We start from the raw sequence: 128,662 nt of genomic DNA, 5'->3' as shown, positions 1-128,662 counted from the left end.
GGTAACTTTTTACCTTGCATTTACAAGCTACCCCACTTGCTTTTTCATTCTCTCTCACTCTCTCTCCTCTCCTTAATATATGTGGCTAAATCAAACGTGTCAACTAAATAGAAACGGTGGAAGTATGAGATTACAACGTATTAATATTATCTATCTATACTGTGTATTAAAAGGCGTTTTTAAAATTGTTTATGTGCCACATGTATTCCTTCTTACGCCGATATCACGCCACATCATCATCCAACAACCTTTAGCACCACACCAATTATACTATACAAGTATCAAAAGTTTTTCAGTGCGGCAGAGGCCACATGGTGTGGCAGCCTGACGGGGAAAACTTGTAGGGCGTTACTTGTATTCTGGGTCACTTGTTTCCTGAGGTTACTTGTACAGGTTACTGGTAGGTTTTACTTGTACGGTGTTACTTGTATTCCGAGGTTACTTATATAGATTACTTGTATTGATTATTTGTATTCTGAGTAACTCCTACAAGTAATCCCAGACCAAAACCCTATACCAAACCAGTAACACCCTATAAGTAACCCCTGCCACACCATGTGGCCAGCCGCATACAAAAATTTGTGTACAAGTTTATATATATTAAAAGACATTCCTAAAATTGTTTATGTGCCACGTGATATCATTATTCAACGATCTTTATCTATATAATCAAATACTAAAAATGCATTCAAAAACCTCGTTGAATGAAAATCACATGTATTACCATCTTAGTTAAAAAAAATTATGCTCTATTAATCCACATTTATATATAAATGCATACAAGTATTAAAATGTGGAATAAAACCAAAAAAAAAAAATCTAAAATAAGTTATTGTTGTCATTGTATATGTTCTAATGTACTCACAATAAAAAAATAAATAAAAAGTATTTTAGATTTAAAAAAAACCCCTGGCTTTATGTAATAGCTTTATGCTTTTAAGAAATGACTTTTCATTGATTAATATTGATCAATATATGTATCAAGAAATCCGGCGCCTAACGCAAACATTTATTTCATCTTAATCTCACTATCAATCTTAGTAACAGAATAGTAATTATAGTTGTTGGCATGTCTATTTTTATTAATTAGCCGATAATCTCAGGAAGTGAAGAATACGACGTTTTTCACAAATTTTTTTGGCAAAAAAATATATTTTCACGACACATCACTCCCTCTAGCTTTAAAACGACATGAAACCACATTATATTTGTAACCTTGCACTTGAAGTATGATGTAAAAGAGTCAATTATTATTTACAGTCATAATGTACTTATATTTTAATTTCTAAAGTCATTATTCCTATAATCATACTTTTAGCATACATAAAAACAATCGAAAATGATAAAAACAAGTATCGATAATAAAGGTGATCTGAAGTACAAAGTATGTATGTAAAAACAATGTTTAAAACTTTGAAGTAACTCTCAAAAGTGATCTTATAATGGTCAGGCAGTGTTACACAGTCCAAATGTTTCACATTGTTTTTATGGACTAAATAATCAAGTTAACGGAGGCGAATGACGTAGTCTTAAAACAACACATTAAACAAGTTTGTTAAGAAACAAATTAAAACTGTATGTTCTCTCACATTTGCACATTGTTAAGGCCACTCATCAATTATTCTTACATGTATACACGTCTTTTCAAAGACATCCGATTAAGTTGGAACGAAAAATCTAATATATATATATAAAGGGGAGTTTTTTCCCGGGTTTTTAGAGAGCCACGTAGGATCTAATTTTCTTAGCACGCCATGTAGGATTATAAATCTTAGTAATAGCCAATTAAATAAGAGATTATTAATTTATTTTAGAATTAAATAATTCAAATGCCACGTAAGCAAAATTGGCGAATGAGATTTTTAAGTTTAAAATAATTAAATATTAAATATTATCTTTTAACATTATGAATTTTATCTAAATATATAACAAATTTTAGCTCATAAATACAAAAAAAAAAAAAAAAAAAAAAAAACAAACAAACCGTGCATCGCACGGGCTTCATCTAGTATATATATATAAAGGGAAGTTTTTTCCTGAGTTTTTAGAGAGCCGCGTAGGATTTAATTTTCTCAGCGCGCCATGTAGTATTATAAATCTTAGTAGTAGCCAATTAAACAAGAGATTATTAATATCTTTTAGAATTAAATAATTCAAATGCCACGTAAGCAAAATTGGCGAATGAAATTTTTAAGTTTAAATTAATTAAATATTAAATATTATCTTTTAATATTAGGAATTTTATCTTAATATATAACAAATTTTAGCTCATAAATACAAAAATAATAATAATAAAAAAAAATCAAACAAACCGTGCATCGCACGGGCTTCATCTAGTATATATATAAACCCCAAAAAATACTCCTAATTAGTATAATAATAAAAACCCCAAAAACAAGACGATTAATTAGCTTCAACAGTATTGTTAAATTTCGAAACAATGTGAAATGGGCCTGGGCAACCCGAACAAGGAGGATGAGAGTTTGGGCCACATACAAGGCTTTGGAGCTTCCATACTAAAACCAATTGGCAATAGTAGGAGTTACTCCTCTACCTTATAAAGTGGAACCACCTTTCCTCTTTCTTCAATGTGGGACACTCACAAGTGATACACATTGGGTTCCAACAAGTATTACTAATACAACCTACGTACTAGCTTAGCTTTATTAATTGCATTTAGGTTTATAGGAGTCCCACAATCCTACCTTAAAATGCTTGCTACTCAATTTATAACTTTATTTAGTAACTCACTAACTCATATATGTATATATAGATATATGTTTTTGGTGCTAAGACTTCTAACATAGTATCGTATGTATTAATATACGAAGTATGTAAATATATATACGTACCATATTTAATTAATTAAAGTCCATCATTTGCTCTTGAGTGATATAGTTTGTAGGTCCATGAATTTATTCATGACACCTACTTTTTACGTCTATATATTATAAATTACTACATTTTCGGTGCTTTGATATTTCGAAATTTATCAACTACAATTGGAATTATAGTTTATAATGTTGGACTAGTACCCTTAGTCCCTTACCATGATAAATGTTGCATAAATTAGTTAGAATTAATTTATGCGACAAGCAATCCATTACGAATTACTAGTACTAGCTACCTCGTCATCATGTTTTAGGGGTTCCAATTTTAGGCCAATATTAAAGAGGATTGTCCTTGTAATTATTTAAACACCAAAAAAAGCACTTTTTTTTTAACTAACTTGAATATGTCAAACAAAATTGTTGTATGACATACACAAATAATTGGTTACAACAAATTAAATAATTGTGTATGTATAATATTTGGTGCATTTTTTTCGTGACTGGCTACACCGTGTGGTCGACTGACATACACTAGAATACTAACCGACCGAGTAATTAATCCCTGATTAATTCCTGAACGACAGAGTAACCCCTGAACGACCGAGTAACCCTTGAGTCCCTTGACCACCTCGGCCATACGGTGTGGCCAACCACGTATGGAAATTTGTGTATAATATCACATGGCATAAAAGCATGGAAAAAAATATAAAACTTAGACTTAAGTAAACTCTATTCCGTGCCTCCTCTTCTCTCTTTTTCTCTCAATCTTCTTATATCTTCTTCTAGTTAGGTCGGGTTTCATTTTTTTTTGGTTGTTTAGGTTGAAATAATCTTCAAAAATTATATTATTTCCAACCTTGAATCTTGAATTCAATCAATTTAGTCTTGTCATCAACCCTGGCCTATATGTTGTAATCAAAACATCAACATCTCAAGTTTGAAGCGATGGAGTATGAGCTGTGCGCAAAATGTAGAAAAGTCATGACTCTAATGCAAAAGTTATGCATCTTCCTTTAAATCTGGTTTAGAATTCTACATTATATATCATTGTGGATATTGTATGGATAATTATTAATGATTTTTTTTTTTTTTCAAAAAAAAGTAAAGTCGATTAATCCTATATTGAAAATAGTATAGTGCACCCGGATGCACCATGCACATGGTGCACTCGGAAAGAACATTAGACATATTTTAAAGAACATGGGCAAAAAAAAGAACATGCTAGTGTTTTAAAAAGAACATACTTGTATTTGACAAAAGAACATGTTTATGTTTGACAAGAACATGACATTACAAAAGAACATAAAGTTTTTACAAAAAGAACACGTTATTTTTCTTGGTTACTCGGGTGGTTGAACGTATTTGAAAAAGAACATTATATATGACAAAAAAGAACATGTTTGTGTTTGACAAAGATAGAGGTGATCATTGGGCAAGTCAGACTAAGGTTAAAAAATTAGCTCACTTTTCGGGTTGGGCAGGGTTTTGGGCCGAAGTTTTTGGGCACAAACCCGCCCAAAATGGTCCGGTCGTGAGGGCTTTCGGGTCGAGTAAAAATATTCAATTAAAATGCATAAAAACACATTCCCAATCCCGCCCAAAAATTAAATTTATGGGTCGGGTCCAACCCGATTTGGGAGGCGAAAATTCTGCCCAAAATCCGTCCAAAATCGGGCCGAGCCGGTCTAATTTTGATTACCTCTAGCCAAAGAACATAAAGTATTTACAAAATGAACATGATAATACATTAAAGAACATGTTCTTTTTCCTCGTTACTCGAGTAATTGTTTTTTTTTAAAAATATTTTTTTTATATCAATTTACATACATTAAAGAACATATAGTTCAAACTCAAAGAACATTTTAATCAAATTTAAAGAACATATTATGCTCGCGTTCTTTATTAATATATATAATGTTCTTTTTTCGAACATGTTTTTTTAAATATACCTAATGTTCTTTTCGGGTGCACCATGGGTGCACCAACCACATATTAATCCTATATTGTCAACTGTCAACTATCCTAACATGCCTAGAGAAAATTATTACTCACGCAGAAATTAATAAACTCGTCTTGTGTGTGGCTACTCGTCTTGTGTGTGGCTAGCCACACCGTGTGAGAAAAAGAATAAAGTAATCTATCTAACACTGACCAAGTAACCCTTATAATACTGACTGAGTAACCCCTATAACACTAACTGAGGAACCCTATAACACTAACAAAGCAACCCCTTTAACACTAACCAAGTAACCTCTATAATGCTAACAAAGTAACCCATGCCACACGGTGTGACCATCCACATATAAGACTTTGTGTTAACAAAATTATTGAAGCATATGATCATATTATCGGTTGATCACAATGATTTATTTCAACCTGAACTCTATGACTGCTATTATTATATCATAGCACTTTAATGTAAAAACTAAACATAACTATTGCATGCTAATTACGTACTAAGAACTAACATCATTTTTAAGCACTAGGAGAGGGTGCAGCACCACCGGAACATGCTTGGTTGTAGATAATCTTGACTAATTTAAGTAAATCGAGTTGTTTTTGAATAATGAGCAACTAACATTCAGCTAGCACTCAAGGAACCTTGGAGGCAATGTTGGCCTGGCGAACAATATGTAGGCAATTGTCGTAAATTAAATCAGGCAATGGAGGCCTCTTCTATGAATCTATCGGTGGATTATTAAGAGGCGACAGTAAGGTGGATTAACGTAATGCGCGCTGAGGGTAGAGTTTACGGTAAGGGGTTGGGATTAGGAACTTTTCCCCTTTCACTGTTAGGGCCTGTTCATATTTACTTAATTTCAGTTCAGTTCAGTTCAGCTCCAATCAGTTCAGTTCAACTCTAACCAGTTCAGTTTAGCTATTAATTTCCCTCTCACATAAAATATTCATTTCAGCTCAATTCAGTTAAGTTCAGCTCCAATCAGTTTAGTTCAGTTTAGTTTCAATCAGTTCAGTTCAGCTCAGTAAATATGAACAGGCCCTTAGGGCAAATGTTCTTTTTAAAGAAAGAGCTAGTATACCAATGAATATAAAAGTTTTCATGTTTTTGTGGGTCATTATTGGTTTGTTTTCTTAGGGATTAAAGGGGTTTATATAATGCTTTTAAGAAAGAGGTGTATTGTGATGAACAGACAAAAAGATAAATTTTGGAATTAGGGTTTGATTCCATCTTTAACTCCAATATTTTATGCATTCATACCTAAATAATACAAAAAAGCTGGATTCCCTAATTACATGTGTATGGTATTTAAGTACAAAAAGGGCGAAAACAGGATTCTAATCCCTTAATAAAGAATATTATAATGAAGATATTTCGATTTAGAGAATAGTATAGAAATTCTAGAATAATTTAATCTTAATTAATTATAAAAATATAAAAATATACTCCCTCTGTTTCTTTTTGCTTGCAACACAGCCTTAAATCGCTCGTTTATCCTCACTAATCATCTCCTAAAACTGCGTGCCTAAAAGGTGTGTTGCAAGTAAAAGAAAACGGAGGAAGTAAAAACCTAAAATCTTCTACAAATCGTGTAACCCCTATAACACCATTATTTAGTGTTCTAAATTGTTCAAGTGCCATTTAGTGTTCGAATTGTTTTTTTTTTTTTTGGTGTTTAGAGAGCCACAAGGGCCGAGGTGAGAATCGATCCCAGGATCTCCTGGAACCGGGAGGGAGAATTGTTGATTGTCGGGTCAAATTAAATCAATATTAGGTTAGTACTTAGTAGCTAGATCAATTGGAGGTTTGAGTTCAGATCATAAAGCAAGTCAAGTTAGTTTTTAGTTAACATTGGGTTGGTTAGGGTAGGGTTATACATGAGTATTAATTTTTTATTCGAAATGCATATTTGCAGAGAAAAAAATTGTCAATTACCATATTTGAGAAAATTAAAAAAAAAATAAAGTTGTGACACTGTCTGATCTATTCGCTTCGAGTATGGATTTACAAACTTAAATTGTGGCCAATTAAAACTATAATATATATTTTTTTTTCTCGTGCAAAAATTGTAAAACTTTTTCGGTTAAGATAGAAACTAAGGAGTGATTGTTAAGTATTTGATCGATTTATATTTTTTTTTCGTTTTTTACCGATTGACTTCAGCTTTAGCAATGTTTGTTATATATAACCTGAGTACCTGACACAAGCATATAATGTATACGAGTAACAACAAATCATTGCGTAGAATATAAATGGCCAAAATAAAAAATAAACAAATAAAAATTGCAAAGACAACATATAAACAATAATAGGATTAATTAAACCTTTGGCATAAACTCAATTAATGATATCAAAACGAACTATATATAAAAACAAACTGCTAATTTCCCTAAAGAGAACTATCAGTAATTCACTATTTAACTACATATTTAAATATGTGATTACCACATTTATTTTATTCTAAAGTTCCTAATGACTATTATTACGTTATATAAAAATATAATAATAAAATTTTTGCATGCTAATTACGTATTAATAACTTCTTATGCGCTAGGAGGGGCACTAGGAGGGGGTGCAGCACCATCGGAACATGCTTGGTTGTAGATGCTTTTGATTAGAGGACTTGGGTTGTTTTCGAGTAATGAACAACATTCATCACTCAATGAGCTTTGAGGATGATTAATAAGATAATTTCCTACTTCATTCTTGCAGTCAATACCAGCAGGCAATGGAGGCAATGGTGGCAAATCGGCCAATGGAGGCAATGCCCTCCTCCATCCGGGGAACATGTAGCGATGGTGAGGTGGCTTAAGGTGAGGAAGTGGATGTGGGTGAGGGTGTAGGTGTGGGTGTAGGCGTGGGTGTAGGAACACCTCGGGTTGCACTTCTTGGGCAAAGGTTCCTCTTATGAAAAGAGCTAGTAAACCAATGAATATGATTGTCTTCATGTTTTCGTAGGGTTTCTTTTCTTTTTTTTTTTTTTTTTGTTTTGTGTTTTGGTTTGTTTTTTCTCAATAATACACAATAATAGGGCTTGAAAGTTGATTTGTGTGATTTTGAAGCTGAGGCATAAAGGGGTTTATATAGTGTTTTAAGGAGTACTTGTATAAGTTTAGGATTCTATGAGATTGATATTAAACTATTATGGAATTTGTATTTTACTCAAACTCTAATATTATATGTGTTTATTCTACTTATAGTCTTATAGCTACTACGCACAGGCCCGTAGAATAGCATGTGCAAGGTGCCCTCTTGCACAGGGCCCCCAATTTAAAGGGGCCCAATTTTGTTAAAAAAAAAAAAAGTATCTCTTGTTTTTAACGCTAAAGCAGGCAATCAAGCAGCAGTAATATTAATCACGAATATATCACGCTAATTTTTTCCATTTTTTCCTCTTTGTTTCAACCTTCCATATTAATTGCTCCAATTTCCTGAATTTCTCCATAATTACATCAATCAATTCTATGGAAAATTGTATTAGCATAATTTCCATTCAAAAATTTTCAACGGAAAAAGAAATAAATTCAGTCAAATTCAAGTTATTTTTGTTATATAACAATGGCAATGAGAAATCAATATCAATCTTCCATAATTATATTCAATCATCTTCATCTATTCCCAATTAATACAAATCATACAATTATACAAAATCAAAAACGAATCGAAGGCTTGAATCAATTTTTTTTATCTTTTTGAGGGGAACGAATTGAAGCAATTGGAAGGCTTGAAGGAATAATAATTGAAGCAATTAATTTCAGTTCTTTGTTCGGTTGTTCATGGAATCGATTTAAGGTAATTTTTGATTTTTTAAAAAATTATTTCTGGTTTTTAAGCAATTGAATAATTGAAGTATGAAAATATGACGTCGGCTCATCAAATCATTCAATCTTCCCAGACATTAATATGTGTAATATCTTTGTTTTTATTTGATCTTATCACTTGCTCGGTAATCGGTATTAATGTATTATTTGCAATTTTTGTACATTATTTAAACAATAGTTGGGAGAGTGTTGGTTGATGATTGCTGATAGAGTATAATTATTTCTGGTTTTGATAATGTCAACTGAATCAATTTATAATTTTTTTTATTAATTTTTTTCTTGTTTTGATAATGTCAATTGAAGTAATTTTTAATTTTTAATTTTTAATTTTAACACAAATTGATTTATTTATACTTTATACTATTTTGTATCTAAGTATTTTATTTTTTTTTTTGAAGGTCGAAATTGTTCTTATAATTCTGAAAAAAGATTGAGAATCAACGATATGGAGCAATTCTCCAATTGAATATATCACTGTTATATGAAAGCATTTTGCAATGTATATATAGGAAAATTGTGCATTGTCTAAATTATAGATTTAAAAAAATTGTATAATTTACATTATTAAGGGCCCCTTATTCGATTTGGAACAGGGCCCCCAAAATCATTGCTACGGCCCTGACTACGCAATTACATCGTAAAATATTACTACGTAGTTTGTTTTATGTACAAACCAGAAATTCTATCCTTACAAATTATCACCTCGAATTAATTAATATCATATCTTTAGCTTTTTTTTAAAAAAAAAGAAAAAATCAATCAAGATATTTTGCTTTAGAGATTTATTATTTTGAAAACACTTATATATTCTTATCTATGAAAAAAAAGCCTAGAATCTTACTATTCTATTGTGTATGTCCATTCATTTTTTATTATCCCCTCTGTTATTTTATCTTCTAACTTTTCAATTAGGTTTTTTTTTTTAAAAAAAAATAATTATCATTACTCTTTTGTTTTATTTTTAATTTAGGGTAATGTTATATGTAGCCCTTAAGGTTATATATAAGCATTAAATATACTTCCTAAAATAGAATTAAGTTAGGAATTCATTACAAAATCACGCATAGATCATGCGTAGATTAGTAATGGTAATTAAAATCATAGCAATCAGATCACCAATGTGTTTTAAACTTTTAGTATCATTGAAAATATTTTATTCTTTTTTTGATAATCAAATTTACCAATGATTTGCCGTAGAATTGTTATACAATAATATATTACAATGATTATAATGGTTGCATGTACAGTTGTACTTTAATTGAGAAAGTTCATCTTGACAAGCTCAAGGGTAATAAATTAATTTAGTCAACTCCCGTTCAAAGAACAAAAAGAAATTAATATAGTCAACTTGAAACGTAAAACTATTTGAGAAGTGTGTGAACTTTCCGATCAAGAAATTTTTATAGCGGATCTACTAACAACTACGAGTACTACTTTTAATTACTAGTATCGTTTTATTTTGACTTTTGATACTTTTCATTTATTTCGTTAAACTTAATTCCTTTTGATATTATTCAATTCATCCACTTCACTTTAACAACGAATTTATGCCCTAATTCATCAGACTTTGGATCCAAGTAAGGGATCGTTTTTTTTTTTTTTTTTTGGTTGCAAAGAATTAAATTGTAAATTTGTTGAATGGGTTCGTTGAGAATCTTTTTTTTTTTTTTTTTTTTTTTTTTTTTGAAGCCAGGTTCGTTGAGAATCTTGAGATAGAAACAACAAAGTATTTTCTTAAGTAATTGATCATTTTTTTTTTAAAACCTAAGCTATTAGTTCGAATATTGGCTGGAGTAGATACTTCGTCACGTAGAGTCGTAGACACCAATTTTAGGCCAAAAATATAAAGCACTTTCTAAGGCCCTGTTCTTTTGTGCTTCTGGGCAGAGCAAAGCAGATTTCAGCAGAGCAGAGCAAAGCAGAGCAGAGCAGATTTCAGCAGAGCAGAGCTGATTGAAGCAGAGCCGAGCAGAGCAGAGCAGATTTCATTAATATTAATATTATTATTATTACTAATATTATTATAATTACTAATATTATTATTACTATTATTATTATTATTATTATTATTATTATTATTATTATTACTATTATTTTTATTATTATTATTATTACTACAATTATTATTATTACTACTGCTACTACTACTACTACTACTACTATAATCATTAAATTTTATTATTAAATATTAATTATAATTAATAATATTTATATTATTAAATATTAATTATATTATTATTATTAATATTATTATTATCAAATATTAATTATGTTATTATTAATATTATTATTATTAAATATTAATTATATTATTATTAATATTATTATTATTAAATATTAATTATTATTATTATTAAATATTAATTATTATTATTATTAAATATTAATATTTAATAATATTATTATTATTAAATATTATATATTATTATTATTAAATATTAATTATATATTATTATTATTAAATATTAATTATATATTATTATTATTAAATATTTATTATTATTATTAAATATTATTTATATATTATTATTATTAAATATTAATTATATATTATTATTATTAAATATTAATTATATATTATTATTATTAAATATTTATTATTATTATTATTAAATATTATTTATATATTATTATTATTAAATATTATTTATATATTATTATTATTAAATATTAATTATATATTATTATTATTAAATATTTATTATTATTATTAAATATTATTTATTTATTATTATTATTAAATATTTATTATTATTATCATTAAGTATTAATTATTTATTATTATTATTATTATTATTAAATATACATTATTATTATAATAATTCAATATTAAGTATTAATTTTAAGCAGGGCAGAGCAGAGCAGATTGAAGCAGAGCAGAGCAGATTTCAGCAGAGCAGAGCAAAGCAGCTCTAAAGAACGGGGCCTAACTAACGTTGTATAACAATAATTACAAAAAAATACTCCCGTAAAAGATCATCGTAAGAAGGGAAAAAAAACGCAAATGATTTATGTAAAATTAATACGAGTAAAACTACAAAATAAACTTTATTATATCAAAACTACAAAATTAATGAACCCACGAGAACTAGTACGGCAGTACCTATCTAAATATGTGATTACCACATTTATTTTAATCTAAAGATCCTAATTAATGACTATTATTGCATAATATAAAATAATAATTAAACTATTGCTATGCTAATAATAACGTACTAAAATAACTTTCTAAGCACTAGGAGGGGATGCAGCACCACCGGAGCATGCTTGGTTGTAAATGCTCTTGACTAGAGGACTCCGGTTGTTTTCGAGTAAAGAACAACATTCATCACTCAAGGAACCTTGTTGATGATTGATAAGATAATTTCCTACTTCATTCTTGCAATCAATGCCAACAGGCAACGGAGGCAATGGTGGGAATATTGGTGGCAAATCAGCCAATGGTGGCAATGACCTCTTCCACCCGGGGAACAAGGGGAGATGGTGAGGTGGCTTAAGGCGAGGGTGCAGGTGTGGGTGCGGATGAGGGTGAGGGTGTGGGTGAGGAAGAGGGTGTAGGTGCGGGTGTAGGAACGTATCCGGTTGAACTTCTTGGGCAAAAGCTCCTCCTATGAAAAGAGCTAGTAAACTAATGAATATAACTGTCTTCATTGTTTTTGTAGGGTTTATTGTTTCGATTTTGTTTTCTCAATAAAGGGTATGATGTATGAAGGTTGACTTGTGTAATTTTGAAGTTGAGGTATAAGGCCAATAGGGGGTATATATAGTGTTTTGAGAAGTGGTTACATAAATTTAGACTCTTGAATTGATATTATTAGGCGCGCAATAGTATTATGAGATAAATTTTAAGAGTCGATATTTGATTCAAACTCTGACTCTAATATTACTATATATACAATCTTTTAATTATAAGACTATAATTTTTATTATCTCTTCAAAAAAAAATATAAGTTTTATTATGTAATTATTTTGATTTTTTTTTTTTAAAATTTAATAGAGTTTTATTAGAACTATATGATGGTAATATCTTTTTTTTTTTTGAAGGGATGATGGTAATATCTAGATTATAGTTGTTCGTTATTTTATGTTCCAAACTAGAATTTCTATCCCTTATAAAATATTACCCTTAATTAAGTTATTAGCTTTAGAGATATAATAATAATAATAATAATAATAACAATAATAATAATAGTAATAATAACAATAATAATAATAATAATAATAAAAATAATAATAATAGTATAAATACACAAGAATATTCTTTTTTATGATAAAAGACCAGAGATCTTATTGTGTATATAGAATTCTGATTATTATCAAACGTTCCTTCAACAAAACATAAAGATTTGGAACCCTTAAAAAAAAAAAAAAGTATTGTTGTTATCCATTTTTATTAAAAAAATCAAAAAAATTGATCATACTACGTACATATCAAAGTAATATCTTGACTTCTCATTTAGTAATTGTGCAATCCTAGATAATAGTCAAGAGTAAAAAAAAAAAAAAAAAAGTTCAATATTCCCGTTAAAAAAATTATATTGAGAAAAATAAGTAAGCAAGCAAGTATTTTATACAAAAGAAAAAAAAAAAAAAAAAGTTAGCAAGAGTATTTATATACTCTTGACTGCTAATTTATAATATTATTTATCCACTTCACTTTAACTCTTGTACATCGTTTATAAATAATTAACACCATAATTATGTTGATCTTGTCAGAAACATCTCAATTATTTTTATGATAATATTTACAGATTTTTGCCCTGAATTCATCAAGCCTTGAGGGTCCGAGTTTGAATTCTTGTGTGTCAAATAATAAAGATTTTAATATTTCTTTCTTTTTTTTTTTTTTTTTTTTTTTTTGGTGCAAATGATTGCAGTAAATTGTACAGAGTAAAATTTGTTGGTTGAGATAGAAAGTACGGAGTAATTTGTACAACAATTGATCGATATTTTTTTTTTGGTAATTAGATTAATCTATGGTCTGAGTATTGGTTACAAAATATTCCGCTTGTGATTTTAGGTGACAATTTTAGGCCAAAATCATAGAGCATTTTTTTAACTAACTTGAATATGTTATAGCACTTAAAGGAAGTATGTTCTATAACCACACACGAGCATAAGTTGTAACAAAAAATTATCGAGTAAAAGATTGTATCACAAGGCCAAAAAAAAAAAAAAAGCAAACGTAGACACGTAGTAAATAGTATTCCGTAATACATAAGTGGCTGAAAAAAAAAATATTATAAAAATAAACTTTATTAATGATATATGAAAATTAAACTGTACTGCTAACCAGTACATAAATATGTGATTACCACATTTATTCCATTATAAAAAAGAATGATAAAACTAACGTAACATATTAAGTACTTAAAAAAATTCTTAGGCACTAGGAGTGGGTGCGGCACCAATGGAGCATGCTTGGTTGTAAATACTCTTGATCAAGGGATTTGGGTCGTTTTCGAGTAACGAACAACATTCATCACTCAATGAACCTTGAGGATGATTAATAAGATAATTTCCTACTTCATTCTTGCAATCAATTCCAGCAGGCAATGGAGGCAATGGTGGCAATGGTGGCAAATCAGCTAATGGTGGCAATGCCCTCTTCCATCCAGGGAAGATGGGGCGGTGGAGAGGTGGCATAAAGTGAGGATGTGGGTGAAGGTGTGGATGTGGGTGAGGATGTGGGAGTAGGCGTGGCCCGTGCGGGTGTAAGAACATCTCTGGTTGCACTTCTTGGGCACTAGGAGTGGGTGCGGCACCACTGGAACATGCTTGATTGTAGATGCTCTGGATTAGGGGATTTGGGTCGTTTTCGAGTAATGAACAACATTCATCACTCAATGAACCTTGAGGATGATTAATAAGATAATTTCCTACTTCATTCTTGCAATCAATTCCAGCAGGCAATGGTGGCAAATCCGCCAACGGTGGCAATGCCCTCTTCCATCCAGGGAACAAGGGGAGATGGTGAGGTGGCTTAAGGTAAGGGTGAGGGTGTGGGTGTGGGTGTGGATGTGGGAGTAGGTGCGGCCCGTGCGGGTGTAATAACATCTCTGGTTGCACTTCTTGGGCACTAGGAGCAGGTGCAGCACCAGCGGAGCATGCTTGGTTGTAAATACTCTTGATTATGGGATTTGGGTCGTTTTCGAGTAACGAACAACATTCATCACTCAATGAACCTTGAGGATGATTAATAAGATAATTTCCTACTTCTTTCTTGCAATCAATGCCAGCAGGCAATGGAGGCAATGGTGGTAAATCAGCCAATGGTGGCAATGACCTTTTCCACCCAGGGAACAAGGGGCGATGGTGAGGTGGCTTAAGGTGAGGGTGAGGGTGTGGGTGAGGATGTGGGAGTAGGCGCGGCCCGTGCGGGTGTAAGAACACCTCTGGTTGCACTTCTTGGGCAAAGGTTCCTCCTACGAAAAGAGCTAGTAAAGCGATGAATATAATTGTCTTCATTGTTTTTGCAGGGTATTTGTTTTGTTTACTCAATATAATATAAAACAAAAGAGTTTGATGGTTGATTTGGGTATTTTGGAGCCTGAGGTAAAGGGGTATTTATAGATTTTTAAGAAGTGTTTGTATAAAATTGGGACTCTTGCTATTGATACTTTGATATTATTATGCTACAATTTAAGATAAATTTTAAAGTTTGGTAATTGCTCTTTGATTCAATATCTTACTCTGATATTACATGTGTTTAAAAACATATAAGCAAGATTTAATATTGAAAACGTATGATAGTTAAATCAAATACAAAACCAGAATTTTTATCCCTAAAAGTTTAAGATTTAGCTTGAAAGATTTATTTTTAAAGAACTAAAGACAATTGATACTATTATGCTATAATTTAAGATAAATTTTAAAGTTTGGTAATTGGTATTTGATTCAATATCTAACTCTGATATTACATGTGTTTACAAAATAATAAGCCAGATTTCAATATGAAAAAGGTATGATAGTTCGATTTTAGTAAAAAACGAGAATTTTTATCCCTTAAAAGACACAGTATTATTAAAGACATTAGAATACTATTATCTATCAAAATATAAAATTAAGAACCTTCTAGTAACATTGTGAATTCTGATTAATTGATTATAATCAAACGTTCCTTCAGCAGAACATTAATCTTTTGGAATATCATTGTATTGAAATCTGTATAACTCCTTACTGCTACTGCCCGAGTACCAACTATACTTAATTTTTTGAAGGATGCTAAAAAAAATTAACCAAAGTTTTGGAATGGGTTTTGCAGTCAAAAAATATATACAGTACTACAGAGTCTTATATATTCTCCAATCAATTGGGATTAAAAAATTCTATTTGGAAAATGATCATATTGAACAAATCATGTCATTATCATAAATTGAAGCAATATTTAGTCCTTTATAAAATTTATGTAAATCTAACGCGAGTGACAGTTACAATAATGTATGTAATGAGACTACGAGGCAACTCTACAACTTTTAATGTCGAGGGTATTGTGTTTATTTAAATCCTCAAGGTAAATTCATTTTTTCTGAATTGATGATGGCATTCATACAGCATATACGGGTAATTTGCAATAAATATTAAGGATACAATCTTAGTTTAAACAAAAGCAACACTCAACTCTGTTTCCAACTTACCTTTATTCTCTCATTCTGGACTCGAGATTCACAAAAGACGGATTGTGGAAATAGACTGGAGAGCAGAGATGCTTGTAAGCTTGTACGAGTAATGTAGTGCCCTACAAAGGACATTATTGTTGTTAAAAAAATGAAACATAGTAAGTTGCAGCAAGTGCAATACATAGTTTACTCTTGTACATGTTAAAATCTGACTAGTTATCTCACCTGTGGAAAACTTTTAATAGTACAAGACTTGCAGAATACTATGATGAGCCTGAAAGGACTTTGGTTAAGGTAGTTTGCAGAGTTGCCACGGAATCAATAGCCTCCTTCGTGAACCAGCTTAATCCAACTTTAATCTTGTGCTGATCAGTTGGTAACCTGATGAGGTACGCCAGTTTTCTCGCTGCAGCAAGATAACAAAAGAATCATGCTTTGACGGTTTGACCAAATAGAAGAGGATAGGTATTTTGAAAGGGCCGAAGAAGTAGAGTTTTACCTGCATGGCCAACAGGTCCTTCCAAGGTTAGTCCATCAATGAAACTTGGAGTAACAGCAGCATCATATCTCCCTAGAGTCATCATCTCTCCCAAGTTCTGAAACCTGCAACACCGAAGAGTACAAATCAACATGATTCACATCATCAATATTGTTCGTACTATGCACAACACACTAGAAAAGCATTTAGAGTTAGTTTGGGGGGAGGGGAACAAATCGATAGACCTGGAGGAAAAAAATCTTCCCACTAATGGGTCTATGGCCAGAGAAAAAATGCCTTTAAGTGATCCTGTTATGCACAGCTGTGGCCTGGTGAGCATTATAATGAACCAGAAGGTTGGGATTTCGACTACAATCGGTCCTAAATTTAAGTTGCCAAAATATATTTAAATATCAGAAGATTAAGCTAGATCTTCAGCCATCATAGCAGAAAATTCCTGGGAGTACTGAACAGAAATTACAAGAAGCTTAAAATGAGTACATTAAGTCTAATTAAATTGTGAAGGATGACATGCAAGTGGCAGCTCAGCCTCATGATTGAAGGCATATAATTTAAACCTCCTATGAAATGTACATAACGGATATGTAACTCCTTACTCAGGCTCTTTGTTTCACCTCAAATAGGTAGTATCAGAGTTTTAATAGCAAGAGAACTAAATTATAGAGGTGACAAGTACTTCATCTCTTTTCAGCTGCACCATTCAATTTGGCAACTAACAGTTACAGTTAGTTATTTTAAAGGAGACGACTCCCTCTGTTCCTAAATACCTTAATCTATTTATTGATTTATTCACTTTTAATCAACCAAACCCCAACATCTTCCTTTTTTATTCACATTTAATTAATCAACCCCACTAACTTACTACTCTATTCACCTTCCTAAAAACTTGTGCAAAAGGCAAATGGGAATTAGATTTGGGGACCAAGGAAGTAACATATTTTGGCAGGAAATGTTCTTTGAATAAGCTGAGGCCTGGTCCCAATGGCCAATCCAAATTACTCAATCATACAAGCATACAATAAACAAAATAGAATCGAAGAATTGACCTGAAAGGTAGAAGAGGACGATCATTGATTGCAGCCCATATATTCCAGCCTGTAAAATCTGCTTGCTGGAAAGCTACCTGAAAGATATGACATCAAGGAAAATGCCACTATTAAAGATGGAAGAAAGATTATTGTGGCCAAAACAGATACTGATGCAGCAAAAGTTTATAAGAAATAAATAAATAAATAAATAAAAAATTCGCAGGCTATTACACCTGTGCAGTAGGAGGAAGAGGCTTTCCACTGGAGTCTCTCAAAGCAGAGGAGTCACCTAATGCGAATATACGTGGATTACCCTTTACCCGAAGAGTTTCATCAGTTTCTGCTTGTCCTATGCGATTAAGAGGAAGCATGTGGGGCTTATCAGAGGGCTCCAACTGAGGAAGGCGAGGCTTATTGCCAACAGTCCACAGAACTAAATCTGCTTCCAGGTTTTGCCCTTGCAGGCCCCTTTCAGCAGGTTGAATTTCCACAACAAGTTCTTTAGAATCTTGCTGCATGCCATTATTTCCCTCGTCAGTCAACTGGTTCAGTACCTCAACATCAGCAGCTCTTTTTACAGCATTAACAAAATACCCTAAAAAGAGCTGAACATTTCTGTCCGAGAGCACCTATAGATGTCACAAAATAAATCACGATTTGCATAATAGAAAGTATTCTATCAAACATAGAAAGGCCGACAAAATAATATAAAATAGCATCTGAACACCTCACTTAAACACAAGCAATAAAAGGGGAGGGGAGGAGGAATAGATTGTATAGCAATAAAGCATATGAAGTTTATGATAGACAGATTACTTTTAAGGCAGCTTCCCTGTTACCAGGTGGGGCAGATGGACAGATTGTGTTATTTACATTAATTGCTTGCACAATTCCTTTATCCTTCAGTCTTTCGGATACTGTTGCAGCTAATTCCACTCCAGAGTAACCACACCCAACAACTACCACCCGGATTGGGGATCCCTCACCAAAATACTTTCGCTCCAAAGCTTTCAATTTATCGTTAACTTTCTGTAAAAATGAATGATGGTCAACATCAAATATCATCAGGTCAGATAGTAAATATATCTTAAAAGACCAAATGGTAAACAGATATACATGCCAAATAATATACAAGGGTACAAAGAATAGCTAAGTTGTTTATCCTACAGTTTTATACTATCTCGGGCGGTTGGGCCATGAATTGACTGCCTCAACTCTTTGGCTGAGAAGTACAAACTTTGTTTTCATCCTCACACCAAACACCAACCCAATGATAACACGATCGAATCTCACGTTCTCTATTGCATTCTCTCCAGCAAGTATGTACTTTAAATCTAAGTTGATAATTTAAGTTGTGAAAACTTGCTCTATGTAAGCTCTATGACAAATAGAATAGGAGGGAAAAGCAACTCCATAGTCCATAAAGGGAAAAAAAATCTCACCTCTTTAAGAATTTCTGCTACATAACACAGTTCCCTTACAATTTACAAACAGAGAGGTAAAGTTGCTATACGTATACTTCATTTTAGATTGCAGGCATCCATTAATTATTTTTATACTTCAGGGTTTAAGGCTTTACTCTACATGTATTACCACCATCATCACGCTGCTCTAGATTCCATCATTCCAATGATAGGTAGTTTCTTGTTCAATTACAGTATCTGATGTAACAAGAGAATCCACAGAGCAATTTATAATTATTTTTCTCTCCATTGTAAATTTCAACTAGAATTAAAGTGTCAATAGTAACTGGAATTTTGTGTTTTGCTTTCCTTACAGTCAACCCAATCCTCTGTAAGTAGTCATATACTGAAAGAGTCAAATATATATGGGTAATGCCCCACGCCAGCATCAAGGTAAGTACAAACACATAACAAATAAAGCAATCAATTTAATACCTCAAATACTTACACATGCATCCTCAAAAGTGGAAAATGGCAGAGCATATTCTACAGCCCCTGGTACCATGTCGAGCTTTGGTTCAGCCCCCAAAGCAAGAACCAACCTGGCTGTCCAAGCAAACAAACAAGTAATCAGCCTGAGCAATAGCAACTAGATTTAAGCAACCACATGCAATCACAGCTTAACATCATTATGCCCCATCTTACAAGAAATATTGCCAAGAAAAATAGCAACTCCTTGATGTAAGACACATATGGAAAGACAATAATTGGTAACAAATTAACAATTGATTTCGAAAGTGAAACATAATATCATGAAACATAATACTTTAAGTTATAACTTATAAGAGATCCAGGGCAAATCCACATAGCTCAATAGCATAGAGAAAACCCCATAGATGTACCATACATAAAATAAGTCTCTTACTGCAGTACTAGATACCAAAAGCAAGCATGCAAGATACAAATGCAGAACACACTGAAGACTGAAGAGATTACCAAAGACAAAACTAATACCAGTCATATTCTATACAAAGATCACTTTCAAGTTGCACACTTCCAGCACAAGGGTTCCTTTGACCACCGCTTGTGGGCATATCATTGGTATGGAGGAGTTTCACTCTGTCCTGTATAAATTGAACCTCAGTATTTGCCAGTAATTCTGAAAATCGAGGAGCTATTTCCCATTCATCCACTTCTGCAATTAAATCCCTTTAAAGGTTTACAATATAAACTAACAAGGAGTTGATAGTGTAAGGATGAATATTTAGGAAAACGTTCACAAGATAAGTTCTCGAGAAGTAAAACATACCTCCAGATAAAAGTTCATAAAGCATTGGCTTGAAAACAAAACGATCAGACTGATCAATGAGAGTTACCTGGTCCCACATGAAAGAATCGAACAGTATTAGAGTAGCATATGTGATATTAGAGATAAATAAGAATTGCTCAATTCACAGCTCAGGTCATCATAATTTAGTGATGACCACCTTCAACATTTCACTTACAAATCATAGCAAATTTAACAATCAAATTTCCCACCCTTTTCTATCAATAAATTGCAAATTAAAAGGACTGGACTCAGTGGCTTCAGATCTGCTCATTACTGTCTAAGGCAAACAAAAAAATACAAATTACACCCCTATGGTAATGGATATTGAAAAATATAGCACCTTACTTAACAGAAAAATATACTCCCCGGATACCAAATCAAGCTAAGGTCTTTTAAGGTGGGTTACATCTAGTTTCAGTAATCACAACCTTTTCTCTAAAGTGAGGGTCCACAGTCTCCACACCCATCTACCCACCCACCTTTTCCCCTCTACTTTGTCACACTACCTAATCTTTGTGCAAAAGTGGTAGCTTAAATACATGACAAAGGGAATATATTTTCGGTTAACATTGTGATATGACTGATATCCGACTTCACACCAATGGTGATGACAAATATTTCACATAGTCAGTTCGAAACATATCCCAATCATAGGAAACATGACAAATTAATGGAACAAAAAAAGTCTGTTAAAAAATAGTTGTGTGCAGGCTGCAGCAATTTAACATAACATCCTACAATAAGCAGCCAGAATAAATAAATAAATAAATAAATGCAAGATGAAACCAAAGATAGCTTACTTGAGGTTTCTTGCCATCAGGCCAAATAAGAGACTCCAGTCTTAAAGCTGTATATAAGCCCCCAAATCCACCGCCTACTATGCATACCCTAGGCCTCTGTTCAAACCAAAGAAAAAAGGGAAAAGGGGATCACACATGGGTTCTACTAAAATTTGAAATGCTATATACAGAAAGAAATGAATCCTAAGGTGCACTCACACAACACACAAACTAGACATACCAGATACGAAAAACAACACAAGCAGCTAGCACTTGCTAGATACATCAATAGATAAATTAATGACAAAAGAGATTAAGAATGAATAAAACATCTAAAAAAACTGAAACAGATGATCTACAAAGCATATGGACTACGCGAAGCATAGGGAAGTGCTCCAGGTTAACGCATGTTTTCATAAACATAAACAACAGGTGGATCTTATTTATTAATCCAGTTACAATGCTAAGAATGATAAAAGATCTATCTTCTAACACTGCCAATAGAGTAACATTTTCGAGAAGTAAATGCCTGTCAATTAATACGGAGAAGTGAGAACTACTACTTAAGCAATGCCGCAATGGTTTGGTAAACCATTATGCATCAAACATGATATCATTATTTTCAAGGACGACCAACCAAGCAGGGTCCCCACCCATACACTCTGTGAAAGGTAATGGTAATGAAACCAATTATTGGCCCTTCATGCAACAGAATGAAAGGCTCAATCATGATTATTAAAGCAACAAATAACAATATTACATAATGTCAGGCCACTCAGGCAAACTTCAGTTGTAGTGACCGCTAACTGTTTCAATCTACCAAATCCCCATATCCAAATCACTGAAAGCAATATCAACATGGACGACAATAAGTCAGGCACAATAAGATGTGACTCTTGGATAAAATGGATGTTCATTGCATGGATTAAATAAATTGAAACCTTTTTGTCTGGCCATATATAATGCTTTATATCCTGCTCCTTTTCAGATACTTCAGCAACACCCCCATTAATCCCTGTATTAGCTGAAGCAACGATAGAGAATCCTTTCCTTTGAAACTTCCCATATAGTGAAGATTTGATTGCATATCGCCCCGTAAATATGGGAAATACTTTATTTAGTCTCTTTACAGTTCCTGTAATAGTAAAAAAACAAAATTTAACAGAAAGAAAAATAAATGAAATGGACAAAATATTCTCCACAGAATAGGAATATAAGGTAAACATGCATAATTGTGCACTAAGGTCAAACCTCCAAGGTCCTTTTGAGATCTCTCAAAACCAAAACTTTGACAGCATGGGATCAACCAATTAACAAAACAATCTAACTTCAGCCCGTTCTAAAGAGCAGCACAACATTGGTACTGAACTTTTTATCCCAGGTTTTCTCCCCATGATCACACCACCCCTCTGTTAGGCAACGTATAGAAAAGCCACGAGTGCAAGTACTAGAGAGTACAAATAAACAAAACCCCGAAGGACATCATATCCATGAAGAAGGAAATGTGTTGATAGCAAGTGTGAACAATAAACAACTAATCTTCATCCTAATCAAATCAAACAGGTATCCTAAAACTTAAATCTTGTAAGATAAGCACTGAAGCTTGTGAATTCATTTCGGCATTAATATCTCAATCTTGCCCACCCCATCTCCTCTCTTTTCACCTCAACTCTTATTGCATTGTGAATTCAATTCTCTTTCTAACACCAACAATAGCCTATATCCAGCAACAACTTCAACATTACATACTTCCTTCACACCCTTCAGCAATAACCAAGGCATCAATGCTGCATATCATATAGATTAATGCAATCCGATCAAAATCAGCGAAACTTGCCCCCCATTAATTAAACATAAACCATCACTCCAAATTGCCCACATAAATGACAATTTGATTCATTAAGATGACAACATTGCTTGTAACACCACAAATTCAAATTTCAAAATCCCGCAAAAGAAACACTCAATAATTCTTCTACAACAACATTTAATTTGTAATTTCCACATTCACCCATCTTCCAATAATACTTCAATTGTCAACAATATAGTGAAAACTACAAATAAATCGCAAAATATGCTAAAAGGGTGTCCAAGAAGACCGTTCAAAACTCCCAATTAAATCAAAATACATAAACCCCACTTATAAAAGAATCCTAAAAAACAGGTATCAAATTGAAACAAGTAGACAATACATTCTTAATTCTGGGGTTTAAGGCCTAATAATTAGCAAAATTAAAGTAAAATGGAGTACTGAAAATGGGGAAAGAGGAAGAAATATGGATGAGGGAAACTTACTGTTAAAATGGGGAAGCGTTGATGTAGATGACAAAGCAAGCTGCGACATTGAGGAGGATTATCAATATCTCTTACTCGATTGTTTGCTTATCTATTCCAAAGAGAGAGAGAGATTGAAAGATGGTTACTTGAATAGAGTGAGATTTGGGTGTTTCCTGGCTCACTGGCTTCCACGTTAACGGGCTACTTGCACTAATATCATGTGTTAATTCACTTAATTGCACTTTTGGGGTCTAAAGCTCTACGGAGGAGTGGCGTACCGACTCCGTTCACTTCACCATATTTTTGCTGAACTGAAATTATTTTTATGGAAATAAAATTATATTTGCTGAACTTAAATTTATTTTTACTAAACTTAAATTAATTTTATTGAACTGAAATTGTTTTTGCTGAACTGAAATTATTTTTACTGACTTACTATTATAATTCTTCTTTAAGAAAACCGAATTTTACTGAATTGAATTTATTTTTACTAAATTGAAATTATTTTTACTTAATATTTTTTTTAAGGTGAAGTGAATAGGACTTAGTCCCTTTCTTTTGTTCATTTTGGTTAGGTAAGTGACATTTTTCCTATAGAAATATTTCGTATGTAATTAAACATTTTTAGGGATATCAATATCCATGTATTATTTATAAGAGTTTTGTTAAACTTTTTTATAGGTAGGGATAGGGAATATAAACATGAATTACACCGATCGACCAAGATTTTGACATAAATTCTAAACTTAATACGAAGTTTATTAATTAGCTATCTAATGCCCTAGAGATGCTTGTTAGGAAGATTCTATTTTTTACTCCATAATACATAATAAGCTATATCAATAGTAAAAAAATGTGCACAATTAAATCAAGAATGACAAAAGAAAATAAAGAAAAATACTTATCGCTCTAGTTTAATTTTTATAGCTTTATTCTCATTATTTTGACTGAAATTAATCTAATTATGTACATACCATGCTAAGCTAAAATAATATTAAATGAAAGTCTTAAGAATAGAGCATGCTAGCAATGTGCTATCTATGTCAATAGGTTTGTTTGTTTATCTAAAGTAAAGAGAATGATCTAATCAAACCTCAATTCTTACGATTTTTTTTCCCAATATTAATGATACGGAGTATTATCTAAATATCCGATGAAAATTACACAATCAGATTTAAACTTCGGGCGAGATTTTGTTACATTGGGTCGTTTGTGAGGGCAAATCTATAATCTATAACCATTATAAAACATGCAAAAGAATTTACTGTAGCTGATGAATAGTACTTTGTGGTGCTATTACAGCCTTGCCCCTAAAATTAATGCATTGCCAATTTTGCCCTTTTACTTGCCCCTTACTCTCTCACCGACTTCTACACCTTCTTCCCCACAGACTTCCTTCTCTTTCCTCCTCATCTCAAAAAAAAAAAAAAAGCTCAGAATTCTTAATGGAAAATAAGGAAAGAGAAACCTAGAGAGAGAAACAGGGAGAGAAACCTACAGAGAGAAACTTCAGCAACTCAAGACCAACGATCATCCCTTTCGACGATGGTGCTTCGATTCTTCTCAGACGGTTTTCCGATCGTCACATTCATCAGGTTCGATCATGTTTCTCTTTCTCGATTTTGTTTCAGATTTTTGGCCTTTACTTGTTCGATTGCCGTGGATTTTTTTCATAAATGTTCCTGTTGTTTTCAAATTTTTGGGGTTGAATCTTTGTGGGTGTATTTGTGCGAAATCTTTTCGTTTTTAATGGGGTTTATTTGATGGATTTGTTTTCGATTTTTTGGGTTTATGTGTTCGATGTTTTTCGGATTTTTAAGGGTTTATTTGTTCTATTTATTTTCGTTTTTTGGTTTGAATTTCGATTGTGTGGTGGTTTTATTTAGGTTGAATTTGAGTGATTTATCGTTTTTTTGGGTTGATTTTTTATATTGTTAGTAGCATTATTGTCTGATTTGTAGCAGAATTGTTGATCTGGTGTAAAAAAAATATGTTTGATTACCAATTTCAATTTCTTCAAATTTTAATTTATGTTGGATTATTAATCTGGGTCAGAAACTAAATTTTTTTTTCGATGTTTTAAAAGACACTTAGCAAAATAGCAAGCAATAGACTGCAAAAGGAACTCGCTGAGTGGCAGCTCAATCCTCCTACTGGTTTCAAGCACACAGTCACTGATAATCTTCAAAGGTAATACTTTTTTTCAATTTTTTTTCCTAGGGTTTTGATGATCCAATGATCAATATTTAAATTCTGGGTATTATTCCTTTTATGATTTTGGGGTTTGGGTATTCATTTATTTTCCCTAAATTTGATTGGATTATGAAAAAAAGGTGGATAATTGAGGTGAATGGAGCACCAGGAACACTGTATGCAAATGAGATATACCAACTTCAAGTTGATTTTCCTGAGCATTACCCCATGGAAGCTCCTCAGGTCTCTTCCTATTCTTTTCAATTTCTTGATTTTCATAATAATTTTGCTTTTCTTCAATTATATGTAAAATTCTTTAATTTTTTTTGTTGTTTTTATTGTTGTTGGGATAGGTGATCTTTTTATCCCCGGCGCCAATTCATCCTCATATATACAGTAGTGGCCATATATGCTTAGGTAAACTCTTCATTTTCACTTGTATCAAGATTCTTACATTTGTAATTCCTTCATACTCTTGTACTTGGTTGTACTACTCATGATTTTTTATGCTTAGGTTAGCTCTTCATTTTCACTTGTATCAAGATTGTTACATTTTATAATTCCTTCATACCATTGTACTTGTTTGTACTACTCATGGTAGTGAATCTCTCATTATATTGTTTTTGGAACAATCTGGCTACTTCGGGTTTTATCAATGGCTTTATTTTATCTCAAGTTTGGCTGCTGTTGGTATCAAGTTGAGCAGACTTATCCTTTTTTCTTATGAAAGTGTTGATTATTATTAGTGTTGTAGACCATTTCATCAATTGCTGTTTTATGTCGAGACACTATTTAGTTTATTAGGTCTCACTGTGTTAATATTTGCCTCTACCAAGTTCATACTTGGTGCTGGTGGTTCTTTCCATACCGAGATTTATATTTGATGTTTAATGCTGCAAATATACTCGGTAATCACCTGGATTAGTCTTAACGTATAGGCATAGTGGATCGTTTAGTCCATTCTCGTGTATTGATTTATTTTTCTTTAGAGAGCAACTAAGTAGGAGCTGAGTGGCATATGTTTTCTTTTAAACTATTTCATGAATGCATTTTTAGAACATACCTTCCTATAACATTTTGATATTTAATTAAATGTCTCGATAATTATTATGGAGGATAGGAAGCTGATAAGGACAAGATGTAAGTTTAGTAAACTAAGTTTGGAGAGTGGACTATAATTGGAAGAAAATAGAGCATGTTGCTTTTAGACAAATTCACATGTGTGATTAGGAAGTGTGGTTTTTTGGGTTCTGTCGAATAATGCTAATAGATTAGTGGGTGAATTAGATTTAATTTAATCACACGCTATTATATTGATATGTTGTATTTTTATGTATATTGCATGATTTTTGTTGTTGTATTGTTTGCATCGAAATTGTATTCACACCGAGTGAATGAAAAAAAAAAAAATTGTTCCCTGAAAATTGTTTAATTGAATTTGATAAGTTCTATCCTGCTCTGGAATTGGAATTGGAACCGGAGCCAGAATCGAAATGCCTGAACATGGTAAATCTTTCTGTAGTTTAGTTGCTTAAATGTTGGTCTTCTGTTATTTTTCTTCATGTAGGGATTGTAAATTCGATTAGTAGATTGGCATTGGTAATTAATTTCACAAATTATTAGTTGATTCAATTAGTCGAGTTTGTTAGATGTTTGCATTAGTTGTCAGTATGGAAATCTTTCAATAAAATTAACCAATAGATGTTAGTTTTTATCTTCTTGGTTGTGTGAAAAAATTAGATGACATGAAGGTTATTGACATGGCTTAGTGTTGTATGTCGTAGTATATTTTGGCAAATGTTGGATCAACATGGCTTTTATATATCGAAGGGGATGATGTACTTTAGTATTTACTAAGTTCCCCTGTTCACCCGAATTGCCACCCCTATGCAACAAGGCATAATTTGTAACCATTTGAGAATGTTTGTGATCAGGTAGCATTGTAAACTCGATAAATAGTTTATTTCCAATTTTGTCTTGCTACTGTTCCATCACCTCTTATTTCCACCGAAGACGAAACCTTGTCTTTTCATTATCCTATGGAAGGCAGTATGTGTTTGGAATTGTTGGATATCAATCTTATTGTAAGCTCATCAAATCACAAATTTATCTTTTGCCTGATTTCAGGTAGCTTAGGTATTTCAAACACAAAAATTTTGAGCTCGAAGCTTAACTATAGGAGCAGCTTATCTTTGACATCCTTCCCACACGCTATTCAAGCTGGAAGTAGGCCAAAGTCATGGAGGCATTCTGGTTTAAAAATGTCACAAACTCCACATAAAGAATTAATTATATGCCGTTCTCAAGCATCATTGACTACTGAAAGTAAGTAATAACAGAATCCTTTTTATCTTTTGTTACGCTTTCTTTACTTTTGCTACTATTGCAGGCTTGCAGCTATTGCTATAGTTGGAACTTATAATTGTATTATTGTTGCATTGCAATGCATGTGTAGTCTGTAACAGCATTTCCCTGGACTTGTTTTCATTTTTCATCTGGTATTGTTTATTTATTCTTGGTCTAACAATTCTGGTATTGTTTTCATTTGCTTAAGTTGAAACAGAGTATACTCTATAGAAATTATAATCGCATTTACTCTCCTTGTTGCTTGACTAATTATGCTAATACTATGAAAGATTTTGACTATTCAACCTTTTCCAAGTGATACTACTATTTATGAACATTGAATCTTTGATTGCCAAACTAAACTAATTAAAGATCATGTTTGCAAAAGGTAGGAAAATATTTTTCCTAGAAAATGTTTTTCTTCAAATAGACTGAATTTAAATAGGACTAGATCTGATTATGCCATATAGCGCTAATTGTGTTGCTTCAAGGTCGTTATCGGCTTATCCTGGAACAGAAAACTTGACTTCTGCAATTTATTAAATCTTATACCCTTTAATTATGCCACCTTTTAGTTGCTTACCTTTATATTTTCTTATTTGACGGGTGATAATCATTTTAGGGAAGAGGGAGTTTGATATAAGGTAGCAATCTGGTTTGATGTAGTAATCTTAAGGCTGATTTAATGTTTAGTGTTATATGAGATGGATCAGTGGCTGTAGTTGAAACCCAATTCCTGTGGACAAATTAAGATTGTCTGGTATCATTGATAAGAAACATTGTAAATTTTTATTTTTTGGATTTGATATATAGCATCAGTCCTGCAAGCAAACAATAAATCCAAGTATGTGTTTTAAGATTAATGGCCTCAGAGATTCTGTTTATTATTGTGTCTAATATGCCTGTATGCCTTTTTACCCTCACGCCTTTTGAAGCTACGATGTGCTTATCATTGGCTGTATGGTTCACAGGTTTTTTTCAACCCAGAGATCTACAACAGTGATTATACCACTCCTTTACCAGCTGTGATTGACAAGTGTGTCCAGTCTGCACCAATTGACACCAGACGAGCACTGTACAAGGTAGAGTGTTATATGCTCTGGTTGAAAGGTCGATATGAAGTATTTAAGATTTTAATTCATTCCTTCAAAGAAAACACTTTTTGGCTATATTTATGTGTCATTCTGCTCCAGGGTATTAGGCTGTACTGTTGTAGCTTGGAATTTTACTTTTGGGCCTAACTAATTATGTGGAATGTGCCAGAATATAGTGTTGTCTGGTGGCTCAACCATGTTCAAGGACTTCCACCGTAGGTTGCAAAGGGATATAAAGAAGATTGTTGATGCTCGAGTTCTTGCATCTGAGGCACGGCTTACCGGAGGAATGAAGGTAAGAAAACCAATAATATATGTCAGTACTTAGCAAATTCAGCATTATGTGCCTGATCTCTCAATTTGTTGGCAGTCACAACCGGTGGAAGTCAACTTAGTGAGCCATCCTATCCAGAGATATGCAGTATGGTTTGGGGGATCCGTACTTACTTCAACTCCTGAGTTTTTTGGAGTATGTTGCCTCCCTTTTAATTTAAAGTTGCTATTCAACTTGGTGTTGCTTTTATCTTAATTATCATGCTACTGCCAGACCCTATTGCTATTTGCCAATGTTATCATGTTACATACAAAAAATTTTGTGTAGCTCTACCACTATTTGTCCTTCATGACTCCATTTCAAGAAATAAATGCTTGTCCTTGGGGCTTGGAGAATAGCTTCCTCTTAAATTAAACTGTACTAGATATTGGTAAGGGTAAAGGCTGCATAGACTTTGACGGTTTGACCTCCCAAATTCCTATCTATGGAAATATCCCAGATTCCTACTGTATATATTTAAAGATCCATACACAAATTGATCTATGTTGCTATTGCTATCCATTAGTGTTTTTGGGTTAATTTCATGCTCTCAAGATGGTCGTCTACTTGTTTTTACTCACCAAAATGTATAACTGTATAAGCAAACTCTATTATTATGTGTAGGCTTGCCATACCAAAGCTGAGTATGAAGAATATGGGGCAAGTATATGTCGCACAAATCCTGTTTTCAAGGGGATGTACTGATGCAAGGAGCACTGCAGCGAAATACTCTCAGTTGCATTGTATCAAATGGCAATTTTGGCTTAGGGATTTCCACTTCCAACATTAGGACTCTGGTTTATGCATACACGTGATTCATCAAGGTGGTTTATGTGTTTTTGGGTAGCTGGAAAGTGGTGTAAATTAGAAATTTACGAAGTATTTAGTAAGAAAGCTTGGATTTCTCCTGTAGTAATTCTTTTGTTAGGAAGCTGTACATTGCAACTCCACATTGCCACCGGATGCTTTTTATAGAAATTTTGCTACCAATTGATTTGTCCATTGGTTATACCTTATACCTATACGTTTTGGTCGCAATGATTGGCTTTTCGATCTTCTACTGTTAGATTTTTTTCCCAATATGGTTCTGATTTTTGGTATGTATAATCTATAATGACAGTAAAATCTAAATAAGAAAGTTTCAGGATCCAAAAAATTGTAACTTTTGAAGTCTCCTATTACAATTGAAGAAAATTCAATTCTCTACCGTTCATCTAATAACCATTTATCACTGAACCTGCTATAAGTATGTTTATTCCTGTTATAATATCACAATATTTTGATTTTTAGTTTTTTACGATTTTTTTTGGAAAGAGTTTTGACTTTAATGCTTAATATTGCACAATTTTGAATTATATTACTACAAAATTAATACAAAATTAATATACTTGATATTGTTGGGACTCCCTCCTTAACTATGTGATTTGGAATGCGTAATTTCATCCTTGTTTTGGAATATTATTAGAACGGAAGAAGAATAAACTAGATACGAAGTATAATTTAAATCCATATCAAATGTATCACATCATACTTGCATAAATTTGCGGTATTTCTGGGACTAAACTACCTTATATAATATACAAGTTTTGCAAATAACTATCTTATAACTTTTTTTTTTGGTGAAATATAACTACCCTTATGGCTGTATATATAAATATATAATTTGTGTTTTTAGCACTACCTTTAAGCAGAAATCATCTAAATTTCCATTAAAATTGTGAAGTTTAGTAATGGGCCTCACTAACTACACCAAGGGAAGCTAAGGGTAGGGTGGGCCATGGCCTCCCCCGTGATTTAGATTATCTATTAATTGTTGCACATATTTATGTTAGTTATATTGATGAGAGTCATTTTCAAGATATCAAGTTCAAAACTCATCCCTTACATTTTTTTTATAGTATTAGACTCCTTACGTATTAGGGTCTGTTCACGTTGACTGAAACTCGGCTGAACTGAACTGAGCTGAACTGAAATGAATATTTTACGAAGTATAAGAGAAGGAAATTAGGAGCTGAAATTTGGCCAATGATTGATTTCCTGCCACATTAAGGTGTGAGGCAAGTACTTTTACGATTTAGCTAATACTGGCAATGGTGAGGGAGGGAGGGAGAGGGCCTTAGTATCCCAAACTGATATTATTAGACTTCAGTTGTTTGTACAACAACATTTGGTTCAAAATTCTTTGCTCGTATCATGTTGCAATTCTAATTTCTTCGTATCATGTGCAATTTTTTTTTCTTTGCGTTTATTGACAGTTTGTTGGGAGCCATTAGGCAAAGAAGAGTGCAAGAGGCAATAGCACAGCGCATCGGAGATGGTTCGACATAAATACTTTATTGTGTCAGTTTATCAGAACTTTCAAGCCTTAAATGTAATATTGGTTTTATTAATGTAGTATATATAGTCTTATGTTAGAGAAATGACTCATTGTTTAACAACTTTGTTTGTTCGCCTAGATTTTTCATATTTTGGCTTAATGTTGGATATAGTGACATCCTTTTATTTGCCGTTAGTAGTATTCCAAGTTTGTTTATGCTCTTTTGGCTTATATAAACATTCAATGTAGATAAAATCTTATGATAGTCTAGGAAATGAGTGAATTTGTTAAAGGCTCATCCTACTTTGAATTGCTTGCCACAAAATACATTAAAGAGAGAGAGAGATGAATGACCAAAGAAAGAAGGGGTTGAGTGGGTAAGTATTTAATCTATCATATTTAATTTGTTTTTAAAAAGTAGAATTCGAAAGAGAGATTTAGAAAAGGAAACAGTGGTGCAAACCCTTTTTAAAGTATAAAATTAATAAAATTATAACTTTATAAGAGGGAGAGAAATTGAGAAAGAGAGAAGAGAGTTTGAGGAAAAACTTTTTAGGGTGTAATTAAGGAGATGAAAATACTTCATAGAAACTTTCTTAAATGCTCAAAATTATAAAACATAAATGAAAGTTAAAGAGAATTAGATTGACCAAGAAAGAGGGAATAGAAATCGATAATAAGATTTGGACAAACTTTAATTCTTTCAATAAGTATTAGTCGTTAACAAATGTGGTTTTGTGACAGTTTTGGAAATGTTAACTAATTTGTAGAACTTTTAGAATAAAATGTTCAACCTTGTGGTAGAATTGTGCTAGATTTACAAGTACATGTTTTGCTACTATGTAAATGTTAATATAACCATAGTAATAAATAGCTTTAAGAGAGAGTATGGAAGAAGGATGGAGGGTGGAGAAGAGAGGAAGAGAAAGAGGTAGTGGGAGTAGGAGGAGAGAGAGGAAAAAGGGAAGGAGTGGGAAGAGGAGAGAGAGGGGGGGGGGGGGAAAGAGGGAAAGAGCAAGGAGTGGGAGGAGAGAAAGAGACAAAGAGAGAGGAATAAAGGGAAGGAGTGGGACGAGAGATAGATAGATGGATATAGAGAGAGGGGTGAGAAAGAGAGAAAGAAGGGTCGGGATAGAGATGAGTCAGGAGGAAAGGGAGAGACTGGGAGAAAAACAGATAAATAAGGGTCGAAAGAGAAATAAATAGAGCATTTAAGAGAAAGAGGGGCAGGGAGAGAGAGATGAGTCGAGAAAGAGAGATGGGTCGGGAAAGAGAAGGGTCGGGGGGGGGGGGGGAGAGAGAGAGAGAGGCTTACTAAACCGCTCAAACTATACAAGAAGAGTGAATAAGGAGGAGAAAAAAGGAACCATAAGGTGAAAGAAAGCAAGGATGAATAGAAAAGGGAAGGAGGCCGAAAGAAAAAGAGAATTATAAAGAAAAGCTGGGAAAGATAAAGAAGCCGGAGGATTTGGATTGGGAGAACAAGTGCAACTTATAATTTTCAAAGCCTTTTTAAAGAAGGAACAGGGACAAGAGGGATTAGGAAAGAACAAAAATGAAAGTAGGAGAGAAAGAGTTTCGGCCAATAAAAAAGAAGGAATGATTGAGAGAGGAGTAACTACGGTTTATAATTTTCAAAGCTTTTGAAAAAACGAACAAGGAGACGAGGCCATGGGAAGAGAGAGAAAGAGAGAATGCAGGATGAAAAGAGATCAAAAGGGAGAAGAGAGAGAGGAGGTTAGGAAGAGAGCGAAAGAAAATTCATTTTACACCTTATTATTGAGAAACATTACGTTTTTTTGCCAAGACAGTTACTTTTGCCCAAATTAGATTGTATATTCACTTAGGGAAAACAAATATCGAGAATAAAAAAAACTAAAATTCATCATGCAACTCGAAGAAAAAATATACAAATACAAAAACAGCTTTGAAGAAGTGTAGATCACACCAATTATGTAGACTAATAACAAAGAAATACATAATTTTTTCATAAGTTTTGCATTTAATCCATTTTATATAACTTTAACTTTTAAAATTGTGTTTCCTTATTACTGTTCCTTATTATCACAATCATTTAAGATAGAGCTGTTTGAAAATTATTAAGTTACTCAATAAGAAACCATATTGCGTTTTAAAATAATATCTAAATATATCGGGTTTTTTTAAAAAAAAATCTTTAAATTCTAACAAATTCTAGATAACTTATTAAAATTGTTTATCCATAAATATATCCCCGTAGAAACTTTATCACTCCTTGTTAGTACTTGTAAATTCTTGTATCCTTGCTACGAATATCACAAAAATCGAACACAACAGCGAATTTTACTTATCTTGCCGTTAGGGCGTGCTCCAACGACTAGTAGATACAAGTATTATTTTTTTCTATAGTTTACAAAATTTTAAAATAACATATTGACCTTGCCCATATTTTCTTTCCATAACTCGATCCGAAATTCTGAAATTCATAATTTTTTCTAACCTTGGGTTACCCTGTCCAATTGTCCATTAACGAAACTCCAATTAGTACCACACCACCGCCGTAAAAAAAACGTGGACTTCCAAATCAAACAAGAAAAAATAGAGTCAATTGAGAAACATGGGAGAAGAATCAAAACAACAACAATGAGCAACAGAGGTGGAGGGATGTTGGGCAACCATCATCTCCAACAACAACAACATCACCACCATCAACAACAACAGCAACAACATCAACAACACTCCAACAACAACAGCAACAAACCAGAATGGCTGCAACAGTACGATTTGATCGGTAAAATTGGGGAAGGAACTTATGGTTTGGTGTTCTTAGCCCGTGTTAAACCCCCTTCTCCTCATCGTGGTAAATCAATTGCTATTAAGAAGTTTAAGCAATCTAAAGATGGTGATGGAATCTCCCCTACTGCAATTCGCGAAATCATGGTTTTTCTCTCCTCTTTCTTTTTAATTTTTGTTCAATTTTTGGGTTTTCATTGTTTCTCAATATTATAATTGTAATTGAAGTTTTGGGCATTTTGTTAATGATTTGATTGACCACTAAAGGTTGGTTTTTTTTTTTTTTTTTTTTTTTTTTTTTTTTTTTTTTTTTTTTTTTTTTGTTTGTTTGTTTCTGGGTGTTTTGATGGTTGATTAGAATTAGGGTTTTTTTTTTTTTTTAATGTTGAATTGGGAATTTTGTAATTCACTTGTATAAAGTTTTGAATTTTCATTGAATTTTGAATTGAAAGGGGAAGTGTTAGTTTGTGGGGTTTACTGGGAATGTGTGAAATTTATCAATTTATGGTCGAATCTGTTTGTGGGAAGTTAAAGTTTTCATCTTTCATCAATGGGGCATGATGATTCTTTCTTTATAGGTACTTCTATTAATTCTGAAATACAAGAATTTATTGGAAATTGTTTATGGTTATATTCTAGGATAATTTCAATATGCATACTTAGATTAAATGGTATAGTGTTGGTGGTCTATTTTTGAATGGAAGAGTGTGTCGATTAGTTCATTCTTTGATCACTGGAGGTATTCTTTACGATTTAATTATGTAACACATGGATATTCCAAGGGCTAGATTTATAAGATGTCGGCATATATTCAACCCTTGTTAGTTATTACTGCATAGAGCAGGATCTTCGTTAGAAGCATTGTGGTGGTGATGATGTTTTTTGTGTTGTGAGGGTTAAGGCTATTGTATCTATCGTCATTGTAAATCCTCATTCTTTGGAATGCAGTTGCTACGAGAAATATCCCATGAAAATGTGGTTAAGCTTGTGAATGTACACATCAATCCTGCAGACATGTCTTTGTACCTGGCCTTTGATTATGCGGAGCATGATCTATATGTAAGTAGCTTGCCCCTTAAATATTAAATGAAAATAATGATACAAATTTGTTATGAAGTACTCGTAATTTCTACTGCTGTCTAAGGGAGAATAACTTACCTTATCAATTCTGCTACTCTCTCTGCATGTTGGGTGCTGCAGGAAATCATTAGATATCATAGAGATAAGGTAAATCAACCAATCAATCAGTACACAGTTAAATCATTGCTCTGGCAGCTGCTGAATGGCCTTAATTATCTACATAGGTATAATCATCATCAAGGCACTATAATATGCAAAGTTTTGTTTCCTCCAAATTCTCAATTTTGTTGGTTCCCTTGCTGCAGTAATTGGATCATCCATCGAGATCTTAAACCGTCGAACATCTTGGTATGGTTGTGCATTATGTTGTCCGTGTGGTGAAGTCTGATGCCCCTAAATTATTAAAGTCTTGCACTTTCATATGTTTATATTTATGTCTGTTTTGGAATATATGTTTGAAGGTTATGGGCGAAGGAGAAGAACAGGGAGTTGTTAAAATTGCTGACTTTGGATTGGCAAGAGTATACCAGGCTCCATTAAAGGCATTGGCTGACAATGGGGTAATAATTTTGTTTTCTTTTTTTTACCCGTGATATACTCTTAAATTGTTGCTGGGCTGTGATTAAATTTCAATTTAAGCAGGTTATCTGTGGAATAGTTGCTTACATTTTGAAGCCTTTTTTTGTGCAGGTTGTGGTGACAATTTGGTATCGAGCTCCTGAGCTGCTGCTTGGGGCAAAACACTACACTAGTGCTGTTGGTATCCCTTTTAATCCAGCCTTGTCTTATTAAGTGTGCTGTAGATTACTTCCTTTTACCACTTATTGGCATCACGCAATGCCTTAGATTCCCATTTGACCTAAATTTTATCCTAACTATTCTTTTCCCGAGCTGACACTTGATATTTTTTTTTAAAATAAAAAATAGATATGTGGGCTGTTGGATGCATATTTGCTGAGCTTCTGACTTTAAAACCATTGTTTCAAGGTGCGGAAGTCAAAGGCACACCAAATCATTTTCAGGTATTTTAAAGGTTTATCTGTAGTTATCTTGCTGAAATTATTAATTATTACTTCATTATGTTGCAATTAATTAGAAAACGTAATGGGGAGAGAAATAGAGGGGAGCAGTTACCAAAATAAGTTATGTTGCAATTAATCTGAAATTCCTTTAAAGTGTTGCAGTTATTATGAATCGTAGGATTATATCCTGAGCTTATCTTTGTCTAATTTATTAATGTTGCTTTCTAACATGGATGCTTTCTGTTACAGCTGGATCAACTTGACAAAATATTCAAAGTTTTAGGTAAGCTAGCTAGAATTGGCTGCTAATTTTCTTTCTGAGGACCGAGTACTCTTTATTAAGTCATTTCCTTCTACTTCAGGTCATCCCACAACAGAAAAGTGGCCGATACTTGCAAATCTTCCACATTGGCAACAAGATACGCAGCATATTCAAGGGCATAAATAGTGAGTGGGGCTGCTTTTTTTCTTTCCCTCGGTTGTTTGTGATTGGTTTCAGTCTTTAGGGGCAAGTGACACCAGCCAACATTTTTTATTAATATATTGCGTAGTCAAGTTCTTTACGAGGATCACATTTTTATTTTATATTGCTGTTTACCATTCCGTATTTGCCAATTCATTAAGTATTTACCCTTTTTAACCCATCGTTTACTGCAGCGACAATCCTGGGCTTTACAGTGTTGTCCATCTTTCTCCCAAAAGTCCTGCTTATGACTTGCTGTCCAAAATGCTTGAGTAAGTGTGCTTCTACAAATTTTTGGCTGTGGGTACCCTATGTAAATGTGTGTATCAGTGTTTATAGCAGTACATCAAGTTTTTTATTTGTTATTTTTTTTTTAGTTGTATAAGCTTATTGACCTTTGTTGAACACTTCATGATTCTTGTTTCTGTGATTTTCTCCAGGAAGATTTTTCATTAAATTCTCTTGTTATGTTCATATATATATATCCTGTTAACTTTTGTGATCTTTTTTTTTTTTTTTTTTTTCCTTTGAACTTTATGCAGATACGATCCTCGCAAGCGACTAACAGCTGCACAAGCACTTGAGCATGAGTAAGACTATCATTCTTTTAAGATTGTTCTTTGTTTTTTTTTTTCTTTTTCTTTTCTTTGCATTGTAAGTGAAACATACTCACACCATTAGGTGGTTATTAGTTATTTGCTTATACTTGCTTTAAAGAATCATTACTCTTGCTGGTCTAAACTTTTAAAGAATGGAGAATTAAATAATGTGTAAGATTTTCAAAGTTATGTTTCGTGAGGTGTGCTATGTAAAATTACTTGTGGCCATTCAGCTCCCTTTTTTCTTTGATGAATTGTGGACTCCTAGTCTCCTACCACTGTAGTCTGCATCTCTGTTGTTAGATTTACCCCTTAGCTGACCTACTTATCTAGCAGAACTAGCAAAAGACTAAGTTTCCCCTCATGTGCCTCTCCCCTTTCTTCCTTCCCAATCCTTTTATGACACATCGTGCATAGCTGCTGGTTGGGAATTTGGGATGCCCATGCTGAATGGAGTTTTGGAAACAGTAATGTCTCTTGATTCATCATATATTACTCGCTTTCTTCTGCGTCAGCATAATTGTTCAATTTTTCAAGTTTCATTTGCCCCACCTCGAGTAGCTTTCAGGTCTTTAAGGAGTTTATGGGTTATTAATATTGTGATTTTCCCCCATATTTATATATCAGGTACTTCAAGATGGAGCCTTTGCCAGGTCGCAAGTAAGTTACCCTTCTCCCTTGTACAGGTCTCAAGTTGCGTGCTGTTGTGGGACTGATCATTCATCAATTGGAAACTGTTTACTTTTATTTTAACCATTTTAATGTTTTACAGTGCATTTATTCCTTCCCGGCCTGAAGAAAAAGTTGTTAATTATCCTGCTCGACCAGTGGACAGTAATACTCATTTTGAGGGAACAGCAACCATTCAACCCCCACAACAGGTATGCATATCGATGTGCTGCTTGGAACTCCTGAGCATACAGTGATTTTCAATTGCAAAAATCTTCTATCATAAGTGATTTAGCATAATTCTCTTCAAGCTGTGCTTTTTAAACCAACCCCCTTCCCCCAACTTAAACCCCCCCCCCCCCTCGCTATGTTGATTTGTACATGTGTATTTGAAAATATATTTCTTTTGGGGTAAAGGGAGATGAGATTTAAGAGAATTTTGTACTGAAGCAAAACAAGGAACGCATGTCCCTTCACTATTTTGATGGAATTTTTTTTTGAATAGTTTGGATTTATGAGTCCATTCTGTGGAAAGACTAGTAGGCAGAGACAAAAGATGCTAGATCTAGTAATTATAGCATGTATACACTGGACTACTGGAGGAGTATAAAAGTTGGTTTTCAATCGTATTAATGTTGAAAATCTAATAGCTTGATCATCTAAGAGAAATCTGATTAATGTTTGTATTTACTTGATAAGTTGTGATTTCTGTTACTATTGGACCAACTTGGTCTTGCTTATGTGCACAAATCCAGATGGAAGACTAAAGAAGTATGTTAGGCTTATTAAATACTGCTAGAAAAATGTTTAGTTCTTTAGGTTTGATTAATAGATACGTAGTATTAATCCTTGTGCTTCTATTTTCCTCCCGTTCAAAGACTTAAAGTAGTCCCAGGCTGAAAGAATTATCAATTTCAAAGGATTATTGAATCTGACATCTAGAGGCAAGTAACCTGTTGGAATGAAAATACTGTTCTATATAAGTTAATAGAACTATGCATTTATATTGAATGCTCTCCATCCCTTTGCTTGCATCCCAACATCTCATGATAAATATAATGGCGACTTTAATATTAATAGTTGCAAGTAAATTTGTTTTGTATTGTTCTAGTTGGACTTCAGATTATACTTGCATGTATATGAATTCATATATTCTTTCAGGCTCCACCTCCAAATGCTGGTAACATGCAAGGCTCCCATATGCCAAACAGAAACGTACCTCGACAAATGAATATGGTTGGTATGCAAAGAGTGCCACCTCAAGGCATAGCGCCTTATAACATTGCTTCTCAGGCTGGAATGGGTGGTGGAATGAACCCTGGAGGCATCCCTATGCAACGAGGAGTGGCTAATCAAGGTCATCCACAGCAGCAGGTACAGCTCTATATATTCCATTTTGTTAAAACTTAACAGCATTTTCTATTTTTTTTTTTTTTTGTAGAAATTTTGTTTGAAACTATCTAATAATTGACACTTTTGGCAAACTATTACCTTGTAGATTGTTAAAATTCATTTCTTACAGATTATCTTCTACTTCAAAAAAATAAGATAATCTTAAATTATTTTTTGGAATTATTTTCATTACTAGACTCTAAAAAAAAGGTTAGGGTATAATGATTTCACATTTTGCTCTCATTTGAAACTAATCTCTATTGGTCTCCTTACACTAGTCTGGGGACATGCTAATTGCATGTGGTCTAATCTGTTATGTTATTTTGGAGCAGCTGCGAAGAAAGGATCCTGGGATGTTGCCTGGGTACCCTCCACAGCAGAAATCAAGAAGGTTTTGAGGGATGTCATAACTAGGATAGAAGTTACATCAATGTTCGTGCTCACCTGAAGTCCCAACCGTAGCATTTTAACAATTTTAATGGCCACTCCTCCTGTCCTGCTTCACTGCTAAATTCTCCACAGTATGCCCAAAAATGCCAACCCTGGGACTAGTGAAAACCAAAACCAAGAGAAGCTTGAGCAGAGATGAAATTGTTGTCTTAATGTTTCTAAAGCAGATCTGTGATACGAAAGATGTGTTTCCAATTTGTCTGCTTGGAGGCATGTTGAGACGAAGACCACAGCCCTGTAGTGTACGGACTGCTTTTGCCGAAAAGCCATAAAATGCAGGGGATTCAGCTGATCGTAATTTAGGGTGTTCTGTTGTAACATTAGTTGCCTGCTCTGCTATTGTAACTTACTGCAGATCTTCGCCAGCGCTTTGGTATAGCTGCATGCTGGCTATTTGTATGTACTTTGTACATGCCCCTTTCCACCCCTAATTTTTTTTTTTAGAATAATGATTATTAAAATTTGTAATTTAAGCAATTAATCCTCATCTATGATGTGCGCATTATTTTTAATGTCAAGCTCTTCCTATAACCTTCAAGAAGGAATGTACTGCGCATTCATGGTGGTCGATCTTAAAAACAAATCTGTGTTAAACTATAATGCATAGGATTTTCGTATTGGTGTTTTAGAGGATGGTGGTAAAGTGTTGTAAAAAACTAAAAGTGACTTAAATTAATACTAGTATAAAGATGTTTTTGCATGGAATATTCACCTAACTTTTTATACAATGTAAATAATGTTATACTACCTCCGTTACATAATATTTGCAACGATTACACATTTTTCCTTTCAACTTTAATATGTTAAATTATTGTAAATAATATAAAACTGAGGTAGTATTTAGTGTCTAGACTCTAGATATATACATACTCAATTCGTTTTGTAATAAATTTGTGTGACAGAGTATGAAAGGATATACTTTTCTCATCTTATTTTGACCGTTTCATATGCGGCGACAAAAAATAAGATAAGATTAATCCATACTTGGTACAATATAAATTTAAATATAAAACTCATATACTCTGTATACTAAATTCAAATAAAATAAATTTGAATAAATTATTATCGGCCTATAAACTATGGAGGAATATTATACTCCCTCCGTTTCTTATTTCTTGCAACAAAGGGGGGGTGCACGGTTCCCAAGTCAAAAGTTTTTAAGCATGATTATAAAAAAGTAAGGGCATGTAAATAATGTAATTAAGGGGAGAGGGTGAATAATTAATTAAACAACTAAAACTCCAGCACCACCACCTAAGAACGTGCAAGCCACCAAGAACCACCAGCAACGAAACGCTGCCACCTGGAACCACCAACGAAACCACCCAGAACCACCGGGAAACCACCCAGAACCACCCGAATCCACCTAGAACCACCTGAAATCACCCAACGAAACCACTTCTACCAAAAACCACCCAGATCTAGAAATCAGGCCACCCACAACCGCCACCAAGACCCACAACCGCCACCAAGACCCACCTGGAACCACCAACGAAACCACCGAAACCCCTCCTCCACCCCTGCGAAACCCCTCCTCCACCCCTGCGAAACCACCAAAACCCCTCCTCCACCCCTGCGAAACCACCGACACCACCGATTCACGAACCACCAAAACCACCGACTCACCAATTCAAACCACCTAAATCACCCACAAACCAAACAACCTAAACCACCGACGACCCAGACCACCTAAACCACCGACAAACCCCTGCGAAACCCATCGATCGACACCACCAAACCTCCCCGATCTAGGCTGATGAACCGCCAAAACCACCCACGACACCACCAAAACCAACCGAATTCCACAACGAATTCTCTCAACAGATGAATTCAAGAGAGATGAGAGATTAGAGAAGATGAAATTTGATTAGGAGAGATGAGAGATGAAGAAGACGAAATGAGTGATAAGGAGGAGAGAGAAAGATAATGGGGAGATGATTTAATTTGGGTGGGAAGGGTTAGAGATAATTGAATCAGATTAGGGTTATAATAGGTTGTGATTATGTGTAGTGTTATGTGTTAAATTTTTTTAAATAAGGGTATATTGGTCTTTTTGGCAGAAAAAAGTTTCTAAATAAGGAAAAAATGAAGTTTGTTACAAGAAATATGAGGCATCCAAAAATGGTAAATGTTGCAAGAAATAAGAAACAGAGGGAGTAGACAAATGTAAAAGTTGAACAGAAGCAGAAGTAGACAATTCTTTAAAAGAAATTTATGTGCGCAGTATTGCATAGGTTGATTAATAGAGACAAAGAAACTGATCTACTTGCATATCTCACCGCCTCAATTACATACCTAGTTTTTTTTTTTTTTTTTTTAACAAGTAAGAAAAAAGAAAACATTAGGAAACCCTCCTTACGAATTTACATACTTAGTAGTTAGTACCATCTTTTTATTATCATATACTTGTAGTCTTGTACTACATACATTACATCATCCAGTATGTAATAGTATGTAATAATATTCGTAGTAATATTGGATTGTTATCAACTTAACACTACATTTGGAGTATTATTTAGTTTCTATTCTTGACACAACTCTAAGTATAAACATCAATATTCACTTTTGTAATAGTGTTAATATTTTAATATTCACTTTTGTTATAGTGTTAATAATTAAAGATATTATTGATTAAAGTTTCATGTAAGCTAAGATATTAATCAAAGTAGAGCACTAAAAAAATCAAGGGAATAAATAGGTTAGCGGTTTAATAATATGTACAATAGGTGGCTAGACAGCACAACCTGATCTATAAATAAAAATCCTATTGACATTTACAATAGGTGGCTAAACAGCACAACCTGTTAGTTATATCTATGATGCTCATTTCAAAGATCGTCAAAATCAATACTGTATTTTTTTCAAAGGAAAAAAACATCACTGTTACTTTTATTCTCTCTTTCCTCCTCTTTTATCTACTCCTATTTGAATACCTTAATCTCATAAGTTGGGTCCCTACATAAACCAACATGATCGAATACTTTCCAGAAGATCACCCATCATCATACTACTCTCAAGTCTTAATCATTGTTGAAACTCATGTATCCCACTTGTGAGTGTCCCACATTTGAGAAAGAGGAGAGATGATTTCACTTTATAAGGTAGAGAAGTTAATCCTACTATTGTCAATTGATTTTAGTATGGAAGCTCTTAAACCTTGTTTGTGGACTAAACTTTCCTCTTCTATGTTCGGGTTGCCCAAACCCATTTCATATTATCTCAAAATTTAACTATTATTGTGATTTGTGACTCATGTCAAGTAATGTAACAAAGTTTTACGTTGCCTTTTGATAGAGTATAAAAACATATTTTAGGGCCTCAACCATAAAACTCATTGATTTTTCCTCCTCTTTTATGCCCAAGTTAACAATTCGCTATGACTACTGTATTCCGCATATTCTTAGGTGCACACTCATGCACCTAAAAATAGGTGTAACAACAGCACAATATGAACATTAGCTTTTCAGAAAGTGAACATAGGAATAAAAAATATGAACATTAGCTTTTCAGAAAGTGAACATCGACATAAAAATGTGTTATTTTCGATTTCTTATGTGGTGACTTTGTGATTAAGTTCGATTGATTAGGTTATACTACCTCTGTTAACATTTAGTTGCAACTTTGGGGTATTATTTGAGAGACATAAAATATTTCAAAGTTGCAACTAAATGTTAACGGAGGTAGTATATGATTTTCTTAATTCTAATGAATTGAATTTTATCTGATTTTCTGCATTTTTTTTTATCAATGAACGTAATCATGCAAAATATGAACATATGCATAGGTTCCCTTAAATGTGAACAGTAGCTTTTCAGAAACTGAGCATAGGCATAAACAAAATATGAACTTATGCATTTCAGAAAGTGAACATAACATTTCAAAATATGAACGTAAGCATTGGTTTTTTTTAAAGTGAATATAAGCATTTAAAAGGTGAACATATACGTAAAAAAATATGAACATAAACATTTACAAAAGACAACATATGCATAAACAGATTTAATTAATATTTCATGAGCAACACTATATATTTACATTATGAATATATATTTGAAATTATATATGAACATATAAAATTTTATGAATATAATGCATTTAATTATGAACATAAAAATTTGAAGAAATAAAAAATAATATGATTATGAAACCTATGCATTATAAGTATTAAATGTTCATTTTTTTAAGTGTTCATTTTTTATTAGTAATTGTTTATTTTTTTCATGTTCATATTCTTTTACTAAATGTTCATATTTTTTTTACTAAATGTTCATTTTGTAGAGCGTAGTGTTGATTTTTTTAAAGTTGTAGTTGTTGCACCTATCTGGTGCACCTTAGACTAATTGACTACATTCAATAAAAAGAAATTACACACATAAAAAGAAACGAAAAAATACAGAATTTTCCCGCTGTACTCCGTAGCAAGACAAGCGGCATTGCATATTTGCATGGAGCACGGATGAAACTCCACGCAGCTGCAAGCCTGCAATTTGTTAATGTAATGCTGCATTGTTATGTTGTTGCATTTTCCTACGTTTAGCTACTCCCACTTGCCCGATTTGCAGTTCCAACGCATGATTACATCTAGACACAAGTACAAACGTATAATTTATCAATGCGAAACTAATTTGTACGTGTTATATGTACTACGTATTCCATCCGTCGACTTATTTGACTCGTCATAAACTAGTTTCTTGTTTTTTTAGATATTCCGGATAGGATATCATCTTTAAACAGGGGTAGGATGATAAGAAATGAATAAATACTAGAATATACTTCATATAAAATAATATGAGTTCGTAGTTGAGATTGTACCTTGAAAATTGAGCAAAGTACTTGAGGGATTATATATACTTTGGTAAAGTAGTGAAATTCTATTAAGCTAGTCCAACCCAAAAAAAAAAAAAAAAAAAAAAACATGAACAAGAGAGAGCCAAAAGTTAAACACAAAGAGTTAGTGAATGAGGTTTTAGATGATTTACTTGCTCTTCAAGAGCAAGATCGTCAAACATTTATAGCTGTGATTAAGGATTCCGATACTGAGTGGACCCCAGCCCTCACGGAACTAGTTGATCAGATCATAACTCACTACGCGAAGTACTATCGAGTCATTACCAAGTTGATTAAAGGTAATGTAAGAGTCCTACTCATGGTGTCTCCCGAGTGGCCTAGCCACTTGGAGGACCCTTTTCTTTGGGTCGGTGGGTGGAGGCCCAGTATGGCTTTCCACCTGCTGGACTTCAACCCCGAGTTAAAACTCGGGGTTGGACTCAGTAAGTTACTTAGCGGGGTGAACATGGGCGAGTTCAAGGACATCTCGCCAATTCAGTTCACTCGAGTCGGTGAGCTCCAGAGGCACACTATCCGAGAGGAGGCCGAGCTGACTCATTCTCTTGCCAACACTGATGCTCAGGCGGACGAAGATATTGAGTCTGATTTAGTGATGGCGGAAGAAGGTAGCGAGGCGGATACGGTGATGGCAGACATAATTATCGCCGCCGCCCCCGCTGCTGCCATTACGGATCATCATGAGTTAGGGGAAATCTTCAGCAAGGCGGATGATCTACGGCTGGAAACACTCAAACAGTTTGTAAAAATCTTAAGTCCAATCCAAGCTGCCCAATTATTTATTCCTGCTGCTCAGCTTCACCTTAAGGTTGAGGCCTGGGGTAAGAACAAAGAGGACGCTCATACAAGAAAACTTCACACCCACGATACCAATAAGAGTAATGGCGATACTGAACCCTCTGACAATGTTTTCGGAGGGTTCTATAAAATATGGCTCCGCCAAAAGCAGGCGGACCTTCTTGAGCTCCAGTCCGCCACGGTGGCGTACACAGAAACAACTCGGTCTAAACACGAGACGAATCAAAACCTCCGTCGATTAGTTCGACGGGTTTTGAGCCACTATGAGCATTACTACCGAGTCAAGTCCGAGTCCGTAAAACAGCACGTACTCCACATGATGACTCCTGCATGGAGGTCTCTCCTTGAGCATGCCTTCCTATGGATCGGCGGGTGGAGACCGAGTACGGCATTTCACCTATTGTACACCATTGTTGGATTGCAACTCGATGTTGGTCTCACTAGGTTGTTAGACGGGTTAAGGACCGGCGACTTGGGTGACCTCTCAAAGAGTCAACTCGCCCAAGTCAACGAGTTGCAAATGAAGACGGTTAAGGAGGAGAGGGAGTTGACTGAGGTAATGGCTGCGATGCAAGAGACGGTGGCCGACACGTCGATGGTTCGGCTAGCGGGTGTGGTAGGGTCTAGTGAGTCGGATGAGGAGCGTGTTGAGTTGACTCTAATGACTAAAGAGGATAAGTTGAAGGAGATATTTGAGAAGGCGGATGATCTACGGATGAAAACGCTTAGTAATGTGGTGGGTATATTAAATCCAATCCAAGCCGTTCATTTCTTGATTGCTGCTGCTGGGCTTCAACTTAGGCTTCATGAATGGGGTAAGAAGAAAGATAAAGCTGGTGCAATGGTCATTGCAATGAAAAATTAGTTATTGGTCTTATAAACATGATAATAGTATTAGAAGATATATATGTGTGAACCTATATATGTATGTATAGGGATGGGTCGGGTTGTTGATGAGTTAATGTGACGTTAGATTAAGATAGGGTAACCCGTCTCAGATTTGTATGTTCCTGTCATATTTATGTTCAAGTTGTTTCATTTGTTTTTTATGGCCATATGAATCATATATATATAGAGTACTCCATAACTTTTTTTTATTAGATGAATCATCCTGGCATTAGCTTCTTTCTCTCCACTATAACGCTACTTGCACAAAAAATATAAAACAAAGCAAACTGATCAGAGAAAGTAGAAGATAATTGAATGTGAAGCATAAATAATGACAACACCGGCTATTCTTTATCTAAAAATAAAGTTTTAACCTTTTCCGCTCTTTCCCTCAGTTGTGTTTAGAGAGCCTAAAATCTGAAAATGGTAGAGAAGCTCTAGTAATTAGTAAGCCATTTGAGTTATCCCTCACTCTCATTATTTAATTTTTGTTGAACAAAAGTAATGCAAGAAAAAAAAAATGAAACCAAATTTTGAGAATGTGCGATTTAGAGTAATGATCTCAGTGTTGTTTTTCCCTCTAAAATCCCCTTTATTTTTTTCTTTTTTAATTCAATGACATTAGTTTTATTTATTTATTTATTTATTTATTTATTTATTTACAGAAATGACATTAATTACCTACTATAAGTTATACACAAAATATTCACCAAATCATATAATATAATTGTGATTATATTGATTCATATACTTTCCATTTATATAATTAATATTTTCCTTTTTATGTAATATTAGAGTACATATCTAATGTAATTTTAAATAAATATAGAGTTTCTAAATTTTTACTATACAAACCTAATGTAAAATTAGCAATTAAAAAAAAAATCTGACGTAAAAGTAAATTAATTTAGATTAAAAAAATACATCTAAAAGTTATAAAATATTTTCCAAGGAAAATTTATGCTAAATTTATTATTATTATTATAATGTTAATAATAATAATTAAAGATTTTTGTGAATACAACAGGTAAAACATGAACTTCATATATTAGATTGTAACTACTAAAGCGGAAGGTATGACAAAATTTTTTTAATTATTTTCTCTACGGGAGATAGGAAATGAATGAGTCAACTTCTCTTACATAGTTATTTGGAGCAATATTCATTTATTTTTCAATTAATAAAATAAATTTATAAAAAAATACAAATAGCTTAAAATATTATTCAAATTATGTTCTTTTATTTTTGTATCGACCATTAATAAATGAGCTCTTTTATTACTAATTAAATTACATTTGTTTTTTTTTTTTCCTATGAAATTTAATAAATCGTGTATCGTACGGGCACTATGCTAGATCAAAAAGAAAACTGTGACAAACAAAAGGAGATAAAAAAATTACTGTATTTTTCAGCCACAACTCAACTCTTATAACTAGTTAGACAAGCGGCGGTGCATGAAGCACGGAGCCACGGATCAAACTCCACGTAGCTGCAATTTGTTAGCATAATGCTGCATTGTTGCAATTCCCATTAGCCCGATTTGCTGTTCCACCACATACTACTTTTTTTTTTTTCTTAAACCTATTATTATTTTATTATTTTTTTTTTAAAAAAAATATCAATGTGAAACAAATTATTATTCATCTTACAAAATATAATCTTATTTGACCTTTTAAAGTCGTCATGGACTAGTTTTTAAGTGTTTTTTTTTTTTTTTTTTTTTTTTTCTCTCTTCCTTCTTTTTAGATATTTTATGACAATATTATCTTCAAAGAGGAGGCAAAACTAATGGTGGAGGAAACAAGAATGTATAATATGAGTGTATAATAGAGGTCAAGATTGTATCTTGAAAATTGTGCAAAGTGCATTAAAGATTATATATACTTTGGTGTACTAGCGAAAAACTAGTGAGCTAGTCCAACAAAAAAAAAATTTCGTCATATACTTGGTCCTAAAAACAAAAGAAAAAAACATGAATAAGAGAGAACCAAAAGTTAAACACAAAGCCCTAGTGAATGAGGTTTTAGAGGATTTGCTTGCTCTTCAAGAGCAAGATCGCCAGAAATTTATGGCTGTGATTAAGAATTCAGATACTGAGTGGACACCAGTCCTCACGGAACTAGTTGATCAGATTATAACTCACTATGAGAAGTACTACCGAGTCATTACCAAGTTGGTTAAAGGTAATGTACGAGTCCTACTCATGGTGTCCCCCGAGTGGCCTTCCCACTTGGAGGACCCTTTTCTTTGGGTTGGCGGGTGGAGGCCTAGTATGGCTTTCCACTTGCTCGACTTCAACCCCGAGTTAAAACTCGGGGTTGGACTCGGTAAGTTGCTTAGTGGGGTGAACATGGGCGGGTTTAAAGACATCTCGCCAAGTCAGTTCATTCGAGTCGGCGAGCTCCAGAGGCACACTATTCGGGAGGAGGCCGAGCTGACTCATTCTCTTGCCAACACTGATGCTCAGGCGGATGAAGACATTGAGTCTGATTTAGTGATGGCGGAGAACAATAGCGAGGCTGATGCTGTAATGGCGGACATAATTATCGCTGCCGCCCCCGCCGCCGCCGTTACTGATCATCATGAGTTGGGGGAAATCTTTAGCAAGGCAGATGATCTACGGCTGAATACACTCAAACAGTTTGTAAAAATCTTAAGTCCGATCCAAGCCGTCGAATTATTTATTCCTGCTGCTCAACTTCACCTCAAGGTTGAAGCGTGGGGCAAGAACAAAGCGGATGCTCATACAAGAAAACTGCATGCCCACGATACCAATAAGAGTAATGGCGATACTGAACCATCTGATAATGTTTTCGGAGGGTTTTACAAAATATGGCTCTGTCAGAAGAAGGCGGACCTTCTTGAACTTCAGTTCGCCGCGGTGGCGTACACGGAGACAACTCGGTCTAAACACGAGACGAACCAAAACCTTCGCCGATTAGTTCGGCGGGTGTTGAGTCACTATGAGCATTACTACCGAGTCAAGTCCGAGTCAGTAAAGCGGAACGTACTCCACATGATGACTCCTGCATGGAGGTCTCTCCTTGAGCATGCCTTCCTATGGATCGGCGGGTGGAGACCGAGTACGGCATTTCACCTATTATACACCATTGTTGGATTGCAACTCGACGCCGGACTCACTAAGTTGCTAGATGGGTTAAGAACCGGCGACTTGGCTGACCTCACATCTGTGTGGGTTAGTAATGTGGTGGGAATATTAAACCCAATCCAAGCTGTTCATTTCTTGATTGCTGCTGCTGGGCTTCAACTTAGGCTTCATGAATGGGGTAAGAAGAAGGATAAAGCTGGTGCACTTGTAATCGCTATGAAAAATCAGTCTTTACTCTTGAAAGCATATCATACAAAGTAATGTACTTTAGTATTAGGAGATATATCATACTATGTGTATGTACCTATGTATAGGGATATTTGTCAAAAAAAAAAAAGAAATATGTATAGGGATATGGCCGGGTCGGGTTGCTGTTGAGTTAAGATAGGATAACCCGACTCAGACTCTTAAGTTTCTAAATTATTTACAATATATGAAAGTCATGGCCTTGCTTCCTTTGTATTCAATTCTATGATGGAATGTATCATAGAGTATTATGAAAATCGTATGAACCTGAGTACAAATAGTGTATTAATATGTTGTTTGTATCGTGTATTTATGTTCTATCCGTTTTTTTTTTTTTTTTTTTTTTTCTATGGCGATCTCATATACATATATATGGAGCAATAGTTATGTTATTTAATGGACATACAATGTAAGGTTGTTTTACATACCTTGGCTATAATAATATTGCATATACGGAGTTTAAATTAAATGTATTAGACCATCGTCCCTTAGCTTAATTAGCTTCTTTCCCTCCACTACAACACTACTTGTACGTACAAAAAACTCTCTTAATTTTATTATTAATCAAAAGAAAAATAATTGGAAACCCTGACCTCATATCGTGGGCAATAAAACCCAACAAAGCAAACCGAGAAATTATAGAATTGTAAAGCATAAAATAATGATACAACACCCATGACCCATCACGCACCCATGATGAGTGAACATTAGGGTTGCTCATGTAGCTAAGCAAGGGTGAATTAGAGTGAAGCCATGTGAAATTTCGTACATAAATATCTTGTGTAGTTAGTTTGACAAGAAATGTGTTGGATTGTAGCAGAGTTTCTATACTATACTCTATATAAAAAAAAAAAGGGTATGCGACATTGCTTACGTATCTTAAGTATAGAGTCGTCACGCAAGGACATTTATGTGTACGTATCTCATTAATTTTCATTGACCGATTTATTTAGGGTTATACATATTATCTATAGAAAATTTTACTTAATATATATATAGTACGAATATAAGAATATTATATAAACTAACAATGCAAATAACAAGGAGTGTGCGTACAAGTACCGAATATGATAACAAAACAAGGGAGTTATTTACTTACTACGAAATACTATAAAATTTCATTAACTCTCTCCATTCTTATTCTTAAATAAAAGTTAAAACTTAAAAGTGAATTGAATAAAGTAATGGACATAGACGCAAAAAGAGCTTTATTTAAGGAAAGTTTATAGGTAAATTAAAGCGAATTTATAGGAGTAGTTTAGTCGTTGTTTGAAAGCTAGCACAAATTATATGATGCTCATTTCCAAGGACATAGAAGATATATATATTATCTTGTTCCCTTAAAATACCACCGCCTCACTCACTTTCTCTCTTAAATTTTGTTCCACCAACATAAACAACACATGCACGGCATCTACCACGTCTATCTATAAGCAATTTGTCGACACACCGCATTCTATAATCCTGCGGTTCTGCACTCCTGCCATACATATACTAATTATATACAGATCGAGTACAAAGTAAAAGTATACTTCATATAATTCTATTTATTATTTGTATATTTATTTTATATTGACACGTTTTGACTTTGACCTTATTCGTATATTCACACACAATTCTAGCAAACATCACAAAAACATCACAAGAGATGCAAAAGACCACTATATAAATATATATGAAGTACTATATAAAATAAAAATTCGACCTATTTAAAATATTTTGACTGAAACTTTTGTGGATCTTTTATCAAAATGGCTAGTTTGACAAAAGTATTTACCAAAACGGCTAATTATGAAATTCAATTCCCAAACTAGCTAATTTATTAACTTGGAAGGGATTTATCTATTTCTTATTTCCTTTGAACCGGTCTGGTTCACTTTTTTTTTTTTGTTTTATTTTTATGTCCTTTAAGATTTTTTAAGTCGAAAAATTTAAGCAATTTACAAAACTACCGAGAACGTAAACAGTTGCAGACTCGCAAAACCCTAATTTCGATAAAAAAAAACCTAATTTTTCATCTCGATCATATCAATCACAAAAATTTGGAATTTCAAGTAGTATAGTTTTACAAAGACTACCACAAATTTATACGACGATAAGGGATTTTAAGGTATTGTTCATCTTTTTCATGTCTATTTATTGTATACTCTTTGTTAATGTCGGCTAGTATGAATATTTTTGTTGTTTAATGTGTATGATAAATCAAACTTACATATATTTATGTGAAAATACAAGTTAATCTGCCACATAAACGAATTTTTGTTAGCTGATGGCATTTTTGTAAATATATTGAAAAAGCAGGGTCATTTATTAAGTACTGTTCAATTACTGTTTGCTTTTTGCTTTTACTGTTTGGTGAGGAAATTACAAATGTACCCCTCAAGTAGTACATTGAAAGACGCATATACCCCTCCACTGCTACTTGAAAAGACAATTATACCCCCAGATAAACAAAATACCTCCACTGCTACTTGAAAAGACAATTATACCCCCAGATAAACAAATTTTGTTTATCTGGAGAATTGACTGGTATCCCTCTATATTTATTTCTATCTTTATGTGTTAAAAAAAAATTGTTGTATTTTTTTTTCTTTTGTTGATTGGAAGTTTGGATCATTTTTTTGAGTGGTTGTTTATGTTAGTTGTGTAACTTTTTTAAAAATTGAGAATTGTTGCATAGTACATATTATGTTGATTGTTATTGTGCAAATTAATGGTATATTTTAAACCATGGCATTAGAATTTAAATAAAACCAAAATTAAAAAAAAAACCTAATTCTTTTTAAATAAAACCAAAAAAAAATAAAGTGAACCGAACCGGTTCAAAGAAATACAAAAAATAATTAATATCCTTTCAAATCAATAAATTAAGCTAGTTTGGGAATTATATTTTATAATTAGCTGTTTTGGTAAATACTTTTGTCAAATTAGCCATTTTGGTAAAAGATCCCACTTTTGTAAATGAAATTTTAAATTTTGATATCTGAAAATGAAATCTTAAATTGTTTGTTGGAAAAAAAGTAATTTAAGAGAGAGAAAATATTATGAGAGCTTGGTATCGTATATATTGTTTACAAAACAATAACATGCATGTTCTTTTCTGTAATTCTGTATATACTTTTTGTTATTGTATTTATTGACCGGGTACACCATACGTATGGTGCACTCGAGAAGAATTAGTTCTACCTATTTATTTAAACTTTAGTCATAAATGTTACGGAGTAGTCGTAAATATTAAGTTTAGTGAAACGTGGTGCATGTGATATACTTCGTATAATAAGAACAAAATTCGAGAAAACAAATTTCGCTCAACAAAACCACGAGCTTGTACCGTGCATGCATGTGTACTTGTTTCATCTACTACGTACTCCGTAGTAGATTGTACGTAGATTAACGAGGGGTTTGTTTATGAGGTGGCCAGGAGACTTTATACGCCTATCGGCCTATATAATTTGGGTCAATGTATTGAAGCATTATATACATTAATTATTAAGCCTACATACCAAAAATACAAAACAAAAAACATTATATCATCCAACTTATAATTTACCCAACCATGGCTAGAGAAGTACTTGATGATTTGCTAGTACTTCAAGAGCTAGACCGTAAGGCGTTCATGTCCAAGACTAAAGAGTCTGAAATTGATCAGTGGACTCCAACCCTTACCAAACTCGTTAACCGAGTCATAACTCACTACGAAAATCACTACCGAGTCGAGTCCGACTTAATTAAGGATAGTGTACATGTTCTTCTATTGTTATCCCATGTTTGGCCTTCCTACCTTGAGGACGCCTTCCTCTGGGTTGGCGGCTGGAGACCTAGTATGGCTTTCCACTTGCTAGACTTCAACCCCGAGCTGCAGCTCGGGGTTGAAGTCAGCGACTTGCTTAAAGGGGTGGGCATGAGGCAGTTTAAAGACATCTTGCCTAGTCAACTCGTCCGAGTTGACGAGTTGCAAAGGCTCACAATCCAGCAAGAGACCGAATTGACTCGGTCTCTTGCAGAGCCAGTTATTCCAAAGGAGAAAGATGCCGAGTCATCAGACGATGACTCGGTGCTAACTGAGGTGTATCATCATGGAAATGATTTAAGGGAGATATTCGGTAAGGCGGACGATCTACGGCTAACAACACTCAAAAACTTGGTGCAAATCTTAAGTCCAATCCAAGCCGTCCAACTTTTTATTCCTGCGGCTCAGCTCCATCTATCTCAAAGTTCATACATGGGGTAAGACTAAAGAAGGGGCTCACAAACATGCGTATGATAATACCGAGGGTGGCGGCGGTCGTGGGCTGGAGTCCTTTGGCAGGGTATTTGAGACATGGCTCCTCGAGCAACAAAAAGACCTCGAGGAGCTCAAGTTGGCCGCCAAGGCCTACACTGAGTCAACTCAGTCCTTAGACGAGTTGACTCAGAATCTACGGGGAGTAGTAACCAGAGTCATATGTCACTATGAAAGTTACTACCGAGTCAAGTCGGAGTCAGCAAAGCAGAACGTATTCTGCATGCTAACCCCTGCATGGAGGTCTCTCCTAGAGCATGCCTTCCTTTGGATTGGCGGGTGCAGACCTAGTACGGCATTCCACCTTCTGTACACCATTGGAGGGTTGCACGTCGAGTCTAAACTCAACGGGTTACTCAACGGGTCGTTGAAAATCGCCGATTTTGGAGGACTCTCACCGAGTCAACTCGCCCGAGTCGACGAGTTACAAATGAATGTAATCAAGGAAGAGAGGGAGTTAACCGAAAAGCTAGCTTCTTTTCAAGAAACCGTGGCTGATTCCTCAATGGTTGAGCTCTCTCGCAAGTCGAAAACCCGAGAGCGAGTTGAGACCGAGCCAATTAAGAAGCGAGCTGAGTCGACACTACTAGGGCATAAAGACGATATGTTAAACGAGATATTTGGGAAGGCTAATGATCTACGGATGAAGACGCTTAAGAAAGTGGTGGAAATCTTAAGTCCAATCCAAGCCGTTGATTTTTTGATTGCTGCTGCTGAGCTTCACTTGAGAGTTCATGAATGGGGGAAGGACAAAGATGCTGATGATGCTAACCAACAACATTAATTCACCAAATTCCATTTCAACTAAATTATTTAATATGTCATTCTTTTTATGTTATTAATTAGTAAGTTAGTAAGTATTATTAGTACTCCGATCTTATTTAGCATTATTATAAGATATGTATGTGAATATTAAGGTACTATACAACTATACAAGTATGTATTTTCGTCAGTACTTACATAATTATATTACTATGTGTATATGCATAATTAATAATCGTAGTCATGACAAAAAAAAAAAATGTATAATAAATTAGTAATGTATGGATTTCTAACTTGACAAAAAAAAAAAAAAAATGTATAATAAATTAGTAATGTATGGATTTCTAACTTGTTATTCTTCAGCTATATTTTTGAGGAACGCACACTGAACAATTTATTAATTAAAGAATAAAATATCCGAGATCTTCATAGGACAATGATTGACCTAGACTTGTTTTTCTAACTTGTATGTTATTCTTCAGCTATATGGTAACAACTAACAAGCCTACAATAATAAATAACTAATAATACTGTACGTTTTGTATTTTTGTGGAATAATATTCATGTACTTTGTATATACCTATATACGTAAGTAATTAACAATCTTGTAAGTTTAATTGTTTGACATTGATCCAAAAGGTTCAATAGTAAAACTTTGTTCTTGTCAAATTTGTCTTGTCACAAAAAAAAAAAAAAAGAAAAAAAAAAAAGAAAAAAAGCGTGTATTCTTTACGAGTAGTTTATAAAATTTGTTTGTTGGGTGTGGCCTAAATTGCAAAGGCCTGGCCCAAATTTTAAAGGCCTATTGTTTTTATGGAGTATTTATGCCTATTCTAAAAGCTTTAGCATAACATGCATGGTTAATATTGCTTTTCATTTCTCTAGAATTATTGCTTTTCATTTCTCTAGAATTAAATTCTAGATTACAAGATTATGGCTATAAGAATGATGAATCCTGATTTAGTATTCTAGAAAACTCTATCTTCAACTATAAATATAAGTAATGAGCATTCAATCAAGATATACACATAAAAAGCCATAACAATACACAAGTAGTCTTTCTACCTTTTTAGTTTTACCCTCATTTTATACCAAGGTTTGATCCTCGACTATGCCCTAATTTTTTAATTGTAATTATTAGACATTAGCGTGCATTTTCTCTCTTTTGTCTCACGTTATAAGTACTCTTCTTTTGAATTGCCGGTTTTTATTTTTCAATAACCAATTGATTAAATTTACTTGAATTGCATGCTCCCTCGGTCTTTGTTTTAAAGACTGAAAATTCATTAAGTTTGTTCATTAAGAAAAAAACACTGCATTTGAGTTTTGTAAAACGGTTTCACTTTAATTTAAAGAATGTATTATCAAATAAATTAACAAATTATTATATTACATATAACAAAAACTTAGAAAGATTAAGGGGCCTGGGCTCCGACCCACCGTAACAAAGGTCCTTACTATGAACCCATGAATCCCTGCCTATTTTTGTCCATTACTATATATATTTACAAGTTTAAAGATGCTCAATTCCAAAATCACATGACAATATAACTAGTTTCTTAACTTTGTAAAGTATTTAACAATATTATCTATTTATTATTGCCAAACACTCACATGTATTTAATTTTGTTTTCATGGGTTAGAGTGCATCTTTACCCTCATCCAATTGAATTAGGGCCTGAAGAACATTACAATTTTCAATGATCCAATTGTGGGTTTGGGTTAATACTTAGATAAAGTTTAAAGTTATAAGTTTGTCAAATGTTTAAATAATATTTCGTATATATATAGTATATGATTCAAAAAAATATGATAATATCTAAAGATTTCGACGAACAAATATCTCCTGAAATGGAAATAATTTTCTAAAAATATAGATTACTTGTCTCAGCAATTTTATTCTCTATTATGATGACCTTTTTTAAAACATCATTCACTGTTAATTCTTATTATTCTGGTTAATTTAACCCATCATATTTGAATTGATGACGATGATATTGTGTAGGATCATTTTATTGTTAACAAATTATTGTTAATTATTATTAATTTTTAATTATTGTTATGTCTTATAATTATTTAATTAATCAATAAGTAGTAAATTATTTGATTAATTAAAATAAGATCAGATTAGCCTTAACACTTGTATATTGTGAGTGTTAGACAATGTATCTAGTATTCATTCTAAATTATTAATGATCGATGATATCATTTTTTTTGAAATACTTTATAATATTCCTTTGTCATATCAATATAGTAATAAGTGTTACAATATCCAAAAATAAATGAAAGAAGAAGCAATTTAACTTGATAATACTCTATATTCAAAAACAGAAGGTCAATTATGTAACAAATGATTAATTTTTCCGTGATATCATCGATATATAATTGATTTTCGGATGAGTTTGGATCCTCTAGAGTTGAACTCTATAGAGTTTAATAAATCTAGACCCTCCACAAAAGATCAATGGCTAATATTCATCTTGCATGCATTTCAAAATAAAAAAAATAAAAGTTCAATAAAAATAATTAAAAATTCTCACTCTCACAACTCTACAACTCTATAATTTTCAAACTCTAGAGGATAGGATCTCAACAGTTTTGGGATAGATAGAGATGAAAAGAATTAAATAATATCAAAAAATCTTGATATTACACTTTAAACATCACTCAAGAATTAAATATTTAATCTAGCAAGATAGTTTATAGTTCGTTGACACCAAAAATAAAGAAGTTATTAAAGCTAGTTGTAACAGTTTTTTCCATTCAAAAAAAAAAAAAATTGTAACAATTTTTTTTTTTAATTATTATTATTATCAAATAAACTAAGTATACTATACCTGGGACTTTTGTAGAAGTGTGTTATAAAATATTTTATGTTTGTTCTTATTTCAAAGCATATACAAACATTTGTCCCATACGTTACTTACAAAAAATCTGATGTCTACCATGACTCAAAGACCTTCTAATCCCACTTGCATAATTTCTTCTTTAGTTTCTTAGTCCTTACGATTTTACACTAAATCATTAAATTCTAAAACAAATAAGAAGCCTCTTCAACACAATGACGGCGCAGGTTAACTTCCTTTTTCAAACATTTTTTTTGGTAGCCGACTTTGAGTTCAATGTAAGTGCATACATACACTATGCATGCCACTTCACTGTCATAGTACACTATAAGTAGTTGTCATAGTACACTCATGTAGTTTTGGTTCAAACTTTATGCTATACCCTATGGTGCAACTAACATCGTTCATTCGTAACCACCCTTTCATTGATCAGTATCATCAACTAAGCTAGCTAGCAAGCCTACTAGCGCATATAAGCTAGGCATCGTCCTTTCTTTTGATCATTGGTCGCACTACTTTGAAAGCAACAATTATGCAATCATCCAACTCAAACTCACCCATATCCTCACTCGAGCCAGGGCCTAACCCTAACATACCAAAACGCAAGTTTGAGTCAGAATCCGAGTCTGGGTCTGGGTCTGAATCTAAACCTGCACCTTTCAACAAGTTCTTCTTGGACTGGCTCCAGGTCCAGGAGCGGGACCTGGAGGAGCTCAAGTCCATGGTCAAAACCCACTCTGAGTCGACTCAGCTTCTCCAAGAACTCGTCAACCGAGTCATGACTCACTACGAGGAGTTCTACCGAGCCCGATCCGAGTCGATCAAGGACAACGTCCTCCTCGTGTTAAACCCTGATTGGCTATCCAAACTCGAGGACGCCTTCCTCTGGGTCGGAGGGTGGAGGCCCACCACGGCCGTGCACCTGCTATACTCTAAGGCCGGGCTACAGTTCGAGGCCCGACTCAGCGAGTTACTAAGCGGGGTCAACTCGGACGATCTCGGTAACCTCTCAATGAGTCAACTCGTCCGAGTTGACGAGTTACAAAAGCAAACCGTTTTCCAAGAGAGAAAGTTGACCGAGATTCTAGCCTCACACCAAGAAACAATGGCTGACTCATCCATGGTTGAGCTCTCTGAGAACTACACCGAGTTAAAGCGGGATGCTGAGTCAGCAACTCAGAAGTCTGACTCGGTCAACGACCGAGTTGACTCAGTGAAAGACCGAGTTGACACGGCTCTAGCACCAAAGGAGCATGGGTTGGAGGATATATTGAGGAAAGCGGATGATCTACGGCTGAAAACGCTTAAGAGTGTGGTTGACATTTTGACTCCAATCCAAGCCGTTCATTTCTTGATAGCTGATACTCAGCTTCATCTAAGGGTGCATGAGTGGGGTAAATTAAAAGATGAACATGCAAAGAGTTTGCAGGAGGCCCGTGGTTTTGTTGGGCCTGGTGGGCCTCAGCCCAGCCCATGATTTCCTTTAATTACAAGAGTAGAATAATAAGCCTAAGCCTTGTGATTTTAATATTTTAAAAAAACCTGTAATGTTATAACTTATGTTGTTGTATATTATTCATGTACTTTATTTTGATGGTGAATGATGTTATTGTCAACTATAAGGGGTAAAGGGGTTACATTAATGGGATCAAATGTTATGGCTTCAAAAAATAAAAAATTAAAATTAAAAATTAAAAAATTAAAAAAAAAAGAAAAGAAAAAATAAAAAAAGAAATAAAAAAAAGAGACTAACTTTTACTCCGTATGATTTAAGGCTTAGAAATAATATAGTCATATAAGGTTTTGCTAGATTCGTTTCGATTTATATTTTCAACCTATTAAATTTATAATTTTACATATTGATAATTTAAAATATTGATATGTAGCCCTTTGGCTTAAGCGTAAATATTTAATATATTTCCTAATTTGATACTCCGTATTAAACTAAAATTGTATGAGAAGATCACACGCAAATCAGTGTAATTAATGTTATATTTTCATTTGCTTTTACTATTTTAAGCTCCTTACATATAAGAAGTATATGTATAGCATTTTCCTATTATGAAAAGGAATTACATGGGCTTTACGCTTTATCCAATGTTTGGGCATAGGAGAGTGGTGTGAGTCAGTGAGTGTGGCCCTTTTATTGCACACTTAATAATTTTAGGACGAAATTGATGTTGTGATGGTGCAAACTGATTCAATACGAAGTACTTTGTATTTTGACAAAAAATATCCTATGTAAATGTTGTATATTCTACATGACTACAAGACGAATAATAACTAACTGCTCCATCTATCCATTAACTACTACATCCGTTAACATTTACTTGCAACTTTGGAATATTTTATATCTCTCAAATTAGTCAAATAATACCCTAAAGTTTCAATTAAATATTAACGGAGATAGTATTAAAATTCCTATAACCCCCTTATTGACAGGGTTGTATAGGAGCTGCATAGTCACACAGCGTAATTATTATACTACGTGAAACCTCCTGAGAATACCATCAAAGCTTTAATTAGCTGTCCTCGTAAAATAAGCAAACCCTTATGCAAGGTTTTAGTCGTTCAATTATACCCATATGCATTAGTGAGTTACGCACTAACTCTTACACCTTACGCTTTGGGTACGTGCGCAATCTACTTGCAAATAATTCTACCAACTCGCCAAATCCAACCAAAAACTGTCATAGATTATAATTTTAACAAAAAAAAGTGGGGTTGTAGTTTGTACTTCCAGTTCATAACCAACCAATTTATACCTTTTTGTTCACATGCCTTTACTTCTCGTCATCTCACCATGCATTTCTTACGTAAATCTAATTATGCAACTTGCTTAATTGGAATTTGTGAAACAGAGGAAACCCTGCTGGTTCATCTCCCTTTGTATTCCTACACTTTACTCCACTACTACTTGTACATATTCTAGCATATATAAACCATAGTATCTACATCAATTTGATCAACAACATTACATTGTTTTGTTTTCTCTTCCACAAATATTATATGATCATGTTGTCTAGTCTATAACATAAACAAACCATCAAATTATATTCAATTGGTCTCTCTATGTACTACATGAATATAGGCAAGCACCTAGAGAAATCTATGTCCTCCTCATCCACCCAGGGTTCGGGATCCTGTAGCCTGGATCCCGAGCCTGGGGTTGAATCTTTTGGTGGGTTTTTCGAGCGTTGGCTCGGTGACCAGGCACGCGACCTTGACGAGCTCAAGGTCGCGTCCCAGGCTCACGCCGAGTCAACTCAGCCACGTCCTGAGTTGACTTGGTCTCTACGCGAGCTCGTGAGCCGGTCATGTGCCACTACGAGAACTACTACCGAATCAAGTACGAGTCGGTAAAGCACGACGTCCTCGGGATGATGACCCCCTCGTGGCGGTCCCACCTCGAGGAGTCCTTCCTATGGATTGGTGGTTGGAGACCGAGCTCAGCATTCCACTTGTTATACTCGGTAGCCGGGTTGCACTTCGAGGCGGGGTTCGGTGAGCTACTAAGGGGGTTGCGCACAACCAACCTAGGTGACCTAACACTGAGTCAACTCAACCGAGTCAACGAGTTGCAAGCTCAAACTATAAGAGAAGAAAGAGAGCTATCAGAAACTCTTGCAGCTCACCAAGATACCGTAGCCGATACCTCCATGGTTGAGCTATCCCACATAGCTACCGAGTTAATGCGCGACTCGGGAAGTATAGGGCGAGTTGGGAATGAGTTAGTGAAAGAACGAGTTGAGTCAACACTTGACTCTAAGGAAGACAAGTTTAAGGAGATTTTAGGAAGGGCTGATGATCTACGGTTGAGAACTCTTAGAAATATGGTTGACATCTTAAGTCCAATCCAAGCCGTTCATTTTTTGATTGCTGCTGCTGAACTTCATTTAAGGGTTCATGATTGGGGTATGAAGAAAGATGCTATAGCTCATCCACAACAACATTAGTTAACTAATCACACATAAAATTTGTGTGTTACAAGAGATTATTATTTAGGAGATTTTTACTTCTTTTATTTGTACTCGTATGAGATTCATTTGGTTTTTTATAATCTCCGAAATCATATTTGATCATTAATTTCTTTAATTGTTCTGAATGTTCTCTAGAGAATTACGGGGTATGATGACTTGATGTACTTTTATTTTCAACAAGCAAGTGGAGCAATTAATTCCCGGCTTTCCTTGCCTAAATTTTTTTCAAGTTTCTACATTTTTGGATTACCTTGCACAAAAGTGAATAATGATGTGCATCTATTTTTTTCAAATTCATCCTTTGAGATCATAATTAGTAGATGCATTTAACAAACTCATGAAATATAGGTGTGCTTTCACCTTTTTATTGGTAAAGGGTCAAGACAAATGGGATAAAATTATCCTTATATGAAACAATTGAACTAATAAGAGTTTCACAATTCATCCTTGGTTGCAACTGTTTCATCAACATTGCTGCTTGCTTTCTCTGATTCGCTCTTGATCTCGGGCTCACTCTTCTTCTCATCAGTCCTGTGCTTCTCAATGAATTCAATAATGTCTTCCTTTTTCCTACCGCCATTGTACTCGATTATCTCCTTATTTTTAGTTATGAAGAACATGGTTGGGAAGCCTTGAACCTTAAATGTGTCACTTGGGACATCATTTGCACTTGCATCCTAATATATCAGAACAAAACAGGACAAAAAAATGTATCAGTTTTTCTTATTGCTTCACTCACTAGCCAAAATGAAATTTCAAGTGAAACAAAAACAGATGAATTAAAGAGCTTACAAATTTCGCAATCAGGATGTTAGGATCCTTTTCGTATGATACAGCTACTTCATCCAAAGTCGGAGCAAGGTTCTTACAGTGACCACACCAAGGTGCATAGAACTCTAGGAAAACTGCAAAGACAGATAAAAAATAGCACATAAACTCATCAAATATGGCATGATCAAGGAAAGCAGAAAGAGTTTTAAAAGAACTTCTAATCAAGTTAAGAAGCATTAGGCAACTTGTAGCGCGAATTGTACCTTCTTTGCCAGAGTTAAAAACCATGTCCTGCAAGCTGTGAAGAACCACAACTTTAACAGGCTCATTGTTCTCTTCAGGAATAGGTTGTGATCTCAAAAATGGCTCTAACTTTCCATCCTGCAACCATTCAATTTGCTCACTAAGAATGGACCGACTACGTTTGTGCAAATAATAATACAGTTTAAGAACAGAGAAAATCTTGATCACAAGATTAAAAATTACCAAGAATTTCTTGAACCAAGGAGCAAGTTGGTCTGGTTCCACATTTGTCTGAAGATACTTCTCAGCTTCGGTCTTGTGAATAAAGATGAGAGGAGCTAGAGACTCGTCAAGCTTGAAGTGCTGTTTTTTTCCCAAAATACAGACAAAGAAAACTTGGTTAGATAGACATGTTGTGAAAGTATTTGTTAATGTCAGAGATGTCACAAAAGAGTCCTGTATCAGCCTAAGAATGAAACTACAGTAAGAAAATCAATCGTCTCAGTCATATCATCATTCAAATGGATATAAAAGCCTAGGTAAAATCGATCTATGGTAAAATCAGAAGGGACATTGCATGAACCTTGAGTAGATCTTTGCTTGCTTCAAGATCACCAAGTAGAAAGTATTTGTTGTCCCCTTTAAGTAGGACTGCGACATCATTAAACCGGGATTTCAATGCTGCAGCATTCTCACTCTTCAAGTCCAAAATCATAATGATCTGCAATAGTAATACAGCGAATTAGTGTTAATGACTTGCATAAGAAAATCAAGCTATAACATAAAGATCATAGATGAATGCATGGAAGTCATCAAAACATTATAAACAATTTTAGTGATTCAAGTACTCATAAAACTAAACTGTGTTGTAATGGAAAGTACCAAAGCAAGGGTACATCAGTTGAATTTCATGCGCAAATAATAGGAAGTTTAAGAGATCTTGTTACCTTGGTGTTTTGACCTGAGAAGACCTTACGAAGGTAGGTGTTTCCGGGATCCATTGTGAATGGAATAACCGAAGGCACATCTTCTTCTTGGATGAACTTCTCCAAGGCATCCAAATCGAAATTCTATAAAGAGGAAAAGCAGTTAAATCAGTAATTTGCTGATATACATAAAAACTGTCACAATCTCTAAATATACTTTATGTATTTCAGAAACAGCAAATTCTTTAAAAAATAACAATTGCCAAGAAAACTCATTCCACACTTCCACACTAACCTTGGTGTCTGCAAAGAGTTCATCGAATGGCTTAAGCAATCTAACTACCGGCCCTTTGACAGACAAATCACCCCTAGGAAGGACCTTAGCATCCAATGTATGACCAAACTCATAATCAGACCGCAATTTGTCAGCTAACTTGATGAAGTTTTCATGTTCCTCCCCTTCAAACTTTGGGAACACTCCTGCCTGCATGATCAAATAAACATTGTTTTAGGCCTTTTCGCTCCCATATCACATCATTCAATTACATGTCCGAAAAAGAATAAATTTCTTAAATCAATGTGCTAAGAATGTACTAACAATGAAAACTTTCTTCTCTTCAATTAGGCTGATGATCTTAGCAGCATCATCGACGGATTTGATTTCAGTAGAGGCAGGGCCAAGTTGTTTCTTCACATAGTGAACTATGTCATCAGCTACTTGAGGTTGATTCTTATAGTCATGTACAATTTTTCCACCGTTTCTTAAAATTTTAAGCGTGGGAAATCCTCTGATTTCGAATTGGGACCTAAAATGCTCCTTATTAGTTTCATCATTAAGGTCAACTTTGGCAAGGGTGATTGGAGGGTCATGCTTGCTTAGTGTAGCAGCAGCCTTCTCATACTGCATAAACAGAATTTTAGTATTAAAATGTTAGTAATAAATACAATTAATAAAGCAAATATAATAGAACAAGAAAAAATGTAATGAAACTAATTCAATTATACAAAGTATAAGTAACATATTAACATAGAAATGATAGAATTTTTATCTCAGAAATTTGACTATTTTGGAGTATTTCCAAGTTTTAACTATAATCCCGGTGTGTAATTAAGCATATTAATGTAATGGACTAATGGTTAATGTTAATGTTAAGAAGTGGTAATTGTTACCTCTGGAGCTAGTTTTTTGCAATATCCACACCTGAAACAAAGAATTGAAGATTTGTGAGATAAAAAAATTAAAGCCACTTTATATTTTGTTACAAGTGTTTTAATATTCATATGTCTAGGTGTTCTTATAAAAAATTACGGAGTATTTTACTACGTAGAGATAGCATGAAAAGTACTTATGAATTAAATAAATTTCAATTACTAATAAGTCCAAACTTTAGGGTATCATCACGTCAACATTTTAACAAATTAAAATACTCGGTAGTTGGTAATTGACATCCACGATTATTATTGATTGATAATTACACAATCATTGATGATAGAATCAGACACAAAATGAATGAAAATCTCAACTGATAAGGACTTGTGGATAAAAGCATAGGCAATGAAACTAAACTAAATGCTAAAAATGTCAATACGGGTACACCCACCCGTATTTAAAATAAATCCCATAATATCGTCAATGTTTATTTTGTTGGAAAACCACGAGAAACACATGGATTGAATGGCCCCCCTATTATGTGATCCACATATTTGAAACAAGTACTCATAGTAATAAAAATAAAATTAATAAATATGTTATTATGTCATTTGTTCTTTTACTGATCTCATCGTAATCACTTACGAGTATATTTTTCTTTTTTTAGGAAACACTTACGAGTACTTGAGTATTGAGTTATTTACTTAAATCCATCCTATTATTTAGGGATAGAGGAAGTAACTAACGTAATAATTGACAGATCATCTCCAACACTTACACAACTAAAGAAGAAATTCACCTCTTTTCAATAATTAGCACGCAAAACTTTATTATTCATAATTAACAAAAAATAAAAACCAAGAATAAAAATAAATAAAATTGTAGAGACATACCAAGGAGCATAAAACTCAACAAGGATAAAGTCGTGTTTGGAAACTTCATTAGTGAAGTTAGAATGATCAAGTGTAATTACATATTCCTCTTTCTCAACTTCTGCTTTAATTCCACTAATTGTTGCTAATAATACCACTACCAAACACACCTCTAATCTCGGCGCCATTTTTCCACCAATTTTCTCTTTCCTTTTACTTTTCTTTTTTTGAGAGATTATTGATTTAATGATCTTGAAATAATTCTACTTTATAGAGTGAGGAAAGAGCACTGTCTGAAGTGTATTTAATGTCACGTGATAAGCACGTTGATAGTTGTTATGCTGATGTGGCGATGTGTTATTGGATGTGCTTTGTCAAGGAAGTTTCTGATTGGTCTGGTTTGGTCAGCTCTATTAATCATTATTTGTTTTTTTTTAGAAATTTTTTTATATAGTGAGATATGAAAAAAAAAAAAAATGTATAAATAAGTAGTGGTAGTTTGTTTCTATAAATTATTGATGGATGGGAATCTGCCTTAATTACTCACATAATGATTAATTCGTATCTAATCTCAATTAATAATTCTATATTGATCACAGTTATTAGTGATTTATTTAGTTAATGAAATCATGATTGAGGATCCTAGTTTGATTGTGTGAACTCAATTTGATATGTGTTGTATCACTTGTATGCATTATAAATTATAGGATTGAGTCCAATCTAAATTTTGGATATTGGATATCAGGTATCAATTTGATACTCAAAAGATCGATATATTATCTGAAATAGTAGGTAATTCTTGGGGCTTGCCCCTCTCTTGCACCAAAAAAAAAAAAAAAAAAAAAAAATAGTAGGTAATCCTAACCGCTCCTACTTAGATGAATAGAAGCTTCATTTCATATCATCTACGAGTATATACTTATAACATATCATTGTTTGCTAAAAGAAAAGGAGAATAAATTGGTAACTAGAAATGATCTGAGTACCAATCTTAAATCCATAATCGGATTTTTTTTTTCCCCCAATCAATAGCTCCTATGCAAATTGCAAAGTACATTAGAGCATGTTATGAAAGGTATTTAGAAGGGAAAGAAGTGTAAATTAAAAAATAAAAAATCTTTAAGGACTTCATAAAGATTTTTGCATAAAAAAAAAAAAAAAAAGGCATATGTATGTCAAACTATGCTTTCTATCTTTATATTCAAGCATATAAAAGAAAATTACAGAGCACAAATTAAAGTCAAGCACCCTTACATAGGTAGTTCAATTCATAATTATTCATTTAAAATCTTAATAAAATGTACTACTAATTCTAGTCACCAAGTTCATAAATACAAAGTACAAATTAATATTGATCTTAATTATTGTCAGGATATAAAGTATTAGTGTATGAAGTTGGATTGAGAAAATTAGTTAAAGAAGACCAAGCTTAGTCAACTAAAACTATCATATGGAACAGCACATCATGTCGTTAACAATTGTATCAATTAGACCATTAATATTGCAAAATTTTGGACTCGATAATTCGACATTATTGTATAAAGTCATACATATTACTCCAGTTGGCTTTAGTAAACTAGGTCAATTTATCTTTATTTGTAAGTTGTCGGTGTGACTAAGGTTTATAATATTTTTGTTTCAATTCAAATTGTTTATAATGACGATGAATTTTTTTATATCTCATAAAAAATACCAAAATGTTACACATAATTTAAAACGGAGAACATTTCTTTTAAATTGTTGTGTTAGACAACCCAATTGTAGTAATGAGATTTAGTTTGACATTAATTTTAATGATTTTTGTGAATAAACTTCTAAAAATATGATGAATTCATGAAATTGTTACTGATTCTTGATATAAAAAGATCAAATGACTAATATACATAATTAAACAACAAAACTACAAATGCCACAAATAGAGAAAAATTAGATCAATTGATGATCCCCTTGAAAATGGTCATTTTAATTTGGAACATTAAACCATTCTTGAAATTTAATTTTTAACAAGCTATTTTTTTTTTCTTTTTACAATTCATCCTTAAATGAAGCATGTTCATCCTTGTCTTTCGCGTCATGCCTATGTTTCTGAATGAAGTTTATAATGTCTTCTTTCGTTCTACCTTCATTGTACTTAATTATCTCCTTGTTTGATGATATGAAGTACATGGTTGGGTAGCTTGAAACCTTGACGAACTTGTCACTTGGGATATCATTTGCAGTTGCATCCTGATAAATCACACATTTATTTTAGAGTTTTGTAACATAGTTATGCGACAACTAGAAGTATACCTAGTATTTGAAGTTCGAGTGGTCTAAAATAAATAAAAACTTACAAATTTCGCAATTAAAACATTGGGATCATTTTGGTACGAGAGAGCAGCTTCATCCAAGATTGGGGCAAGCTTCTTACAATGGCCACACCAAGGTGCATAGAACTCTAGCAAAACTGTAATACATAGATCATGAATTTTAGTTAATTAATTTCACAAACTCGATCTTTAATTTTCCTCTCTAAAACATATTTGATATTCGTTTTTCCTTTGTTTACTGAAATTATGCTGCCAATATAATGATGATGTAGATAAATGGTAACAATTGACAAATATAACGAATATGTTTAAAAAAACTAACAACCATTAAAGATGATCGAATATTGTTGATGGACATGAGTAGACATAAAAATAAAATCTAAACTTGTAATTAAAATTATTTCAGAGTAATAATAATAATAATAATAATATTCAGCAAAATTTGTACCTTCCTTTCCGGAATTGAAAACCATATCTTCCAAGTTCTCAAAAACCACCACCTTCACAGGTTCATTGTTTTCTTGAGGAATAGGTTGTGATTTTACGTCTTCCTTTATCTTGCCATCCTATATTCAAGCATTAAATTAATTTAATTTCGAATATAACAAAATTAAATAAATATATTGAAAAATAAACAATTAAATGTTTAGGTGACAAGATCTCAACCAAGAATTTCTTGAACCAAGGCACAACTTGATCAGGTTCTACATTTGCTTTGAGATACTTTTTGTCACCTTTTCCTTGTATATAGATGAGAGGAATTTGAGATTCATGGAGCTTGAAAAACTAGATCATTTGAAACATAACAGAAAGAAAACGTGTTAGATTAAATTAATAATTCATACAAAATAATACGTACTCCTGTCTCTAAATATTAGGTTACATTGAACTCTAAGTAAATTTTGAAATTATAAGAGTTTTGCTATAGATTGTAATATTTGTAACCTTAAGAAGACGTTCATTGTTAGACTCAAGGTCACTCAATAAGAAGCTTATTTTGCCACCTTTGAGTAGCTGAGCAATATCATAATATTTGGACTTAAGTGCGGCAGCATTATCACTAGCAAAGTTCAAAATCATTGTAACCTGCCAAAATATACAACAATCAATCAATCAATCAATCAAAGCCTTAATCCCAAAAGTGGGGTCGGCTAACATGAACCAAATTTGATTATTCCGTGTAGTCATCCACATAAATCTTTCTCCTCCATCCCTTACGATCCAAAACTTCATCCTCACGTAAATCCATGCACTTCATATCCTTCCTCACTCCTTCCAACCAAGTCATCTTTGGTCTCCCTCTTCCTCGTTTAATCCCTCCATGGTCCCACTCTTCCACTCTTCGCACCGGTGCACCCTCGGGTCTCCGTCTTACATGTCCAAACCAACGCAGACGATTTTCCCTTAATTTATCTACAATGCCCGCCACACCTACTTTCTTGCGAATAACCTCATTTCTGATTCTATCTCTTAAAGTGTTTCCACACATCCACCTTAAGAGGGAATACGTGATTCCATATGAAATTAAACTCGTTAGTAACAATGTGACAATTAGTCTCAAGTAGAGGGAATACGTGACAGTACAAGTAATAAGGGGTCGGCCTTAATTACCTTGGTGTTCAGATTTCTCTCGGAGAAGAACCTACCAATGTAGGGATTTCCGGGTTCATCCATGTTAAACACCGTGACTGAAGGGTTATCTTCTTTCACAATGAACTTCTCCATGGCATTTAAATCAAAATCCTGTGGAATCATATTAAAGATTAAACATGTCGCAAAATAATATGATCAATAATTTGTAATTATACGTTTTAACACAAACCACTTACAAAATTAACTAGGAAAATATCAAATTAACAAAATATAATCTACCACAATTACCTCAAAATCAGCAAAGAGATCATCAAATGGCTTAAGCAATCTAATCATCGGTCCCTTGACCGACAAATCGCCTCTAGGAAGAACCTTAGCATCCAATGTATGAACAAATTCATAATCATTTCTCAATTTTTCAGCTAACTTGGTAAAATTTTCATATTCTTCCCCTGAAAATTCAGGGAACACCCCTACCTGTACATGAACATATGAACATTATGTTATAATTTTGTACACATATATATGTCACGTATAATAAACACGAATAATCAATCTTAGTTAAAGAAGTGTACTAACAATGAAACTTCTGGTTTGATCAATGACAGTAGTAGCATCATCAACTGATGTAATCTCAACAGATGCAGGACCAATCTGTTTCTGCGCATACTTAACTAAATCTTCTGCTTTTCGCGGTCCTTTGTACTCATCTTGCACAATTTTACCTCCATTTTTGAAAATTTTAAGTGTTGGGTAACCACTAACTCTGTATTGCCTAGCAATGGGCTTGTTTACAACTTCATACGTGTCGATTTTCGCTAGGGTGACTGGAGGGTCATGCTTCTTTAGTATAGAAGCAGCTTTCTCATACTGTAAAACAACAAAATTAAGACCATATTATGAGGATTGATTAAAGAGTTATGATTAGATTAAAAATATTTGAAAGTCATAATTAATATTAAGTTTGGTATTACCTCTGGAGCAAGTGATTTGCAAAATCCACACCTGAGACAGAATGAAAGGAGATTGTGATTAGGTGCAGTGTATAGAGCCATAAAAGAATATCTTTGTGGACGAGTTTCAATCTCAAGTCTTACTGTCTTAAGTACCCCGCCTACAACTTTATGTAATATGCTAAGAGCCTAAGACACGATGAAGTTACTCTCTCGTACCAAAATGATCCTTATGTTTTAAAAACATATTCTAACTTGACAAAAATAATTAAAGTCGTCTTTGGAAACAATATCATAACATATTCTCTTTGTTTCAAGAAATTATTCTTAGCTTGTTTGGATGGTAATTGTCTCACACAAAAAGTCAAATTAATATAAATTGATAAAGACGGAGGGAGTACGTAGATAATGTAAAATACAAGTAAGATAGTTGCAAAAAAAATACCCAGGGGCATAAAACTCGACAAAAATAAAGTCGTGTTTGGAAACAATATCAGTGAAGTTGGAATGATCCAAAGTAATCACAGATTCATCCTCTCCTTGAATTCCACAAACTATTGATAGTAAAATCACAACCAAACACAGCTTTAAACCCCTAAAAGTCAACGCCATTGACCTCTAATTTCTCTCCCTCTTCTTCCTTTTGTTGTAGTGAAAATTGTATGAAGAAATGTTGATATCAGTATCCTCCATTTTTAAGAATTATATAAGAGAAATTAGAGTATAGTGTTAATTAGCATATAATATAATAATAATAATGTATGTGACTATGTGTAATTATTTCTTGTTATAGGATTGTAATAGTGTCATCATATATACTTAAGTCGGACCAAATTATTATGGAAATGCAACTTTCATTTTAATTTAATAAATTATAACTCAATTTAAAAGTCAACTTGTTAATACATATGAATTTTTTTTTTTTTCTTTGAGGAATAATACATATGTAAATATGTTCATGTAAGTAATGCAACTCCTAATGATGACACAATAAACATTAATTTTTCCTATAATATTGTACTGCGTATAATTGTATAATTTCATTACCGTTGTTAGTATATTTATTTTAGGAGTACTTCATTCTTGCGTTTCCTAATATTAGTAATAGTTAGATCACATATTTGTTTTTGAAAAATCATCATTTCTTATCAACTTATCCTTTAAAAATAAACTAATCAAGAATTTAATATACATAAACATCTACTCGTAGACTTGTAGTATATTTTTATGATAATTTAAGTCACTACTCAAAAATATTAAATTTTTAATCATCAAAACTAACAACCATTTACGACTAAACATGTCACCACTCACCAGTATTACTTTATTTTGTTTAAACAGAATGAGTAATAGTGTCATCATATATCATATACTCCGTATGAGATATCTATTTTAGGTTGAACACATACTTAATTTAGTGACAGGAAATGTAAATGTGTCACAACATTCCACAATAAAGTGATGTGCACGTTTGAAGAGGTGGCTGCTCTTTTTTTTCTTTCTTTTCTTTCTTTTTGTTTGGAAATTAAAGGCGAAATAATGTAATTTTCCTCCTAGCTGCTTCTAAATAGTTGCACCAATTTTATTTTTTTTTTACTGATATATGCAAGACTAATTTGATGATAACTTATTTTAACTCTAGATTTTTAATAAATATTATTAAGATGCTTATTGAGCTATGCTCCAATTACGCTAATTTGACTATGTTTTTTATCTCCATACAAGTAAAATTTTACGATCAAAGTTTGATAAGTTTGACCCTAAAAAAATTGGTAGGTGCAACTATTTAGTACGAGTATCTGAGATAGTTATTTGTAGTATTTTGATATCGTTAAGTACATAGAGTTGATTGGCAAGTGAATTGATAGATCTAGGTTAATTAGGTTTTAAAATTCCAACACAAGACTGGCCCAATTTAGTTTACATGCTAATTTAGTAAGTTGAGATGTGTATGATGGGTTGACTCGAGCTCATCCGACTTGGGATGAGTTTTATTTCGACCAAGTTGTATCTTGTTAGGCTTGGTGTGTCGTGTGTGGTTCACATGTTGGGAAACGGCTAGTGTCGGTATTTCAATCTGTACTTGAAATGGTATGACATCTGATTTGGATGGATTTAATTAGTGTCGTCTAACTAGATTTGTGGTGTCAATTTTCCAACCTAACCACAATCTATCTTTGATGATGGGTTGTATTGAGTCTGTGATCAATCATCAATTTGTCATCATTTAAGCTCAAGCGAGCTATTGATTAGGCTTGTCCAAATAGATCATGGTTAACCCAACCTAGTGGCCATCTCTAGGTACAAGTGTGAGCCTTGGATAGGGCGTAGGATGGACCTCCTCTTATAAAATAGTTCAACTCAATAAGGAGGGTTAGGCTTTGCATGATTCAACATTTATATTGGTTTGGCATATGTTGGGCCAAGGCCTAGGCATAAAATTAAGCTTATTTGTGTAATGTGTCATCAAGTTCATTTCTTTCCATCTAAAATTTACGATAAATAAAGTATGTACGACAGTACGAGTAATAAATATATAGAGAGATATCCAATTTGGCAATTTATATCTTCTTACTAATCTCTGTCTTAGAAAACTAAAAAAAATGTTACTAATGCAGTATAAATGTATAATTGAATCCACCATATATCTATATCCTTTATTATATGTTACTTCTTAGAAAATTATTACATCCTACCAAACATAAATCTAAATTCGATCATAAAAATTAAAAATTTTATATGTTTCTCGTATATAGCCATTACATCCTCAAATTTCATCATTGAATAAATATCTCATGCAAAAATTTGATCCTTGCAGCTATAAATTAGGATTGTACGTTATGATTTTTTAAAAAATAAACATTCATTATGCCCAAACTAAAATCCTCACAAAAGGGAAAAAAAATAGATATTGCAGAGACAAAATAGGATTATCTCCATTTTTAATGAAAGAATTCTTATCTTAAGACTATATTCACAGTTAAAATGGTAATAAAATCTCAAAATTCCTCTATATTTCCGAGCATGCATATCCTACCGTTAATTAGAGGGTTAACATCATAAACGAAAAAGAGAATCTTGTTCCCAAAACAAGAGAGACAACAAATAAAAGCCAATCAATGATATTATTACTGGATGTTAACATGCCTACACCCTTTCCATTTACAATAGTAGAATAATAATCTCTGTAAAAATCAAGAAAAATAATTCCTTGATAATAACAGTAACAATTAACATGCCCAAAAGTTCATCTTTAATTGTGGGGTTGTTTTTGTACAGTTTCTCGTGACATCTACTTTGTTCCTTCAATTCTCCCCACAAAACAAAACCGCCCATTTTTTTGCTGCTTCTTGCTTACTTTACTTCACTATCACAAGCAACATACACATCCCACCATTTTAATTAAAGTTTTATAATTTTAATTATTGAAAGAAATTCAGTAAATTGAGCAATAAACAAAGATTTTTGTGGATTGGATCTCAACAGTAGTTTTTTTGATTGAATATATCTAATTTGGTGGGTGGTTAAGCATCTGATTCCATTGTTACTTTGCTTTGCAACAATACCCAATTCAAGGTGTGATCTTTTTCTCTATGTCATTATATTTTGGTTTTAGCTTTATTTTTCTTGCTTAATTTATTGATTTATATATCTGGGTTTTTAATTGATTGACTCTTATTGACTGATTACTTATTATCAATCATTTTTTAATTTTATCTAGGTTTTTTTAATTATATTATAATAATTTTTAATGGGGGTTTGTTGAATTTGCTTGACTTGATTTGTTTTGGAATTTGGATGTTCTGTTGCTTTTTTTGATTGGGTATGTCTTTAAGTAATTAGAATTTTCTGGGTTTTCTGTAATGCTGTGGTAAAGTTTTTGTGAAGTTCTTTTGGGTGTATATATGAATTTGGTGTTGTGTAATTGAGGTTCTTTTGTAAGAAGTATGGCATAAATGATTTGGGGTTTTAGAGGGTTTTGCAAGTAGCTTTTGTATGAAGGTAGTTCAGACACTTTTGGATAGAATGCGAGCTGATGTTTCATGTTGATTACTAAAATGTGCCCTGGCTGCCTTCTAAGAGGCTCGATTAGGCGCTTTCCCCTTTTCGTGTGTTGTCGATAGAAGACTGTATTTTACCATTTGTTAGGTATGTTGGTATTTGGATGGGCTTGTAAGCAACACAATATAAGAGGGTAGAGTGCATGTGAAGACTGTACTAGCTAGTTCCCAACTTTACTTGCTTGTAGCATGTTTCCTGGAGATTTTGTTTGTCTTGGGGAGCATTACAAGGCGGTTGTGTTTATGCAATCATATATCTGAATGCTCTTCTTTTCGTTTGCCCTTGCCTTTTCAATGTCTCACTAGATCTAACTTCATATGCTGAAAAAACATTCGCATTGAGAATATTAAACTTTTAAAGAGTGCGTATAAAAGTCAAGGCAGTTAAGTTCTCCTAGGTGAACTTCAAACACACCAAGAGTTGACTTTTATGGAGTATAATGGAGATTCACATTATATAAGTGATGTTCATGGCCTTTGGCACTGTTCAGCGGAAAGAGAGAGGGGTGGGGGACATTCACATGAACTCAGCTTCAAATATTCAATTACAGTCAGGCACCTTTAGCCTCACACATACAGCTGAAAGACATCATTTCTTTTTAATTATTTGATTTGAAAAACAACTGAATAGCCTAGCTATTAGCTGCTTCAACTTTGTGGGAAAATGAATGAATTGATGTATGCAAGTGTGTGACAAGGTTGAGAGGGGGGGGGGGTGGATGTTTAGATTTTTCTTCTTTCTTTTAACTTATTTTGGTTTATGGCTTAATTGAATATACATATTTTTAATTTCATTCTGAATGAGTGGCACTCAAAATAGCAAAAAGGGAAAAGACTCGAAATTTTGTGCATTCAATGCTCTTATAAAATTTTGTTTCATATTACGTGCGACATTTACTAAAAAATGGTTGCTAGACATTATGTGAAACAAATGTTTTCTTTCCTTTTTAAGTTGTCAATTATCTTTATCTTTACTCATCACATTCATAACTATTTTTCTTTCTCCATTCACCAAACTAATTTTGTCTAGGAGTCCGTACAAGCTCATTTGTTACACATAATATGAAATAGAGGTAGTATAAAAACATAACTTTTTATGTAGGATGTTGGAACTTTGGAGTTGCTTATTTGGTAGTTTCTTAACCAATTGCATTGAAGTTGGATGGGCTAAAGTGATATTTAAGCTTTTGACATGTTGATCCAATGAAGTAAAACTATGTGTTTATGTGTTGTTGTATTGGCTATGAAATACTAGTATGCAGATTTCACAATGTGTTCCCTTTTTTTGTTATGTTTGAGACACTTGCAGCACTACATGGACTTAAAATGATTTCAAAATGTTAGTTATGTTCATTGAAAATATACCATGTGATTTATGTAGGTTTCAAGGCATGCTCCAGAAAGTCAGGTTTTCCTTATATCGAAAACAGTTTCTCGGCGTGGTGAGAGGAAAATAATGCTGTAATTCTAAGCATCAAGCCATCAACACAATGTTTCGAGCTAAAAACTTCAATTGTATCTATCCTTTTTTACTTCAGTATAGCAGGCCTACCAAATCTATATGGGGATATTGTTGCACCTCATCTTTTTCTTAGAGAAGCACAGACGGAATTTTATTAATTTGATTACAGTCTTACTTGAACTGGTTGAATGATATATGACTTTGTAAGTATTTCTTTTTTGGGTCATCGTATCAACCTGCATGATGGGTAAGGAAAGCCAAAAAGAAACCATGAGCCTAGAAATTAGTAGCGGAAGCTCTTCACCAACTAAAAGCAATAGTTCAAGGGCTTCAACTGCATCACAGCTCAGTATAGATAGGGATTTGGGCTTGCCCGCTTGTCGTGTGTGCCAATGTGCTGAATCTGACCGAAGAGGGGATGCTACTTTGGGGTTTTTAGGGATAGATCCCTTTCTAGAGGAGTCACATAATGTGAAGGAGCTGCATGAGCCTCACATGAAAATAGCCCATGATGAAGTTGAGGGTAGTGCATCAGTGGACACAAATCAGAAAACGCAGCCTGGGTATGTGCAATTCATCAGCCCTGCAGGAGAGGTTTTTGTTTGTAATTCAGATGTAGAAATGGGAGCATGTCATAAACGGGACACACTAATTGAACTTGGATGTGCTTGTAAGAATGATCTTGCCCTTGTACACTATGCTTGTGCTCTGAAATGGTTTGTTAATCATGGGTCTACTGTCTGTGAAATATGTGGATGTGTGGCAAGTAATATTAGCACTGCTGATTATAAGAAAGTCCTTGCTTCTTTGAAAGATTATGAGGCATTACGAGATAGGACTGCAAGTGGGGTACCTAATCCTGCACAAGTACATGGTAGTTCTGGGGTTGATCCTGATGCTGTAGCAGCTATTCGCAGGCAGCGGCTTAGTGAGGTTTATTTGTGGTTTAATCCATATGGTCACCACCGTCATAATAATTTCAGCAGTGAAAATGCCCCTGCAATTCTGGTTGTTACAGAACCACCTGCAAATGTCGTTGTTCAAGATGTCACGCCTCCTCAGAATCCAGCTACAAAATGGGCTGTGGAAGGTACAGGGATTTTGCTAGCAACAGGCCTGCTTACTATTACTCTTGCATGGCTCATTGCTCCTCGTGTTGGAAGGGTACGTTTGGTTTAATGTTTGTATATATTTAGAGTTTTCTTGCAATATTAAATTTTAAATTACATGTGGAATTCCTCTCTTATCTCATTGAGGAAGGTGAAAAGATAAATCTTAGATTACAACATTAATTTGAAGTCATAGTAATTATGTACATATTTTTGTCTAATATAAGATCCATGCTTCATTTTTCTATGTACTTGTTACATTCTCCGAAAAAAAATCTACTCTGGAAATACTGATCTGCACGAACTTTGCATTTTGGCTTAATTTCATAAATTGGTGAAGTTGATAAATGTCCTTTGGGCTTTGCTGCAACAAATAAGGATTCGTTTAGTCATGTCAAACAATCATTTTAGGGGTGATTTGGTAGATACATAGGTACAGAGGACCTCCTGTCCAAGATATTATTGATGGTTAGTTTGAGAACTTGGTTAAACAAGAGAGTATATTTTCTTCACCTGAAAATAAGGTACTTTTGTTTATTCTAGTCTATTTGATCTCATCTCTGTACTTTGACCACACTTTTATGCTAATATGTAAAAAATACTATTTTAAAGTGAGATCTCATTAAATATATCTTAATATGTATATTCCAATTATCTAATTGTCATATTTCGTATCTGTATGGATTATGACTATTTGTTAACAAGGAGCCGGGAGTAACATCTTATTTGATATGATGACTTTGGTCTGATTGTTCTAGTCTCATCTGATATGATATGTTTCTAATAATTAATATGCTGATTGAATACGGTTATTGTTCTCTTCACGTGAAATAAGGTGATTTGTATTAATCTAATCATACCATGATTTGACTATGCGTTGACCATATCTTTTTACTAATGTATATTGTATAAAAAAAACATTGTGAAGTGGGATGGGATTTTGTTAATGTGTATTTTTCAAAAAATGAATTATCACTAGTTTTGTCAACATGCAACTAAAAGATACATATTACGCTAGTGTTCTTAACTTCTTATATAAAGTGAAGAGAAAAGATTCATAAGAATCATAACCTAGAGCTCATGTGTACAACAAATGCCTCTCTACACCTGTGTGATTGATAAATCATGAAAATGTCAGCAATTCAGATTTTCAGATTCCTGAGTTTTTAGGTTGAATATGCTGTTCATAAATGCTGACAAGGGAAGAAAAATTGATCCCTTGAGGGCATAAATGATAAGCTACCCGATATAATTTTTGAATATGAATACTTCTGATCCCCTGTATAGTTCAGACTTCAGAGTGAGCCTTTTGGATTGATATATAGTGTTACTGCTGTTCCTTCTTATCATTTAAGAGCAACCAGTCACTTTTTAACTGTTTTTTTGGCGAGAAGTCATTGATATTTTCATATGGAAGTAACAGCTAATTAAGTTTGGTTTTTGCACTTGTCTTTAATTTTGTTTGGCAGGATATTTTTGTATGATCTGACCAGTGCACAAATGATAGTTGTATCAAATAATATTCCATGATTTACACTATAGCTGTGTTTTTATTTGCAGAAAACAGCAAAAAACGGTCTTCATATTCTTCTTGGAGGTGTTTGTGCCTTAGCTGTTGTTGTCTTCTTTCGCTTTGTAAGTAGTTATCTTTGCTTTTCTTTGAGGTCATTTATATGCAGTGCATGAATTTTTTTTGTTTTGATTTGCTTAAGTTCATTCATGCTATCTGTAGCAAATTGTCCTGTTTTTTCTTTTTAATCACCCGAGATCACCTATATGTAATAACGAGATGTTAAGAATATAGGAGCCATCTGAAGGAAATGCACTGCACATATAGTGGAGTAGTGGACCATGTGATTTACTAAATACAATAGAAGCCTAAGCATTAGCTCATGTCTACACTTACAAAATAGATACATTGTGTGTGCGTGCGTGCATACTTACATTCATTACTTACATATTGCAACAAAATGCGCATATCAGCATGAGTTGCAAATGTAATTGATTTATCAATACATCATGTTTGACCTACTACCTAGTCACAATTGGTCTCACTTTCCATGTGTGTGTAACCATTATGTGTAAGTTTCCTTTTTTTTTTTTTGACAAGAATATGTGTAAGTATATTAGTTTTTGACATACATCTACTTTCCTATTTTGTTTTAGTTGCAGCTCTTTAACTTTCACGTTTGTCAAACGTAAATAATATCTTAGATTACAATTGGCAAAATTTGGAATGAGATGATCTTGCAATAACTTGCTCTAAACTTGAGTGGGTTTTTGTTTTTTTTTTTTTTTTTTTTTGGGGGGGGGGTTTGTTTTTTTCCCGTAGGGTTGTCTTGTTAGTGTTTTTTCAAGGGTATCCACTAATGTTGCACAATAAAGAGCCATGTTTTTGGTCATCAAAGAGCCTCCTGACTATATTGGCAAGGCTGTGTTCTGAGTTGAGGAGTTGCTATCATGAATTAATGCAATTTTCTTGAAATTTTTGCAGGTTGTACTAACCAGGATCAAATATGGACCAGCGCGATACTGGGCGATCTTGTTTGTATTCTGGTTTCTTGTGTTTGGTATATGGGCATCACGGACACATACTGCTCATACAACATGAATTCTGCTATGACATGTGCGTCTTAGATATGTTTGTAAAGTCTGTTTCTGTGAATTTTTCAGTCTTGAAGGTGGACGATTTTTGCATGGAAATTTTAAAGTAGTTAACAATTGTAATTAATGGCTAGGTCCTGTCAATCTTTGACAAAAGACATGGTTTCATTACCAGATTTTAGTGAGCAATATTATAAACAATCACTTGATATCATAAACAAGTGCTAGTAAATATTCAGTCCAATGGATTATGCAGAGGGATCATATGGCCGGAAGCTACGAGCCAACGATTACTGTATTGCATTTGTAGACATACAATAATCAATAATATCAGTACCAGATAACCCAAATATTAATGGATTGTTTCTATCCGAACCAAACCCAGCCCTTTTTTGCTGTGATAGGTACGATTTCAGATTGAATTAGGGAGTTGATCCTATGTATTGTGTAACTACACAAATAATAATCGCTTTTAACAATTGCTTTTGATGAATGGTAAACAAGAAAAACATTAGGAGCTAAGTGATAATAATACTGCATTTAAAAACTTGTAAATATGTGCTGGATTCAGGTATAATCAGGTTATAACTTATAAGCAATAGTTGCTGTGCTGCTCTTATATCTCTGGAAACTGATGGAAGTCACTGTAACATTGAGTATGATCTGAATGTACCAGCCGTTGTCGAATCCAACAGGGTATTACATGCGCTGCTCCCAGTAACAACTGCCATTGATTCTGATTACTCATGGTCTCATGCTTTATCTCTAAGTGTTAATTATGTTCCTACCTAACATAATTTCTTTTTCGCAACACACAATAAAATACAAAATCAGATTGATGATGAACAACTTTCCTTCTATTTCTACAAAATTTTACTCGTATTTCACATCATTACTTGTACAATTTTTGAGATTATTTTCAAGCTTACAAAAGAACAAGATAAAGGAAAAAGAAACTCCGTAGAATTATATTGCCAAGGCAATGTACAATCTTTACAAGAAGCCTCCATAGCATCAGTCTCCGTCATGAGCATGAACACAATCAATTTAGCTAAATGCTTCTGCGTGCGTGGATTGGCAACAACTACATTACTCTTTACAGCAATGGCTACTTAAGAACAAAGATCCAAAGTTGATCAATGAGCATTTAATCGCCATCATAGTCGCCATAATTGTCCGTGCAAACCACAGAAGTGAGGGCTGACACCCATGCTTGCAAACCACTATCAGTATCCTTCTTCCTTTCTACCTCCAGCTTAGCAACAGCCTGTTTGGGAACTCCAGATTTCACAAGAACAAATCCAAGTGACTTATAAGTGGCATCATCAGGTTCAATCTCAAGACTAATCATCTCCTTGAAAATTGAAACCGCCTCCTTTAGTCTTCCAACAACAGCAAATAGAGCAAGCACATTGTTATAGCTCAGCAGCTCTGTCAGAAGTCCTAATTCCTGCATCTTTTCTGCAATTTCCATTGCTTCATCTAGTCTGCCTACCCGTTTGTACATGCAAAGCATCATTGCATATGAGAACTCATTTACTTCACCTCTTTCCTGCATATCATCAAAAATTTCTTCTGCTTCCCTAACCATTGATCGTTTGCTATACAAATCGATAATACAATTTGAAGAATATACATCTGCACCCTTCTCAAATGATTGAAGCAGTCTGTAAGTATCTAATGCTTCTTCTAAGTATCCAACTTTTGTATAGAGTTTGATCAAGGAGTTGCAGATTACATCATTCAACGAGAGATCTGCCTCTTTCAGAGCATCAACATACTCCATGGCTTCTGTAACATTTCCACTCTCTGCAGAAGCATTAATTAACACACCATAAAGAACAACATCAGGTTGCACATTGTAATTAATCATCTCCTTGTACAAGCTTTTGGCCATTTCCAACTGACCAAGCTTTGCAAAGCTTGAGATCAGGGCACAGTATGGAACACAATCATTCACTAGACCTGCTTTCTGCATCTTCAACAGATAGGGCTTAGCAACATGAGGCAAATCCGCAGCTGCTAGCGATTGTATGAGAGATATATAGCTACATCTGTCCGGCAGAACACCTAGCTTCTCCATACTATCAAACAACTGACATGCTTTATTGTACTTCTTACCGATGCCATAAGCTTTGATCATCACATTGAATTCCAACACACCTATTTTGTTCTTCTCTTGGCAACAGACAAAAACTTTCTCAGCTTCATTAACATACCCACGCTCCCCATATGCGTCAATGTTAGCAGAATAGCATTCCGTGGTCATTTTACCTTCGAAGTGGAAACGTTCAAACCATGACCATGACTTTTCAAGCATGCCAGCGTCAATATACATTCTAGTCAGGGCAGACTGCGTAAATTCATCCATTTCAAGACCCCTCTTATCCATTTCTGAGATAAGCATCTCTGCTTCAAAAACCATTTGCCTTATAGAGAAAGCATACAAAAGGGTGCGATAACTCACAGGATCCGGTTGTAGGCATGCCTGTTTCATTTGAGCAAAGTAACTAAATGCAAGGTTGATATCATCACGCTTAGCATAAAGGGATATAAGAATGTTATATGTTCTAGTATCAGGGTCGCGGTTGAGTTCTTTCATCTTTCGCACCAATTTGTTAACCTCTTCCAACCTGCCAGCATTCCCATAAATGTGAATCATTGTATTGAAGGTTATTGTATCAGGAATAACTCCTTCACCTAGCATCTTCTGAAAGGTTTGAGACATTTCCTGAAGCTGCCCCGATTTCCCATATGTGTCAATGAGAGTATTATATGTATACAAGCTCAAACTAAGCTGCGCCCCAGAATTCACCTTAATCGCGCTAGCTCTGTGTGATTCAAGTGTACTCTTCCCTTTTTTCGATTTATCCAAAGACCACACTTTAAAGAACTCCTCAGCTTTTCTAAACTCCCCTGCTTTCTTGTACATTTGGAGAACAATTCCCATAGTAACCTCATCAGGCTCCATGCCTTGTTCATTCATTCTTTGCAGCCAAACTAAAGCCTCCTCCCTAAGACCGCCTTTGCTATAAACATCAATAAGTGTACCATAGGTAGAATTAATCGGTGCAATCCTCTTCGCCCTCATCTCATCCCAAAATCTTTCTACTTCACCCCATTGCCGCGCTTTTCCTAAAACTCGAAGCATAATGTTATAATGAATCACATTCAACTCATAACAACCCTTCTTCTTAAACCACTCAAAAATCTCCAATGCCCTCTCCCAACTCAACTGTTCCTTCAAAATAATACTCCTCTCTTTGTTGCTAAGACTCTCTTCCCACGGCCTAAACGCCTCGTCTAAGTCACTAATACTCTCCAATGCCAACAATATAGACGGAATACACCCTCCATAAGAGGACCATTTCGTCGAACACTTGGTGTGCAACTTTTTTGTAGGAAAATTTCCACGCCCTCCTTCTAATTTAACCACACCATTAATCTTATTTTGATGATTTCGATTCTTCCCAGATTTTAATTTAGCCAATTCATCAACAGAATCATGTGGGTTTTTACTCAATTTATCAATTGCACCACTTGGGTTGATATTCTGCTTCTCCAATCTCCGGAATTTCTTGTGCCCTTTATTGGGTATTTCAAGAACGTTTGAATTTCTGGGTTTTTTGGAAGAATCATGAGTTTCAAGAGGAGAAACTGAGAATCTGATGGTGAATGAGGTGTGTAGATGACAAGGTGACTGGAAAAAACAGTTGATATCAAAGCATTGGGCTTTACTGAACATTTCTTTATTGTTGATTTGAGCAAGAAATCTTGCATCAAGTTCAAAATTGTTGGAGTGAAATTGGTTCTGTAATTTGGTTAATTTTGAGAGAGAAAGAGGGAGAATTTGGAAGTAACCATTTGGAGAGAAGAAATGGATAATAGAGGAAGGCGCGGTTTGTTAGAGGGAAAGAAAAACTAAGGTTAAAATAAAGTTGGAGTGTTTGACCTTGTTTTTTTTAGAGGGTTGGTTAAGGAAATTGACTTGATTTCAAGAATATCAAAACTCGCAATTTTGTCGATTTAATATTTACGGGTAAGACACTCAAAAGTTGAAAGTAGGGGGAAGTAGTAACATAATCTTTTCAACACTCGTCACATAAAAACCTACTTGCTTGATATACTAAAGTTGACATTAATAGCACCTGGTAGTGGAGAAAATTTGGGACAGAACGCGTGAGAATATTTAAGAATTAAAGAGGGAAAAAAAATGAGAATATGTTAAAGTTAAAATTAAAATTTTCATATTTACCCATTATTTGATAATTTTGACGGTAGATTCGGTGATTAAGGGCCTGTTCATATTTACTGAACTGAGCTGAACTGAACTGAACTGATTGGAGCTGAACTGAACTGAACTGAACTGATTGGAACTGAACTGAACTGAACTGAACTGAATTGAGCTGAAATGAATATTTTATGTGAGAGGGAAATTAAGAGTTGAACTGAACTGAACTGAACTGAACTGATTGGAACTGAACTGAACTGAACTGAACTGATTGGAGCTGAACTGAACTGAAATTAAGTAAATATGAACAGGCCCTAACTTGCATTTTTCAAATAATTCAGTCATTTAGAAAATGTTTTTGTCAAATTATGAGACTTCCATATCCTATAGTTTTTACCTCGGGCTAAAATCTTGGCACCGCCACCTGGTTACACACAAGATTACTCCATTTATTACACCATTTTGTAAATTCATAGTAGCAACCTGTAATTTTGAGGGAATTTTACATTCGAGTAAATTTTGATTGTCACATAATTGGATTTTAGTACTACTTAAAAATGATGATTAATTAAAGCTTGACTTAAGTAAGGGCCTATTCTCATTGACTGAACTCAACTGATCTGAACTGAAATGAATATTTTATAAGAGAGGAAATTAGGAGCAGAATTGAATTTCGAGAACAGGCCTTAAATCTTATCTTTGTGGTCAATTCTTCACTCTCCTTCAACACTTGCAAGAAAGACACAAAACAAATTCACAAATTACTACACTTAGCAACTGTGTGATAGATTGAAGAAGCAGCCTCTGAAATACGGAGTACTATGAATTCTTTGAGTTGCAGAGCTCCTTCTTCTGGTTATGGTGCCAGAACTTCCGCCTCTCTTGCCTTCTTCCATGGCAGCCAAGGTAATACCTTTTTTAATACCCTTGTTCGTCTTCCTCTTTTTACTTTCTTCATTTTCAGACATTATTCCCCGAAACGAACACCTGATACTTCTTTAATTGGTTTTGATAATGATCGTAAATTGTTTCTTCAATCTGTTAGAGAACAATCAGAATTAGGGTTTTCTGATCTTAAATTTCCCCTTTCTCTCTTCAATCAAATGATTAAATTGCGCCCTCTTCCTTCTGTCGATTATTTCAATCAGCTGTTCACTGCAATTGTCAAATTGAAGCGCTTAAAACCACATTCCACCGTTATTTCTCTTTCCAGGAAGCTTGAGTCTTATGGTATTCGACCCAATATGCATTCTATTGGTATTCTTGCCAACTGCTACTGTAATTTGGGTCGTATCGATTTCGGGTTCTCTCTCCTTGGTAAAAGACTTAAGCTTGGGTATCCCCTTGATTCTGTCATTTTTAATACCTTAATTAATGGCTATATCCATTGTGATAAGCTACCCCAAGCTGCTCAGTTGTTGGATAAAATTATTAAGCTTGGTTTACAACCTGACATTTTTACCTATAGTACTGTTGTCAAAGGCCTTTGTAGGATTGGTGATAATGCGTCTGCTCTCAATTTTCTTAGAAAAATGCAATCTGGATGTTGTTGTAAGCCTGACATTGTTATATACAGCACTATTATCGATAGTCTTTGTAAGGACAGGCTGTTAAAAGAGGCCCTGCACCTTTTCTCCTCTATGAAAACTCAGGGCATTAAACCCAATGTTATCACTTATACTTCCTTGATTCGAGGCCTCTACAATTCCGGCTGTGGGGATGAGGCTCAGCGTGTGTTAGCTGAGATGTTAGAGAGCAACATAGCACCAAATGTTAAGACCTACAGCATGCTGGTTGACATGTTTTGTAAAGATGGTTGCGTTGATCAAGCTCAGTCCATTTTACAGCACATGATTCAGAAAGGTGTGGCTCCAGACATCATTACTTATAGTGCATTACTTGATGGTTATTGTTTGCGTGGTCAGATGGATGATGCAGAGAACCTGCTTGATCTCATGGTTAAAAATGGTTGTGAACCAAATTTTGTCAGTTTCAGTACTATGATTAATGGATATTGCAAGGCTAAAAACATTGGCAAGGCCCTAAACATTTTCCAAGAGATGTTTCGGAAAGGGATAACCCCTGATGCTGTTACCTATACCACTCTTATCGATGGATTGTGCAAAGCCAATAGACTCCCACTTGTCCATAAGCTGTTCAAAGAAATGCGGGATCATGGAATTGCACCAGATGTCATCACCTATGGCTCCTTGCTTGACTTCCTTTGTAAAACTGCACAACTTGATGAGGCAGTGAAATTACTCGAACAAATGGAGGATAATGGTGTTAAGCCAAATGTTGCCATCTACAATATCCTGATGAACAGCTTGTGTGAAGCTGGGCAACTTGAAGATGCGGCAAATTTCTTCTCCGATCTTGTATCAAAGGGTCTTCAACCTAATATTAGAACGTACACTATAATGATCAAAGGCTTTTGCAAAAAAGGGCTCATGAGTGAAGTAGCTCATGTGTTAAGGATAATGGAGGAGGATGGTTGCCCCCCTGATGATCGAACCTATAATATCATCAGAGGAAATATTCTCAATAATGACTTGTCAAATGCATTTTACTATTGTGATATTATGACTGGCAAGAAATTTGAAGCTGATGCACACACTTTTTCATTGATTGTTGGCCTCTTGTCATCAGGTAACTTAAGTGATTCGTCGAAGGACTTGCTTCGGAAGTTTATCAGTTGAGTTGTAGTTCAGTTGATTGCAGGCTTGTAAAGATTTATACTCGTAAAAGTTGTAATATATTCTTTGGTTCGTTGTTGGTTTTTTGTGTTTCTTTCCCACTTTTTATTGGAATTGTTTTTTTGGAGATTTCAGCCCTAAAATTCATTTGTTTTTAAATCTAAGTTTGTATTAACTACTGTGTAATGTTTAAAATTGAATTGGTGTTTTGTATGATTGAGTTACCAATTTTAGGCCAAACTTGAAGAACACCTTTTTTTTAAAGGCATAGCGGCACCCGAGCATGCTTGTAAGTGCTCTTGACTAAGGAACTCAGGACGTTTTTGAGCAACGAACAACACTCTTAGAGCCTGTTCTCTTACGTTGAAATTCAATTCAATTCAGTTCAGCTCAATTCAGTTCAGTTCAGCTCCTAATTTCCTTCTCTTATAAAATATTCATTTCAGTTGAGTTCAGTTCAGTTCAGCTGAGTTCAGTGAATGAGAACATGTCTTTACACTCGGCACTCAATGAGCCTTAATGATGATCAATAAGATAATTTCTGACTTCATTCTTGCAATCAATGCCAATAGACAATAATGGTCCTCTTCCATCCTAGGAAAATGTAGCGGTGGTGAGGTGGCTTATGTTGAGGGTGGGTGTGGTTGTAAGTGTAGGCGCGGGTGTAGGAACGATTCTAGGTGAACTTCTTGGGCAAAGCTCCTCCTCATAAAAGAGCTAGTAAGGCAATGCATATATGTAGAGTTCTTGTGTTTGGTTTGATATCTCAATAGTTAAAACAAAGGAAATTTTGTTCAGAAAAACCTTATAAAGTGATCTTTTTGTTCTGAAAAACCTTTTAAAAAATTTTTGGCTAGGAGAAACCAATTTTTAAATTTTTTTTGTTCAAGACAGCCAAGTCTCACTTTCCGACACTGACTGATCTATTCCGACGTTGACCACGTGTTTTCCCACATGTGCGTGTCACATGACTTCTAATTTCCTAATGACACCCCTTTTTTCCTAAATCCACTCTCTTCCCTCCGATTAAACACTCTCTCTCCTACTCTCTCTCTCTCTCCCTCTCCTTCTCTGTATTCTATTTCTTCTCTTCTCTTTCTGTGCTCTGTGTTTTGACGCCTTTGTTGGAGTGTAGTTAATTCGAAGCAATAGAAGGCATTTCCACCAATTTTCGACTATAGGTAAGTGTTTAATTTGTCCATCTTTGAGTTTTTTGATACTTGAGTGGAAATTAGGGTCCCCCCCTTTAAAGTTTTTCAATTATGTGCAATTATGGTTGGAGGAGGTGTTATGAGGTGTGAGTGTGGCATTGAATTCGACGCAGTACGCTTCAATTTGTTCTTACCTAGGGCAGAGCAAAAGAAAATTTTTTGAATGCTTTATTTAAAGAATCGATTTTTAAGAGTAAACTTACTGTTTTGATTGGTGAAATTTCAATGTCGCAGCTTCAATTCCTCATTGATGATGTTGCAGCCATGGCAGAGAAGAATTATGGCCTCGATGCTTGCTCCCAAAGAGAATACAGAGAGAGAGAGAGAGAGTGTGTGTGTATTTAATTGGGGGTTTACTTGGAGAGAAAAGAGAGTGGAGTTAGGAAAAAGGGGGTTTCATTTGGAAATTAGAAGTCATGTGCCACGCACATGTGGGAAAACACGTGGTCAACACCGGAAATATATCAGTCAACGTCGGAAAGTGGAACTAGGTTGTCTTGAACAAAAAAAATTTAAAACTGGTTTCTTCTGGCCAAAAATTTTTTAAAAGATTTTTCTGAGCAAAAAGGTCACTTTAAAAGGTTTTTTTGAACAAATTTTCCTAAAACAAAAGGGTTTGTATTTTAAAGGGTTTGTATTTTAAAAGGTTTTTTTGAACAAATTTTCCTAAAACAAAAGGGTTTGTATTTTAAAGGGTTTGTATTATTAGAGAGCTTTGGAATTTTGATGTCAATGAAACTCTTATGCCAAAATACTATCTTCCTTTTAATGGTTTATGAAACACTTATATTGTACTTCGTATTAAAAAAAAAGAATCTCAACTCAAAAGTTAACTCTAGACAATATCATATCATGTAAACCACCAAGATGTTCATGGTACATCTAGAAGTAATTTTATATCCACTCATTTTTCTCTCAGTGTAATCAAGGAGTTGATGGTAATGAATCATGATACTTTGGTACACATACGGGAACAAGACTAATTAAATAGATCCATAATTTCCATTTTTCATAAACTCCAAGTGCAGTGAGAATACTTTTACAGAGATGGAATACACAGGTGTTTTACAGTTTTATTCACGTTGCTAAATTCTACTATATTAACAACTCATCGGTGTGAAAAATGTATTGATTGAAGTTCGATCTGGTACAGTATACTGGATCACTATCGAGCTTCGGCTTTCCATGTAGAACTCCCTTGTCAGGCTGATGCTGCATTCCTTTTGCTGATATTCTTCACCCTTGCTTTCCTTGGAATAGTTGTGGTTCTCCTGGCCAAGTAGAAGTGATCCACGCATAATTGTGCTGTCTACTTGAAGAGATCCGCCAAATATTGGGATTCAAGCTGCATAGCCCCTGAACAAAATTGATTTCAGAATAAGGAAACATTCATCCAACTCTGAAGTAATCAATCGTAGAAGGAAAAAGTACAATACATGCTCTTTATAATAAAAGTTCAACAGCATACTTTAGTCCTTCAGTGTAAAGCAGATCTAATTTTCTAGGAGGGTAGAAAGGAGATAAATGTATGCATACAAAAGCATATGCTTAAAGGGAGCAAGAGGACCGTGGAAGGAATAATTACAGCAAACAAAAAAATCTGCCATGTAAAATTCTATGATCGACAGGTGCACAGAGAATTCCGGGTCCAGTAACAACACAAACCAGAGAGGCAGAGATCTTTGCAGTTCACATGTAACTCCTTTTAGATAAATCAGCACAGAAAAATATAAAGCAAACATAACAAAAGATATTTGATGGGTTTTTTTTTCTATCTAATGTCAAGGTAGAGGTAAATTGGTGTAGCTAGATTCTGGTGTAGTATACACCATTCAAGTACATACAGAGTATTACATAAATGATTTTCACAATCCCTATTTGAAAATTTGTCAAACCCAAACTAAATTTGAACACTTAAAACAGAGCTTCAAAAGAAACCATAAACACCGGGTCATACAGATCAACTATACCTAACGTCATAGAAAAGCAGATTTGCATTTAAAAACAGATAGAAAAGAAAAACATCATGATTCAAAATTGATATTGGCATGTATATATATACCTAACTGGATGCGTTGGGAATTGACATTATGTTGTACGAAAGCTCGACTGCTCAACTATCTTATTAGTATAAGTCTAAGTGTATAACATTCATTCTTTCTAAGGTCCATGTTTAAAAGTGACAATAGATAATTACTAGCCCTTCATATTTTAATATGCATACAGTATCTAGATTGTTAGTTTGGCATAAATGCTAAAGAAATACAGACTGATTAAGCAGAGCAAATTTGCTGGTCCCCTTGCCCTCTAATTAACTTCCCACTCCAAACACATACATTTTAGAGAACAAATATTAAAATTTACTCCAAACAGATGGAGACAATCATAGGTGGAACAACACTGTGAGGAAAGTGGCCAGACAATCCATCTAGTGATCTAGGTCCTTGGTCAAATCGCTTTCACTTCTCAAAACAAGGGCATGTTACATTCAATTTCACATCATCCATTGTGATTTTGTTTAGCTTATACCAATTGAGATACAGGTATACCATATATCGACCCACATGAGAAAATTCTAGCTCCGCTACAGCACAAGGTCTGCCCTTCACTATACAGCTTATGATTCAAAAGTTCTAATTGGCAAATTAATAGCAATAGGAATAAAATAAAAGGAACAAAAAAGAGCCATCAACCAGCAGCAAGCATTTCAATTCTTTCATTGCTAAGATAATAGCCAACATATTAATTTTTCGTACAATGACATTCCATCAATCTAATTCAAAAGGCCTCCACCTTTACACAAAATGGTAAAAAAAGACAACCCCAAGTCATCAATCCAAAGTTATTACAAGAAAAACTCTGAACAGCTAACTACGAAGTATTACCCAACCTACAAGTTAACAAAAATTACATTTTTACTTTCATTTGAAGAAAGTTAACTCTTAAGAGCAAGTGAGTAAGAATAAAGTTGGCTTTTTTTTTTTTTCCTCTCTTTACCCTAGTCAGGTGGTTAACAAGAGTAACAACTTTACAAAGTAGCGTTACTCTAATCGCAAGGAAACCACGAAAATCAACCAGCCCTTCACTAACATAATCTCAGAGTAACCATGAAGTGAAATGCTCCTCTGAAAACAAATTTTCTTAATACAAATTTCGAAACCGTCCATCCCCTTATTCCAACAGATTGTATAGCAATGAGACTGAATAAATTTGGCACTAATTTCCTACAAAACAATGGAACAATTCCTAATTCAGAGAACAGATGATTTCATACTTCATACACAATCAAGAATATTTCTTTCCTGAATTCAATAACAATGCAGTTATTCTACCAAAAAGCATAACACATATTCCATAAAACTTCAAATTAAATTCAAAAATTTAAAACTCACCAAATAATTTATGCAAGATAGAAGAGATCATCAGTCATGAGCAAGATGTACTGCAAAATCCTCAATGGAACTCCACTCTTAAAATCCAATGCAGGCAACCTCAGCTCCCTAATCCTACACTCTCCACCAGCACCACCATTGATCATCTTCTTCGCCCGAACCCGATTCGATTCATTCTTTCTAAACATATACACCAAAGGCGACGCCGTTTTCTTATTCTCCGATGACCGGAAAAGAGACCACCCATTTCCAGCTAAAACCCTAGAAAAATCCTCCATTGAATTCAGCTGTTTCCCAGAAACCCTAGATACCAGAGCAACATTCGAAGAACAATCCCAATCATAATTACAGTAATTAAACCTAGAATTAGGGTCAATCTCAAGGAATACAAGCTTGAACAACCCTTTAGAGAGAGAAACAAAGTAACGAAGGAGAGAGATTGAAGAAGCAGTAGAGAGAGAAGGAAAAGGGATCGGAACGGCGTCGTTTGGAATCGTAGTACAACCCCACAACGACATTGTTGAAGTTGATGTTGTTGTATTCGATGAAACTGAAGGTCGATTGTTTGATGATGATAATGAAGATGGTGGTGAAGGTGAAAACGATGATGTTGATGTTGAAGATGAAGATGATGAAGGCCATGAAAATAGGAGATGAGAAAGAGAAGAAGAAGGGTGAAAATCCATGCCAATATCTCTAGCAATGGCAGCTAATCGAAAAGTATCACAGATTAATTCTTTAGTTGGGATGAATAACAACAATGGCATCTTCTTCTTCTTCAACATTTTCTGGGTTTTGTTGATTTCATCATCATTATCATCATCTGCATCATACTCTACATGGGTTTTTCTAACATCATCATCATCATCATTTTTATCACCATGATTATGATTGTTATGATGATGAAGATGAAAAGGGTTGATGATGGGTTCACCCAGAACAAGAGATCTAACCAGCTTTACAGATAACATTATATTTTCTGAGAGAAAGAGAAATTTACAGGAAATTAAAGAAGAAGAACTTTTGATTGAAGGTTTTTTAATGGGGGTAATGAATGAATTTTGGAATTTAGTGCTTGTTTTGAGTTGAATTTGATTGATACTGTACTTTGGAGTGAAGAGAGAGAGAAAGATGGACCCAGAATTATATTCGATTTTTCAGGATGAATGAATGAGTTGGCCCAATGTTTAGGTGGTAGAGAATGGAGCCCATATGAATAATACTTGTATGATGATAGTTATGAGTATAGAATTTTATTGTGTGAAAATTTTAGTACGAGTACAAATTATTGACTATTTTGTGACTTCAATCATAACAAGAATGTTTGAATTCAAGATTGCCAAATCAATGTTGAATAATAAACTTCATGGATGTTTAAACATGGATAATTGGATATCGCTTAGGTTTAGCTGATACATAGTACGAGTGTAATTCGGTGGTAGTTTACGGTATGGTTGCAAAAGTTATTTGCATCATTAACCACTGTGATATCAACTACATTGCAAAACAAAATACCTATTTTTGTTTTTGATTTGGCCAAATCTATAAAAGTTACTCGTACTATCAAACACAGTCTTGAAAGTCACATATTTTGTTTGCAAAACTTTTTAGAAAAATGAATAAAACAAAAATATATTATAGTGAGTTTTGTTGATTTAACCTGAATATAAAAAGAAGAAAGTGGAATTTGATTAGTTACAAGTACATTATTAAAAAAAAAATTGTTTGGTTGATAAAAAGTGAATAAAGTATTAAATGAAGACGAAAAGAGACTTAGGGACTATTCTCATACGATTATTTTCACTTCAGTTCAGTTCATTTCAGCTCTAATAAGTCCAGTTCAGTTCAGTCAATGAAAACAAACCCTTATATAAGCATAAAGTGTTGAGATAAAATAACATTTTGATTTAGAACTATAAAAGTACAATTTATCATACTTTTCCAATGAATTTTTGAGGTAATCACTTACTATTACGTAGTACGAGTATATATTATTTTGGTTTATAGAATTGTTTTTGGGATTAATTTATAAGCTCTAAGCTCCATTAATTTATAAAAGTTTTTTTTTAATATTTTCTTTAAAATAATAGAAGCATGCAAAACCATAAAGTATTACTAATAAATAAAACCGAGTCTCAAGAAATGAGAAAGCTACACTTAAAATTTCAATTTTTTTTTTTTTATTACTCGAATTAAATAATGTTAGTGATATTTCCCTTTAAAGCTTTCTTGTAACCTTAACACACCTTTTATTTCAAACCCAACCCACCCAATTACAAGGACTAATGATGGCCCAATAGTAACACTGACCCAATCTTTCTTCTTCCTATACTAAGTAGTACGTGTTAATGAGACAAAAAATTAAAAAAAATAAAGTCTGTTATTGAAAATGTGACATCATTAATTAAATAAAAATAATCACGAGTAGGCCGCTACATGACAGTTATGAGTTATGACTTTAGGTCGTTTAGGAAACAGAACCAATAACAACCAGAAAAATATACAAACTATTTCCTTTATCTTTTAATATTTCGTTTTTTTCTTTGCTACCATCATCAAAATTATTTTTTTAAATGTAACCAATTTTCCTGGTAATCACATTATTCCACATTTTAAGGATTTTATTTACCCATTCAAACATTTATAAATCAATGACTTCCATTGCTTACTCCATTCAACTTCAGAATAATCCCAGGTATTAACCCTTCTTCTCTTTCTATCTTTGTCTTTCTCATCAAATCCAGATCACGAGTTAAATTACACTATCAACGTGACAATTAATTTCAGACCGAGGTAGTTTGTTTTTATAATTACAGGAACTCATCTAATCTATAATTTTTTTTTTCTCCCCTGTTATTGTATAGAAACTTTGGAGCAGGAGTGAGCAAGACTACTTACAACTGCTGTTTATGGAATAATAATACTTCAGCAAAGACAGTTTATCAGCTTAAAACTCGATTTCGTCCTGCTATTTCTTCACGTATCTACTGGTATATTTTCTTTCTCGCTTTTTATGATAGTAATTGATAAGGTGTTGACTTAATTAAAGATTTGTTATAGATGGTTGTTGGATGAATTTATTTCCAAGAATTGACATAATCATCTATTTTCAAGATTGTTAGGAACTAATTACATGTTATGGATGGGTGTTGATTAGTTTTCTAACTTGTGATCCAACCATAGTACGTGTTGGGACATTTGACATGTCTAGGTCCACACACATGGGGATGTTTATTAAGATTCGTGGCACGTGTTTGCCGTGTTGGGATTAATTTAAATTACGTGTTTTACTAACTTGATAGGGGAAATTTTGCGGATTAAAAAGTGTACGTATGTAATGTATGCATTCGTTATAATGGGTTTATACTTCATCATCTATAGATATGGCTCGTATACGTAACCTAACAAATCTTACATGGTTTCGAGTTTGCATGATGAGTGGATTAGATGATCCACTCTTTTGGTTGTAACAAAATGTGCATGAAAAACAATATTTCATATTTAGTTTTTTTTAGTATGCTTAGTGTTCTTGTTTTCTTTGACAAATGTTTGATTATGGTGTCTCGCGCTGTGAAGTTCCAGTGCAGCAATCTCTGTAATGGCAGAAGAGAAAAGGGAGGCATCTTTTGATGCAGATAAAGCCGGGTTTGTAGTAAAGGAGCTTAGACAACAGTATGATTCTGGAAAGACTAAGACTTATGAATGGAGATTAGCTCAGTTGGAGGGTATCTCTAGAATGGTTGATGAGAGGGAAAAGGATATCATTGAAGCTCTTAATAAAGATCTTTCCAAGCCTGAATTTGAAGCATTTATCGCTGAGGTCAGATTTTAATGTTCGCTTTATTAAGTTATTCGATCTCAAGTATGATGTTATACATGTAATTTACATAGAATTTACCCTAGAAGAATATAACTTAGGAAGGTTACATTGTTCAAATTTTGTAGACAATTTGCACTTAATGTACATCTTTTGTAATGTAGATTAGCATGATAAAATCTTCATGCAAGTTGGCAATTAAGGAACTAAAGCAGTGGATGACGCCAGAAAAGGTGAGTAGTTTCTTTTAGACACTTAAGATTAATATTGACAGAAATGTGGAAGTTAGAACTTGTTTAAGAAGGGCAATGCCATGTTTCTTACAGGTGAAAACTCCGTTGACAACGTTTCCTTCATCAGCAGAGATTGTCTCAGAACCCTTGGGAATTGTCCTTGTTATCTCAACATGGAATTACCCTTTCTGTATGTAAGAGGATACTCCGTATTTATCTTCTATGATTCTGAATTGGATCCTAGACTTAACATGTATTGTCAGTCTTACTTACATGATTAAATTGACAGTGTTATCAATTGATCCGGTGATTGGTGCAATAGCAGCTGGCAATGCAGTACTGCTAAAACCATCAGAAATGGCTCCAGCCACATCCTCATTAATCGCAAACTTATTCCAAGAATATGTTGACAATACCTCAATAAAAGTCGTTGAGGGTGCTGTTGAAGAAACTTCTGCCCTTCTTGAGCAACAGTGGGATAAAATATTTTACACAGGTTATATTTGTACTTGTTTTTGACACGATATTTCATCATTTCAGCATAGTTACATCTCTGAAAGCCCTTAGTTTTCTGTCTCTTTTTCTTAGGTAGTGGAAGAGTAGGCCGAATAGTCATGGCTGCAGCTGCAAAGCACCTCACACCTGTTGTATTAGAGCTTGGAGGAAAATGCCCTGTAGTTGTTGATTCTGATGTCAATTTGCAAGTACTAATCCTTCCTATACTAAAAATCTATATTTATACTTATACTTGTTAGTATTTGTTCCTCATAGAATTTAACTACAGGTTGCAGCAAGAAGAATCATAGCAGGAAAGTGGTCCTGCAATAGCGGGCAGACATGCACTGCTGCAGATTATGTCATTACCACTAAAGATTTTGCTCCAAAGCTAGTAATGCAACTGTTCTTGCTGATATTTTATAATGTGTGGAGTTGTGGAATGATTGTTGGTTATAGATTGCCTTATATGTTGATATTTCCCTTATGGTTGACAGATTGCTGGTTTAAGTTCAGAGTTGGACAACTTTTTTGGGAAGGATCCTTTGGAATCAAAAGACATGTCAAGAGTAGTAAACTTGTACCATTTTAGACGGTTAATCAAACTAATGGAGGAAGATGGTGTCTCTGATACAATCGTCTTAGGTGGTCAAACAGATGAAATGCAATTGTAAGGCGTGCAATGCTCCATGATTCTTAGATGCTTAAGCTTAGTGGTCTTAATAACATCATATATTCCTGCATACTATGCATTATTTTGATAGCTCTTACCTTATTTCACTTCTACAATGTAGGAAAATAGCGCCAACCATCTTGGTAGATGCTCCAAAAGAGTCTGCTCTGATGTCAGAGGAGATTTTTGGACCTTTGCTACCTATTGTTACAGTAAGTATGATTAGTGTTGAATACTTGAATCCATCAAGCTCGGTTTTGAGATTGAGATTGAACTTTTTTATATGTTACTACTACTTTGCATTTCGTTATTGTATTTTCTAGTAGATTGTGAGTGTCACTTAATGTTACTTTTATAGGTTGAAAAAATTGAAGATTGTTTCGAATTGATCAAGTCCAAACCAAAGCCTTTAGCAGCATATCTTTTCACCAATAATGAGAAGCTTAAAAACGCTTTTGTCAAGGACATTTCAGCTGGAGGAATGCTCATCAATGACACTATCTTGCATGTAATTATTTATTTCCTTAAATCAAATCTGCAAAACAGAAATCAATTTTGTTTTTCTCTGACAAGTTTGCTGCTATTTTTCTGACGATACAGCTAACTGTTGATGCATTACCATTTGGAGGAGTCGGTGAGAGTGGTATGGGCTACTACCATGGAAAATTCTCCTTTGAGGCATTCAGCCATAAGAAGGCCGTTATGTACAGAAGTTTTGATGGGGATTCATCGATTAGGTATCCACCATACTCGCTGAAGAAGCTAAATCTGTTGAAGTCTTTGTTGAGTGGCAGCATTATGCAGATCATTCCTGCTCTACTTGGATGGTCTAGAGAATAAAGGCTTGCTCTACTTGGATGGTCTAAAGAATAAAGATTGATATAAAGTTCTGTTTTTGAGGGGTTTTGTTGATACCACATGTAACAGAACTAAAGATTTTGTGTATGTACACTACTGAATTTATTATAGTATTGGTTTTACAATTTCTAATTGTTGTTTACAATTCTGTCATATAATGCAATAATATCTTATATATTTAATATTTCCTAAAACAAAGATTATGAAATATATAAAATCAGGAAACCTTTCTAGCTAAGGATTTTTTACCTAGTTTATATCATTTACACTAATATAAAGCTGGGAGTTGGGGAGACAATCAAGTATCAATATAATATTGTTAAGATTATATTAATGCTCTTAGATCAGAGTTGGACCAATTTGTTTTGAATTGATCTTATGGAATCGAAAGTCATGTCAAGAATTGTTATTGGCCCATTTTACACGGTTAAAGAAACTAATGGAGGAAGATGATGTCTCTAATGATCGTCTTAGCCAATTAGCCTATTAGGTGATCAATCAGAACTCAGAAGGAAAGCATCTGTAAGTTGTCATGACTTGGCCTTCAGTAGCTCAATATGCTACCATGTACATTGTTGCAAGTTCTTATAATACTGTCTTTACTTGGATGATGTAGGAAAACAGCACCAACAAACTATCTTCATTTTAATGACAGGAGACTTTTGGACCTTTGCAGCTATTGTTCTGTGAGTATGATCTAAGACGCGATTTTCAGAATGTTAACTTTCTTTTTTGTGCCTACTACTCATTTCAATGTTGCAATTCCTAGTTCAATATAATTAATGTTACTTTGCAACCTCCCATTAGGTTCAGAAAATTAAAGACAGTTCTCAGGGATCAAGTCCAAACCAAAGCCTTTAGCTGTATATGATTTCGCTTATAATAAGCAGCTGCTAAATGCTTTTATCAAGGACATTTCGACTTGAAGGGGGAATGCTCATCATTCATCAATGACACTATTGCATGTAATCACCCCATAATCTTTACCTTAGATATCAGTTTGTAAGATGTAAAACCGAACTGTATTCATGTAAAGTAACCATTAGAGCCTTTTTTTTGTCAGAAATTTGTTAATCTGCTGATGATGCAGCACACTTTTACTTACAGGATCATTACCTATTTAAGTTACTCTAATGCACCAGTCATATTTTTGGTGCTGGATTTTTGTATCTTAAATACTATAATGGTGTTGAGAAGGAAGTTTAATTCAGGTCTTAGGAGTAACAAAATCTTATCATACAGTTAGTAGAAATAGTTTTAGATAAGTACTTATATAAAGATTAACAAGGGATATTCAAGTTTAATACGAAGTATACAATCTAAATAAGTTTTTACTAGATTAGACTTATTAGAGTAATTCAAATAAGTAAATCAGGTGAATATAACATACCCTTCATACATCTAAAACACTTTTTGACACATCATAACTTCATTAACCACGGCCTTCTCTTAATCAGTTGTTGTATAAGGAAAACAAAAAATCAATCACAAATTCACCATATATAAACACATACTTCGTATTAGGTACAACCAACACCTGAACTCGTTAACACAGTATCACAGACGACATCACACTCGTAATTCCACTCACATCTTCTAACCAAATTACAAATTTGTATGCCACAATCCACACATGATCATCAAGCATTTTTGAATTTGAATTCTTAAAAATTTCAGGAAATTAGGGTTCCTGTTTTTTTTTATAGGACAGTAAATAAAAAATTTTAAATAAAAAAACAGAAAAATTTAGGAACAAAAATAAACAGAAACAGAGGCAGTGAGAATACAAACAGTATTTTTCTGACAATGTGCTAAGCACCAAGCCACCAATACCCCCAAAATCTCTCTCTGTAAAAACCCTAACTCACATTTCAGAAATTTCCGACCCTAATATTCTCTCTCCTCCTCATCGGCGCCTCCGATGAAGAGACCTTCGCCGGCGTCAATGGCGGATTCTCCGGACTTTCCTCCACCTGCACCTCCAAGTCATCGGATGAAGAAAACGAGGGAGTTGCCCAATTTGTCGGATTGCAATTGCTGCAATCGTCACATCAATAGTACAAACCCTAAAAATCGGCTTCAAATCCTTGCTAGTGAGTGGCGAATCGTTCTTCTTTGTAAATGTTGCTATAATCTTGTTGAATCGTCGCAATATTGCTCTTATTGTTTAGCTAGGGTTTCATCTTCATCAATGGAGTCGTTTCATGAGTGCAAGAGGTGTCGGCGTAGGGTTCATAAGGCGTGCGCTTCGATGTTCCCTTTTGGTTCAGGTAATGGTAGTAATTGTAGTGATGAATTTTCGGTTTGTTTTGATTGTTGGGTTCCGAAATTGATTGAGAATGATTATAAAGCTAGGGTTATTGGTAGTAAAATTAAGAGTAAAGTGGCGAAAACCGGGGGTGATTTGACGAATTCGTTGGGGAGTTCTGGGGTTTGTGATTCACAGGATATGGGGAGAGGTGAGGATGCTTTGAATGATGTTCATGTTGTAGCTCAGAAGAAGATTGCTGCTGCCCGTGAGGCGAAGGAGAAGGCTTTTAACAAGGTGATGGATGCAACGAAGGCGATTGCTGTAGCGAGTAGAGCTGTGGGTTTGGTTAGTGTAGATAAGGATGTTGATCAACAGGGTTCATTGGTTGATGTGGATGCACAATTGGCTTTTAGGTTGCATAGAGCGATGAATAGCTCACCAAGGATATCGAGGAACTCGTGTTTGTTGAATATGCAATGTGAGGATGTGCCTGAGGTGGATGGTCTTGGATTGCAGGCAGCTATTGATCCGAGTTGCTCCAGCAAACCTAGCAATGCTGGAGGTGATGGGGAAAGTGGGTGTCCTGAAACTATACAAGATTGTGAGCATAAGTGTGCTAGAATGCAAGACGAGAAGCAAGGTGGTGATCTAGATGGTTGCTTGATTACGTATAGCAGGAAGGGGCGGGCATCATTAGAAGCTAAGGGCAAGAAAGATCCTGATTCATCTGAGAGAACACACTGTAGGCGGTGGTCATCTGGTGATGTAAAGATCAAGGAGGAACATGACTGCCCTCTGAGGACATATAGGAGGAGGCTGTCAAAAGTTGAAAGGTGCAAACTGGAGCTTGGTTATTATTCTAAAACATATAGCAGAAGGCACTCAGCAATCCCACATTGTAAAGACAACTTAATCTACAGCAGTTACAAGTTAGATAATGGGGCTCCGGCAATTGTTTTGAAGTGTTGTGAGGAATCACCAGCATTCACTAGTGCTTCTTAGCGTGGATTCATCTTTCTAGGCTCCAAAGGTCTGGCTTTTAGTCTTCCTAATCCCCAGCTCCTCCAGTACAGAAAATATTTTGTTAATTGGTGAGAATCTTAATTTTGCTGTATAATACATGATACTGCTTTTGTTAGTAATTGAGATGTTTGCATCTGTACAAAATATGAGTTTTGGGTAGAAGTAGAATGGAGGGATTTTGGCCTCATGGGAAACAAACATTTTCTGTAAATTACTAGTTGCACCTGTGGTGTTTTCCCTTTATGCATAGATCTTTTTCCTTTGCTTTTGTGTGTTTGCTAGCTTATATAAATTATGAGACTTGCGTTTTATGGTCATTATTTAGAGCACAAATTATAGGAAGCCATAATGTCCATAGGACACTGGTGGGATGTTGCCATTAGTAAATGACAAGGGCCCTTCTGAACATCAAATCAATGTTCTTTAGTTGAAGTTGAATGGCTTCCAGCCTTGTTTGCACCCTTACTTGCCTCTATCCTACTTTCACTTGACTGGCTAAATTATGGACTAAAGGTGTGGATAGAAATTAATAAGTTGCAGACTAGCTGACTTTGTTGTAGATTAGATGAAAACCGATCCAATATTGTTCTAGTTTGTATTTGATTGTCCTGATTAGTATTTTTTTTTCTAAGCAACTCCACCTTTGAGAAAATTAGATACTTCTAGATTGTTTGATTTATCTTTTTATTTGGTATTTTATTTAGTGCTCTGCCTGCGAGTCAATATTTTGGAGGCAGCTCGATAAGTTTGTATTGTGAGTATTCTAATGGTGCTCTTTCTCTTAGACTGAGGATTAGTGAGTTATTTTGTAGTTTTCCTTTTGTAGATGTGATGGTTCTATTTCTTGCCTAGATACAACTTCTCTCAATCCTGTAGCTGTGAAATTTATTTCTTGCGTTAGCACTCAATGGTTGATTTGTGTTAGTATGACGATTGCGAAGATAACCTGTATTAAAAAAAATAAAAAAAAATAAAAAAAAAAGAAAGAAGATTTGCATGTCATTGGATGTGAAAAAGGGGAATAATAGGTACAATATAGTGTTCCTTGTCATTTTCCTTTGGCACAAAATTAAGGTTGTTAGTTACTCACAAACTTCAGGGAAAAATAGAATAGCCAAAAAAAAAAATTCGTAGCTCACTACGATTGTCAAGAGATGCCTTTTGAAGAGTTACAGGCCTTTCATTGACCAGCTTAGGCTGAGTGGCTGCTTTCAAATTGACTCTTTAACCATCAAGGTGAAGTTTTTTGTTTAGAGATTAGAGTTTAGATTGCATGCAACTGTATGCAAACTTTATACTACTGATCTTAGGCTGCAAGCATTTAAATATTTGAGTTATTTAGCCATCTTTGTGTGCTATGTGCTGCAAAGGATTTGAGAGATTTGATATCATCTGGATCTGGCTGCCTGGCTCTTCTGAGTGGTCTTTTGGGGAAAGGACTCAGTGCTACTGAAACACCAATAAATCTTAGATCTTCTATATAAAACATACAAGTTTTTGTTTTCTTTTTTTTTTAAAAAAAAAAATGAGTAGGATGGAACTTGAACTATATATATATACATATATATGTATGTATGTATTAGCGAGCCACAAGGGCGGGTAATGACAATCGATCCACCTTGGAATCAGGAAGGAAACTCTAACCACTTTAGCTATCTTTTACTCTCAACTTGAACTTTATATCCATGGCTAAAGAGTAAAGTGTGTGAGAAAATATCCCAATAAGAGATAAAAGTGTGGGCATACCTTGGCAAATATCCCCTTTTAGGTCTTCACCTTTTATGAAAACATTGAGCACCACTAGTTGAGATGGCAATTTTGGGAGAAAATACAAGCCATTGTTTGAGAGACAGATTCTTGAGTAATCCAATATTTATGAAGCTCCAACATATAAAATTGTGGTCATTTGGTATCAATCATTATTAACATCTGGGTAAGGCCTTTCCTCCCATGTGCTTAAACATCTGGGAAAGACCCTTTCTTCTGAATGCTTGACTAACTCCTTAATTATGTGATTGTCATCAAAGATCAAACTTCCCTTGATGAAGGTTAGTTCAGCAAGTTCAAGATGAGTCACTGGAATATCTTGAAGCTTTTGTTTTTTTGGGGTTTTGGTGGTAAGTTCACGCAAATTGTTCTAGCAGTGTACAAAGCCTCAGTACACATAAAATTTGGAGATTGACATTGAAGGTTGAAGAGGTAGCCTCCTTAATTATGTGATTGTCATTAAAGATCAAACTTCCCTTGATGAAGGTTAGTTCAGCAAGTTCAAGATGAGTCACTGGAATATCTTGAAGCTTTTGTTTTTTTGGAGTTTTGGTGGTAAGTTCACGCAAATTGTTCTAGCAGTGTACAAAGCCTCAGTACACATAAAATTTGGAGAGGACATTGAAGGGTGAAGAGGTAGCCCAATAGATTTGCTTTTTTTTAGATGGAGACCACATCTGCATGTCATGCTACCCTTCTTACAATTCTATGGGCTTCCTTACCACTGAGTTAAGAAATTTCTGATTTGTATTAAAACACACAACATTCTTATGCTGTTGGCAAAAATTGAAATAACCTTAAAAAAAAAAAACTTTTCGTTGGGTTCTTTGACACAGCCTTATCAAAATTCCACAATATAAGCTTTTTAAAGTTTAGAAAAGCTGTGATACGCCTCATGGTGCTAATGCTGACAAGTTTTCTTCCAATTTCGTGTCAAAAGAACTAGTATGCTTTTGATTATCCTGTACCAAAACTTGGGATTTATAGTGGACTAATCAGTTTCTTTCTGACTAGGGCGACACTTTTGAGTTGGTTGTTTGCAGTTGTGGTTGTGGAAGTGTAGAAGGGAAGGGGTAATGGAATATTGAGTGATTTCCATACCTAGATCTAAAACAAACAATAAGACAAATTGAAGTCTATCCTTTATTTTCCTCATGTTTCCCTTTCTTAAACTCTCTTTCCCATTCATGAACCAAATGCGCCCTTATTTTCTTTCTCCTATGCTGCAGCTCCTAGCATCTGTCTTTTTAGGCTCACCTTTCTTTCAGGATTTTAGGCTTGGCAGCTATTTGGTCAAAGATATGCTGAGTAAGGCGGAGAAAGGAGGAACAAACAACAAGGCTCTTTTGCTTTTTCTTGGGAAGAAGACATAGATATCTCACATTCTTCGTTTTTCGCTCTTTAATTTAGAAACTGAGTTGTTAGTGTTGACAAATCAGTTACTATTCTGTAGAATTTAGTTGAACTGCCTACTGATTTGTTGATTACAATCTATATTAGTCAGTTGACCTTTTAAACTGACATATAGGCAATATCGCAATAATTCAAGGATCCAAATGGTTCCTTTCTCATTGTTATCGTTTGAACTTTTGTGCCACTCCTCTTTCAGCTTGAAAACATTCTGTGGCTAGGTTGATCATATAAGTTATTGCTATAATCTGGGTTTTTATGTTTTCTCTTGCTGAAGCTTCCTTAGATCTTTATGAATAGGATCTCTCTGTTACCCACAATACAATGTAGGCTTCCTAATAGCAGTGTGTTAATCTTTGTGTATGTGCTGTGATGCCTGTTGGATGCGCAAATGATTATGTATGGTAAAATATTCAGAATAAAGTGAAAGGAATGGATTACTGTATTTAATAGAATACTGGCATGTGTTATTGTTATATAGTGGATACTGATTCCAGGTGATATTGTTTTGGTGGGTGCGTTTAAAGCAATTGTTAGTGGTAAGTAGGAACTTTGGAGAAATTTGGAAACCAAAGATTGATACTTTACCAAAGTAAAACAAAATATTTGGACTTATTACATAGAAGATCTTGATCTAGATGTTGTGATTTGTGAAATTATTAGGTAGGGAAGTTTCATTGTGAAGAACTGAAGATTGGAGTTATCAATTGAGACATTTACGGGATTAAGTCTGGATGGAATTAAAAAAGGGGGGTGGGGTGGAATACTACGCAATTATAATATTCCTCCGAAATGTATATAGAAAATGTGATAGGATTGGTGTTTGTTGTTCAGTTCAAAGTTTTGGGCTTATTAAAATAGCATGTTCGCATGATGAACATGTAAAGATGTGTATTTTGACTCTTTGAGGTGAATGTGTAATATCACAAGAAAAAATAGAATCTAAAGTAGGTCTATAGACCTAGAGTAAGATGAAGTAGAATCAATTGCGGTGATTTTGCTATGTCCAATGTCAACATCAGGAGGCTCCACTTTGTAGGATGACGAGTTGGAAAATTGAAAGTATTAGTTGTAGGCGAGGGAGACCAAAGATCGATTTGGATGTAAAAGCATAATTTCATCAATTAAGATTCAAAGACACTAGTATACTGGGGTGGGAGTTTGAGAAAACATATTTCTAGAGGAAATGTGTGGTGGATTGGCAGATGTGAAGGCTCTCCAGATAACCATTCTTATCCTGCTTTTATGTCAGAAAGTCTGCATAGTGCTTAATCCCAATCTGTGCTTGAGTTCTGATTCCAATTTTGATTAAATGCTTTTTCTTTCTTAATAGGAGAAATTCTAAAAATAATGATGACAATGTACAAATGAGAGGACTAGGAGTCTAGGACTTCAAAAGCCAATGTGAAATTATTGCATTCGAAATGATGACAAGTACTCCATATATTTAAGATTGTATTGTCTTTTTCTTTTTTTTTTAATTTTTTTTTTTTTTTTTTTTTTTGTCTTTTTTTAGGTGTGTGATGTGAGATCCTGTCATCAAAAGGCCTGAAGACTCCATAATTGAGGAGTTTTGGCAAATAGAGATAAGGGAAATCAGGTGGAGAGCAATATATCTTCTTTTAGGGTATTTGAGGAATGAGATTATGTAGTAAACAAATTATTCTAGATGAACAAATCCCTGTAGACTTGGAGATTGATACATCAGGTCCTCTGGCAGTTTTAAGAATTTTTTTTGTGGGGTTGGGGAGATAGGGGGTGGGACTCTTGGCACTTTTTCTTCAAAGTTGGAAGCCGCAATCAGCCCTCTTTATTTTCTCCCTGTAATTTCAGTGCAATTGCACTGGGAGGAAGGAGTACTTTTTAGGGATGTAAGAGATGCCACAAATATCGATCTATTACACTTGTGGACTATATGTAGAAGAAATTTTTTCTTGAATGGTAAGCTGCTTCACATCATTCTGCACTTGTGGTCCATTATTGTGATGTTTGCTGGGTTAGGTCAAGTTCTTTGGTTTGATGAATCTCCTTTAAGCATTTTCACTTTAGCTGGAATTCTCGGAATATTTTCCAAAGAGAGGCTTGGATTAGGAATTGCACCAGTAATTGGATGATGTGGAGTTGGGTTTTTTTTTTTTTTTTTTTGTCAAACGCCCTCTATTTTAGATGACCCAAATAACTTACTAATTTCTTAATTAGCTATACTCAAGACTTTACTTTCTCAGACCTTTTTACTTCCATGGGTTTCTTAAGTGCAAGTCATTTCCCGTAATGAAGCGTGTCAGGGTATGTTAGCCTGGCTGATGATTGCCTTGGATGTTGCTGGTTCTTGTTTCTGGCTTTCCTGGAGTTTTAAACCCGGTTTTTATTTTCCAGGGCCGTTCAAGCTTTTTCTGGATTCTCGTAAGAAGTGTCAGGGCTGAGTTGCAGGCAAATTTTGAGGAAGCTGGCTTCCATACCATAGGGCTACCAGAAAAGTATGAGAAATAGTGGAGCAATGTATTATGTAAATTGGCATAGAGTTCTCACAACATAGGTTTAAGGGTTGTGATGTATGTGATACTTTGAGTAAGATATGAGCAGAATCTGATTCTTTGTCCTAACATGCAATATACCAGTGATGGCATTGTAAATTTTTGGAATAGATATTAAACAAATTATTTTTCTAGTGGAAAATGCTTATGCTGTATATAAATTTTTGTGTACCTCATTGCAAGAATAGAAATTCCCTTACCTTCCCATTTTCTCAGGTCTGACCTACAAAACAAAGAACATAACTAGTTGGCTGATTAATAAGAAGTGTTGGTCAGTATATAATTTAGAAAATTATATATATATATATATATATATATATAAAATAGTATTATATAAATGCAAGAGTATAATGACATTATGGGACTGTAAATCAAGATGTTCATAAAAAAAACTGAACATTACTTTGTACAAGATTGCATATTTGGTTAATAAAGATGAAAAGGAGGAAACAAAATGGTGAGAGAAACCTAAAGATGAAATCAAATTCTTGCTCAGACCCAGTAAATTGCATATAAGTCAAATTATTCACCATGACTTTTTAAAGTAAGAAAATTTCTGGTTATATTATGCGTGTTCCTTAGTATACTCCCTCTGTCCTAAAACTAAGTTCAAATTGCTCAAGGGGACGAAAGTAAAGACGAAAAAAGGTGGCTGTGTAGGCGTGGGTCTTCACTTTAACGATAAAACTTACTCAAAAAATAGGGTCATACTACGTACTTATTTATGTAACATCCGAAATTGGTTTATGTTAACCTAGCTATGAGACGGAAGATAATTTATTACGAAGTAGTCCGTATATTTTTTTCAAGAGGGAAAATGTGGGTCTTTGCCACATGTGCACAGGTTGGAAAGTTGGAAGACAATTTAATAAAACAAACTCCTTTAGTAATTGCTGATTGAATTTGATGTAACATGCTTCGTAGGAATTTGGCTAGGGATGTTTTTCAATAACTGACTTCCTAAACACACTCTTATTTGAAGGCTATGCTGCCAGCCTGTTTATGTCACAACTGCTACTTGGATTTTGCTGCTGCTTTTGTCTTCAGATTGTTGCATATCAGTTTTACAGGTTAGTCCTAATTAATTGTTGCCCATTTTCTTCACATTAACATATTTTATAATGTTAAGAGTATTTTATTAAAATACTTCCTCTGGCCGGAATTAGTTGTCGTGTTGATCGTGTAATTTGAACTGGCTATATAATAAATTGTTTCAGAGTTATCAGACGTATGAAGTACTGTTATTGATATTGGGTTAGGCTATTATTGTCTTTTACAAAGTTGGTAAGCCCACTTCCATAATTTGTCTTCGTGTTTATAGGCCATACCATATTAATAGTAAAAAAATGACATCCAATCATTTTGGTCCAGAAATATACTTTCCAGGAAACTTTCAGGAAATTTCCTTTTATAATCCTTAAGTCCTACCCATTTGGTCTATTATATTCCTAAACTAACTCATATAAATTGTTAATAATACTTTATATAAAGATTTAGTGATCTAACATAAAATAATTAAAGCTTATAGTATAAACTAAAGGATTCCTTTTTCCCACCTAAGAATCATAAAAAAGAAAAGAATCCTTTTTTTTTAACCCTCAAGTCAGAATTACAGTTGGGTTAAAACTGTTTTATTTTCCCCTTCATTGTATAACAAGAAAAGAACATAAGAAAAATCCTTAAAGAAGCAAAAACAATGTCACAATAACAATTTATTCCAATGTAGGCAATACATATTTTCATCTAACAAGTCAAGAAATCCCAACAGAATCATTTTAATTATTTTTTAATTTGTATAAAGTGTTTGTTTTTTAGCATATAGTATAAATAAGACTTTACAACTATTTCAACGACCCTTGATAACAATCTCAACTGTAGAAACTAATATCTGAATTATCTGATTGTGTTCGAAAACTTAAAGATAATGAGAGGATGGATAGAGATGTTATGGTTGTTTGTATTGCTCTTTTTGAGCACAACATCAATGTTAGAGTGTAGTTTTAATGGTAATAATGAAAGACAGCCTTATTATTATTATAGAGGTCGTCCAATGCTTTTAGGAGCAAGTTCTTCATCAAATTCTCTTCATCGGAGGGTTTCTTCTATTGTTCTTCCTATATATGGCAACGTCTATCCTCGAGGGTAATTCTCGTTCGATTTCTCTTTATCTTCTTCTTTTGTTTTCATTGAGTTTGGTTGATGTTAGAGGACTAGCTTGATCAAAATGGTTGAACTGATGGTTGTAGACTCGATCGATAGTTTTGTCTTTAATAAGCATTTGTTGGTTGTTAAGGTTGTTAAGTGTTAGAAGTCTGTTTTCATTGATATTCTGCTGGAATTGCTGGCATTAATTGTACAGTGGACTAGTAGAGGCTTGGTGAAATTGAGAAACTTGCATTGATAGTTTGAGAGGCTAGCTATTAGAATGTGGGCTTTATGTGTGAATGTGTGATCTATGTTGCTTGGTGTAACAGATAAGGATAAGATATTATCTATAATCTGGTGGAATATTTTCTGGGAATTCTGTTTATGGTCTAATTTGATGTGTTCAATTGTCATAATAAGTACCCTTTACCCGATATTAATAGTCACATAATATTTTAGGATGTTCAAAAAAGTGATAATCTTTCCTAAAATACTTACGGATTGTGCTTGGATTGCTTTTGATACTCTCATTTGGAATGAATGGCGAGGTGAAGGTGGGAGGGGTACAACTTTTGTATAGGTTATTCAAGATCATATTGAATCCTTAAATGTAACAGACTAAGATAATGTGACAACTATTCTGGAAAGAGGGAGTATTTTGATTTTCAATTAACTGGATTTGGGTTGATACTTGATAGTTGATGTATTCTAGTCAGACATTAGTATGCAAATTGTGCTCATGATGGATTATCATTCCAAAAAAAGAAGGCAATTCTCTGCTAGTCTTTCCAGACACATTGAGGGGTTGATTTTCAGTTGTTTCTCTTGAGTTTTGTCAATTTGATGTAGGCTGCGAATGCCATATGCTCCTTAGATGGTGGCAGTTGTTTTGTTGCTGACTTACTAGCACAACGATCTCTGAATTCATATTATATGTTCATGAAGTTACATATTTAATGGCTCCCTAAAATAATTTAGTCTCTCAAGTATTTTAGTAATTGCGCTGCAGATTTTACTATGTACCAGTCCTTGTAGGAAATCCTCCAAGACCCTACTTTCTTGATCCTGATACAGGCAGTGACCTCACTTGGCTCCAATGTGATGCACCCTGTGTCCGATGTACTAGGGTAAGTGGCAATTTTTTTTTTTTCTTCTGTATTTACAGTATTTGTTATTCTCTCATTGTTTGTTCTAATTTAACTTTAAGTTTTAGCTGTTTACTTGTTGTGGTTCAATTCATACGAATGGGGCTTTTTTTGTCCGATGGCTGTATCAGCAGTTCAGCACCAAAACATAATGTCATGCTTGTACTGATTTGTAGTTGTGCCTTAAAATTATCTGCAGGGACCACATCCCCTTTATAAGCCTAGCACTGACCTAGTAGCTTCTAGAGATCCCCTTTGTGCTGCAGTGCAACCTGAATATTACAAATGTGAAAGCCCTGAGCAATGTGATTATGAGGTCGAGTATGCAGATGGTGGTTCGTCTCTTGGTGTTCTTCTAAGGGATGAAATGCATTTTAACCTCACAAACGGAGATAGACAAAGCCCTCGTCTAGGAATTGGGTTAGTTCTTCTATGTGTTTGCTTTGTGAAATTCAATATATGTGTTAAAATGTTTAGTTTAATTTAACCCTTTTTTTTTTTTTTTTACTGAATTTGCAGATGTGGATATGATCAAATCCCTGGTTCGTCTCACCATCCCTTGGATGGGGTTCTTGGCCTTGGCAAGGGAAAAGTCAGCATCGTGTCACAACTCAGTGATCAGGGTTTGACCAAGAATGTTGTCGGTCACTGCTTAAGTGGGCGAGGGGGAGGTTATATCTTCTTTGGAGATCAATTATATGATTCTTCACGATTGGTTTGGACAAACACAACTGATGGTTACTCGTAAGACCATTTTCACCTTTTCAGTATTGTTAACTTTGGTTTGATTTATGGTTGTCCCTTGATGAAAAACAATGTTACTTCCAGGAAACACTACTCACCTGGATTTGCTGAACTCGTTTATGGTCGGAGAGCAACTGGAGTTGAAAATCTTCTGGTGATTTTCGACAGTGGGAGTTCCTACACCTATTTAGCTTCTCAAGCTTACAACACCCTAGTTTCCCTGGTGAGAATCTTGAAAAGAAAAGAGTCATAAACTCTATATATCATTGTTTTGTAGAATTAGGCTTTGTTCTAAACAAAATTAGTTAAGGAACAATGAGTTCAGAACTTCAGATAGGTGCTACCAAGTTTATTTACACCGTTAGTGCATTCAAATAAGGGCTGATAATTTCAAATAAGTAGAATGCAGAGAAAAAGAACAATGTCTTAAGTAATTACAAGTTTTGACAGTTTTTGAGGAATAATAATTGCTTTGCAGTTGATGAGAGATTTACATAGAACGTCTCTGAAAGATGCAACTGATGATGACACGCTTCCTGTATGCTGGAAAGGTAAAAAGCCTTTCAAAAGCATCCGTGATGTTAAGAAATACTTCAAGCCTTTGGCTTTAAGCTTTGGGGATGGAGGCAGATATGCTGCTCATTACGAAATCCCTCCTGAGAACTATCTCATTATCTCAGTAAGCACCTTCAGACTGTCATTTTCTTCTGCACCCCTTTCTAAGTTCCTGACAGTATCTGATACAGCAATTTGTGCTACTGTTTTTCCTTATACCAGATAAAAGGCAACGCCTGTTTGGGGATTCTAAACGGTACTGAAGTAGGACTACGGAATTACAACATCATTGGAGGTACAGATTGCTACAAGTCTACAACACAATCCTTCTTTTAGTCGCCTTTCTTTAGCTGTTAAGTAGTTTCTTGACTGGTTATCATTCCTGTTACAGATATATCGATGCAAGATAAGATGGTGGTCTATGATAACGAGAAAAATAAGATCGGATGGGGACCGGCTAACTGTGAAAAACTTCCTAGGGGATTGGCAGCTTCTTTATGAAGGTTGTTCGAGTAGATATCAATTCTTAGATATGTAAGTATACTGAATAATATACAAGGCAGGGCATAGAAGTTGTAAGTAGGCAGATACTTGTCATGTACATTAGGGTCTTAATATAAAACATTATTGTTGGGCTTAAACACAGTAATTCCAGTCCGTAATCGTGATTAAGATTTAAAAGAGACGAGTAATAAACATCACGCCCTCTACTTCAAAAATCAGAACATAAGGACATAATTTTTTGAAGACAGATCATTTTACAAAAAGGATGCAATATTTAGTGAGTGTAATTTGTTCGGTTGGCATAAAAAAAATTCAAGACGTAGTCCCCTTTATGTAAGTGGAACTTTCACTTCTTATAATTTACCAAATAGTAACATTCTAACGTAGACTTTCAATTAAAATGGTTGCTAAAGACGGTCATGTTACACGTTTTGTACTGTATTACAAACCGATATATTAATCAAAATTATACATTAGCATGTTGTTCTCAAATCATATGTATGAATTGAGTAGTCAAATTCAGTGAAATAACTCATGAAATGATCACTTTGTTGGACTAATAATGCATTAAACTTTATTACATCATATTAATTTAAACCTGATTAAAGTACAAGGCAGGTGAATTATTTCAAAAGATGTATTTAGTGGATAAGCTGTGTTTAATTGAATTAGCTTTTATTATATCGTGATTATGATTTATAATGATGTATCTCATCTCATGTATGTTTGACTCTTAGAAGTTGGAAGAGGTTGAGTTTACATTGTCAAAGAGTTGGACTAAGGCCCAAACGTGCAAAGTTAGCTTATTTAGTTACTTTTTGCCTTTTTGACTCCCATAATTTGCCATCAAAGTTCCATTTTCATACTCCACTTTAATGCTGGGACATGAATATCTAAATATATATATGCATATTTTTCTCAAAATGATGATTTTTTGTTTGTTTTGATTTAGTTCGGTTCATATTAAGATATAATCATTATCCCTATTGGTTAACGGATTAATTTACTATGAAAAACGTACTAATATTGGGTTTAATTTTTACATCCAGTTGAAATCACAATAATATCAACATATGTCGACTTTATTTCAACAAGCTTTTGCTACAATTTGAATTTGGTTTAATTGTTAGATCAATAATCAAACACAAGTCAATTGTGACAAAAATAATCAAACTCAAGTATATATACTACGTATAATATATTGCCAACTATTTCGAATTTTCCATTCAAATTGTCATTATATATTCCTTTTCACTACAATTGATTGTATGATTTGTATCCTGCCTAATTACATACAATGATATATAAAAGCGCTTTACAAAAAGCCATTACTAAAACATAGATCCATGATGACTTAGTATGAAGTCAAATAAAGTATTCAAAAGCTAATAAAGTTTCTAGAGTAATTGTAAAAGTGTATCAAATGTATTTTGACTATCATCTTATATTTAATAGGAATATTCACTCTGATTTGTATGTAAAGACTTATATATAACACTTCAATTCTTTCTATTGTATTCAATTCAAAACAACTCCATAACTAAGGCCCTGTTCTCTTACGTTGAAATTAAGTTCAGTTCAGCTCAGTTCGGTTCAGTTCAGCTCAGTTCAGTTCAGTTCAGCTCAGTTCAGTTCAGTTCAGCTCAACTCCTAATTTCCTTCTCTTATAAAATATTCATTTCAGTTCAGTTTAGTTCAGTTCGATTCAGTTTAGTTCAGCTGAGTTCAGTCAATGAGAACAGACCAAATAAATTATTAATATCTATTGTCACTTTTGAAAATATCACATAGTAAATCATGTGAAAACAAATAATAAAGCAAATTTGATAAAGGTCCTATAATAATACTAATGTGTATTTGTAAAACAATAAAAGCTAAATTAATAAGCTTTGACCTAAATTAAATTAAATAGTCCTAAAAGAAGTTACAACAACAATATCTACTCCACGAGAAGTATCTATTATTTTCAAAGTTACTGGCGGCCACAACCTCACGTGTGGTAGCTTTGACTCAATTTGCCATTTGATGAGGCAAAGTAATATAAGTAGCTATTAGGTAAGTAGTGTTCCACTGATATATTGAGTTTATGGTCCTAACAAATCGATAATTTTGTGTGTAAATGGAGCAATAATTATGTATATATGGTCCTATTAAATCGATTTTAACGAGTTCATATGTTGATATGTTGAATAGTTTAGTGAGGTCGTTTTCACGTTAGATATTCTCTTGATTTTATTAAACCTGTTTTACTTTGTTCAAGAAATCTTCATAAAAAAAAATTATTAAATAGGTCAAGTAAAATGAGATTGAACAATATATGTTTTACAATACAAATGTACTCTGTATTATATTTTGTATTTTAGACAAAGTATATATTCATTGTTAGTTCACTTTAACTTCATGATCATATTTCTCTACTAAAATAAAAAATGATATGAAGTGTTAAGCTTTATCATGCAGAGTATTGTTTTATAATTTTACCATTTTATTCTAAAAAAAAAAAACAAAAAAACAAACCTTGCATTTCTTAAGCTCCAAAATAATTGCACCAAACGACTTAAAAGTTCAAATTTCGCATACTTTGGACGTGTTTTTCACCAACAAAAAAAATGTCACAATGATTTGTAGTAAATTTGTCATAACATAAGTAATTTGTATTTTCAAAATATCAACTTTATTTCATGATTTAGTAATACTCCATACACAACAAATATAATTAATAATTAAAGTAGTGTAATAAAAACCATTAATAAAAATTAAACTGTTACAGCTAATGTGAAATGAAAGAACTATATAATTCAATATTATTGATACTATGTACTTATAGATCACATATGCAACATGGTCCTATATTAGATTGTTTGATAGTGGGAATTGAAGTTGTGACACCTTTAATTTAATGTGGACTAAAACATATGATCAAGTTGGTCCATATAGTATCATAATGTTGCCATCATTCGTCGACACAACTATTGTTATTGCGTAAAGTATACTACAATTTCTGGCGTCTTGTTTTATCTGCAAGTGCTTCCAAATTCATGCATTCATTTCATTTCGTTTTTTTATTTAAGGAATATACTTCGTGGGTTTTACTTACCCATTAATAATTCTGTTGCTTTTTATCATACTCAAATGGAAGTTCGATGGTTTAATTTAAAACTGTGGTACTTTAATTTCATCGTAGGATAACTTTAAATTTAGGTCATATCGTTTGATAGTGAACACATGGGGCATATACTCGTCTTGATTATATAAATATTGTGAATTTGCGAGGCCAGTGACATTAACCATCTATATACTTAATACTTATACACCATATTATTATTTTCATAAAAACTGGTTTTGTCGAACAAATTATTAATGGGTTCAAAATATTTGAGTTGTTTTAAAAAAAAAGAGAATATTTGAATTAATATGTGACAAATAAATTTCTTGACAAAATATCTATTCTTTTAATTGGATAGACATACTCACATACTAATATTGGCTATATGCCTATATACCAAATCCTTGTACTTTTGCCTTTAGAGAGTCATTTATACATTGTCTAGCAATAAGCCCTATATTTTGGATTTTTGGCTTTGTAAAAGTGCTATCTATTAGTATTTAGTAGTAGATATTTAACACGTGTTTTAATATCAACAAAGTGAGAGGAATAATAATGATATGCAAGCTAAGTTGAGCTCTATTTGCAATATTGGATAAGCATTGATATACCTTTTGTCATAGTTTTTATCATGTATAACATGTATTTTTTTAGTACATTTTGAAAATAATTAACTATCTATTCCACATTTACTTACTATGTAGTTTGATGGGTAAAATAAATAATTGTCTAACTATGAAAGATAATTGAGAACTTTAAACATTAGAAATCCACTTGTAGAGTTGAAATCTCTCAAATCGATTTAGCTCATAACAAGACTTGAATTCAACTAAAATTTGTGCATTATAGCTCGAGTATTAATTAAACTATACAAACCGAACTCTTTTCTAAGTTAACTCCATTATATTACATATTATTGTAATCAGACTTTGCCACTCTCGTAAGCATTGTAAAAGATTATATAATTACTATTAAAATATAATTTGTTGACTTAATTAACCTCATAATTTCAAAGATGCTCATAATAAAGATTCTCGAAGCAAGCTCAATTCTACTCAATTTGTGTATAAAGATAAAATTATAAAATAAAATTTTTATCTTTTATTTTATTGAGCATCAAATTACACCAACCATATAACAACATGAGACGTGGATTATGACATGTTGTTGGGTGTGTGCCGCAAATTCCATAAAATGGGACCCACTCTCTTAATCTGATTGTGAACCAATCACAACATCATTTTAAATCTCCACAGCCGTCTTTGTAATTTTTATGATCCAGTCAAATAAAGTAGGAAGAAAAAGATAAGGACTCTCCATTTTCATTTTTATTTTTTGGTTTTTAGCAATATAGTTTACTGTATATTAGTCATAGTTATCCTAAATTACTTGATTTTGACTATATGCTTATCATAACCTAAGTCATCCAATTGTGTGAGGAAAGGATCTTTTCCTCAACTAGTGTGAGGTATCTAATTCCAAATTATGCTCGAGTTTAGGAGAATCTTACAAAAGTGCAAAAAAACGAGTGTAAGTACGTAAAGAAAAATAATATCCATGATTAAATCTCACCATTTATTTTAAAATGAGCAAAAGTTGAAGAATCACGAGAAAATAAAATGTGGTCAGAATTATGCCACATTTATAGCGTGAGACAATGAAATTGAAGTTGTGTATGTAATAACTTGAGGCAATAGCTAGCAAACCATTAACTACATCACTTCTTAAGCTATGCATTTGTTTCATGTTTTATTTATTTTTTGGTCCAAATTAGCTATGAGTGTATTACAATTAACAAATTGGGGAGAGGGGAATGAAACCCTCGATCTATTACGTAAAATACATGCCTTCAATCTTTGCCACTAGATCAATACCACATTAGTGCATTTGTTTCAATTTTACGTTGGAGTACTTTCTCGCTTTTCAACTTAAGCTGTAACGCTATTAGTATATTCGAGTTTTTATATGACAAAAATTAAAAGGTAAGAAAACACTTTATACTTTCTTTTCCTCATATATTATCAAAACAACTCACCTCAAAAGTTCTGCAACTAAAACATACTAGGATTATATATACATCGATCTCTAGATAAGAGTACTGAAATTCTGAATAATTAAATTTCCCGCAATATTTTTTGGATAACAAAAAATTGTTCTACAAAGCCCCTAAAATCTATTATAATCCTAGAGACTACATATTAACATGCTGAATCTTAAGAATGAATTTACAAAGGACTAATTAATGATCCTTCTAAACACTATTCTTCATCAGCATCCTAAGTTTTAAAATTCACTAGCATCCTCTCCTTAGCTTGTCACTGGATCGGACTACCACACCCACCCACTTCATTCCGGCCGGATCGGGCTAACCTAGCTTTACTTGCTTACCGAAGGAGCATAAATATGTCCTGAAAATTGGTCATCTGATCATTCTGAAATTGGGCTGTTGAGGCAAATGGGTCCTCAGGAAATGGATCCATGTAATTGAACGAAGGGAAGTCAAGGTTGTTCTTGCCTAGTTCATTCCACTTAGGGTCACTTTGGACCTCCTTGTCACACATAAACTCGGGTGAGGCTACGTGGTTCGACCCACTCGTGTCCGTGTGGCACCGAGGGACCGAGTCCGATGTGTCGAAATGGAGCAGGTCATTTTTCACCGGGGCTATGGGTGATGGGGTCATGTACCCCATGGGCACGGTCTGGCTCGGTGTCGAAATATTGGGCTTTTGGTCCTCAAAGTCTGAGTATTGAGCCATGGAATTGGGCATTGACATGGGCTTGGACTTCTGATCAATGCTATAGTCCTTCTCAATCACACCCTTCTTATTGTATATACGGCATAACACCCAATCATCAAGCTGAAATAGTTGAAATAAAAAACATGTCAATTATTTGAAATTTGGACCGTCATTTATTGAAAAAATTGTGACAAACTGACACGTCATTAATCTTATCAAATGTACTAGCTGAATTGTTGACTTATGAATCTCATTATTATTGTTGCTTAAGAGATGATCATATGATGTTATGTCCATTTATTAGTGCCACCACCTAAGTCCAATCCTTACAAGTCACAACTACAAATTATGGTAATTAAACTAATATTAATTGTACTAGATTATAACACATGACAAGCAACAAATCCTTTTACAACTAAGCATGACATTATTGAAATAAACTCATGATTCGACATGTTTAACTTAGGTAACTATAACGTGATAATATGTACGTATACATGAAAAACGTTTCATTTTATTTCACCACTTTCAAACAATTAGTCAAATAACGTGACACCATACGTAACGAGTTCAATTATGTACATACATCGAAATCATCGATAATTGACACAATGTTAATGACTAGGCCACGGGCCGAAAATAATTAGCACAACAAGCACAAAGTTGGTAAAGATGTGAACCTAAAATCTAATGGTGTCACAATTAGAAGATAAGCCTTATCTTATCTCTAATGTGAGGATGAATCAAATAAGCATAAAATAATTAAAATTATTTAATTTTATACAATTAAAAATCATATATTCTCATGAAAAATGCCAATTACACAAGAACTTCTTGGAAGGCTCCATGTTCTAGAATGTATTTGTCTTCATATGTATAAACCTCATATGGGGTGGTCCCTAATGTAGCACTAGGGTGGCACTAGAAAAGCCTAGTGAATCACATGAGATCCTAGCCGTACATTTTTAATTTTTTTACAACATAAAAAAACAATATTAAAAATATCACAACAAATTACTAAATGACCAAACTACCCTTATCAAATTTCACACTTCCAATTTTACCCTTAGCTCATGAAATTGCACTAAAATGGTTAATCAACAATTACCAAAACAAATCAAGATTAAAAATTCATAAACTAGAGATCAACAGAATTAACATGGGAATAAAATGAAAATTACCCTAAGATTGGTTCTCTTGCCAGCCGATCGATCAACATTAGCGAGGCGATACTCGTGCATTATCCAATTAGTCTTAACACCCTTAGGGGCTTTTCCGGCATAAAACACCAAAGCTTTTTTAATACCAAGAGTTTTGGGTTTTCCAATGGGCTTATCCGCCCCGGTTGCCTTCCAATACCCGGTTCCTGCGGCCCGATTCGGCCTTGACCCGTTTGGATATTTTCTGTCTCTTGGTGAAAAGAAATACCACTCTTTCTCACCATACAACGCCATCCCTATAAAAAAAAAATCAAAAAAATTCAATCAATTTCATTTTTCTCAAATAAATCATATAAATTCAACAAATTCTTATTCATTTTTGTTAATTAATTATAAATATAATATGTATTTAATTAACTTACCCAAATGAAAAATAATTCAATTACCCAAGAATCTCGCCTTGAAAGGGGATCCATCCATGTTAAATTATGGTTATTAATTTATTAAATTCAAGATAAATGATAGAAAAAATTATAAAAATTAAAGAAATGGAAAGAAAAAAATTACCAGGAAGTTGCCAAGGATCAAATTTGTAGAGATCAATTTCAGCAATGATAGGAACAGAAATACGTTGAGAAGCACACTTGCGACATAAGTAATGAACCACTAACTCTTCATCGGTCGGGTGGAATCGAAACCCGGGCGGTAAAACGAGTTCTTCGCTCATCATTTCTTCTTTTCTTACTTTAAAAAATGGATCGGATTCGAATCGGATGATAGAGTTTGGAGATGATATAACAGTAGTAGTAGAAGAGATACGGTAAATCGAATTTTGTACTTGTGATAAAAATTTGTTGTTGCTTCGTTTTGGTAATCCCGAAGTCGAAGCTGCTCAAAACACGGGCCTTCGGACAGAGGACTTCACTCCCTTTTTATAGAGGAGGGATTCTGTCAAGAGGTGGGTGTGGTGGGGTTATTTTATTTTATTTTTATTTTTATTTTTTATTAATTTTTTATTTTGTTTTGGTTTTTTTAATTTGCACGTGTTTGATGTACTGCCCTTGGTTGAAGTTTTAAAAGGTTGGTCTCATTAAACAAATGTTCAACTCTTAGATTAAATGAGTAACTCTTACATTTGTTGTACTATACGTCTATACTAGTAACTAGTCTACGTCTACTATACCCCCCCAAAGGCCAAGGCACAAGTTGTGAGTTGTGTCACTTGTATGGTGGTGTACGGATATTTTGGGGGAGTTTAAGATAGGATCATATAAGTCATTTTGTGTTTTTAGATTTGAGAAATGATCTTCCTAACTTATAATTATGAACATGGTTTTGTGATGTGCGTATTGTGTTTGACTTAATTTTGACAAAATTGGTTAAACATTAGCTGTAATTTTTTATTAGCGTTATCCAAATTATGGTTACAAAGAGTTATACTAAGTCAACACACAATACACATGATGATTTATTAATTTTGACAACCTTTAAATGTCAATCGATATTGAAAGAAGAAAATCAAATTGCAAAAAGTAAAAGTTTTTTTTAGTACGCAATAGTATACTTATCTAGGGAGTTTTTAACGTGATTGTGGAACATTGCCTTAAATTTTGACCATTTTCTACAAACATCCTAATTGTTTGTAGAGTGAAATTTTAGGAACTACAAACTAGAAATGTGGGATTTAATTTGGAGTAGATAGGTATTATCTCTCCTTTTTTTTAACGGATTAATTTTTCAAGCAACTAATTTCATCAAACATTTAATCTTTTTAACAAATTTGCTATTACAGATAACTAATTTCCAAATACTTACTGCCATTGCATCTTAGAATTATCACATTTGGTTTTTTTACCGTATATTTTAAATACATAAATATCTTTATTTTATGCATGTAAAATTTATAAAAGTTGATATTATAAGAGTATAATTTTTAACAAATTTATTAATTTGCATATAACTCTACTCTTTGTTGTAATTTGGTGAGAATTTGTGTTTTAAATTCTATATTACGGAGTACTAATATTTAATGGGACAATCTTTTAAGAACCGAGAGTGGTACAATGTTTTGTCGCGACTAAGAAAACTTCCAAAACCGGGGTAATATCTCGATACAATGCATCGACAGCTGAGCCGACATTACTTGGATGACAAGCACTCAGCTGACCGCAGCCTAGACACGTGTTGACTACCCAATCAGGAGTCACCACGTATGCACCTCTCATTATCGTACTTTTGAGTTGTTTTGTCATTGCTTCCGTCACTTTGAGAGAGTTGGGCCTTTTTCTTTTAACTTTATTTTTTATAAACGAGTAATTGAAATATTTTGGTTGACCTCCCCTTCGTCCATTTTTCATTTGTTACGACTTTTAACTAATCACCAGCTTTCCCTCAAAAAAAAAAAAAAACTAATCACCAGCTACTACTAGTTGTACCGTACAAAATACAACTAGTAGTAGCTGGTGATTATATTATCATCATAGTCAAATTTCTATTTCTCGTAAAGTGGTACATACTATATAGTATTAAATTTCGTCTATATCACTGACCTAAGAAAAATAATTAAGTCTTTATATAATCTGTTTATATGTTAGACTGTTAGTTGACTTATACCTTTATTTCTATTGCTTATTAATAAGTGTCTCTTATGTTGTAATATTAAGGGCATTTTCTCTTGACTGAACTGAATATTTTATAAGAGAAGGAAATTAGAAGCTGAATTGAACCAAACTGAACTGAACTGAACTAAGCTGAGCTGAATTGAGCTGAACTGAACTGAATTAAACTGAATTGAACTGAACTGAATTTCAACGTAAGAGAACAGGCCCTAACTACGTCAATTATTATCAATGAAAATTGAAGTAAAGTCCCATTAAGGAATTATATTACTTTAACTTGGCAGTAATTGTGATAGCTATTTGTCAAATCAAGTACAAAAGTATATATTAGGTCTATAACTACATATAGGTACCCTTTATAATTGGAGAAAAACCTTAATGTATATAGTCAATAAGTCATTAGTTCCTTGAAATTAGGGGATCATGTTGGATTCACATAATTAATCTTCACGTACGGTAATACAGTTGTTTTTAATCAAACACTAGTCATTTCTACTTAATAAGTTAAATGAATATGTGCAAATACATTTCAAAACAAATAAGTAAATACATTGCATACAAATTTAATCTATTAACTCATTCATGCCGTAAAAGAGTATCAATTTAACCAATGTATGAGTACGTACATAAGCATAATGAAAAAAATTTGCAGTGATATTAACATTTTATCTATTACGATTAGTAACCAATATACTTTATCCCTACGAGGCATTAGTCATACGAAGTATAATTTACCCTTTTTATTAAACTAGGGTATCTTACGCGCGCGATGCGCGCGGAGGGGCTAGCTCTTGCGGAGAAGTTGTATTGGTGTGTATTTACACCTTTGGTTAGGGTGGTAGACCTAGTAATTTTAATACTGACTATTTGATTTATGTGCATATGTGGTGAATTTGTAGAATTATAAGAAAGCCACCAAAATCTTTTAAGACAATTATTTTTTAAATCCTCAAAAGTTTGATAGTGTTATATCAAAATTATTTAATATTTGATTGTTTTCCATCCCTTCATATTTTAAGCGGCCATTGTTAGTTTAGAACTCTTAATTGTTGTGCATGTTTCAATAGTACTTAGTATAATATTTCTATCGTGTTTTTCTTCAAATGAATTTTTTTGTGAGCTTTGGTCATGTGGAGTAATAATATGTAAACAAGTTCTTTAATGTTCTACGACGACCATCTAATATCTATATCAATACTAAAGCAATAGCCAATTAGTTATATTTTTCATCTTAAATTCTCTTCATAATTAATACCGTTTTTTTCTACCACCGATTTTCCTTGATTTTAGGATATTTAGTTCTTTATACCTCTTGATAACATACGCCTACTCAAATATCACCAAACTATTTTATATATGAATCCCATTCAAATTCTATGATGGATGTTGTTTATATGTAGACTTAAAAAGCTAATAAACCACATAGTGAGAGATAACTCAAGTGGTTAGAGCTCCCCTCCCGGTCCAAGAGATCTTTGGATCGATTCTCATCATTCGTCCTTGTGGCTCTCTAAACACCAAAACAAAGCTAATAAACCTTAACAATAATTGCAATTAAAAAACGACAAGATTTTTTTTTTTTTTTTTTTTTGGGGGGGGGGGGATGATAAGTTAGTAGGATTTTATTTCAAATCAAAGTTCGCAAGAGTCAAGAGACTTTGCGGAAATAAGAAGAGCAACTATGAAAAAGTAAAAATCAACAGTCACTTGGTAATAAACCGTTTCATTGTACATACAAATTTTTTCTTTTTAAATGATAATAATAATAATAATAATAATAATAATAATAATAATAATAATAATAATAATAATAATATCATATAAGTGTAAAGCGTTAGAATTTTTTATTTTTAAAAATAATATTACAAATTATTTGTTAACAAAAAAAAATTAATTGATGATATGTTTAATGATAAAAAAAAAACATTAAATATATTAATGATAGTAAACATATTAATGAGGGTATTAAAGTAAATACACATTTTGTACATAACTTTGTACATAGTTTTGAGGGTATGATTGGTAGTACACTATTCCTAAGAGAATGTTTCTACTTTTTATAAGGTAGGGATTTAATAATAAATTCATCTTAAATGAACTCATAGATGCCTTGAAAATCAGTTGATTTAGTGGTGTCGTGTTTAGAGCCAGTGAATAATATTAAGGGCTAATTTAATAGAGATTGCGCTAATTACTCCATTAATTTGGTAGTTTAGCCCGGCCCGTGATGTGGATGTCGCTAGTCCCCTGGCCATGAAATATACTTCCTCCGTTTTCTTTTACTTGCAACACAGCCTTGTGGCACGTGTTTTAAGGTCAGGTTTATGTAATGTAAACGGATAAATTTTTCATTAAAATTTTTACAAATGATACTTAACCCTATTCTAATTTTCGTGTAAAAATTATATTGATAAAATCGCTCATTTATCCTCACTAATCATCTCCTAAAACTGCGTGCTTTAAAGGTGTGTTGCAAGTAAAAAAAAAAACAGAGGAAGTATTAACTTCATTATATTTTTATTTGCTACGGCTAGGAGATATAAAATGTTTTTTTTTTTTTTTTTTTTTTTGAGGAAATTATAAAATGTTGTTGTTGAACTTAATTTATGTGCGGAGTATATGTCAAATTGTACAATTTTTGTAAGATAAAAAAAGAAAAAATATTAATTTCACGTGAAGTGAATATTTAAGAGATATTTTTAATAAATGCACATGGACATTAGTCAATATCCACAAATAACTTTTTTTACAAAAAAAATCGAAAAAATTGAGCAACTTTTTCCATTTGAGTTCATTGTTCTCGTATTTTGAACTCATATTATATTGGATTTTTCTTTTAATAAAGTTGATAGAATAAGCTAATGAAAATAACTTATATTATTCCATACTTTTAAATTTTGTTAGAATAGTATGTGCTATTACTTTAAGTTTAACAACAACTACTCATCAAGTGCTTTTCCATCATTTTCTGATTTTTTCAATTAAATGTATCAAACCGTAATTTAAAAGAAAGTGAATGACCAAGTCTTAATCATATGTGAATACTCCAATAATATGATTATTATTGTAATTTATACTCCGAAAAAAATGAGCAGGTTGATTAAGCAAGAGAGATTCACTGATGTAATATATTACGGAATATAGGAGTAGATAAAAGACAAACGAACTGGTCTGAAAAAACAACTAAGAAATTGTAAAATGAGGTAAAATGACTCAAATGAGCATAATACATTGCCTTCACATGTTTTCCAAATGCATGCATGAGTTCCAATCATTATGAACTATAATTTTCATACATTATGTGTCATATTTAATTTACATATAGTATGAGAAATTATGTGGCAAGCTTTAAGTGAACCCTATCCTAAATTTGATTAATAGAATATATTCTCAATTTTAGTACTACAAAATCATTAAAATTATAAACTTATAAAATGTGCAATATAAAATATGAGATCAAGAAAAGAGAGGAGGACGGTGGATAGATAAGGACAAGTGTTGAAATAGACGGTGAGATAGATATCGAAATTGATATGAATGACACGTCATTAGTGGGGAAGTATGATGTGGAGTCCCACGTGTGAGGAGGCTTTAAGTCAAGCTTGTTTTATCCAACAAACCATGACTAGAATATGCTTTTTCCTCACTTTTTTGTGTGGCATGCTTCTTCCCGATCTTTGACATTTTACACTTTCTTTTTTCTTTTTTGTTCCACTTTTATTTACTATTTTTTTCCGATTTGGATTATGGAGGGAGTAATAGTATAATTACACAAGTATTAGAAGTATAAATAATTATACAAGTATTACTCCCTCCGTCCCCAAATGATAGTCCCTTATGGGCAAAAATCACGAGAATTAAGAAACTTAAATCAAAGTAGTAAAATTACATTGAAAAGATAAATATACATTGGGTCTGTAAAATAGTAGAGAGAGAAAATAAAAAAAGTACATTGAAAAACACAATTTACATGGGAAAGTTAAATTTGCACAAATATTGTTGCAATTGGAGGGAATTTTGATAAAAAATTGATATTAATGGTACTTGAAAAAAACAAATGGGACTATCAATTTGGGACTAAAAATAAACTATAAGGGACTATCATTTGGGGACGGAGGGAGTATTATATAAGTAGCTTAACCTATAATGGGTTGTTGCATGTAGTATGAGATTTATGTGATAATATCAAATTTGTAAAAATCCAATATATATAATGTGTTTAAGAGACAAGTATATCGGCATTTGTGAACTTTGTCGGACTACAAATTGAATGACTTAGAGTATCCAATCATTTTCTTACTCGCTAACATTCTAAAAATTTTAAAATCCTTCTTTTTTTTTTCCCTCTTGTTAAAACAAAGAGACGCTAATCTATAACTTCTAAATGAAAGAAGTTATGATAGCGAATTATATACATAATAAGACGATTAAATTACTTATGATGTGTTTTGATCGAATAATTCTTACTTATATTAGACGAGGATGTGTTTGGAAAGAGTTTAAATAATCAAGAACATTTATTAGACAAAATATACAAGATCATATTTAACAAGTCATGAGAAATCCCTAAGCTTCTTAAGATCATATAGTACAAGTGATAAAGATATAAGATTAAGAGTTAGGACACCTACCATCTTCTCATCAAGAATGTTCTCTAAACTAAGAAAATCCAGATCACTAATCAATAATGATAAATAAATAGAGTAGCTAGTACTAATAATTAGTGAAAAGAAATAAAGTAAAAATTAACATAAAAACAAAGAAACAAGCTTAACTAACTTGGGACGCCTGGCCTGGGTTTTTCCTTTCCTAGTTTTCTCAATCATATTCAAATGTTGATGAAGTGTACAATAAGTTATTTTAAAATGTGTAAGAATTTGATTGGACCATATATAGGACATTGTTGTCACCTTTTTGTTTATCCTAATAATAATTGCTCAATATATATATTTGACAAGTTTATTATTATTACTATACAATAATACGAAATAATTCGGAAATTTTCTTGGCTATGATTGTCAACAATAATGCCTAAGCTAGAATCGTTGTTACTTGTTGCTTGAGGAGCTAAAATATTAGAAAGGTCATTCTCGACAATAGGGATGGCACTGTAATGCAAGTCAATTAGAACGACTTTGATTATGATTTTAGGGGATAGTGACTTTCTGAATATTGAAATAGTGATAAAAAAAAAAAAAATACGGAGTAACACGATAAATTTGAAAGTTTAATTACTATATACGAAGTATATATTCATACTCTTCTCACACTAGAATAATTTTATTCTTGCTTATTAACTTACTTAATATTCGTATTAATTATTGAAAAATATGTACATTTTTATCTAAAGTTGGATAAGCTAGATAGATATAGCCAGTATAGGTAGAAATGATTGGTATTTGAGGTGGGTGGTGGCCGCCCGGCAATGTGTAATAATGCACAAGTAGTTGTGGTAAATGAGACATTCAAATTAAGTTCAAGTAATTTATTACTAATAACATTGAATTTCAAGACTACATAACATTGATTTGCACTGTCATTCATTCAAATTTTAATTTATGTTAGATCATAGTTAACTTTTTTTGAAAGGTTGGTTTTGCTAAATTTACAGGGGTTGTTTGAGGTACAATTTTAGAGTTGTCTCGCCGTGTAGGGTATGATTGTTAAGGTTTTGTACTTGGTAATAATTGGTTGTACGTCGTCGATAAATGTATGTAGTAGATACGGGGACCGATTGGACAACACCCACCCGATTGTCATCCTGGCCTACTCTTTAAAATTATGATATAGAATGCCCTGTTTTTTTGAACTAAATTAAACTAAATTAAATTGAGCTAAAGCAATATGAAGTGGGTGAAGTTGAATTAAAATGAAGCGAATATAAGTTCAAAAGAACATATCCTATAAGGTCTTACTTTGTATACATTTATGCGAAAACAAAACCACAAATCTAAATCACTATCAGAAAGAATTCCACAACATAATTCACAATCCTACCAGTCACATAATTTAGATCATTATTTAGGTTCAAAAATATTATCTAATTTGAAGATGTCCTAAGATCTATTAACTTTATGAGACAACACAACAAATAAATATGATGATTCATGCACTTTCTTTTTCGAGTGAAATACTGTGCTGTATTTCAAGGTTCCAAACAAAAAAAATATATCCACTTTAATTTCTTTTTGTTTTTGCATGCTTCCAAACAAAGCAGAAATCTCCAGAAAAAAACAATTAAACTACAGTAACTTATTTTAATTTTTTGTGTTGGTATAAAACGACAACGTAGTGATTGACCAAATTTCATAACCTACCTGTTTAGATGTTTACGTCCCAAATTGTCACCTAATTATGCAAGTAGGATTAATTAACCTAACCCATAAGATTCTATTCTACTTATTAATCTTTTAGATAAGTGTTTAATTTTCTAGTGAATGGGACATACAATATACTCCGTACCATATAATATAATTAATTAATATAATTAATATGATATGCTTAGTACGTAGACATGCAGTAACTATCGGTGAGTTTAGAAGCTAAGGCATGCTAATTGCATCATTAGAGAACCTTCCTTTTTTATCTATTCTTTACAAATTGAAGTGTGTACTTCCAAAGTATTTTGTTAGGTCAACATCAAAAAGGAAGCCTACCTAAACAATGATTTTATTTTTATGTGTTGATGATATATGCTTGATATATGATACCTATGCAAAATTAACATGGATTCAATTGATGGGGAGAGGTGAGGTAAAAAATCTTAAAATTCATAAATTCCAATTAATAAATAGTGTATGTTGTCAGAATGTCATACGAGTTTGTGTCGAATGAGAGTCTGATCATCACATATATAAAAGTCTAGACCAAAAAGGATAAATGTCATAAAACTAATTGGTGGTAATTAAGTAGTCCGAGCGACCAAGTACCAATCTACATATTCAAAGTTTCTGTGTAGGACAATTAGTTCTAAATCACATGCATGTGAGTTAATTTAATTTTGTAATACGAGTATAAAGCTTAGCCATTTCTTACCTGTACTTGATATTGAATACACGTGTCGTGTGTGTGATGCATATGCACTTATGTTAAAGCATGTGTCGTGCTTGTTGGTCCATAGGCTGCGCTAGGATCTAGCCACCAAGGTAGAAAAACAAAAAAGCGTAAAATATAAAAACAAGTACACAATCAAAACCACAAATTAAATAAAATTGTAAGCAACTTGCCAGGTATATCTGAAAACTAAAGCTATGAAATCAAGCAAGTATCCCTTTATTTTTGGTCCACTTC

General features: G+C 33.6%; 15 protein-coding genes and 1 pseudogene across 20 annotated transcripts; 10 read left to right on the top strand and 6 right to left on the bottom strand.

The window, feature by feature from the left end:
- Positions 1-16,085: 16,085 nt before the first annotated feature.
- Positions 16,086-23,723, bottom strand: LOC145604826 (alternative NAD(P)H-ubiquinone oxidoreductase C1, chloroplastic/mitochondrial-like). The gene is made up of 12 exons (XM_081660794.1): positions 23,566-23,723; positions 22,212-22,405; positions 21,292-21,387; positions 20,471-20,537; positions 20,176-20,356; positions 19,670-19,763; positions 18,575-18,787; positions 17,992-18,387; positions 17,777-17,853; positions 16,731-16,834; positions 16,457-16,637; positions 16,086-16,350 (listed from the first exon to the last, which is right to left on the bottom strand). The coding sequence occupies exons 1-11, from the start codon at positions 23,612-23,614 to the stop codon at positions 16,495-16,497; spliced, it is 1,614 nt and encodes a 537-aa protein (XP_081516920.1). The 5' UTR covers positions 23,615-23,723; the 3' UTR covers positions 16,086-16,350; positions 16,457-16,494.
- Positions 23,724-25,869: 2,146 nt separating this feature from the next.
- On the top strand, positions 25,870-30,491 carry LOC145606277 (actin-related protein 3-like). Its single transcript, XM_081662303.1, has 5 exons — positions 25,870-25,983; positions 29,058-29,168; positions 29,350-29,475; positions 29,551-29,649; positions 30,118-30,491. The coding sequence occupies exons 1-5, from the start codon at positions 25,870-25,872 to the stop codon at positions 30,196-30,198; spliced, it is 531 nt and encodes a 176-aa protein (XP_081518429.1). The 3' UTR covers positions 30,199-30,491.
- A 3,795-nt stretch (positions 30,492-34,286) lies between these two features.
- LOC145604687 (cyclin-dependent kinase E-1-like) lies at positions 34,287-40,904 on the top strand. Its single transcript, XM_081660601.1, has 15 exons — positions 34,287-34,729; positions 35,531-35,641; positions 35,783-35,886; positions 35,968-36,010; positions 36,124-36,222; positions 36,353-36,422; positions 36,590-36,684; positions 36,934-36,967; positions 37,047-37,131; positions 37,342-37,419; positions 37,690-37,737; positions 38,374-38,406; positions 38,519-38,627; positions 39,577-39,789; positions 40,140-40,904. Exons 1-15 carry the CDS (start codon positions 34,433-34,435, stop codon positions 40,203-40,205), a joined length of 1,485 nt encoding a protein of 494 aa, XP_081516727.1. The 5' UTR covers positions 34,287-34,432; the 3' UTR covers positions 40,206-40,904.
- A 12,795-nt stretch (positions 40,905-53,699) lies between these two features.
- On the top strand, positions 53,700-55,209 carry LOC145606276 (protein DELAY OF GERMINATION 1-like). Its single transcript, XM_081662302.1, has 2 exons — positions 53,700-54,246; positions 54,359-55,209. The coding sequence occupies exons 1-2, from the start codon at positions 53,700-53,702 to the stop codon at positions 55,207-55,209; spliced, it is 1,398 nt and encodes a 465-aa protein (XP_081518428.1).
- Positions 55,210-58,565: 3,356 nt separating this feature from the next.
- Positions 58,566-59,510, top strand: LOC145606275 (protein DOG1-like 3). The gene has a single exon (XM_081662301.1). It carries the CDS (start codon positions 58,566-58,568, stop codon positions 59,508-59,510), a length of 945 nt encoding a protein of 314 aa, XP_081518427.1.
- Positions 59,511-61,114: 1,604 nt separating this feature from the next.
- On the top strand, positions 61,115-61,989 carry LOC145606274 (protein DOG1-like 3; annotated as a pseudogene).
- Positions 61,990-62,238: 249 nt separating this feature from the next.
- Positions 62,239-66,210, bottom strand: LOC145603741 (protein disulfide-isomerase-like). The gene is made up of 10 exons (XM_081659717.1): positions 65,997-66,210; positions 65,124-65,154; positions 64,552-64,854; positions 64,249-64,437; positions 63,975-64,097; positions 63,611-63,748; positions 63,271-63,390; positions 63,048-63,165; positions 62,806-62,918; positions 62,239-62,690 (listed from the first exon to the last, which is right to left on the bottom strand). The coding sequence occupies exons 1-10, from the start codon at positions 66,161-66,163 to the stop codon at positions 62,448-62,450; spliced, it is 1,545 nt and encodes a 514-aa protein (XP_081515843.1). The 5' UTR covers positions 66,164-66,210; the 3' UTR covers positions 62,239-62,447.
- A 1,708-nt stretch (positions 66,211-67,918) lies between these two features.
- LOC145606273 (protein disulfide-isomerase-like) lies at positions 67,919-71,442 on the bottom strand. Its single transcript, XM_081662299.1, has 10 exons — positions 71,276-71,442; positions 70,852-70,882; positions 70,457-70,747; positions 70,166-70,354; positions 69,896-70,027; positions 69,230-69,370; positions 68,951-69,070; positions 68,733-68,850; positions 68,309-68,421; positions 67,919-68,201 (listed from the first exon to the last, which is right to left on the bottom strand). Exons 1-10 carry the CDS (start codon positions 71,440-71,442, stop codon positions 68,001-68,003), a joined length of 1,503 nt encoding a protein of 500 aa, XP_081518425.1. The 3' UTR covers positions 67,919-68,000.
- Positions 71,443-74,141: 2,699 nt separating this feature from the next.
- LOC145604763 (uncharacterized) lies at positions 74,142-80,267 on the top strand. Its single transcript, XM_081660708.1, has 4 exons — positions 74,142-74,406; positions 76,273-77,517; positions 79,023-79,097; positions 79,957-80,267. The coding sequence occupies exons 2-4, from the start codon at positions 76,594-76,596 to the stop codon at positions 80,071-80,073; spliced, it is 1,116 nt and encodes a 371-aa protein (XP_081516834.1). The 5' UTR covers positions 74,142-74,406; positions 76,273-76,593; the 3' UTR covers positions 80,074-80,267.
- Positions 80,268-80,921: 654 nt separating this feature from the next.
- LOC145605435 (pentatricopeptide repeat-containing protein At3g23020-like) lies at positions 80,922-83,974 on the bottom strand. Its single transcript, XM_081661486.1, has one exon. It carries the CDS (start codon positions 83,809-83,811, stop codon positions 81,214-81,216), a length of 2,598 nt encoding a protein of 865 aa, XP_081517612.1. The 5' UTR covers positions 83,812-83,974; the 3' UTR covers positions 80,922-81,213.
- Positions 83,975-85,051: 1,077 nt separating this feature from the next.
- LOC145605775 (uncharacterized) lies at positions 85,052-87,087 on the top strand. Its single transcript, XM_081661841.1, has one exon. It carries the CDS (start codon positions 85,119-85,121, stop codon positions 86,994-86,996), a length of 1,878 nt encoding a protein of 625 aa, XP_081517967.1. The 5' UTR covers positions 85,052-85,118; the 3' UTR covers positions 86,997-87,087.
- Positions 87,088-89,221: 2,134 nt separating this feature from the next.
- On the bottom strand, positions 89,222-92,758 carry LOC145605322 (uncharacterized). Of its 2 annotated transcripts, none has more exons than XM_081661358.1 (2): positions 91,597-92,755; positions 89,222-89,560 (listed from the first exon to the last, which is right to left on the bottom strand). In XM_081661358.1, exon 1 carries the CDS (start codon positions 92,565-92,567, stop codon positions 91,605-91,607), a length of 963 nt encoding a protein of 320 aa, XP_081517484.1. In that variant the 5' UTR covers positions 92,568-92,755; the 3' UTR covers positions 89,222-89,560; positions 91,597-91,604. The 2 variants fall into 2 exon arrangements, with proteins under 2 accessions (XP_081517484.1, XP_081517485.1); XM_081661359.1 differs by lacking the exon at positions 89,222-89,560 and adding an exon at positions 90,254-91,428 and having other exon boundaries at positions 91,597-92,758.
- A 1,340-nt stretch (positions 92,759-94,098) lies between these two features.
- LOC145604604 (aldehyde dehydrogenase family 3 member H1-like) lies at positions 94,099-97,804 on the top strand. Its single transcript, XM_081660504.1, has 12 exons — positions 94,099-94,291; positions 94,461-94,586; positions 95,173-95,416; positions 95,578-95,646; positions 95,740-95,836; positions 95,936-96,142; positions 96,235-96,350; positions 96,431-96,535; positions 96,639-96,811; positions 96,936-97,026; positions 97,173-97,322; positions 97,415-97,804. The coding sequence occupies exons 1-12, from the start codon at positions 94,248-94,250 to the stop codon at positions 97,652-97,654; spliced, it is 1,662 nt and encodes a 553-aa protein (XP_081516630.1). The 5' UTR covers positions 94,099-94,247; the 3' UTR covers positions 97,655-97,804.
- Positions 97,805-99,487: 1,683 nt separating this feature from the next.
- LOC145605968 (uncharacterized) lies at positions 99,488-106,872 on the top strand. 4 transcript variants are annotated; one of them, XM_081662039.1, is made up of 3 exons: positions 99,488-100,953; positions 105,640-106,064; positions 106,500-106,872. In XM_081662039.1, the coding sequence occupies exon 1, from the start codon at positions 99,594-99,596 to the stop codon at positions 100,923-100,925; it is 1,332 nt and encodes a 443-aa protein (XP_081518165.1). In that variant the 5' UTR covers positions 99,488-99,593; the 3' UTR covers positions 100,926-100,953; positions 105,640-106,064; positions 106,500-106,872. The 4 variants fall into 4 exon arrangements, with proteins under 4 accessions (XP_081518165.1, XP_081518164.1, XP_081518162.1 ...); XM_081662038.1 differs by having other exon boundaries at positions 99,488-101,014; positions 105,640-105,723; XM_081662036.1 differs by having other exon boundaries at positions 99,488-101,014.
- A 1,429-nt stretch (positions 106,873-108,301) lies between these two features.
- LOC145605880 (aspartic proteinase Asp1-like) lies at positions 108,302-111,941 on the top strand. Its single transcript, XM_081661947.1, has 8 exons — positions 108,302-108,799; positions 109,812-109,929; positions 110,147-110,367; positions 110,467-110,691; positions 110,776-110,914; positions 111,170-111,370; positions 111,469-111,541; positions 111,638-111,941. Exons 1-8 carry the CDS (start codon positions 108,582-108,584, stop codon positions 111,745-111,747), a joined length of 1,305 nt encoding a protein of 434 aa, XP_081518073.1. The 5' UTR covers positions 108,302-108,581; the 3' UTR covers positions 111,748-111,941.
- A 4,999-nt stretch (positions 111,942-116,940) lies between these two features.
- On the bottom strand, positions 116,941-119,671 carry LOC145605882 (protein ATAF2-like). Of its 2 annotated transcripts, none has more exons than XM_081661948.1 (3): positions 119,322-119,671; positions 118,776-119,050; positions 116,941-117,714 (listed from the first exon to the last, which is right to left on the bottom strand). In XM_081661948.1, exons 1-3 carry the CDS (start codon positions 119,482-119,484, stop codon positions 117,241-117,243), a joined length of 912 nt encoding a protein of 303 aa, XP_081518074.1. In that variant the 5' UTR covers positions 119,485-119,671; the 3' UTR covers positions 116,941-117,240. The 2 variants fall into 2 exon arrangements, with proteins under 2 accessions (XP_081518074.1, XP_081518075.1); XM_081661949.1 differs by lacking the exon at positions 119,322-119,671 and adding an exon at positions 119,177-119,195.
- Between the last annotated feature and the right edge of the window lie 8,991 nt (positions 119,672-128,662).

The sequence above is a fragment of the Chenopodium album genome, chromosome 22 (assembly GCF_948465745.1).
Source record: "Chenopodium album chromosome 22, dcCheAlbu1.1, whole genome shotgun sequence".
Taxonomy (NCBI): domain Eukaryota; kingdom Viridiplantae; phylum Streptophyta; class Magnoliopsida; order Caryophyllales; family Amaranthaceae; genus Chenopodium; species Chenopodium album.
The sequence above is the reverse complement of the archived record's forward strand: the minus strand, read 5'-3'. Positions and strand labels throughout refer to the sequence as shown.

Excerpts from the sequence above, each read along its gene's own strand:
- LOC145604826 (XM_081660794.1), bottom strand. The coding sequence starts at position 23,614 with ATGTCGCAGCTTGCTTTGTCATCTACATCAACGCTTCCCCATTTTAAC. Across the intron at positions 20,357-20,470 it reads TTATGAACTTTTATCTGGAG|AAGTGGATGAATGGGAAATA; the intron begins GTATGTTTTACT and ends ATTTAATTGCAG. Across the intron at positions 18,788-19,669 it reads CCACTTTTGAGGATGCATGT|AAAGTTAACGATAAATTGAA; the intron begins GTAAGTATTTGA and ends TCATTTTTACAG.
- LOC145606277 (XM_081662303.1), top strand. The coding sequence starts at position 25,870 with ATGAAAAAAAGGTGGATAATTGAGGTGAATGGAGCACCAGGAACACTG. Across the intron at positions 25,984-29,057 it reads ACCCCATGGAAGCTCCTCAG|GTTTTTTTCAACCCAGAGAT; the intron begins GTCTCTTCCTAT and ends TATGGTTCACAG. Across the intron at positions 29,650-30,117 it reads CAACTCCTGAGTTTTTTGGA|GCTTGCCATACCAAAGCTGA; the intron begins GTATGTTGCCTC and ends TATTATGTGTAG.
- LOC145604687 (XM_081660601.1), top strand. The coding sequence starts at position 34,433 with ATGAGCAACAGAGGTGGAGGGATGTTGGGCAACCATCATCTCCAACAA. Across the intron at positions 37,420-37,689 it reads TTGCTGTCCAAAATGCTTGA|ATACGATCCTCGCAAGCGAC; the intron begins GTAAGTGTGCTT and ends AACTTTATGCAG. Across the intron at positions 37,738-38,373 it reads GCACAAGCACTTGAGCATGA|GTACTTCAAGATGGAGCCTT; the intron begins GTAAGACTATCA and ends TTTATATATCAG.
- LOC145606276 (XM_081662302.1), top strand. The coding sequence starts at position 53,700 with ATGGCTAGAGAAGTACTTGATGATTTGCTAGTACTTCAAGAGCTAGAC. Across the intron at positions 54,247-54,358 it reads TGATTTAAGGGAGATATTCG|TTCATACATGGGGTAAGACT; the intron begins GTAAGGCGGACG and ends TCTATCTCAAAG.
- LOC145606275 (XM_081662301.1), top strand. The coding sequence starts at position 58,566 with ATGCAATCATCCAACTCAAACTCACCCATATCCTCACTCGAGCCAGGG.
- LOC145603741 (XM_081659717.1), bottom strand. The coding sequence starts at position 66,163 with ATGGCGCCGAGATTAGAGGTGTGTTTGGTAGTGGTATTATTAGCAACA. Across the intron at positions 62,919-63,047 it reads TTTTAACTCTGGCAAAGAAG|TTTTCCTAGAGTTCTATGCA; the intron begins GTACAATTCGCG and ends CTGTCTTTGCAG. Across the intron at positions 62,691-62,805 it reads ACATCCTGATTGCGAAATTT|GATGCAAGTGCAAATGATGT; the intron begins GTAAGCTCTTTA and ends CTGATATATTAG.
- LOC145606273 (XM_081662299.1), bottom strand. The coding sequence starts at position 71,442 with ATGGCGTTGACTTTTAGGGGTTTAAAGCTGTGTTTGGTTGTGATTTTA. Across the intron at positions 70,748-70,851 it reads GCAAATCACTTGCTCCAGAG|TATGAGAAAGCTGCTTCTAT; the intron begins GTAATACCAAAC and ends GTTGTTTTACAG. Across the intron at positions 69,071-69,229 it reads ACAATGAACGTCTTCTTAAG|TTTTTCAAGCTCCATGAATC; the intron begins GTTACAAATATT and ends CAAATGATCTAG.
- LOC145604763 (XM_081660708.1), top strand. The coding sequence starts at position 76,594 with ATGATGGGTAAGGAAAGCCAAAAAGAAACCATGAGCCTAGAAATTAGT. Across the intron at positions 77,518-79,022 it reads TTGCTCCTCGTGTTGGAAGG|AAAACAGCAAAAAACGGTCT; the intron begins GTACGTTTGGTT and ends TTTTATTTGCAG. Across the intron at positions 79,098-79,956 it reads TTGTTGTCTTCTTTCGCTTT|GTTGTACTAACCAGGATCAA; the intron begins GTAAGTAGTTAT and ends AAATTTTTGCAG.
- LOC145605435 (XM_081661486.1), bottom strand. The coding sequence starts at position 83,811 with ATGTTCAGTAAAGCCCAATGCTTTGATATCAACTGTTTTTTCCAGTCA.
- LOC145605775 (XM_081661841.1), top strand. The coding sequence starts at position 85,119 with ATGAATTCTTTGAGTTGCAGAGCTCCTTCTTCTGGTTATGGTGCCAGA.
- LOC145605322 (XM_081661359.1), bottom strand. The coding sequence starts at position 92,567 with ATGTTATCTGTAAAGCTGGTTAGATCTCTTGTTCTGGGTGAACCCATC.
- LOC145604604 (XM_081660504.1), top strand. The coding sequence starts at position 94,248 with ATGACTTCCATTGCTTACTCCATTCAACTTCAGAATAATCCCAG. Across the intron at positions 94,292-94,460 it reads CAACTTCAGAATAATCCCAG|AAACTTTGGAGCAGGAGTGA; the intron begins GTATTAACCCTT and ends GTTATTGTATAG. Across the intron at positions 97,323-97,414 it reads TCAATGACACTATCTTGCAT|CTAACTGTTGATGCATTACC; the intron begins GTAATTATTTAT and ends CTGACGATACAG.
- LOC145605968 (XM_081662039.1), top strand. The coding sequence starts at position 99,594 with ATGAAGAGACCTTCGCCGGCGTCAATGGCGGATTCTCCGGACTTTCCT.
- LOC145605880 (XM_081661947.1), top strand. The coding sequence starts at position 108,582 with ATGAGAGGATGGATAGAGATGTTATGGTTGTTTGTATTGCTCTTTTTG. Across the intron at positions 108,800-109,811 it reads GGCAACGTCTATCCTCGAGG|ATTTTACTATGTACCAGTCC; the intron begins GTAATTCTCGTT and ends ATTGCGCTGCAG. Across the intron at positions 110,692-110,775 it reads AACACAACTGATGGTTACTC|GAAACACTACTCACCTGGAT; the intron begins GTAAGACCATTT and ends TGTTACTTCCAG.
- LOC145605882 (XM_081661948.1), bottom strand. The coding sequence starts at position 119,484 with ATGATGAGCGAAGAACTCGTTTTACCGCCCGGGTTTCGATTCCACCCG. Across the intron at positions 119,051-119,321 it reads TGATCCTTGGCAACTTCCTG|GGATGGCGTTGTATGGTGAG; the intron begins GTAATTTTTTTC and ends TTTTTTTTATAG. Across the intron at positions 117,715-118,775 it reads GCAAGAGAACCAATCTTAGG|CTTGATGATTGGGTGTTATG; the intron begins GTAATTTTCATT and ends CAACTATTTCAG.